The sequence below is a fragment of the Bufo bufo genome, chromosome 10, assembly GCF_905171765.1.
Source record: "Bufo bufo chromosome 10, aBufBuf1.1, whole genome shotgun sequence".
Classification (NCBI taxonomy): Eukaryota; Metazoa; Chordata; class Amphibia; order Anura; family Bufonidae; genus Bufo; species Bufo bufo.
In genome coordinates this window covers 22,165,107-22,282,982 of record NC_053398.1, presented here as the reverse complement: position 1 = coordinate 22,282,982, position 117,876 = coordinate 22,165,107, and the positions used below count along the sequence as shown (strand labels likewise).

The 117,876-nt window shown below is 44.9% G+C and overlaps 4 protein-coding genes across 5 annotated transcripts in view; 2 read left to right on the top strand and 2 right to left on the bottom strand.

The window, feature by feature from the left end:
* The first annotated feature begins 10,864 nt into the window (after window positions 1-10,864).
* On the top strand, window positions 10,865-39,094 carry RAPSN (receptor associated protein of the synapse). Its single transcript, XM_040409217.1, has 8 exons — window positions 10,865-11,429; window positions 28,199-28,537; window positions 30,463-30,621; window positions 31,802-31,900; window positions 33,503-33,625; window positions 34,825-34,878; window positions 36,316-36,515; window positions 38,316-39,094. The coding sequence occupies exons 1-8, from the start codon at window positions 11,238-11,240 to the stop codon at window positions 38,386-38,388; spliced, it is 1,239 nt and encodes a 412-aa protein (XP_040265151.1). The 5' UTR covers window positions 10,865-11,237; the 3' UTR covers window positions 38,389-39,094.
* Window positions 39,095-47,609: 8,515 nt separating this feature from the next.
* LOC120980242 (embryonic protein UVS.2-like) lies at window positions 47,610-79,455 on the bottom strand. Of its 2 annotated transcripts, XM_040409215.1 has the most exons (11): window positions 79,370-79,455; window positions 79,110-79,250; window positions 78,726-78,843; window positions 71,610-71,788; window positions 61,445-61,526; window positions 59,881-60,008; window positions 56,511-56,620; window positions 56,196-56,415; window positions 54,278-54,396; window positions 53,312-53,519; window positions 47,610-47,727 (listed from the first exon to the last, which is right to left on the bottom strand). In XM_040409215.1, exons 2-11 carry the CDS (start codon window positions 79,234-79,236, stop codon window positions 47,687-47,689), a joined length of 1,332 nt encoding a protein of 443 aa, XP_040265149.1. In that variant the 5' UTR covers window positions 79,237-79,250; window positions 79,370-79,455; the 3' UTR covers window positions 47,610-47,686. The 2 variants fall into 2 exon arrangements, with proteins under 2 accessions (XP_040265149.1, XP_040265150.1); XM_040409216.1 differs by lacking the exons at window positions 79,110-79,250; window positions 79,370-79,455 and having other exon boundaries at window positions 78,686-78,779.
* A 5,112-nt stretch (window positions 79,456-84,567) lies between these two features.
* PSMC3 (proteasome 26S subunit, ATPase 3) lies at window positions 84,568-98,669 on the top strand. The gene is made up of 12 exons (XM_040409214.1): window positions 84,568-84,711; window positions 85,402-85,485; window positions 86,675-86,800; window positions 86,888-86,992; window positions 88,798-88,860; window positions 92,320-92,457; window positions 92,538-92,681; window positions 92,761-92,909; window positions 95,883-95,979; window positions 96,091-96,236; window positions 96,441-96,522; window positions 98,458-98,669. Exons 1-12 carry the CDS (start codon window positions 84,685-84,687, stop codon window positions 98,566-98,568), a joined length of 1,272 nt encoding a protein of 423 aa, XP_040265148.1. The 5' UTR covers window positions 84,568-84,684; the 3' UTR covers window positions 98,569-98,669.
* An 11,367-nt stretch (window positions 98,670-110,036) lies between these two features.
* Window positions 110,037-117,876, bottom strand: part of LOC120980239 (transmembrane protein 178B-like) — a 27,271-nt gene continuing 19,431 nt past the window's right edge. Inside the window, exons 2-4 of the mRNA XM_040409213.1 lie at window positions 115,621-115,734; window positions 113,315-113,452; window positions 110,037-111,229 (exon numbers count right to left, since the gene is read on the bottom strand). Of these exons, the coding sequence (XP_040265147.1) occupies window positions 110,985-111,229; window positions 113,315-113,452; window positions 115,621-115,734 (497 nt within the window). The 3' untranslated portion in view covers window positions 110,037-110,984. The remainder of the gene's footprint in view (window positions 111,230-113,314; window positions 113,453-115,620; window positions 115,735-117,876) is intronic.

Sequence of the window (117,876 nt, the reverse complement as noted above, 5' to 3'; positions counted from 1 at the left end):
CGGGAGAAGCTCCCACTACGGACACAATAACCGAAAGAGCAAACAAATGCCAAATCGGCTTTCGTCTGACTACTTTTTTTTTTTAAATGACAAAGAGAGTGGAAAAAAAACCTACTAGATTTTGTGGTGATTTTATGCATTGCCATAATGTTACCTCTGCCTTCCTAATTTTTGCCTGCTTTTTGTGAATAATTCTATATAAAGTAAAAAAAAAAATATATAAAAAAAAAAAAATAGAAGAAAAAAATCTTTTGGAGATAAACCTGTGGGCTTTTATATTGGTACAAACTGATTGTAGTTAACACTAGGATTTTGTACAGTTTTTTTGCCTTTTTCTACTAAGGAAAAAAAAATACAATGTAAAGTGATTTAATTCACAATGTGAAGTCAAAAAAAGAAAAAAAATTGCCACTATTTGACCAAGTTGTCCTTCTGTGCTGCCGTGACAGGACTCCTGAAATCTCCACCCTCCCTTCCTCACAGATGCTTTTTTTTTTTTTTCTTTTCTTAATTGTCTTGAATTTATTTTTTGTAGTTTTTTTTTTTTTCCTGATTTGCGAAGCAAAAAAAAGTTTTGTTTTATTTGTTTTTGTGTTACTTTTTTTCTTGTGTGTGAAATTGTGTTTATTGTAAAATGTAGAAAAATATAAATTCTTTAATGGTTTAAGAGGAGAAAGGATAAAAAAAATAATAAAAAAAATTAAAAAAAAGGTAACCACTACGGCATAGTTTGTGGATTTAAGAGTTCTCCGAGTTTGAAGCCTGTGTGTCTGTATTAAATGATTAACCCTTTGTAACCCTTTTCTTTCTACCCCCTCCCCCTCCCTATTCCTTTTCTGGGTATTTACAAAAATGTTTTAATTGTGCACACACATACACAAACACACGAGCGACTAGAAGTCATTTTGTAAACAGTGTGGTACCTACCTTTTGTTTGTTTGCTATTAAATTTGTTTGAGAAGACCGAGTGTGGTCCCATTATTTCATAGATTGTTTACCTGCAGGCTGGGCCTTGACACTGTATCTAACGATTGTATGACCTATCGTCGGGATAGGTCATCGATATCAGATCGGAGGGGGTCCGACACCCAGCACCCTCGCCAGTCAGTTGTAGGAGAAGACGGCGCGCAGTGTGATGAGACGGTACGCGTACACTGCGGACATCCAGTCTCCTCATACAGCTGATCAGCGGGGGTGTCTGGTGTCTGACCCCCACCGTTCTGATATTAATGACCTATCCTGAGGCTAGGTCATCAATATTAGAATCCCGGCCAGCCCCTTTAACTCCATTGACTTTAATGCAAGGTGTGTGCGTCCTGTCTTCGACTCGCCTCCATTTTTTCTGTGACTTGGCTGTTTTTTGGGGGGGTTTTATAGCAAAATTCTAGCTTTAAAGTAGTTGTGTGACAGAAAGTTGCAGACAAGTCACAGAAGTGGGGGGTTTTGCCGCTGTAGCACTTGCTGTCTGTGCTGTGTCTGCATTTTTTGTGGACCATTTGATTTTAGTGGGTCAGTGGTCTGCATTTTGCAGTCAAGAATAGAACATGTTCTATCTATTTGTGGAATAGACTTGCGGAAAGCACACGGATTATCCGTATGTTTGTTCCACAGGAAGATAAGAGTAGGTTTGCAAATTACGGACCCGTTGAAGTCAAAAGAATGTGGATGGAACACGGACCACAAAACGGACACACTCGTGTGCATAAGGCATTGATGGGTTGTCTAGTTTAGAGTACGTTCACACTAGCATTGTTAGAATCCGACAGGCAGTTCCAGCAAGCCATATACAAACGGATAGCTCTTTTTTTCTTACCCGGATCCGTTAATATACTGGATCCGTATCATCCGCAATAACTGATCCAGTATTCAAAGATCAAAAGAGAAACTAGCTACTCCTATATCCGGGCGAATGCGGAGACCGGAAAACCGGATCCGGCGATGCGGCAGTTTCTAAAACACTTGGTACCGGATCCGGCATTAATACATCTTTGTGGAAATTAATGCCGGAATCGGCAAGTGCGGAGTTCTGGGATTTTGGCCTGAAAAAAATACAGCAGCAAGGTGCAGTATTTTGTCCGGTCAAATACTGTACAAGGGATGGAATAGGAGACCTCCTGAACGGATTGCTTTCCTTTCAGAATGCATTAGGACAGAACTGATGCGTTTTTTTTTTTTCCAGTATTGAGGCCCTTTACCGGATTTCAATACCGGAAAAGAATAACGCTAGTGTGAAAGTACCCTTAGAAAACTCATTTTTAGATAGTGAAGGTAAGTTCACACGTGGCAGGACGATTCTACCAAAGATCTTGCTGCCGCTCTGCATGTGTATCATGTGGAATCCTCCGCAGGCTGCATTGCAAGTGATAATCTGCACCGTTTCTGCAACAGAGCGCATTTCTCGGAGTTGGGAATGTCCGCTGTATGTGGATGAGATCTGTCAACTCTTATTAAAAAAAATAAAATCTGCAGGTAAAATAGGTGCATGCTAGTGTCCGTATTACAGCTGAAACTCTTGGCCCAACCATTGTGGGGGGCTCCACCTATACCAGAAAACAAAAAAGTTGAAAAGGAGCGTGGCCCACGTCCTTGGCAGAGTTATTGTTTAGTGTCTTTCATTCCAACGGAGCAGGAGCTATCAAGACTGGCATAGAAAACACTGTTTTTGATAAATGACCCCCTAATGATCCAAATTTGGCATCATTATCCTTCCCCTCCCGCAAGAATGGAGTGGCTTAGGGCTCATATAATGTTTAATTGTTTGCGGTCCACAAAACACAGATACCGGCCGTGTGCATTTTTTTTTGGAAAGGAAGGGCCGGCCCCTAATAGAACTGTCCTATCTGTGTCTGTAATGTAGACAGTAATCAGACGTCCTCTCTCTATTTATATATATATATAATTTTATTATTTTTTGCGGAACGGCCATATAGACACAGAAAGCACTTGGAGTCATTTTCGGGGGGTTCTCTTTCTCACTGTGGCCCTATGGTTCCGCATACGGGCTGCAGAAAAAAAGATAGGATGAACATGGAGGAAAAAATAAATAAAAACAACCTTTTTGGAATAAGCGTTTAGTCTTCCGCGCTTTTTTGTCCTGCAAAAAAATAAATACACAGATAGAAATGGAGTCAAACAAATCTGAATGCTTTTTTTTTTTCCCTGAATGCTCCACCCCAGAATTTCCTAGGATAGTGTATGAACCGAAATGAAAGCTTACATCTGATAATTGCAGCTCCAGTTATGGGTAGGCTTCTTGTCCATGGTGTTGATGACCGGTTAGCAGTTCTCGTATTAGACACCTCATCTCTGCGGTCTTCTGGAACAGCTGGTAAGATGTCCTGGAGATTTTACACCTGCCGGAAGTTTCTTTTGGGTTTTGGCTCCATTCATATGATCTACTGTTCAGTCTGCTATCTAAGGACACTGGCGCTATGGGTTCTGTTCACCACTTGTACCGTCAGATCAGACAGCAAGTGCAGGGAGGAGTAGCCTACATAGTACATAAGGCCGAAAAAAAGACATCTGTCCATCCAGTTCGGCCGGATTCGGAAACCGGCAACGTAGTGAAAATTTATGTAAAAATGTGCTCCATCGCTCCTTAATATCGTGCATTTTATTTCCTCTATAAAAAAAACATCTCAAACGTGGTTAAAAAAAATGCTTTTCCATTTCAAACTATGCATGACAAGTTCTTACTCATAGTCATGCTGGCCAGATTCAGGCTATGAGTAAGAACTTGTGATACATAGTTCAAAACGCGTAAGCGTCTGTAACCATATTTGAGATGTATTTTAGAAGATGACACAAAATGCAAGATTTGATGGAGTGCTGGAGAACATCTTGGCTATAAGGTAAGGCCTTGCTTACAAGTTTATTTTCATTTCCCCTTGAAAAATGTCATTTTTCTTCCCATGTCTTGGATCTAAATCTATAATTGGGAAAAAAATAATATATGGACCCCACTACAAACCACCCTTCTCTGGACCCAATCACAAATCAGCGCAAAAGTTTTGATTGTTTTGTGGCTGCTCCTTCCCTTTTATGAGTGGTTGTGGTACAATCGCCATCCCTATAGGGATCCATTTACAAGGACAGATTTTCTGCTTTGGGCTAGTGCTGACTAATTCTGGGTGTTGATCGGTGCTCTTGTCAGCAGGGTCAACCCTATTAAAGCAAGGTATACTGTCTTGTAGGGTTGAGCCTGTGGATTAAAATATGTCTTGTGAAAATCCGTTGTGGCATTCCAGAAAAGAAAGTTTTATACTTTATGGAAATGTCCACTTCAGTGCCAAGAGGGGTGGGGCCTAGCCCCACGTTGCACCTCCGCTTTCTAGGGCTGGCCCCATCCCTCGGTGCACTGAAGTCCTCATTTGCATAGAGAATAAAGCTATTTTCCTCTTGGGAGTGCCACAACAAATTTTTTATAAGACAATTTGTCATTTTAATCACCTCGGTCAACCCTTCTGGTTTAATCTCTGCCGACAGATGCGCTTTAGGCTCCATTCAAATACATGCAAAACGTATGGGGGGTGAATGTTACTACGAACAATCGTCCCGGTTCAGTTTGCATTTGTTGGCAGCACATCACCGGTTTACATAGGGCGATACGCTGCTGATAAAAGCGCTGTTTTTCCGCTGATTATCCAGGTGTTGGCACAGGGCAGTGATCAACACATCCAGGAACTTTTCAGTTACATTTTTTGTATGTGTAAAGGCTAAAACCATGAATGAATAAAAAAATGAATACACTTTCTGGAGTTATTTTTAAAGTAAACCTTTCTACAACTCTAAATGCCACCGTATTATGTTTTTGTCTATTTTTCTTTTATTTTTTTTTCAGGGGCCAAAAAGGCACCCAATGTCCTGAGGATCTGGACACGCCAGCAATGTACAGATTCCACTGTGCTACAGGCACAAGGCCCACAAGTGAGTGCTGTACAGGCACAAGTGCCCCTTCCTGGTCCTGTCTGTGCCCGCTCAGATGAAGCCTGGCATAGGGCCTCAGTGCTGGGTCTTCAGCACTGCGATGCTATGCAGATAACACACTGTTGCTCCTGCCTGTGCCTGCTCGCTCTGCAAAGCACATTGATCCAAGAAACCCTGCACCGATGTCCTAGGCCGGGCTTCAGCTGAGCAGATCGGGCATAGGCAGCAGCAGCGATACGTGCTCCTGCCTGTACAGCGCTCACTGCGCGCGCTATGCCTGCAGCACACTGGAATCTGTACACCACTGACACATCAACAATGTACGGAAATTAAAGTTCTACAGACACACAGGACTTCAGGTGCCTATTTGAGTGCTGAAAATATAGTGTATTATAAAAATGGATAATGGAGCATTTAAAATGGTTTTAAAGGCTTTTTCCAAGATTTTGACGCTGATGACTAGAGATGAGCGAATTTCATATTTTGAAATTCGTTCGCACTTCGTTTGGTGGTAAAAGCAGAATTGAGTTACGGATTCCGTTACCACGGACCATAACGCAATTCTATGACAAGAATGCAGGAGTCCTCTCCTGCATAACGGAAACAGGACGGATCAGTTTTGCAGCCCATAGACTTCTATTATGACGGAATGAATAACGGAATGCCTCCCGTCATAGAATCGCGTTATGGTCCCTTGTAACGGAATCAATAACGCAATTCTGCTTTTACCACCAAACAAAGCGTGAATGAATTTCATAACCTGAAATTCGCTCATCTCTACTGATGACCTTTCCTCAGGATAGGTCATCGGTATCTGATCGGTGGGGGTCCGACACCTGGAACCCCTGCTGAACGGCTGTTTACCAAGTACAGCACCGTACATTGGATAGCGGCTGAGCTTGGTATCGGGATCAGCCCCATTCGCTTCAATAGGACTGAGCACAACACCAAACACAGCTGCTATACAATGTACGGTGCTGTGCTGGGTAAGCATAGAGCAGGTCGTGGCACTCACAAAAGCTCTAGTGCCTTCTCAACGCATCGGACCCCCACCGAACAGATACTGATGACCTAGGTCAGGGGTCTGCAACCTTTAAGACATAAAGAGCCACTTGGACCCGTTTCCGAAGGAAAAAAAAAACTGGGAGCCGCAAAACCATTGCGACATTTAAAACAAATATAACACTGCATATATTGTTTCTTACCTTAATGCTATATACAGGATCGTGCAGTCAGCTGTCAATCTGAAGAAAAAAAGGACTTTTTCACTTAATGTAAAATATATTTTTGCAAATTAATAGCTAATTAAAATATTTAATTTACCTTTACCAGACCACCCCCAATCATTTGCCAGTAATACCAGACCCCCCTCCAATCATGTGCCAGTAATACCAAACCCCCTCCAATCATGTGCCAGTAATACCGAACCCCCCTCCAATCATGTGCCAGTAATACCAGACCCCCCTCCAATCATGTGCCAGTAATACCAGACCCCCCTCCAATCATGTGCCAGTAATACCAGACCCCCCTCCAATCATGTGCCAGTAATACCAGACCCCCCTCCAATCATGTGCCAGTAATACCAGACCCCCCTCCAATCATGTGCCAGTAATACCAGACCTCCCCAATCATGTGCCAGTAGTAATACCAGACCCCCCCCAATCATGTGCCAGTAGTAATACCAGACCCCCCCAATCATGTGCCAGTAGTAATACCAGACCCCCCCCCCCCCCCATCATGTGCCAGTAATTCCAGGGGCCCCCCCAAATGCCCCAATCATGTGCCAGTATAATACCATTATGTGCCAGACTGCCAGTTAAAAAAAATAATAATTAACACTTATACTTACCTCTTTGGAGCGATGCGATGCAGGCCTCTTCCGGCCTGTGTCCCGACTCCAGCGCTGTACGGCTCAGGTGGCGCGATGAAGTCATCGCGCCGCCTACGCCGGCCTCTGATAGGCTGCCGGCCTAGTAGTGCCGGCAGCCTATCAGAGGAACAGGAAAGGGACACACCTCCCTGCCCTGCTCATCCGCACAGCCTTCTGTTTGTATCGCTGTCCTGAGGACGGCGATGCAAACAGATCACTATGGAGATGAGCGCTTCGCTTCCACAATGGAAGCGCTCATCTCAGTGCCTGTCCCGCCGTCGCCGCCGCACACACACTGCTCATGCCCATGCCAGAGCCGCGGCAAAGGTTCAAAAGAGCCGCGGGTTGCTGACCACTGACCTAGGTCATGCAGTATCAAAATTTTGGAAAACTCCTTTAAACAAAGTTGTAGAAAAGTGTAATTACTTTTTATATCAAAGCAAAATATGCTGCCCCTAGTGCCACGTTTACTACACTGCTCAAAATAATAAAGGGAACACAAAAATAACACATCCTAGATCTGAATTAATTAAATATTTTTCTGAAATACTTTGTTCTTTACATAGTTGAATGTGCTGACAACAAAATCGCACAAAAATAAAAAAATGGAAATCAAATTTTTCAACCCATGGAGGTCTGGATTTGGAGTCACACTCAAAATTAAAGTGGAAAAACACACTACAGGCTGATCCAACTTTGATGTAATGTCCTTAAAACAAGTCAAAATGAGGCTCAGTAGTGTGTGTGGCCTCCACGTGCCTGTATGACCTCCCTACAACGCCTGTGCATGCTCCTGATGAGGTGGCGGACGGTCTCCTGAGGGATCTCCTCCCAGACCTGGACTAAAGCATCTGCCATCTCCTGGACAGTCTGTTGGTGGATAGAGCGAGACATGATGTTCCAGATGTGCTCAATTGGATTCAGGTCTGGGGAACGGGCGGGCCAGTCCATAGCATCAATGCCTTTGTCTTGCAGGAACTCCTTACACACTCCAGCCACATGAGGTCTAGCATTGTCTTGCATTAGGAGGAACCCAGGGCCAACCGCACCAGCATATGGTCTCACAAGGGGTCTGAGGATCTCATCTCGGTACCTAATAGCAGTCAGGCTACCTCTGGCGAGCACATGGAGGGCTGTGCGGCCCTCCAAAGAAATGCCACCCCACACCATTACTGGCCCAATGCCAAACCGGTCATGCTGGAGGATGTTGCAGGCAGCAGAACGTTCTCCACGGCGTCTCCAGACTGTCACCTCTGTCACATGTGCTTAGTGTGAACCTGCTTTCATCTGCTTTCATCTGTGAAGAGCACAGGGCGCCAGTGGCGAATTTGCCAATCTTGGTGTTCTCTGGCAAATGCCAAACGTCCTGCACGGTGTTGGGCTGTAAGCACAACCCCCACCTGTGGATGTCGGGCCCTCATATCACCCTCATGGAGTCTGTTTCTGACCGTTTGATCAGACACATGCACATTTGTGGCCTGCTGGAGGTCATTTTGCAGGGCTCTGGCAGTGCTCCTCCTGTTCCTCCTTGCACAAAGGCGGAGGTAGCGGTCCAGCTGCTGGGTTGTTGCCCTCCTACGACCTCCTCCACGTCTCCTGATGTACTGGCCTGTCTCCTGGTAGCGCCTCCATGCTCTGGACACTACGCTGACAGACACAGCAAACCTTCTTGCCACAGCTCACATTGATGTGCCATCCTGGATAAGCTGCACTACCTGAGCCACTTGTGTGGGTTGTAGACTCCGTCTCATGCTACCACTAGAGTGAAAGCACCGCCAGCATTCAAAAGTGACCAAAACATCAGCCAGGAAGCATAGGAACTGAGAAGTGGTCAGGTCACCACCTGCAGAACCACTCCTTTATTGGGGGTGTCTTGCTAATTGCCTATAATTTCCACCTGTTGTCTATCCCATTTGCACAACAGCATGTGAAATTGATTGTCACTCAGTGTTGCTTCCTAAGTGGACAGTTTGATTTCACAGAAGTGTGATCGACTTGGAGTTACATTGTGTTGTTTAAGTGTTCCCTTTATTTTTTTGAGCAGTGTATAAAAGCATAGACTGCTACCAAATCTAGAAAAGGGCTGTACAAGTAGGGTGTATGATTAGATGGTTAGCACAGATGGTAAGTCCACACAGCAACTGTCACTGTCCACATGCACGGCAAAAATAAAGTACAACACCAAAAGAGAATAATAGTATTGGACACAATTAAATAGAAATCCAGATATATGTAAAAGCCAGACAAAGGGGAAAAAGTAGCAAAAAAAAAAACAACAGGGACTGCATAACATGAAGGCCATAGTTTACCTACCACATAACACGTTTTGCTGACTGTGCTTCATAGTACCTGAGTTTTCAAAAAAGCTTGCATAATGTCTGTGCTTTTTTGTACAATCATAACTGAAGGAGCAGGTATTTTTGGGCGTCTGTAATATCTTTTTCAGCCGCACAGCTAGATGGATTTCACTCAGAAGCAGGGGGGGGGCTTATCCTTTCTGTGGAATCTGCCAGCACTGTACTGCTGTGACGTCCTCTCCCTTACTTCCCACTATGTTTATTTTCATGGGACAGATGAGGAGGAAATCACACAGGCGGTTTCTACAATCTTCAATAATTGTGCAGAAGCAGTTCTTTTAGCTCAACTGGCTCTGGCACGCCCGCACTTCCTCTCTGTCATCTTCTCGGTCTCTGCAGTGGACTGCAAATTAGGTGGAAGTGAGACTCCTAGTGGCCATGAGTTTACAGCTTTATTTCAGGGAGATGCAGGCCAATTTTTTAAACTAAGTGATTTAGAAATTTGCTAATTACACCGTTATCTATTAAATTATGTGAAGTGGCAGGAGCAAGAGGTAAAATATATGGAACCTATTTCTGGAGAAGGCTCGGAGTGGATTCACAAGTGGTGTCATTTTATGCTACAATCAAATCTGCAGTGGGTTTGGTGTAAAATGACACCATGTATGAATGTGCCCTTAGGACGCCAAATTTATTAGCGTAGGTGAAAAGCTTGGTCCAGCTCAAATCTGAAGATTTGAATAACCTTTTCCAATTGCATTTTGGAGGTACATGCATATGGCTGCATTCAGATGTCGCAATGTGTTTGCAAGCCCTGTGGCCCGACCAGAGGTCTAATGAACCCAAACTATCGGCATTTTAAATTTCTATCATGCCATTGTGGTCATTAGATCCATGATCAGACCTGGAACTAATGGCTGCATTACAGGAAGATGGATTTTAGAACCAATTCTTAAAGTAGCACTCCTACAAAAAAAAATATTATTCTCTGATCTATTAGAAAGGTACATGATGTCAACTGTAGTGAAGTTAATCTTCTTACCAGTGATTGTATTTGTGAGTTATAACCTCCCTTCTGATCCTCAGCTGTGTCACGTGACCAGCATTCTGATCTCAAAAGTCAGTTACTTCTCTAATTCCTTCCTATGAGACTGACACTGAGGATCCAATAGGAATACATAGAGAAACTGACTTCCTGTCCACACATAAGATAATCATGGCAACCAAGCGAACTTTGCCAAGTCGCAGTCTCTTATCAGCACATTATTACTTAGAGGTTTTTTTTTATTAATGCTGTGCTCACTTCTAAATGTATGCAGTGCTCTCCTCATATGGGTGGAAATCCTCTTTACTGGTGGAATTTTTGCTACTTTCCCAAGTATTTCAAGCTTCTCAGAAATAATCCATCACAAGGGCAACATTACTTCCTCTAATGGTCTCCCCAGTAGCCCTGTAGGCTGAAGTATGTAGCAGGCTGTTACAGAGGATAGTTAATAGCCTGGGAAGAAGAGAGTATGGTCGCTGTCATCTTAGCCCATGAAATTCTTGTTGCCTCTCCAGTTGATCATTTGTCTGTCTTGAGGATATTTTTATACGGCTTCTTCGCTCCTTGGGGAGGGGTAGAATGAGGCAGAATTAAACACGGCATGGTGGTGGTAGTGGGATACAGGGCCTTTTAAATTTGGATCTTGCTGCATGTTTCTGTTAATGGGTAGAGGGGTGGGCTTCTGGTGCAAGCTCCCTCTCTGACCTTGAGTCACTAGTGCTGGCATTCCTTTGAAGAGACGAGTCTGAGACTGGCAGGGACAGCTGTGCCCAACCGTGGGGGCTGGGGCTAAATCTGGGAGTCTCGCACAAACCGAGACGTATGCATTTTCACTGACAAGCTGGGTACCTCTATGTTATCTTCTCACAGTTCTTATGCTTGTTCAGCTGCAAGTCAGGATCACAAGTCCCCTTCGGGAAATCTATATCTCCTGGTTGAGTTTAACACCTGTTCATTCACCCTTCCGGAAGCTCAAATTCCTGGGAAACTATGGACCTCATGTCGCTGTAGCCTCAGCCTTGATCTTTTATGTGGATTCTACTTGGCCGCTTATCGAATTTGGGTACCTAAGATTTTATGAACCTTCTGGGGTGTGGGAATGGGTCAGGACCAAACCAAGCAGCAGATCCAAAAAGGACTTCAGCTCTACCAGTCTAACCAGACGGAAAAGGCTTTACAGGTTTGGACTAAAGTTTTGGAGAAGACCACTGATGCCGCTGGAAGATTTCGGGTCCTTGGATGCCTCATAACAGCACATTCTGAGATGGGAAGGTATAAGGACATGTTGAAGGTAACCATAGATTGACTTATATTTGCTTTTCATGCAAGCGTAGCTGTAGAATCCAAGATCTGGCCACAACGTTTCTACAGAGAATCCTTACTCTTAGATTGACTTTTATTTGCCAATCAGGCAAGTGTAGCCATAGAATCCAAGATCTGGCCACGACGTTTTGACAAAGAATCCTTCCTATTGCATGCTAATATATTCTGATTATAGAAATGAGCTCTCAGATTTAACATGGTTCTCTGAAAATACTAGAGATTTTTTAATGAAGGCGTAGTTTAATGATAGGATGTTTGGAATTTCTCAGCTCAAGTACCCAGACTCGCTCATTTAGGGCAAGGATGGTGGGCTGGAATTGGTGGACTGGTTGGAATGACGCTTTAGATGATTTTAATAAAGTTTGGACTAATTTCCTGAACCTAGGTTACATGCACATTATCTCTGCGGTGGGTCAAATCACCAAATTTTGGTGGCCAAAATTATAGAGCTTACGCAAATTAAGTTTTCCGAGCCAGTTTAAAGATATCGAGGAGAGTAGGCCCCAAAATGGTATTGGTCCATGTCGCCATGCCATCTTCCTAATATGACAGTCTAGGTCTTTTTGTTCCTTGTACCATCTCTTACAGAACCAAAGGGACTTGCGTTCCTTGGGCTGTTTTACCCTTTCCAATATGGAAATTCTGTAGTGATGGAGCTTGGTGTGAAGGTACAGGTTCATAGAAACCATAGGGAAGAAGTATGGGGCAACCTGATTTGGGATCTCCTTTTTTCATGTTCCCCATAGCAGGTGCCCTGTCGGACTCTGTGGTATTTACACCCTTGGAAGTTGGTCACTAGAGGCGGAATAAAGAACATTTTGAAAAGATCATTTGCTTACGTGTAACTGTAGACCAGCCATGGTTGGCTTTCACATGACATCCTCGTTCCACTTTATTGAAACGTACAATAAAAATTCAACCAGTGATACAAATCTTGGGATCTCTGCAGTTTTTTCGTTCCTCTCACTTCCTGAAGATTGTTTAGTACATTCGTTTTTAAAATGCAGAGTGCAACCAAAATAACTTCCCCTGTGAGGAGGAGAAGAAAGAAGACATTTCGTCTCCGGTATGCCACGAATCTACATTATGCAAGACACTTCTTAAAGCGATAGCATCACAATAACATTATTTAAATCAGGTTGGTGTTTTTGTCAAAAAACAAAAAAAGACTGAAACCCACTGTACAACGGTGGAAAAACTACAACACTTAGCATGTCCTGACTACAACATACTGGGAGTTGTAGTTTGTATAGCCAAGGAAGATGAATACGTGCCACATGCTCTGTGTATATGTGTAGCAGGAGAAGCATTATTTGGAGTATTCACATACGTACCTGGAGGAACGATGCAGGCAGCCTTCAGCCTGGGAAAGATTGTCCTTCTGGATCCTGGTGGTTCTACTGGATCCTTTAAGATCCAGATGTTAAAATTGTAATGCAGCCAGATTTTAGGAGCTGCATAAGGCCTCAAGCCACGGATCTACAAAACATATATACCGGCCGTGTGCAAGCAGCCATAGAACATGTTCTATCTTTTTATTACAGGGCCACAGAACATATCTTTTATGGCCCCATTTTAACAAAAGTGCCCACATCTGATACGCAAAACATGCGGCTCGGGTGCGGACAAAAAATGCGTTGAGGCCTTGGGGACATCTAAAACGGGCCTCAACATCAACCTTTAATGATATATTCTCAGCATTAAAACCAACCTGTTGGACCCAAATATAAGAGGACTTCACTTCCTTCATCTGCATCTCTTCCCAAGGATATGTTGACACGTGTAATAACGATTTTGACGCAGATTCCACAATGAAATCCTCTTTGAACCTACTAACGTTCCCCATCCAGTGCAAGTGAATGGTGTATTGAACGCCCTATCCACGTGCAGTGGGGGGAAAAAACTGTCAATTGTTTGGCCGTGCCACGGAAAGACATGATCTGCACCAAGACTGAGCATTGTCATACCTCTTGTGGGTGCCACGGGTGAATGCGCCAACACATCTACTGCTGGTTCTCGCACGTGCCATAGTCCAATCTGTGTCATTTGAATGTAGCCTAAGGCCACGTGTATACACAATCCAGCTCCCAGTTACAGAACCCAGTGCATTTCGGGTGGTGCCACTAGAAGGAAATTTAATACAGATGTGTATAAGATGTGTCCAAAATGGTCAACGTCACAGGTCCCAGCATTACAAGAGAATCTGCTTCTTATGAAGTGATACATCTCCCGCTCCCGTCTCTTTATAGTCTATTACCAGTTATATTAAAGGGGTGTTATTCCACTAGGACAACCCATAGGCTGTAAATCATAGGGGGGGCGTCCTCTAAGCCAGATCGGAGCCACTACGAAGAGTAGTCGCCCCTTATCTGAACCAGCGGTACGTGATACTGCAAAATTAGAACCTTTGACATGATAGGTGTCAGAATTATGGATGGGAGGATTGGGGGAGCTGGACCCCCCGTAAATCTAGAGATTGATGCTCATGCATGCATGACTCTCACTCATTTTAATTCCCCTGGTTATATATTGACTGCCGGGCCCCCACCGATTTGACACGGGTGACACATCTGACAATGACATTTTAGGAATACTCACATAATAAGAGGGATTCGAGTAAAACAGTTATAATAAAAAGAATTTGCCCGTATTTTTGTAGTCCTGCGGTGGCTACTTTCACACTGGCGTTTTGGCTTTCCGTTTGTGAGATCCGTTCAGGGCGCGGTCCAAAACGGATCAGTTTTGCCCTAATGCGTTCTGAATGGAAAAGGATCCGCTCAGAATGCATCAGTTTGCCTCCGACCAGTCACCATTCCGCTCTGGAGGCCGCCTGCAGCGTTTTTCCGTCCGCCATGTGGTGCGGAGCGAGACGGATCCGTCCTGACACACAATGTAAGTCAATGGGGACGGATCCGTTTTCTCTGACACAAATAGAAAACGGATCCGTCCCCCATTGACTTTCAATGGTGTTCATGACGGATCAGTCATGGCTATAGAAGACATAATACAACCGGATCCGTTCATGACGGATGCATGCGGTTGTATTATTGTAACGGAAGCGTTTTTGCAGATCCATGACGGAGCCGCAAAAAAAACGCTAATGTGAAAGTAGCCTAAAAGGATTGCGTCTGATACATTTATTTTAGGGGATTGCTATTTATGCAATTCTCTAACGTACTCGATAAGGAGAGGCTACATCAGGCAATGTACACCTAGGTTTAGGGTGTATTATACCTGCCGATTTTCCGGCAAATGATTGTCAATGAGTGTTCGCAGTAATGCTTGTTAGCGATCATCTGGCAGTGTAATACTGCCGCCGATTACCCGATGTACGAGCAAGCGCTAGTTCATCGGACAATCCAAATCTTTTGACAGGTTGAAAAATCCATTGTTTGCAGGCGGCAGATTGTGGTGACTAATCGCCATTTACTGCCGGCAAACAATGATTCTGTACAGGGAAGAGCGCTGGTATAGCGATTGCTCCTCCTTAGGGCTCATGCACACGACCGTATGTATTTTGCGGTCCATGAAACACGGATCTGCAAAAAATACATATGACATCCGTGTGCATTCCATATTTTACAGAACGGAACAGCTGGCCCTTAATAGAACAGACAAGAATAGGACATGTTCAATTTTTTGGCGGAACGGATTAGCGGACATACGGAAACGGAATGCACACAGAGTAACTTTCATTTTTTTTTTGCTGACCCATTGAAATGAATGGTTCCGCATACGGTCCGCAAAAAAAAAACGGAACGGACACTGAAAGAAAGTATGTTCGTGTGCATGAGCCTTTTATACTGAGGAGGAGATTGCTGCGTGTGATAGCAGCGGTCTCCTCCACTAGCGAGCAGACAATTGCTGGGAAGGAACGCTTGTTAAATTGGGCTGTGTAATACACCCTTTACTTCTGCAAAAACCAAAGTGCATCCGATTATATGAGGACTGTGAGACAGGTGAGCGGGAAGGAGGGGGGGGAGTAATAATTTTGCGAATGTCCACAGGTCAGAGGATCGTGCAGGTGGAAGGCACAGCTGCCGGTCACAGCTGAATGACTTATCCCGTAGTCCATAAAATAACAGGCCCTGTACAACCTCACGGCTGGAGCCTTTTATTACTATTCACTGTGGACTCTCTTAGCTTGAATTCACACAATCGTATGTATTTTGCGGTCCGCAAATGCATCCGCAAAAAAATACGGATGACATCTGTGTTGCATCCATTTTTTAACAGATCCATAGTAACAATGCCTGTCCTGGTCTGCAAAACGGACAACAATAGGACACGTTCCATCTTATTTGCGGGGCTACAGAATGGACACACGGATGCAGAGGCTGTCCGCATAATTTGCGGACCCATTGAAATGAACAGGCCTGCATCCTATCCGCAAGATCGGATGCGGACCAAAAAATACGTTTGTGTGAATGGAGCCTTATGGAAATGTTACTTCGTCCTGCCCACTATTCTTCCCTTGTAGGGTGGACCCATATCAACCCCTTTCCATTATCAGTCATGGCACCTCGGATACTATATAGGATGAGCCCCACTCTATAGGATTTAGTAAAGAGCAGCTCTCACTACTGAGGACTTGGTGCGACCTGGAGTTATATGGCTGCCTATTGAAGTCAATAGGCGCTCAGTGATACTATAGTTATCATTTACTGCAAGGTAAATGTGGATGTAAAGAGCTCACGCACAAGAACGTCAGGGCTCCGTGCTGTGGACCATAAATAGCGGTCTGCAATGCACGGGCACTGACCGTGCGCACTCTGTGCTGAGGATGCGGATCCACTTGAATGGGTCCGCGATCTGCAAGATATGGCAAAAGATGGGACATGTCTTATCTTTTGCGGTGCACTCCGGTGAACACAGCGGGCTCTTCCTAGGCAAATGACGTCACGTTAATCGGTCATGTGGCCTAGGCACATTCAAGAGAATGGGGATGAGCTGCTATACCAAGCACAGCCACTATCAAATGGATGGCGCTGTGCTTGGTAAGCTGCGAGGAGGCTGCGGCCTCTTCAAACAGCTGATCGGCGGGGGTGCTGGGAGTCCTCCGCCGATCTGATATTGATGACCTATCAATATCAGAATGTCGGAAAACCTCTTTAATTTTGCCCAACAATTTAAACCCTTGATCTCGAACATGTGGCTCTCCAGCTATTGCACAACTACAACTCCCAGCATGTCTTGGGAATCTGTGGTTTGAGGTATTATCATAATTGCTCCTTTACGCTGTAGGTCAGGGGCCGGGAATTACAAATGTCCTACAGTCGTGTATGATTGGAATACTCCTGCAGCTAATGGGAGCGCCCCAAAAATGTTGGGGGGTCGTTACTTAAACAGTTTCATTTTTGTAGAAGGAGGTGCAGATCCTATGAGTGCGGGACAATAGTCCTGCGGGCGGCCCGACCTGCACAGCATCATTGTAATCTATGATGCTGCGCGCTCCCGTGCGCGCGATCAACGCCGCTCCGTGACATATGGCCCGCTCACGGACCGTGTGTCTCGGAGGGAATACGGTTGTGTGCAAGAGGCCTTACTTACGGTACTTTCACACTAGCGTTTTTCACACTAGAGTTTTTCTACCGTTTTTATACCGGAAAAGAACTGATCAGTTTTATCCCCATGCATTCTGAATGGAGAGAAATCCGTTCAGGATGCATCAGGATGTCTTCAGTTCCGTCACTGAACGGCGTTTTGGATGGAGGTAATACCTCCGTCCAAAATTCCGGATCAGTTGCATTAATTTACATTGAAATGTATTAGTGCCGATTCCGGCATTAAAAATACCGCAATGCAGGATCTGTCCTTCCGGTCTGCGCATGTGCAGACCGGTAAAAATTTGAAAAAAAATATATAACGGATCCGTTTCTCCGGATGACATACGGAGAGACAGATCCGTTCTTGCAATGCATTTGTAAGACGGATCCGGATCCGTCTACAAATGCTGTCCGTTTGCATGCAGATTGCCGGATCACTCTGCCGCAAGTGTGAACATAGCCTTAGCTGTTTTTGTAACTCCATAGAAGTGAAAAGAGGTCGCTGATCCCCGGCCTAAACCCCCCTCTGGGCAGCAGGCATAGAACCTGCTGTGGGGCTTGGGCCTTGAGAGGGTCAAAGAGCCAAAAGGTGAGAGAAAGTGAAGTGGATGATAGCATTCGCTTGGAGAAGGCTGAAGAGAGAGTACTCAAGGAATGGAGCAGGAGGGTGGGTGCATAGAGCTGGCACTGAAATATCATCATTAAGCCGTGCAGATGTAGCAGAGCTGAATTCATCACAATAGTTTTTTGTGCATCATGATTAGGCCTCATGCACACGTTCGTTTTTTTTGCGGATAGGATGGGGACCCATTCATAACAATGGGTCAGCAAAAAAATGCTGATAGTTCATCCGTTTGTGTTCCGCATCCGTTGTCCGTGTTTCCCTTCAGCCAAAAAAATAGTGCATGTCCCGCTTCTTTCACATTTGCGGACAAGGATAGGCATTTATTACAAGGGATCTGTGGAAAAAAATTGGATCCTCCAAAAGAAACAGATGCCGCATCCGTTTTTTTGGGGGCGGGCGGACAATTTGCGGACGCAAAAAAACAACTGTCGTGTGCATGTAGCCTTACTCTATGTTTTAGATTTAACTGCAGTCCTGGGTATAGCACATGGTGATCTCATCACGAGTTATGACAAGTGGCAAACTCAGCTCTGCTACATCAATATGCATGTTTAAAGGCTATGTACAGGGGTGCACCACCAATGAGGACAGGTGAGCACAGGGGCGTAGCTATAGGGGGTGCAGAGGTAGCAGTCGCTACCGGGCCCAGGAGCCTGAGGGGCCCAAAGACCCTTGTGCTGCATAAGAAGACACTGGTATTATAGAAAGTGTATGCAAGTTACACCTCTGGCTGGACAGAAGAGGTTAGGTTAAGAATTTGGTATGGAGGAGGGGGGGGGGTCCAGTTTCAATGTATGCCTCATGCAGCACGAAGGTTTGAGGGAAGGGGGGCCCAAGCTGAACTCTTGCACCAGGGCCCATGAGCCTTTAGCTACGCCCCTGGGTGAGCAGCACCAGGTAGGGGCAGAAGGGCCATGTGCAATAAGCGCTTTCATTGTGCCAAAGGGGTTAGGGTAAGAAATTGGCATTGGGGCGGGGGGGCGCCGTTTCAGTTTTCGCCTCAGGCAGCAGAAAGGCTAGGTGCACCCCTGTGTATAATTTTTTTTAATTAGTGCATTATACTCATTATGAGCTTAAAATAATTTTTTGAATTGGCCTTTATAAAAAATATGGAATCCATTTTTTCTGTACAGGACTGAGATGCTCTAATAGAGGGATCTGGATGTTCTCTCTTTTCCGTCAGTTGGGGAGCTGAGGGGCTCCTTATCTCTGTGCTCTGACATTATAAACACTCATCAAAGCTCAGTACCTATCTACCATCTACAATCCACAGTAATAAGGAAGTATCTGTGGTTTGTGATACACATTGGCTACTTTTTATCAAGATGGCTAATTAAGAAGGAAACAATTTACAGGCTGCATAATTAAGAGAAAACCACACGCATCATATCTATTACGCAGTCCATTAACTACTGTATATGATATATGGATTAGAATTGGACTGCAGTAATATACAGAAAAGGAGATAATCTGATGTTACTTGTTTATATCCATTTTATATATTTTATATTTCTATTGATATTTTTTATTTTATTTTTTTATGTTATTTTGTCCAGCAAGGGCCCTGCTGACAGTGCGGAATAAATAATGTGTTATTTCTAATTGTTACAGTTTTCTAGGTGGAGTTGTGCCTATCAATATTTCTTATATATTAAACTGTGTGGCAGTGGGATAGCCCCTCTGAGATTCTATAGTATTAGAGGGGTGAGCCTCTAGATTTATATTCTATAAAAGAAAATTGTCCCCAAAGGTGTACATAGCCTTTGATCATCAACTCATATCACTCATGCTTTCATAGACTGATGGAATCACCTATCAAAACCTTTAAAGGGGTCGTCCAGGCTACAGATATCGATAACCTATTCTCAAGATCAATACGGTGGGGGTCTGCCAAACCGACACCCCCAACAATCAGCTGTTTTCTTCCTATGTTGAGGTGTAAAATACCCCATGATGTCACCTGGTGCCACTCAATTGAGTTCTATGTGGGGGGGGGGGGGGAATTAAAAATTCTCTGAGGGTGTGCACTTACCTATTCATTAATTAATCATCCTGTGTAATTATTATAATATATTCTACTTAATATCAGTACAGATAACGGTATTTTGCCTACTGATAATACCGTGGCTTCTGTGTAGGTAGGGAAATGCTCTGGAGTTGGACTTTGAAATATAAAATGCAGCCATTTGGTATCAAATCATCACACAAGTTTTTATTAGGCCTCATGCACACGATCGTTGTTCTGGTCCGCATCCGAGCCGCAGTTATTTGCGGCTCGGGTGCAGACCCATTCACTTCAATGGGGCCGCAAAAGATGCGGACAGCACTCCGTTCCGTAGCCCTGCAAAAAAAAAATAGAACATGTCCTATTCTTGTTCGTTTGGCGGACAAAAATAGGCATTTCTACAATGGACCTCCTGTTCCGTTCCGCTAATTGCGGAAGGCACACGGGTGGCTTCCGTGTTTTGCGGATCCGGTCGTGTGCATGAGGACTCACATGAAAGTTTTTTGCGTTCCGTATACGGGCCATTTTTTGGGTTCCGTATACGGAACCATTAATTTTAATGGTTCCGCAAAAAAAACGGAATGTACTCCATATGCATTCCATTTCCGTATTTCCGTTTTTCCGTTCCGTTGAAAGATAGAACATGTCCTATTATTGCCCGCAAATCACGTTCCGTGGCTCTATTCAAGTCAATGGGTCCTCAAAAAAACTCTGTACTCTGTCCCACCACGCAGGCTACGGCCTGCTAGCCAGAAAGGCAGCTCCTCCTCTGCCTGTAGGATGTATGCACACCCTTATCTTCAGCAGCCAATGTCTGGCAACTCTAGGTACCTTCTCCTTTGGGAGGGTGCCTGAGCAATAGGTTCCTTAGCTTGTCAGTTCCTACAAAGGTGTGCTGTTATCTGCCTGTGTACCGACCTCTGCCTGTTCACTGGACTCTGACCCCTCTGTTGCCTGACCTGACCTATCGGACCTCTTTATGACCTAGGACCATTTATCATTAAGCACGTATTCTGCCTGCCTTGACCTCGACCTGTCCCTGACTATGGTTTTGCCTGACCCTTCTGTGTCTTTGACCCTCATGGGTCAGCTGTCAACCACACATAGACTGCCCCAGGAGGTAGCGGCCCAGTGGTTCCCCTGCAGCGAAGTCCAAATTCCTGTACAGTGGTTAAAATGTGAATACCAGGGGACTGCCAGAATAATGCTCTTAGGAGTAGCCCAAAGCCAAATCTGTTGGTTGGCACAGTGGTTCCACACCCACTGCCGTAACATACAGTCATTATTAGGTTATGCAGACTTGCAGGAACAGACTACAGAGGGTGTGTTTGTTGTCTGTTACCATAGAGACACATAGGTCTGCACAAAACAGTAGGAAATTTTGAAGCAACATTATTTGGGAAATTGCTACATTTTTTTTATTTTAGATGCATTGGAACAATAAAATTAAATTGTCTGCTAAATTGAAGATAACCTTCCCGGCTAGGGTTCCATGGAGGTTTTTTTTGGTCTCTGAAATGGTTTATGGCGTGGTTGTAGTTCGTGCAGTTGTCACACGTGACCCATGACTTCTTCTTTAGGGAAATAGTTTAGCTGTGTGAACTCGTCTCTATGTGATTAATGCATGACCAAACGTCGCTGCGCAGCCCCACTCGGCACCATCATATATGAAGGGGCATTTTTATTAATACTGCCCCACCACTAAGTAGACCGGTATGTCACCTGCGCCCAGCACCCTTCATGTTGGATTCAGCTCTGCTCCTTTCTTCAGACACATAATAGGTGCAGCTTGGACGCCATCATTTTTCAGTACAGTTGCGACATTCTTGAGGAGACTCATTACCTTGGTTACCACACACTCCAGACGGACAGGAGATATAATTATCAGTAAATAGCTAAAGCCGCCATCTATTGACTGAGATAAGTTAATTGAGTGAATAAGTGAAGTGACAGTTTTATTGTTTTACAGCCATTACCACACAAGAAACCCGCCGCCGTCTTATCGCTATCATGCGCTGGTGTTAGCGGACTGTGACCAAGGCCGCTCAGTGCTTATTATCACATAACTACTCTTATAACGGGACTTTATTTTATAATCTGATCTTATAAATATAATTCAGCAGGAAAAACTAGTTACTTTAGTAATTTACTTTCTGTTATAAAAACGCTCCCATTGTGAAATATTCCCTTTACTTCATAATAATGGCACCCCCTGGTGATCTGTACAGTAATGTGCACGTCCACCTATGGAGGTGGTCGCACATGCTCAGTTCCATTCTTTAACTGCCACCAGTCGTATCTGTTAGAAGCTGTGACAGTTACAGGGAGAGAGCTGCAGCAGAAAGGACACATTCCCTGATATTTGACAGGGAGAGGGGTGCAGCAGAAAGGACAAACACCCTGAGTTGTGATAGGGAGAGGGGTGCAGCAGAAAGGACATACTCCCCTGAGATGTGAGAGGGAGAGAGGTGCAGCAGAAAGGACACATTCCCTGATATTTGACAGGGAGAGAGGTACAACAGAAAGGACAAACACCCTGAGTTGTGATAGGGAGAGGGGTGCAGCAGAAAGGACATACTCCCCTGAGATGTGATAGGGAGAGGGGTGCAGCAGAAAGGACATACTCTCCTGAGATGTGATAGGGAGAGGGGTGCAGCAGAAAGGACATACTCTCCTGAGATGTGATGGGGAGAGAGGTGCAGCAGAAAGAGGACACGCATCCTGAGCTGTCATAGAGAGAGGGGTGCATCAAAAAGGACATGCTCCCCTGAGATGTGAGAGGGAGAGAGGTGCAGCAGAAAGAGGACATGCACCATGAGCTGTGACAGGGACCTTGGAACCGAACCCGCGTTCGGGAAATGTTTTTTTACTGCATAAGTCTCGCGAGTAATAACTTCGGCTCATAGGAGCCAATACATTCTAATACTGTACAGAGCGTTTCATCCAAAGTCGATTCGCTGATCCCTAGTCATAATCATAAATGTAAGTGGTGTAACTTGAAGCCACAATGCAAAATCTGTAATAAGGCCCCTACCTTCCATATGCCTTTTATAATAACGCTGTCTTCTTATGTGGCCCCTTCCTCGGGCACATCTGTTTTCGATCACCGTGTATTCCTGATGATCCGTTCCACAGGACTGGCCTTCATTACCTCTCAACATTACAGTCTTCTTATTACTTGTGATTTATTAGCCTGGTCTGATATTTCACCCTTTGACAGTAGGTGGGCACCTTGCCCATATCCTCATTCATTGGTATATACTGTACAGTACATCCCCTTCTTATACTCCAAACTTCCCACAGATTTTCTTGGCAGTAGGTCATACAGGACAGGAAGGCCGTTGTCGGCTTAAAGGGTCTGTCTGGTTTAGAAAACCCATTCCCTTAAAGGGCATCTGTCAGCAGTTTTGTACCTATGACACTGACTGACCTGTTACATGTGCGCTTGGCAGCTGAAGGCATCTGTGTTGGTCCCATGTTCATATGTGCCCGCATTGCTGAGAAACATGATGTTTTATTATATGCAAATGAGCCTCTAGGAGCAACGGGGGCGTTACCATTACACCTGGAGGCTCTGCTCTCTCTGCAACTGCCGCACCCTCTGCACTTTGATTGACAGGACCAGGTGTGATGTTTTCACTGCTTGGCCCTGTCAATTAAAGTGCAGAGGTTGTGGCAGTTGGAAAGAGAGCAGAGTCTCTAGGTGTAATGGTAACGCCCCCGTTGCTCCTAGAGGCTCATTTGCATATAATAAAACATAATTTTTCTCAGCAATGCGGGCACATACGTACATGGGACCAACACAGATGCCTTCAGCTGCCAAGTGCACATGTAACAGGTCAGCCAGTGTCATAGGCAGTGGCGGATTATAATTGAGGCATTTGGGTCTGTAGCCCAAGACCCAGCATCGCTGGGGGGTCCAAACGCCCACAAACTACAGCGGTGCACGGGAACGTATAGTTCCCTGCCCCCGATCACCGCTGTAGGCTTCAAGCCTATGCGGTAGTAAAATCCCGGCGCAGGCGGGCTTGATGACGTCATCGCGCGTCTGTGCCCGGACGCAGCACACTGACGTGTGTGCGCAGTGCGGCTGCCTATCATCTACAAGTGAGCGCCGACTGGGACACAGGTATTAGCTTTTATTATTATTATTTTTTGGTGTGCCAACTTTGGGGGACATTACTGGGGGGCACAGGAAAATATTACTGAAGGGACAGTGGGGGGAAAACTACTACATGGGGACCATACGAGTGTATTACTGTAGTGCAGCGGCGGCATGAAGCGCACGGCGTCATAGCAACCAATGACACTATGCGCTCCTGCTGTCAGCAGGAATCCAGGCCGGCATACCACAGACCGCTCACGGCCGCGGAACACGGCCGTGTGCATTCGGCCTTATACAGCACACATACTTCTTACATCCAGTGACGTCTCCTTTGATGTAGATGTTCTCTTTCTTTATCTTCTCCATTCAGACCAGACCACCATGATGATTTCTTTCAGCCATCTCTTTTCTCGGCAGAGTTTGACAGACATCTTAGTTTCCTACTTTTCCATCATCCTCCCACCTTCTCAACATCCCATCATGCACCCCCAAAACTATACTGCAGAAACAGTTAAACCCCCTGAAAATACTAGTTACACACAGATAGTTCCCCTTCAATAATTATTGGAACACAATGCTCTAAAAAATAACTGCACCCAGCAAATAGTGTCCCTGACACTAATAGTGTAACCATAATGTCCCCCAAAAATAACTGTGCTAAGCTGATACTGTGCCAGGGCGCCCCCACAGTAATAGTGCTCCCCAAAATCCCAACAATAGTAATAATTCTGTTCCAGAGTGCACTTAGTAGTAATAGTGCTCCTACAGTGCCCCCAACAGTAATTGTGTCCCCAACAGTAATGTTCCCATAATCCCCCAGTTGTAATAAAGCCCACCATAGTGCCCGTGGTAGTAATAATTCTCTTTCTAATGTGTGACAGTAGAAAAATACTCCCTATAATGTGCGCCAGTACAAAAAATGTCCCATTGTGTGTCAGTAAAAAAAAAAAAAAAACATCTCTTAGTGCCCCCAGTAGACCCAATGTCCCCAGAATGCCCTCATGTGTTCCAATGACCCATACTGTGTGCCACTAGAAAAAACACTTAGTGCCCCAGTTGAGCTTAGGTGCCCATAGTGCCCCTCTAATTTGTGCCAGTATAAAATACTCCTATAAAGTGCCCCCAGAAGATGCCGCCATAGTGCTCCTCCCCCGTCCCCATTGTGTCCTCCATAATGTGCCAGTATAAAATGCCCCTATAGACTGCCCCACATAGATTCCCCCATAATGCTCCTCTCCTCCCTTCCCCATAGCGGCACCAAAATGGGTGCCAATATTAAATGCCCCTATATAATGCCCCCATAGTGCTCTTCTCCCCCACTTCTCCATAGTGCCCCCATAATGCATGCCAGTAAATAGGGCCCCCCAGTAAATGGCCCCATAGTGCTCCTTTACCCCTCACTTCTCAATAGAGCCCCCCATAATGAGTGCCAGTATATAGGGCCCCCAGTAAATGCCCCCATAGTGCTCCTCCCCCCCCCCAGTTCTCCATAGAGCCCCCCAATAATGCGTTCCAGTACATAGGGCCCCCAGTAGATGCCCCCATAGTGCTCATTCCCCTCTTCTCCATAGTGCCCCCCATATTGTGCCAGTATATAGGGCCCCCATAGTGCTTCCACTCTTCTCCATAGTGCCCCCCATATTGTGCCAGTATATAGGGCCCCCATAGTGCTTCCCCTCTTCTCCATAGTGGCCCCCATAGTGCTCCCTCCTCTTCTCCATAGTGCCCCCCCATATTTTGGCAGTATATAGGGCCCCCGTAGTGCTTCCCCTCTTCTCCATAGTGCCCCCCCATATTTTGGCAGTATATAGGGCCCCATAGTGCTTCCCCCTCTTCTCCATAGTGCCCCCCCATATTTTGGCAGTATATAGGGCCCCCGTAGTGCTTCCCCTCTTCTCCATAGTGGCCCCCATAGTGCTTCCCCCTCTTCTCCATAGTGCCCCCCCATATTTTGGCAGTATATAGGGCCCCCGTAGTGCTTCCCCTCTTCTCCATAGTGGCCCCCATAGTGCTTCTCCATAGTGGCCCCCATATTGTGCCAGTATATAGGGCCCCCACCCCCCTTCTTGCCACAGTATACTATAAATAATAAAAACAATAACCACATGTACTTACCTTATGCTGCTGTCAGCGATGCAATGCAGGCCTCTTCCGGCCTGTGTCCCGCGCTGTACGGCTCAGGCGGCGCGATGACGTCATCGCGCCGCCTGCACCGGCCTCTGATAGGCTATAGTCACATTTAATATAAACACTGTCCAGGAGCTGTACTATTATTGGCCTAAGTGTTTGCATTAAATGTGACTATAACCCCCTCATTCATAGGAATACACCCATGTGCAGCAGTGCATGGTTACATTTCTATGGATGAGGGGAGTTATAGTCACATTTAATATTAACACAGTCCACGGATGGTACCATAATTGACCTGTGTATATTAAATGTGACCATAAGCCCCCTCATCTATAGGAGCACACCCATGTACTGCATTCCTATGGATGAGGGGGGTTATAACATTATAACACTGGTGAATTACGGTACACTGGACAGTGTTTATATTATATGACTATAACCCTCTTCATCCATAGGTACACACCCATGTACTGCACATGTTTTAGCCCACCTTTTGGTTGAAAATATATTTTTTATTATTTTCCTCCTCTAAAGTCTTACATTCAGGTGCGTCTTATAAAGCGAAAAATACTGTATGTATTTTAAATTTGGCAACTAAAAATTTTATTTGGCTCCTGGGTAATTTTTCAGTTTAGGAGCCAATGGCTCCTGGGTATTTTTGCAGTCCTATGTAACACTACAGATAGCATAAGGTAAAAGGGTTCTCTGGGATTTATATATTGATGGCCTATCCTCAGGATTTGTCATCAATATGAGATAGGAGTTGGACCCCCACCAGGCACCCTAGACAATCAGCTGTTTGAGGAGACCGCGATGTTCCAGTAAGCGCCGCAGCCTCTTTGCTGAGCGCTGTCATTTGATAGCACTGCGCTTGGTATTGCAGCTCAGCCCCAATCACTCGGATGGAACTGAGATGCCCCGTATTAATGGTGCGGCAGACTGAAGATAGCCAGCAGTCCCATAGACCATGAATGGAGAGGCACAAGTTCGAACAGCTGCTCCATTTAAACATGGACACGGAGCCCTGCTCTCATGATCGCTGTTTGCACTGCCATTCATCAGATGCTTATCCCCTATACTGTAGTCAGTGTGTATTGTGGGAAACCCCTTTAATGGGAGGGTCCTCGGCCATTAACCAGAGTGGGGAGTGTCTAAAAATCACGCCCCTCTCCAAGGAAGACCCTGTATGTCTGTGCATGACAATGGCACTCCATTGTTTGAACTGCAATTGTGTAATGCTTGATCTCCCCTGGTGTGGCGCTATTTGGAAAGTAAACATTTGCTGTCACCTTCCCATACAGAATATAGCTGCTCTTTGGACAGTGCCTACAACGGGACACACTAGACCAAAATTTTCAGTTACATTTCCCCATGCCATTCTACATTTTATCAGGGATAAGGTTATGATTCTATGACCAAACTACAATCTTTTTACAGACAGGGACAGTGAGCTTAGCTTCTTAAAGGAACTCTAGGACCATGCAGTCCACAATCTGCTGGACTCAGACCATGCAGTCCAATCAGCTGGACTCTAGGACCATGCAGTCTAATCTGATGGACTCTAGGACCATGCAGTCCAATCAGCTGGACTCTAGGACCATGCAGTCCACAATCTGCTGGACTCAGACCATGCAGTCCAATCAGCTGGACTCTAGGACCATGCAGTCCAATCTGATGGACTCTCGGACCATGCAGTCCAATCTGCTGGACTCTCGGACCATGCAGTCCAATGAGCTGGACTCTCGGACCATGCAGTCCAATGAGCTGGACTCTCGGACCATGGAGTCCAATGAGCTGGACTCTCGGACCATGCAGTCCAATGAGCTGGATTATTGGACCATGCAATCCAATCAGCTGGACTCTAGGACCATGCAGTCCAATCCACAGGACTCTAGAACGATACAGTCTTATCCACTGCTCTCTAGGACCATGCAGTCTTATCCACTGGTCTCTAGGACCATGTAGTCCAATCCACTTTGGGTTGAGAAGACAGACTGTAGTGTTTTACAGTGGCAGTTCATGCCTGCACCATGGTTGCCCTGTTATCTCCTATATCTCCAGGGTGGCATTTGGTTGAATGGTGTATAGTATTTTTTGCTGATGTCCACCCTGCAGCCTTTTGGCTTATCATAAAGTGCAGGCAGCTTTGGAATTGGGGGTGCAAGCTGTGTGTGTCCCAGGCACCGGGGCTGGTAGTGCCTCCTTCAGTGGCTGCACACCTCTAAGGCAACACTGCCTCCAGGAGCTCATTTCATAAATTCTGAATTTATAAAAGTAGCTGAATAGATGAATGAATGTACACAATACTATACTTGCTTTTCTTTAGTTTGCAGTGATCCAGATTGACACAGCCCGAGAATTGGAGGACCCAGACTTCTTGACTGAGAGCTACCTTAATCTCGCCCGCAGCAATGAGAAATTGTGTGAGTTCCAGAAGACCATTTCCTACTGCAAGACCTGTCTGAACATGCAGGGAACATCTGTCAGTTTGCAGCTGAATGGACAGGTGTCCCTAAGCCTGGGGAATGCCTACCTCGGCCTCAGCGTGTTCCAGAAGGCCCTGGAATGCTTTGAGAAAGCATTAAGATATGCCCATAACAATGATGACAAGATGTTGGAGTGCAGAGTCTGTTGCAGCCTTGGAGGTCTTTATACACAACTCAAGGTTAGAAACTTAAGACGCATGGATGGGACCTCCTTATTGTATGCTATCATGCCCAACTTTAACCTAAGTAAAGGGACCTGTGTCAAGATCATGCTGTGTTAACCGAGGGCACCAGAACCTAAAGTGCCGAAACACCTTCATTAGATGTCAACTAAATGCTTCTTTGCCTGGCAGAAAAGTATCTCGAGTCCCCCATACACACACATACTCCACTAGCCCGAACGTGTATGTGTTTTCAATGAGGGGAGAAAGCCGCTGCCAGACACCTTATCTACCTGGAGAACAAAAGGATTGAGTGTTAAAAATCAAAGCACCCAAGCAGGAGCTCCTCACACACGGATCCACCGAAAATGATGGGTTCAACTGACAATAGTATAAAGTGTAAGGGGGCCTTTAGAAATGGTCACAATCACTTCTGTCTAACTCTAAGGTGCTGACGCATTTTAGAGAAAACATAGCTTTATCACTGCCTCATGGAAAAGTGTCTACCTGGCAATGTCTTCTAGGTTTCTCCTGCGCAGCTCAGTATAATTGAGAAGTCTGTATCTTTTCGTATATAGGGAGCGACATATAAATTATAGAGGAACCGTCCAGTAGACACTTCTCCATGAGCCTGCTTCCCAGTGTCTCTAAGTCATGGTGCCAAAGGATAGAGCAGGATAATCTTGGTCACAGGTTCTGTTTAAGGCTGGAGCTGCTTGATTGTGAAAGACCAAGTACGTAACATATTGTCCAAGGGTGAGACTTGCTAATAAAGATTGATCTCTGCCTCAGTCCATGACCTGGACAGAAGCAGTGAAGGCTGATAAAGGCACAACAGTTGGCGCATGCCAACTGGATCTGGTCCACGAGCATGAAGAACTTTCCAACTGTACCGAACAATGGTCAAAAGAATCCAACACATGAAATTGCCTTTTCCACCGAAATCCACCTGGGTCTAGGTCTATCTTGCTCTTTCATGTCCCAAAGAGGTGCCAGCCAGTGGTCTATATTGGCCATCTAAGATCACTAGAGTATGGCAAGCTTCAAGGGGTTGTCCTTTGGGGAGGAATGCTTTAGAAAAGGTTCAAAGGTTCAAAGCAGGATAAAAAAAAATAAAAGATACCCTCACTAATTCCCGGCCTCACCCTTTCCAATGCCAACTAGGTCCCAGTTGGTTTGTGCTTCCTGGCCACTCTCCAGAAAAGGCCTAAGGATGCCTACTCAGGTGGGTCACAGCTGCAGCCAGCCATTGGGTGACCGAGTAGGAATCTCCAGTCATTTTCTGTGTGTTGAGACATGACCAGTAATAAAGGCCACAGTAGACCCTTTCTAAACAGTTCCCCCCACTTCCCTGGACAACCTCTTTAACTGCCATCAGAGGCTTGGCAGCAATTCCTTCACATTTGACAGAAAGAATAACGAAGCATGCAGTCCTGTTTTTGCTCTCAAGATGATATTAACCCCAAGAACCTGTTGATATCTGTCAAGGATGTGGCAGAGGGTCCCATCCACATCCATGCAAATGTGAACAGATCTCAGGTAAGCAGTGATAGCCCATCAAAGATTTGGTATTGAGATTTCCACACAAGCAATCCTTTGTGTCACCAGCAGATAACCAGAGGTGTCTCCTGAAGGGGCGAGATCATCAGACCCTAGGGTCCCAAGTTAATGGGTTTTGGTGGACTCCACCATCACCATGCAGAAAAGGGGGGCTTTTAAATTTTGCTTTGAGAACCCCTCTACTTTGTTAACCCCTGTTCGGTCATGTCACATACAGTAAGAGTTGGTGGCTTTACCTGGTTAGTTCCTATAATCTGTAGATTTTTAGTAGTTCATTATCAGGATACGACTGTCCCCAGGATACGAAGCTGTAAGGTTATCTGTCTGGTTGCTGTTGTGGTGGTACGAGATCTTTCACTCACTGACTGGTGTCCTTCCTGCAGGACTTTGAGAAGGCCCTTTTCTTTCCGTGTAAAGCAGCTGAACTGGTCAACGACTATGGGAAAGGCTGGAGTCTCAAATACCGAGCCATGAGCCAATACCACATGGCTGTCGCGTATCGTAAACTTGCCCGCTTGACAGATGCAATGGAGTGTTGTGAGGTATGAGACTGAGGAACATGTGCACGGTACTGACATAAGGTCGTGCATGCAATTAGGCCATCATTTTCTGTAATAGCAGTAACTTACATGCAACTAAAAAGGGTCCTGTATAAGTTCTGTACACCTGTAGGGTGGGCAGCGAGTCTCCTTACATACATACATGCATTTTAAAGGGTATCGGCCTGTCAAACAAAACTATGGGGTACAATGGCGCCTATTGTATGGCATTTGCCATCTGATCTGTTCATTTATACTGCACTAAATATCATCGTTTGTTGGCAGCACATCACCTTGCATAAGCATGTATCCGCTGCCAACAAGTAATGAAACTCTTTGAGAACAGATTTATCCCCCGCATGGCGGCGATCATTCCTGCATATAATTGCCGCTAATGAGCAGGCCATGTCAAGAATGAACATGGACGTTCCTTCCTGGTCATCGTCTGCTCTATCGGGCCGCCCTTAGAAGCAATACTCTTCCAGCTTCTTAGAAGTGACAGCTGCTGGAAGTCATGTGACCCATCTCAACCTTAAAGGGGTTGTCCATTTTAGAAAACTAATTCACGTAGGCCTCGTTAGGGAATTCTTATTTAATAGATGGGTTGGGTGGGGAGTCCTCTTGTCAGGATCCTCATTCCTTGGGTAAAGTAGAGAGCGACTACAAGGAGCGTCTCTCTCTGGTGGAGCTGTCCCGTTCTGCATTACACAGACAACCCATTCATTTGAATGGGCGCTGTGTGATCCTTCATTTTCCCTGATGAGACATAGACCTTATTTAGGAACTGATATCCCAAGATCTGACTTCCTCTTTGTCTAGTCCTATGTTCTCTTAGGATCCCTTTACATGGGACAATTACAGTCCTGAAGGAGACGATATAGAATTCAATAGGTGTTCATTTAAAGGGCCTTTTCACGCGGCCCATTGCAAAATGAATGGGGGACAAACGATTGTCGATCGTTATTACGGTCGTTCATCCCCCATTCAGTTTTTGGTGCCTCATCAGCCGATGAACGAGCCTTTGCTCATTTGTAGGGTGACCGGCAGATCATTTACATAGGGCAATTATCGAACGTTCATTCCTGATAATTGGCCCCATGATCTGCATGTGTAAAAGGGCTCCTGGGGTTTGAAGGTGACAGTTGTTTTTATTGTGTTTTTAATAAGATTTCTTGGGTTCTAGGAGTCTATGAAGATTGCTATGCAGCACGGGGACCGACCGCTTCAAGCACTTTGTCTTCTGTGCTTTGCTGACATCCACAGAAGTCATGGAGACATTGAGGTGAGTCATTACGACAACCCCGGTCCATGTACCCCTATTATACATGGGTGTCGGAGTGGTGGGTACTGTGCTTGGGATCCCTCTCTGAGCCAAAGCTCACTCCACGTGTGGCTGGCCAGTATGGTAGGACTACCCATATGATACTATAATATACTATACTATAATACTGTGATGGTAACCTTCAGAACTCAAGCTGTAGTAAAACTACAACTCCCAAGATGCACACTTGCTTGGCTGTTCTCAGAACTCCACAGAAGTGAATGGAGCATGCTGGGAGTCGTAGTTTCACCACAGCTGGAGTGCCGGAGGTTAGCCATCACTGCTGTAATAAGTCCCTTAAAGAGAACCTGGCCCCTCTCCTGACATGTTTGTTTTAGTAACTACTTCCATTCCCCGTGTAATAACCATTCTGGAGCATCCATTCTTATGACTCTATGCTGTGCCATTGTTTTATTATTATTCCTGCTAGAAGTTTATGACTAAATTGCAGGAAAATTGCAATGAAGGTCCAGATGGGTGTTACCAGGGGTGTGTCTAACACTGGCAGCACCGTTTGGATAGTGTAACACCCATCTGGACCTTCAATGCAAGCTGCTAGTAATTCATTCATAAATTCTAGCAGGAATAATAAAGGAATGGTACAACATAGAGTCATAAGAATAGATGCTCCAGAATGGTCATTGCATGGAGAATGCAAGTAGTTACTAAACCAGACATGTCAGGAGAGGGGACGGGTCCTTGTTAATAGATACTAGTAAAATTACACCCGCTAATCAAATCTTCAAAATGTCTAACAAGAGGACTAAAAAGAAAGAACTTCCTGGTTCCTTAGAGTCACATGATGTATGATGCAATTCCTTTCAGCCAGTCAGCGGTTCGGAAAAGGATCATGTGACTTATGTTTCTGAAAAAGTCATGATGTGTATGTCACATGACTCTTATGAGAGCCGCAGACTGGCTGGAATGGATCATATGATACACCATGTGATTCTACAGGACCAGAAAGCGCTATCTTTTCAGCCCCTCCCCCATTTGGCTCCTTGGGGGACCGTTTAGTGGATGCAATAACACTTACTAGTCTAGTATAACTATATTAGGGTATGACACTCCTATTCTGTCCACACCTCCCAACATTGTGGAACCTTTAAACACGGCCCAGTTGTGTTTCGGGGATGCGTCTTATGACGCAGCATCCTGGCACCTTATGGAGGGCTGCCCTCCATGTGAAACCTGGGAGATTTGCCAACACTTCCGATAGTCCGGGTGTTCTCGTCTTTTTTCTGGGAACCTCCTGGGAGAGTATTTTTCACGGTCTAGATTATGGGGAAGTCTTGTGAAAAAGGTGTTGTTTGACAGTAAACCTAAAACACGAAGCTTAGGGCCGCACATTGAAATCCAACTATCCCAATCTTTCTTCGTTGGGGGCCCCCCATAGACATTAGATGGTTGGCCGATGTGTGGGGGCTTTTATTATAGGCTCCCTATATAAACAGCACTGGTGAATGATAAGGCAGGAGTTACATGAGAGGTTCCTTTAAAACGATTGCCTCCATAAGGAACTCGATCTGACTTATTGCTTTTATTTTTGCTTCTTGTCCTTAGAAAGCGATTCCTCGATATGACTCGTCCATGAGCATCATGACGGAGATTGGAAACCGTCTGGGTCAAACTCAAGTGCTGCTGGGAGTCGCCAAGTGTTGGCTGCATCAGAAAGAAATGGACAAGGTGCTGTAATAGAAGGAACTAGATTATATCTCTTTTTCTACCTGGAAACTATAAGCAAGCTGCTGTTGATGGATCTTTTATTATGTTTCACTATTTAGAATGAACGCTTTATTTCTAAAGATCCATGGAGCTCACTAGGCCAGTATGAATTTCAGATAGATATTTATCAGACAGGCTGCTTTTAGTCTAATGAGATGAACTCCAGGCAGTACTGGGGAAGACAAGCCAAAATTAGCATTTTTTTTTTTTTTTTTTTTTAAGGTTCATGTAAATAAAAAATAAAACAAAAAAAGTTATCCAACTACTTGTGTCATATACTTAAATTTTTAGCCATTTTTGTTTGCTGCCAGTGAATGGAATCATTCGTTTTTTGGCACCCAGAGGTTAAATGACTGTCTCTATCCAGGCTCATTCCAAGATAGCGCTCTGATCAATACAATATATGGGGTTGTCTGAGATTCAGGGGTGTAGCTATAGTGAAAGCAAGAGAAGCGGCTGTCATGGGGCCTGAACTCAGAAGGGACCAGCCCAGGAGGAGGACTGAAAGATTTTATTGTGAGGGCCCCCTCAAAACAGTATTATACAATTACATTATATACAGTGACATGACATACAATATATGTAATGACATGGTGTCATGAGCTCCCCCCCCCCCATATTGTATTGTGCAGGCCATGTGATATTATTTACATTATATTTTTTATCACTTAGCCTGTTAAGCCTATTTATTCTCAAATCGTTGAATTCATGTTAAAACAGCGATCATGACTAGCTGCAGAACTGAGGGTTGCACAGGAGGAGGGGGTTGCTGGGTGGGTGGGGGTGTCATTTAAAAACTTTCTGTGGGGCCCAGTCAGTTTTAGTTACTCCACTGCGGAGATTACAATATTGATGACCTAGAGGTAGAGGAGATGGTCCAAATGCTTCCTAAAGGCTTTTATTTTATTGTAGCTAGTCAGTCATGGATCAGCATACAACATGTACGAGCGGACGGGTCCCGGCGGGGCTATTTGTGCTGACGGAATCTGTAAAAGTATTTTGCATTGCTATGCTGCGTATGGGGGGCTGGGGTGGGATTCATGCTCTCTGCTATGTGCTGCATCTGTCCTGTCTATAATCAGGTCATCTGTGGGTTCGGCTCTTACACAATAACAAATGTTTGCTTTTGGTTCTCTGCCTAAAGTGTGTTTAATCTGCAGGCGCTGGACGGGCTCCAGAAAGCCCAGGAGTTGGCAGAAGAAATAGGCAATAAGGTGAGTGAGTCTATGAGGATTAACGGAGAGCTTTTTCCAAGCCTGCGTCCATAAACCATCTAACGTTATGTCCTCTCATGCTACTCCGATTATAGCAGGCCAGAGGCTTAACAGCTCATTAAGGATAGCTAAGCATACTGAGAGTTGTAGTTTGCATCACCCACGTTCTATGCATCCCATTGTGTCTCCGATGCTGTAAGCTTGGCCAGGCGGTAGACATCTCTACTGGACACTACTCCATAAGATGGTTCTTTTATTGGGAAATGTGCATGTGGTCATCTGCAGTTATGCTAAGAGTCATTAAAGCTGTTTTCCATTTTCGTGAAGGTTGGTAGTAGTAGTAGTATATTGTGTGGAAAAGAAAAGCACTTGCCAGAAGGGGGTGCAAAGTGTGCACCAGTGCATATGGTTGCTGCACTACATAGGATTTGGTCTGTAGATCTACTTGCGAGTGGTCAATTGCAAACAGCACCAATGGGCTCCAATGTGATGGGCTCATTGAATGTTGCCTATAAGGCCCCATTCACACGTCCGCAATTCTGTTCCGCATTTTGCGGAACGGAATTACAGACCCATTAATTTCTATGGGGCCGCACGATGTGCAGCCCGGAAACGGAATTGCGGACCCGCACTTCCGGGTCCGCAATTCCATTTCTGAAAAAAATAAAACATGCCCTATTCTTGTCCGCAATTGCGGACAAGAATAGGCATATTCTATTAGTGCCGGCGATGTGCGGTCCGCAAAATGCGGAATGCACATTGCCGGTGTCCCTGTTTTGCGGATCCGCAAAACACACTTTGGACGTGTGAATGGACCCTAACAGTCCAATGGGTCCATCCAGAGGCAAAGCTTAAAGACTATGTTCACCTTCCGGGTCGAATTTTTTTATGATGGGGTTTTACTCATTTTGGGGTAAAAATAATTTTTTCAATTGTTCTTAATTAAAAATATTCAGCTGTTCTGTCACAAAGGGTTAACTGTTTGTCTAGTTGAGTGAATCCTACTTTCACTTTATGCCAGTCTTCTAAAAACCCTTATCTCTAAATTACTAAAAGGTCATAAACACCTATTTAAGCGCAAACGTATCTATTAAGATAAGAAGAGCTATAATAAGTGTTTAGGAGGTCAGAGATCAGGAGCCGTCAGCTGAGCTGCCTGATGGAACACAGTACAAATACAGAGCATCTACTAGAGAATCTCAATGCTGTACAGAGAAAAGGGCTCAACATTTTTAATAAAGACCAACTGAAAAAAATGTTTTATCTTGAAATGAGTGCAATGCAATAATTAAAAAGAAATTGCCCTTAAAAGTGTACATACCCTTTTATTCTTCCCAGTGCATAATCTGTAATAAAGCCCTCCGCCTACTGCTGCCTCCACACTCCCTATCACCATACCCCTGATGTCCCTGGCTCATAACTTTCTTCTTTCCATAGCTCTCCCTGTTGAAGGTTCACTGTCTGAGTGAAATCATCTACCGTACAAGACAGCAGCAACGGGAGCTCCGAGAGCACGTCGTCAGATTCCATGAATGCGTGGAGGAAATGGAGCTATATTGTGGAATGTGTGGAGAGTCTATTGGAGAAAAGAACTGCCAGCTTCAGGCCTTGCCCTGTTCACACGTCTTCCACCTAAGGTATGAATGAAAGATCCATCCTTGGGGAGCAATTACTGTAGATATAGAGAGTGCATTCATGTTATTAGGTAATGGGATTGAGTGCCATTTCTGATGCCCAAAACAGTTATCATGTTCCCTCCCTCCATACACCAGTGAAGGAAAGAGTTCTCCTAACTTGGATGGACTGACACTTGAAGAGAACCACTTGCTTGTCTTGAAAGCCATTGGCATACACACAAGAGCATGGACCATAACAAACGTCAGCTTGGACCTCCCAATATGCTCTTTGGCTTCCAGGATAAAAGGTCCTGGTGTTTGTTTCCCCTCCACATCCTATGGCCCTTGTTACCCCTTTAGTAACAATGCAGTTCCTCCAGAGAAAGGAGTCCAGTGCAGGTTCTCAAACACCAGTAGCAAAGGTGATGGGACCAACCAGTTCTGGGCTTGGTTTCTCCAAGAAACCCAGAAACTGCATGGTCTGCCTATTGCTAAAAGTCGCCACAAAAAAATAAAGGTCACTCACTCTAATATTTAGTTGGACCGCTTTTACCTTTGATTACGGCACGCATTCGCTGTGGCATTGTTTCGATAAGCTTCTGCAATGTCACAAGATTTATTTCCATCCAGTGTTGCATTAATTTTTCACCAAGATCTTGCATTGATGATGGTAGAGTCTGACTGCTGCGCAAAGCCTTCTCCAGCACATCCCAAAGATTCTCAATGGGTTTAAGGTCTGGACTCTGTGGTGGCCAATCCATGTGTGACAATGATGTCTCCCTGAACCACTCCTTCACAATTTGAGTCCGATGAATCCTGGCATTGTCATCTTGGAATAAGCCCGTGCCATCAGGGAAGAAAAGAATCCATTGCTGGAATAACCTGGTCATTCAGTATGTTCAGGTAGTCAGCTGACCTCATTCTTGGAACACAAACTGTTGCTGAACCTAGACCTGACCAACTGCAGCAACCCCAGATCATAGCACTGCCCCCACAGGCTTGTACAGTAGACACTAGGCATGATGAGGGCATCACTTCATCTGCCTCTCTTCTTACCCAGATGCGCCCATCACTCTGGAACAGGGTAAATTTGGACTCATCAGACAACATGACCTTCTTCCATTGCTCCAGAGTCCAATCTTTATGCTCCCTAGCAAATTGAAGCCTTTTTTTCTGGTTTGCCTCACTGATTAGTGGTTTTCTTATGGCTACACAGCTGTTCAGTCCCAATCCCTTGAGTTCCCTTCGCATTGTGCGTGTGGAAATGCTGTTACTTTCACTATTAAACATAGCCCTGAGTTCTACTGTTGTTTTTCTTCAATTTGATTTCACCAAACGTTTAAGTGATCGCCGATCACGATCATTTAGGATTGTTTTCCCGACACATTTCTTCCTCGAATACGATGGGTCCCCACTATCCTTCCAGTTTTTAATAATGCGTTGGACAGTTCTTAACCCAATTTTAGTAGCTTCTGCAATCTCCGTAGATGTTTTCTCTGCTTGATGCATGCCAATGATTTGACCCTTCTCAAACAGACTAACATCTTTTCCACGACAACGAGATGTGTCTTTCGACAGGGTTGTTTAAGAAATGAGAAGCAACTCATTGCACCAGTTGGGGTTAAATAACTTGTTGCCAGCTGAAAGATAATCGCCCATGCAGTAATTATCCAATAGGAGGCTCATAACTATCTGCTTAGTTAAATCCAGGTGGCGACTTTTTTTTTGGACAGGCAGTCAACCACGTTTGGCCCTAAATCTAGTGAGTTTCTGAATGACTTTGTTTCTTTGTTTTTCATATTCAATGCTTTCTAATTTTAGGTGTCTCCAAACCAATGGATCTCGTGGTTGTCCCAACTGTCGCCGATCTTCTGTGAAACCTGGCTTTGTGTGAGAAGATGAAAAGGGGGAACCGGGTGAAATCTATTGACCTATATTCCAGGACCAGCTGGCAAAAGGATCTGTTCAGCATAAGTTTCAGTGGGCAGCATTGGTGACTAGACATGTGGTCTAGAAGACCAGGAATCTAATACTGGCACCTAGCCTCCGTCACACACAATGTGTTACATGAAAAGAGGTCAGAAAGCCCTCGCAGGATGCGTATGCGGAGCTAGTTATTCTTGAATTTTTTAAGTCTGTTTTTTACTTTAAGGAAGACTAATATCCTGTGTACTGAACAGGAAGAGTTTGATTAGTGTTTTTGTAACTATTGCTACCAATGTCTATGAAATTCATGTTATCCATGTGTGGTGGAGGTTTTCCTGTAGCTGAACTAAAGTCCTAGTATGATCAGTATGGAGTATGGTGAGAACCAGTATGACCTATTCATCACCACATGGCGGGAACCAGGATGACCTATATGGTACACCGTCCTGAGAGCCAACATGACCTGTATGGCACCCCATCATGATAGCCAACATGGCCTGTATGGCACACCATCGCGAGAGCCAACATGACCCTTAGGGCACGTCATCATGACAGCCAGCATGGCCTGTATGGCACACCATCATGATAGCCAATATGGCCTGTATGGCACACCATCGCGAGAGCCAACATGACCCTTAGGGCACGTCATCATGACAGCCAGTATGGCCTGTATGGCACACCATCATGATAGCCAACATGACCTGTTTGGCACACCATCATGATAGCCAACATGGCCTGTATGGCACACCATCGCGAGAGACAATATGACCCTTATGGCACGTCATCATGATAGCCAGCATGGCCTGTATGGTACATCATCCTGATAACCAACATGTCCTGTATGGCACACAATAATGGGGCCTATGAGTCAACAAGCAATTGGTAAACCAGTTTGATATTTTATAACTTGTTTAATCCTTTCTGTATTTAAAAGACTATATCGCTTCTTAGTGTTATCTCCTAGAGATGAAATAATTTGCTATGATCTTATTTATGGACATTTACGGTTAAGATATGGAGCAACAAAAAAAAAATATTTACAAAATGGAATTGTTGGTGCTTTGTATTCTAGTGAATACATGTCAGGCCACATTCATGGGAAACCAAAAAAGAGAGAACTCATTTGCTCATTTCTATATTATTCCAAGCCTCCATGGGGTTTGAAGACATCGTCTACCTGCCTTCACAAGCATAATTACTGTGAGGATGTTCCATGTATCTACATGTCTTCCACCGGAGAAGGGGATCTCATTTTCCATAAACCTACCTCCCTCTGTATATACTGTATGACATGTCTTGTTCTGGTGTTTCTGTACGGTCTTCTCTCCCTTCTTGTAACATATGACCATTCATTCATTATTTGATTTTTTTTTTATTTGCTCACTTGAAGAGTGTTCCACCACAAGACAATAAAAGTTTTGACCCAATGGATCAAGTCATGGCGTGGGCAGAGTTTGTATAAAAAGTTGAGAAACTTTGTAGATACTTTGCATTGCTTCTCTGATCCTGGGTTACAGTCTGTATTATAATCCAGAGCTGTAATCGCGATTCTGCTGGTTGTTAATGGAAGCTGAGCTGCAGTAACCTAGCGGGGCCACTACACTGTGAATGGAGCCAGGGGCGGACTGGGAACTTAAAGTGGCCCTGGAAAAAAAACATAAAAGTGTCCCCATGTTGTAGGTGGGTCCAAATTGACAGAAGGTGGGGCAACACAAGTAGAGACTACAGAAGTAGGTGGGGCCACCAGTACCATAGTGCAGCACAAAATACCGCCCAAGCAGAACCAAATACCATAGTGGAGCATACAATACTGCCCTATCAACATACTGAGGACAGTGATACATATGGGTTCAAGGGGGCTCCTGGCCATTGGCTATGAAGAGGGCTCAGGTGGTCCCTCTGAATGTCACGGTAAGTACATGCCCTCATAATCTCAAGTGACAAACAATAGGGCCTCTGTTGCAACTCTAGCAGATAGTGTTACTGTAAGTGAGTTATCCATCTTACACGGGGGGGCATCATCTTAAAGGGGTTATCCAGCTTTGAAGCCAACAACCCCTGGGGTTCTAACCTGTGCCCCTTTAGTTAAAAAAAAACACCACTCATCTGTCCGTAGTCACAGCTGCGATGTATTATTCATGCTGATGTGACTGCTGAGGCCTGTGGTTGGCCACAGTGGTCATATGCCAGAACCGCTTTCTGGTCCTGCGGGAACCGGAAGCAGCCAGAAACAGGACCATGGACAGGCTATTTTTTTTTTTTTTATGTTATGAGGTTAAGGCTCCATTCACACATCTGCAATTCCGTTCCGCATTTTGCGGAACGGAATTGCGGACCCATTCATTTCTATGGGGTCGCACGATGAGCGGGCCCGATCCGGAAATGCGGACCCGCACTTCCGGGTCCGCATTTCCGTTCCCGAAAAAAATAGAACATGCCGTATTCTTGTCCGCAATTGCGGACAAGAATAGGCATATTCTATTAGTGCCGGCGATGTGCGGTCCGCAAAATGCAGAGTGCACATTGCCAGTGTCCGTGTTTTGCAGTTACGTGGATCCGCAAAACACACACGGATGTGTGAATGGACCCTAAGACCCCAGGGGTTGTCTACCCTTTTAAGTATTGGGAGGTGAAAGATTTGGATAATCTACATAGAGCCAGGTACAGGCTGGCCATATTGAAAGACGTTTCATAGATACTGGCAGGGATGGAGGAAAGCGATTGTCTTCAAAGTTGTCACCAGTGAGACTGCCAGCTATCTGAGACCAGGGATTGACAAAACCAGATGAAATTAGATCTTTCGACCACTGAAAAAAGGTTTCTTCAGCGACTGATTGGATTATATCAGGTCCTATGAATGCACGGTCATCCTGAGTGCTGTATCTCTAAGGAAGCCCTAGCTCTTCTGCGCTGTACACCTAGTGTCAAAGTTTAATGATAACTTTTCTTGAACTTTACTTGTTAGGCTACTTTCACACCTGCGTTTAGGTCGGATCCGTCTGGTATGTGCCCAGACGGATCCGCACCTATAATGCAAACGCTTAGATCCGTTCAGAACGGATCCGTTTGCATTAGCATGAACAAAAAAAAAAAAATGCAATGATAATGCAAACGGATCCGTTTTGACTTTACATTGAAAGTCAATGGGAGACGGATCCGTTTGAAAATTGAGCCATACTGTGTCAACTTCAAACGGATCCGTCCCCATTGACTTACATTGTAAGTCTGGACGGATCCGTTTGCCTCCGCACGGCCAGGCGGACACCTGAACGCTGCAAGCTGCGTTCAGGGGTCCGCCTGCTGAGCGGAGCAGAGGACAAACGGAGCCAGACTGATGCATTCTGAGCGGATCCGCATCCATTCAGAATGCATTAGGGCTGGACGGATCCGTTCGGGGCCGCTTGTGAGAGCCTTCAAACGGAACTCACAAGCGGAGCCCCGAACGCTAGTGTGAAAGTAGCCTTAACGGTCCTGCACATTCATATACCATTGTCACCTATGAATCACTTCTCTGGAGGACTCAGCATGTAAGTGCGTTACACAGATATGCCATTCACATTCATGTAAAAGTGTAATGCTTTATCTCCCCTGTGGTGGCGCTGCAGGGGTATTGAACACTAGCTTTAACCCTTTCAGGACCTTGCAATTTTTGCATTTTTATTTTTTACTTCTTACCTTCCCAGAGCCATAACATTTTTATTTTTCCATTCTGATAGCAATAGGAGTATTTTATTTTTTTATTTTTTTCGCGGGACAACTTTTACGTTTTAATGGCACCATTTACTATTGCATACAATGTAGTGGGAAGCTGGAAATTTTTTTTATGTTGTTGGTTTTTTAACGGTGTTCCCTATTCAGTAAAACTGACCTTTACCTTCATTCTCTGGGTCAGTACGATTACAGCGATACCACATTTATATACCGGGACAGTTTCAATACTGAAAGAAAAACTTTGGAAAAAATTTGTTTTTTCTTTTGATCGCCACATACTGAACCTCATAAATTTTATTTTTTTTATATACTTTTGTCTTTGGAGCTGTGTGGGGGCTCATTTTTTGCAGAACAATCTGTAGTTTTTATCGATAAAATTTTGGAGTGTATATGATTTTTTATTCATTTTCTTTGAAGTGCTGTGGGATAAATATTTTCATATTTTAACCACCTCCGGACCGCCTAACGCAGATTCGCGTTCCGGAGGTGGCAGCGCTGCGCACAATCACGCATCTACGCGTCATCTCGCGAGACGCGAGATTTCCTGTGAACGCGCGCACACAGGCGCGCGCGCTCACAGGAACAGAAGGTAAGAGAGTTGATCTCCAGCCTGCCAGCGGCGATCGTTCGCTGGCAGGCTGGAGATGTGTTTTTTTTAACCCCTAACAAGTATATTAGACGCTGTTTTGATAACAGCGTCTAATATACCTGCTACCTGGTCCTCTGGTGGTCCCCTTTGTTTGGATCGACCACCAGAGGACACAGGTAGCTCAGTAATACGTTGCACCAAGCACCACTACACTACACCCCCCCCCTGTCACTTATTAACCCCTTATTCACCCTTGATCACCCCTGATCACCCCATATAGACTCCCTGATCACCCCCCTGTCATTGATCACCCCCCTGTCATTGATAACCCCCTGTAAGGCTGCATTCAGAGGTCCGTATGAATTTTACGGATCCACTGATAGATGGATCGGATCCGCAAAACACATACGGACGTCTGAATGAAGCCTTACAGGGGAGTGATCAATGACGGAGGTGATCACCCCATATAGACTCCCTGATCACCCCCCTGTCATTGATAACCTCCTGTAAGGCTCCATTCAGAGGTCCGTATGAATTTTACGGATCCACTGATAGATGGATCGGATCCGCAAAACAGATACGGACGTCTGAATGCAGCCTTACAGGGGAGTGATCAATGACGGAGGTGATCACCCCATATAGACTCCCTGATCACCCCCCTGTCATTGATAACCCCCTGTAAAGCTCCATTCAGATGTCTGCATGATTTTTACGGATCCACTGATAGATGGATCGGATCCGCAAAACGCATACGGAAGTCTGAATGGAGCCTTACAGGGGCGTGATCAATGACTGTGGTGATCACCCCATATAGACTCCCTGATCACCCCCCTGTCATTGATTACCCCCCGTCATTGATCACACCCCTGTAAAGCTCCATTCAGATGTCCGCATGATTTTTACGGATCCACTGATAGATGGATCGGATCCGCAAAACGCATACGGACGTCTGAATGGAGCCTTACAGGGGCGTGATCAATGACTGTGGTGATCACCCCATATAGACTCCCTGATCACCCCCCTGTCATTGATTACCCCCCGTCATTGATCACACCCCTGTAAAGCTCCATTCAGATGTCCGCATGATTTTTACGGATCCACTGATAGATGGATCGGATCCGCAAAACGCATACGGACGTCTGAATGGAGCCTTACAGGGGCGTGATCAATGACTGTGGTGATCACCCCATATAGACTCCCTGATCACCCCCCTGTCATTGATCACCCCCCTGTCAGGCTGCATTCAGATGTCCGTATGATTTTAACGGATCCACGGATACATGGATCGGATCCGCAAAACACATACGGACATCTGAATGGAGCCTGACAGGGGGGTGATCACCCCATATAGACTCTCTGATCACCCCCCCTGTCATTGATCACCCCCCCTGTCATTGATCACCCCCCTGTCATTGATCACCCCCCTGTCATTGATCACCCCGCTGTAAGGCTCCATTCAGACATTTTTTTGGCCCAAGTTAGCGGAATTATTTATTTTTTTTCTTACAAAGTCTCATATTCCACTAACTTGTGTCAAAAAATAAAATCTCACATGAACTCACCATACCCCTCACGGAATCCAAATGCGTAAAATTTTTTAGACATTTATATTCCAGACTTCTTCTCACGCTTTAGGGCCCCTAGAATGCCAGGGCAGTATAAATACCCCACATGTGACCCCATTTCGGAAAGAAGACACCCCCAGGTATTCCGTGAGGGGCATATTGAGTCCATGAAAGATTGAAATTTTTGTCCCAAGTTAGCGGAAAGGGAGACTTTGTGAGAAAAAAATAAAAAATATCAATTTCCGCTAACTTGTGCCAAAAAAAAAAAATTTCTATGAACTCGCCATGCCCCTCATTGAATACCTTGGGGTGTCTTCTTTCCAAAATGGGGTCACATGTGGGGTATTTATACTGCCCTGGCATTCTAGGGGCCCCAAAGCGTGAGAAGAAGTCTGGTATCCAAATGTCTAAAAATGCCCTCCTAAAAGGAATTTGGGCACCTTTGCGCATCTAGGCTGCAAAAAAGTGTCACACATCTGGTATCGCCGTACTCAGGAGAAGTTGGGGAATGTGTTTTGGGGTGTCATTTTACATATACCCATGTTGGGTGAGAGAAATATCTTGGTCAAATGACAACTTTGTATAAAAAAATGGGAAAAGTTGTCTTTTGCCAAGATATTTCTCTCACCCAGCATGGGTATATGTAAAAAGACACCCCAAAACACATTGCCCAACTTCTCCTGAATACGGCGATACCACATGTGTGACACTTTTTTGCAGCCTAGGTGGGCAAAGGGGCCCACATTCCAAAGAGCACCTTTAGGATTTCACAGGTCATTTACCTACTTACCACACATTAGGGCCCCTGGAAAATGCCAGGGCAGTATAACTACCCCACAAGTGACCCTATTTTGGAAAGAAGACACCCCAAGGTATTCCGTGAGGGGCATGGCGAGTTCCTAGAATTTTTTATTTTTTGTCACAAGTTAGTGGAAAATGATGATTTTTTTTTCTTACAAAGTCTCATATTCCACTAACTTGTGACAAAAAATAAAAAATTCTAGGAACTCGCCATGCCCCTCACGGAATACCTTGGGGTGTCTTCTTTCCAAAATGGGGTCACTTGTGGGGTAGTTATACTGCCCTGGCATTCTAGGGGCCCAAATGTGTAGTAAGGAGTTTGAAATCAAATTCTGTAAAAAATGACCAGTGAAATCCGAAATGTGCTCTTTGGAATGTGGGCCCCTTTGCCCACCTAGGCTGCAAAAAAGTGTCACACATTTGGTATCTTGGCAAAAGTGTCACACATCTGGTATCTAGGCTGCAAAAGTGTCACACAATATCTTGGCAAAAGACAACTTTTACCATTTTTTTTATACAAAGTTGGCATTTGACCAAGATATTTCTCTCACCCAGCATGGGTATATGTAAAATGACACCCCAAAACACATTCCCCAACTTCTCCTGAATACGGAGATACCAGATGTGTGACACTTTTTTGCAGCCTAGGTGGGCAAAGGGGCCCATATTCCAAAGAGCACCTTTCGGATTTCACTGGCCATTTTTTACAGAATTTGATTTCAAACTCCTTACCACACATTTGGGCCCCTAGAATGCCAGGGCAGTATAACTACCCCACAAGTGACCCCATTTTGGAAAGAAGAGACCCCAAGGTATTCTGTGAGGGGCATGGCGAGTTACTAGAATTTTTTTTTTTTTGTCACAAGTTAGTGGAATATGAGACTTTGTAAGAAAAAAAAATAAATAAAAAAATCATCATTTTCCGCTAACTTGTGACAAAAAATAAAAAGTTCTATGAACTCACTATGCCCATCAGCGAATACCTTAGGGTGTGTACTTTCCGAAATGGGGTCATTTGTGGGGTGTTTGTACTGTCTGGCCATTGTAGAACCTCAGGAAACATGACAGGTGCTCAGAAAGTCAGAGCTGTTTCAAAAAGCGGAAATTCACATTTTTGTACCATAGTTTGTAAACGCTATAACTTTTACCCAAACCATTTTTTTTTTACCCAAACATTTTTTTTTTATCAAAGACATGTAGAACAATAAATTTAGAGCAAAATTTATATATGGATCTGTTTTTTTTTTGCAAAATTTTACAACTGAAAGTGAAAAATGTCATTTTTTTGCAAAAAAATCGTTAAATTTCGATTAATAACAAAAAAAGTAAAAATGTCAGCAGCAATGAAATACCACCAAATGAAAGCTCTATTAGTGAGAAGAAAAGGAGGTAAAATTTATTTGGGTGGTAAGTTGCATGACCGAGCAATAAACGGTGAAAGTAGTGTAGGTCAGAAGTGTAAAAAGTGGCCTGGTCTTTCAGGGTGTTTAAGCAATGAGGGCTGAGGTGGTTAATAGTATGGGCATTTTTTGACACAGCAATGCCCATGATGCTTAATTTTTTTTATTGTTTATTTATTACGTTTTTTATTCTAGGGAAAAGAGGGTGATTTTAATTTTAATTATTTTTTTAAGTCATTACAGAATACAGGATTCAGTACATTACAATGCAGTGCTGACAACTGCAGGGCTGCCTTGGAATATACTAGTAATTGCTCTAGAGACCTTGTATGGGCTCAGGCGTATTACTACCACAGAAACGCCTTTCCCCCGATCTCAGCCAAGGGGAGGTGTCCAGGGTTGGGAAGAGCGCTGCCTCTGGTTTTAGTGCTCTCTCAGATGCCGTGGTCACACTTGACCAAGGCATTTAAGGTGCTAAATGTCTGCAATCGGCATTATCACCAATCGCAGACAACAGGTCCAGGCCTCTGTTGTTTAAAACAGCAGAAACTCCGTGGATACGGCGCCTGCTGCACTTGCAAGTGTGTGCCATCTTTAAAGACCAGAGGTCTGGAAAGGGTTAAGCCTTTCCTCATTGTTGGGGATCTCGGCAGCAGGATTTCTCGTAAAGAGCTTATTGTTGGGGTGGGACAGGGGGAAGGGGGGACACGTCTAATTTTCTGCAGTGCTGATGTCAGTCATTTTACAGCATCTTACCTGTTATCTATCTATCTCAATCTATTTATCTATCTAATATCTATCTGTCTTATATCTATCTAATATCTATCTATCATTTCTTTTGTTTAAAAAAAAATAAACATGGGGAGAACATACAAACATACAGCCCACTTATCTATACATTATCTGTCACCTATTATCTATCTATCTATCTATCTATCTATCTATCTATCTATCTATCTATCTATCTATCATAAAACTGGTTACAGGCCATCACTTCTACACGCGTGTTTTCTTGACTAAGCAGTAGATTTTATTTTAGCCATAGGTGGACTTGCAGAGAAGATTATTTATAACATCTGTTTTCTCACACTGGCGTGCCGAGCCAAGTGCTATGATATCCATGGGGACATAGCTGTGCGAGTTTCCATGGCGCCACCTGCTGTGCAGAGGAGGAATCACTGAAGATTTTCTGAAGCTTGATTAGGACTGAACATCATTCCAGCGTCTTGGGGATAAGGGAGCTGCAAAGCACAAGTGGGCGAGTAAGTAAGCAATACATGTGCAAAGTACAAGTGCTCCAGAGAGATACAGATCACACCGAATGCATTTCCTGGGCTACTTTCACATTAGCGTTTTTCTTTTCCGACACTGAGTTCCGTCACAGGGGCTCTATACCGGAAAATAACTGATCAGGCATATCCCCATGCAATCTCAATGGAGGGGAAAGTTGAAAAGAACTTTGAAGAGAGAGTTCAAGGAGTAATCTGTTCAGGATGCATCAGGATGTCTTCAGTTCAGTCATTTTGACTGATCAGGCAAAAGATAAAACCGCAGCATGCTACGGTTTTATCTCCGGCGGAAAAAAAAGACTTGCCTGAATGCCAGATCCGGCATTTTTCCCATAGGAATGTATTAGTGCCGGATCTGGCATTCAAAATACCGGAATGCCGGATCTGTCCTTCCGGTCTGCGCATGCGCAGACCGGTAAAAATGTGAAAAAAGATACAAGACAGATCCGTCTGTCCACATGACAAGCGGAGAGACGGATCCGTTCTTGCAATGCATTTGTGAGACGGATCCGCATCCGGATGCGTCTCACAAATGCTTTCAGTCATAGGCAGTTCCGACAACGGAACTGCTTGCCGGATCACACTGCCGCAAGTGTGAAAATAGCCTTATAGATGGGTATAATGTTAAAGGGAACCTGTCACCTGGATTTTAGGTATGGAGCCGAGGCCATGGGCTGCTAGATGGCCGCTAGCACATCCGCAATACCCATTCCATATAGCTCTGTGTGCTTTTATTGTGTCAAAAAACGATTTGATATATATATGTAAATGAGGCTACTAACGTTTCTGGAGCCCAGCCACGCCCACCGTGAAGGAGCCCAGCACCGCCCCGCATCCTCAGAATCTCCTCCTTGCTCCCCGACGTCACAAAGCTAGTGCGCCGTAATCTCGCAATGCGCGAGCTAGCGCATGTGCAGTGTCGGCATAGTGTTCCATTACTGTGCTGGCATCAGCCTCAGGGAACGAACTGCGCATGCGCTAGCTCGCACATCGCGAGATTATGGCGCTGTGGCTTTGTGACGTCGGGGAGCAAGAAGGAGATTCGGGAGGATGCGGGGCGGTGCTGGACTCCTTCACAGTGGGCGTGGCTGGACTCAGAGTCAGAGAACGCTGGACTCATCTCTCAAGGATGGAGGAGACAGGACTCATCTAAGGTTAATATACATATCTATAAAATCTTTTTTTGACACAATAAAAGCACACAGAGCTATGGGGACTGGGTATTGCGGATGTGCTAGCGGCCATCTAGCAGCCCATGTCCTCAGCTCTATACAAAAAATCCCGGTGACAGGTTCCCTTTAAAACAAACCCGGATAAGATTACACTTTTCTCTCCCAGAAGATGATTGTGGGATGAATCTATAGGGGCAGACTGGGGGTGATCTGGGCCCCCAAAAATAATGTCATGGGCACTAAACCAAGTCTGTTCATGTTGGGAACAAGGATCTTTGGAGTCCACTCCGGTTCTCGGGCCCCAGTGGGACTGAAAGCACTGCACCCACCCAATGTATGCCCTGTTTCACATGGCGTTTTAACCCTGTCTCAGCGATGCAACACAACTGTGCAAAGTGGTTTCTATTACAGTCACATACTAGAAATGCGGGTTTTCTATGCTGTAATCCTTGTGGTCATGACTAGACTGAGGTGTGGAATCTATAGGACCCCTGGTCTTCACCCTTAAAGGAGTTGTCCCATCCAGCACCTGGATCTGATATACTTTTGTAATTGCATGTAATTAAAAATGTTGTACAGCCACTGAGATATTCAATAAAATGTATCTGTATAGCGCCACCTGCTGTTTGTTCTTTTACTTATTTTTCTGTCCACCTTGCTGAAGTGGATGCACATGCTCAGTTCCATCCTTCAACTGCCTCCTGAGATGCGATAGGGACAGAGCTGCAGCAGACAGCACACGCCCCCTGAGCTGGGCACGCCCCCTGAGCTGTCAGCTTGATATAAATCTAAACTGGAACAATAAATGAGGGAATCTCCAGATCCATGTGAGGTACAGGGCTGGTTATAAAAGAGAATGTCATGTGCTATATGATGTCTGATTTCAATTTTTTACATTAATTATAACATAACAATCCCCAAAATGGACTTTGATGCAGGAAGATCCCCAGGTTCTGCTCCTTCAGATTAGCAGCAATAGTGCTGATACAGCTGCAGCCAGGAACGGTAACATGGGTTGTCACTGGGATAGTGGTCAGGAATAGGCACAAGGACAAGACAGGAGAGTAATCAGGAACACAGTCAAGAGTCAGGTCAAGGAGCAGCACAACAGATACCAGGTAAACAATCTAAAGGAGAAGACAGGAGCATAGTAAGGAACAAGGCTGAGGTCTGAATCAGGGTCAATGTCAGGAGTAGAACAACAGGTACCAGGTAAACAATCCGAAGGACAAGACAGGAGCATAGTAAGGAACAAGGCTGAGGTCTGAATCAGGGTCAAATTCAGGAGTAGAACAACAGGTACCAGGTAAACAACCCGAAGGACAAGACAGGAGCATAGTAAGGAACAAGGCCGAGGTCTGATTCAGGGTCAATTTCAGGAGTAGAACAACAGGTACCAGGTAAACAATCTGAAGGACAAGGCAGGGGCATAGTAAGGAACAAGGCCGAGGTCTAAATCAGGGTCAAATTCAAGAGTCAAGAAGCAATAGCAGAAACACACGAACAAAAGCCAGAACAAATGAACCTTAATCAACAGGCAAGTTATGGGAGAACGCTTCCCCACTAAAGAGCGGAGGAAGCGTCCAGTTGGCTAGGAGCTGTCAGCCAGGACCGGCATCGTCAGTAGCTGCTGACATTTGCTAGAACATAGAACTGGAACTGGCAAGAAGGCTAACAGCTCAGAGTAATCTCATGAGTATTAGCTCTGTGACCCATCTACCCCAGCTACCAGATGGGCCATGAAAAATACCTGATGTATTGATAACCCACTGAGTGTCCCAATAAAGCCCCCGTCCACACAATGCCCTGGTCATAATGATCAGTGGATCACGATGTTTAGGCTTGTATAGCCACACACCTAGGAGCGTGAGATCTTCCAGTGGTTGGAGCAGCTGGCCAAATTCTGTCCTTGTTCTACATGATTTATAAAATGCCAGCGCTGTAGTGGTGAAATAGATATGAACAGACCTAGCGATGTAGAAGACGGCAGCCAAGACAGGGGTGATGAGATCCAGAATATATTCCATACAAAGCATAATTTCTTCAAAATGCAGGGGATATCTATCTATCTATCTATCTATCTTATTATTAATGCACCATTCATTCCAGGGCGTTGTACATATGAAAAGGGGTGCACATACATAATATAAAACAAGTACAATAAGCGCGTACAAGACAAGTTACAAGCTGGAACAGAAGGACAGAGGGCCCTGGCCGCGAGGGCTTATAATCTACAAGGGATGGGAGGACACAGTAGGTGCGGGTAAAGCTGGTCATATGGCGGTATAGCAGCAGAAGGGTCACTGGTTGTAGGCTTGCCTTAAGAGGTGGGTTTTCAGGTTTCTTTTGAAGGTTTCGACTCTACGTGAGAGTCTGATATGTTGGGGTAGCGAGTTCCAGAGTATGGGGAATGCACGGGAGAAATCTTGGAGGCGATTGTGGGAAAAGGTGATATAAGGAGAGGAGAGAAGGAGGTCTTGTGAGGATCGGAGAGTGCGTGTGGGGGTGTATCGGGAAAGTAGCTCAGAGATGTAGGGAGGGGACAGGTTGTGGACGGCCTTGTATGTATTTGTTAGTATTTTTAACTGAATTCGCTGGGCAATAGGGAGCCAGTGAAGGGGCCGGCAGAGGGGAGAGGCAGAGGAGTAACGGGGGGAGAGGTGGATCAGTCGGGCAGAAGAGTTGAGGATAGATTGGAGGGGTGCGAGAGTGCTAGATGGAAGGCCACAGAGGAGAGTGTTACAGTAGTCTAGGCGGGAGATGATGAGGGCATGTACAAGCATTTCTGCAGACTCCTGGATAGATCTATCTGTCTAAAATCTATCTCATTATCTATGTATGTATCTAATATCTATCTATAATCTATCTAGTTACACTGGAACCAGATCCTCACTCTCTTCAAATATCTTTATGAAAAATAAGAATGTGCGCCCCTCCTTCAGCAGCACCCTAGGCAGCCGCCTGCTCTGCTTCCTTCTCAGTGATAACTTCCATCATATATGATAATATTGTGTGGTTCTATGAATATTCAGTCTTCGTGTATCATGTGCGCTGGCTCTATACAGGGCAGTCATATTATTAGTGCCATTAGGGAGCTCAGTTTTGACTGCTGCCTCTGCGCCCCCTATAGCTATGCCACTGATGCATGCGCGCCCCCCCCCCCCCCCCCCCCCCCCGATGTGCCCGGGCACTGTACAATATCTCCGCTGTGTGAGCGAGGAGCTCGTGATCTGCAATTAGAAACCTTACCTGCCCTGTATTATTACTGCCTGATCTTTTTGTAAGTGACAGGTCCATTTTAAGGCAATGCTGGCAATACTCCACAAAACAATCATCTGTCATTAGAGGTTATTTAACGGCAGGAGATTAATGTACTTCTATGATCAAAGGAGGAAATTAAATCATGCAGAGTTATTACAACTATGGAATTAACAATATGAAATGAATGAAAATATCAAAAGAGAACATTCTCAATAGAAATGTGACCCCCCCTTCCCCATACACAACACAAATATCACGTGTCATGTTGTGGGTCTTGTGGTTTGGATTTTAACAACCCAATTTTACCCAAAATGAAGCAACTTTGCAAATAGTCTTGATTATATCTATCCTACTGGGTTTATGCATACAGCTCCTATACTAATCTTTGCGTTTCCATGGTAACAAACTACAGACAAACCTTGTATAATATGCCCCTGTAGGCTTGCTAATCTAGAGACAGCAGAACAAAGGCAGAGGAAACCATACAACACCTTCAATACAGAATTGGCTTGAGAAAAGGCAGTACCCGACATCTGTAGAAGGATTTTTTTCCCTTTTGCCTTTTTTTAATCAAACAATTTCAAAATTCTGTGCCGATTCATTTCATATATCCTTATAGCCATCAGATCTTGCTTTATCTGACAAGAAGCTTCTAAATCACCTACATCAAACTAAATTCTGGCTTCCAGATGCCACCACTAGAGGGAGCTTACTGCATACTACATTGAATCCAGACAGTATGCAGTAAGCTCCTGAGCTCCCTCTAGTGGTGGCAACATGTTATCCTTTAAATCTTTGGAGCTCAGTAACAACAAGTGAAGAGGCTGGGTCTTTAAAGAGCTTCTTGCTCCTGTACTATTTCACTTCTGCACAGCCAAAGACAGAAACCAATCAATTTTATTGGAGTGAAGGAGGCTTATGCAAAACCAGTGCTCTGTGAGTTATGGTAATGGTCGACCCAGAAGGGTCTTCTTGCTATGCGACGAGGTAGCCTGTCATAAAATAGGCAATCCACACTTTGCTATGAAACTGATGTAGCCCTTGTCTGATCTATACCCTGTCTGGTCTTATTCTCTTATATTTGAGTCTCAGTATCTACTTACAGAATGAGTATGTAGCGAAGAAGCCATTCGCCTGCACAGAAGAGTCACTGTGAAAATGTACTATTAGAGAATGGGTAGAAGACGTGAAAGCCAACTTGGGAAGGTGCCCACATTTCTTGGCTTCTCTCCGACCATCACGAAGGAGAAAATAGTCATAAGAGCAGCCTGGTGACGGTTCCAAACTAAATGGAGCAACGTGGAGTGTAATCTGCAAATACAACACGGGTTTAATCAATGGGACATTTCCATCGTAACGTGTTATCGCTAGAGTATGTCATAAAAGCCTGATAGGTGCCCGTGTCAACTCTGGGACCCTCACCTATCAAGAGACTGGGTGTCCTGTGACTGCATACAGGCCACATTCCCCTTCGCATCATAACGTCCCATCACTATTGTATGTCATAAAAGCCTGAGTCATCTCTGGGACCCTCACCTATCAAGAGAATGGGTGTCCTGTGACCGCATACAGGCCACATCCCTATTCCCATCATATCATATCATCCTCACTAGGGTATGTCATAAATACCTGATAGGTGAGGGTCCCAGAGATGATACGTGCACCTATCAAGAGAACAAGGGTCTTGTGACCGCAAACTGGCCACATCCCCATTCCCATCGTAATGTCCTATCACTAGGGTATGCCATAAATGCCTGATAGGTGCACATCTCATCTCCTGGACCCTCAGCTATCAAGAGAGAAGGAAGGTCCTGTGGCTACATCCCCATTCCCATCGTAATGTCCTATCACTAGGGTATGCCATAAATGCCTTAAAGGTGCACATCTCATCTCTGGGACCCTCACCTATCAAGAGAACAAGGGTCCTGTGACCACATACTGGCCACATTCTCCAAAGAAGTCAATGGAAATGTTGTATAACTCTTTTATGTATCAATACCCCTTTCATATGACCCTGGAGAACCTCACATCTACAGAAAATCACTGACCGTCCTCATCCTATCACTTACCTTGTACCCTGCAGGTGCAGATAAGACCCACACGCAGTTCATTGAGTTAGGGTATTTGGAGGGAAAATATGGAGTCGAAAAGTTTCCTGTTGTACTGAATAAGGATCCACCACATTTCACTGTAATGTAATAGAGACTGAATGTTACCATATGCCATGACTTACAATGGTATCACATGAAAATGGCTGAATTCAGTATCAACATGTCCCAGTATAGCATGGTGACATTTTCTCCATAATCTGCCCAGTGTCTAAGAAAATCATGGACGCATCATTTTTTTAATGGATACCAAATAAACTGTTAAGTCGGCACTGGTGCAGCAACCCACAGAGGAAGTGTGGGGGCACACAGGACGGGAGTAGTAGCACTCATGGTGGCTGTCCTCACTCCGACGCTCCCTGCACCATGCAGTGATGGGAGAGGTGAATCCTTTCTTCCCCTCGGCACACACGACGGCGGTAAAGCGGTTCAATGAAGAGGCCGGTTTTAGGGAACAAATAACAGCTCTTTACTGGCAATAACGATGGCCAAGCTCAGATACACATTCGTACGGTAGTAGTCACAAGTTTTTCCATGCATGGACTGGCAGATCTGACACGTCTTGCAATTTCCACACTTCTTACAGTTCCAGAAGCTGCAAACAAGGAATTAACAGGCCAGTTTTTCTCTCTCTGAGTCAGTCTTCCAGTATCCAGCCAAAAGGGTGCAATATCTCTTTTGCTCTCTTTCTCTTCTCATCAAAATATGGCACTACAATGCCTAGCTGAGGGGTGTAGTCCAATAGCAGATGGCCAATCTGCCTCTAAAGCATACCTGGGTGTATCAGCTCCCTATTGTCTCAAATATGCTATGGGGTCAAAGAGTTTTATGCAGGTTATCTCCACAGTCTCTTCTCATGCACCTCCTCCTGACGGCTGCTATACAATTCAAAATAATCCTCAGAGGCTGGTACAGGACTCTTGCTGGCTGAGGATTCCACAGGGCTGCTTCTCAGTCTTCCTTTTTCTCTGCCTCACCTGCAACTATTACTGTGACTCCTAACTGCTCCCTATGGGGAGGGTAGCCTTCTAGCATCAGTCTCCGTGGGCATGTTAACTATATTCTCATCATTCAAGAAGGAAAATACGTATCAGAGTGCAGTCACGATTAAACCTCTTATGCAGTGTGCTACCAGCCCACTCTTGCTATGCCATGAAATGCCATCGCTCTGAATTTCCCCATTATAGCCCCACTCTTACAAAAGCTAATGGGACCTTTAGATGCCCTACAAGCACCAGGACTAGGGTCTGCCTGCAACAACTGTATAGCTACATATGTACACCCTCATAGATAGCACGTCTCTGACATGATATTCAGTACTGAAAGTAGCCAAAGACAGCCATTTTAAAACAGAGCTGTATAAACTCGCTACTGGGACCTCTTGCAATCTGTAATCTACAGGGCACCTGGATGCAATAGAAGCGGGACCTAAATGCAGAACACCACTCTGTTAAAGGGAGTCTGTCATCAGCATTTCACGTTTGTAACCCTTCCCATAGCTTTCAAGCATGCTTACAGTTAATAAAAACGTTACCTTTAGCATCAATCCTGGACTTATAAAACCGTCAAAAAACATCTTTGTAGCATATGCAAATGAGGGCTCGCAAGTGCCCAGGGGCGGCGTTACGCTCGTAGGTGCCCTGCTAGCTCAGCCTTTTCTTCGATTCCCCCCGCCCCTTCCTTCCCTCCGCCCGCCCATCCTTTCCCTCTGACCGCCTATCTACTAACTTGTTGTTTCGCCGAGATCCCGCGCCTGCGCAGTCAGTCAGTCGGCCGGCGCATGCGCACTGCGATGCCCATGTGACCAGCCTCACAGAATTTCAACGCATTGCAGCTTCAAACATTTGCATGCACAGGACAGAACTGTGGATGTACTCACGTGAACTGTATGTCGCCTTAAAGCTGCTTCCAATCCGTGAGCTGGTGAATGCTACTCTGACAAATTTTCCAGAGGAAATCTGTGCAAGTGGAGCAATGTTTCCGCAGATTTTGTCGATAAGAATGGGCGACTCTCTGCTGATTCCATCGTACACAGTAACAGAGGCCTGAGAACAATCTGGAAAGGAACTAACGCTGAACGACTCAAACTGCAGGAAAACCTGGAGCAAATCAAAATCTAGGGTCAACACAAAAGTCAATATAAAGATCTGTCATTCCTCTAGTTATGCTACGTGCGCTTATCTGTTATATATACTTTGTCCTCTGGGACCCGGATCAGCCACACACATGACGTAATGTTAGGGTTCTTCTTGGACTCCCATGAAAATGCCCCATGTGCATCAGGCAGCAGGTAACTACAGATATCTAAAAAAAACAAAAAAAATACATCTAGGTAGTGCCCTGCCAAGGATTTTCTCCTAAAAGACAGGACCATAGAACTACAATTCTCTGCACTCCATGGTGACCATTCATGACCAATATAGGCTGTCATACCCGCAAAAAACATATACCGCACCGTACAGTTTTTTCTTTTCGTGGCCAGCCAATGACCAAAGTATGTCACTATATGACTATACAGTGGCATATACCGGAGGTATACTGTAATCTGGGAATACCGCTGATGTGTACCGTTTGCATATACCTGCAGAATAGAACATAGCCTGAATGATAAAATTGTGCCTGCCTACAGCCACCACTAGAGGGAGCTTAGGCTACTTTCACACTAGCGGTAGCCTGTTTCGGCAGAGGAATAGCCTGCTGGATCCGTGCTACTGCAAGTCCACCATGCTGGCAGAAGTCCGCTCCGGCACGATTCACTATAATAGGGGTGGGTCGGAGGTCTGGCCGCAGCACAGCAAACATGCCGATAGGCGGTAGGAATTAAACTACAGCATGCTGCGTTTTTTGTCCGGCCACCTCTTGGCATGTTTGCCATGCTGCGGCAGGAACTCTGGCCAACCCCCTTTACAGTGAATGGGGCCTGAGCAGACTTATGCCAGCATGGTGGACTTGCGGTAGCACGGATCCGGCAGGTTGTTCCCCCGCCGGAACAGCCTGCCAGAAAAGACTACCGCAAGTGTGAAAGCAGCCTTAGGAGAAGAGCTAAGGTATGTTGATTGTAGTCACACCGGCTTGTAGGCTGAGAAGAAGACCAGGAGAATAGAGTGCAGCCCTAAGAGATATTTAGTTTGACGCACACTTCTCGGTGTTGAATGGACAGCTACCGACAGGTCTGCTACAAATCAAAGAGCCTTATTTTAGTAATGTCGCTTGTTCCAGTGAATACCACCAACACAATGATAAATCACATCCAGAAAGCTTCCTGTAAAAATCAATACCCCACGAGATTACATGCCAATTTATTGTGGTCGTTATGTCAATGCAAGTCACTCAGCTGGAAGTTCAGCATTATAGAAGAGGATATTTATAATAAACAAAAATTGAAAAACAAAAATTATGAATTAAAATCTCAAACCGTCGAGTTGTCTTATATAATATATAGGAGACTAAGAGATCGACTCAAGTGGAAACCCAGACTTTAATCCAGTGATAATAGCATTAGAAATACAGTTGCAAGAAAAAGTATGTGAACCCTTTGGAATGATATGGATTTCTGTACAAATTGGTCATAAAATGTGATCTGATCTTCATCTAAGTCACAACAATAGACAATAACAGTCTGCTTAAACTAATAACACACAAAGAATTAAATGTTACCATGTTTTTATTGAACACACCATGTAAACATTCATAGTGCAGGTGGAAAAAGTATGTGAACCCTTGGATTTAATAACTGGTTGAACCTCCTTGGCAGCAATAACTTCAACCAAACGTTTCCTGTAGTTGCAGATCAGACGTGCACAACGGTCAGGAGTAATTCTTGACCATTCCTCTTTACAGAACTGTTTCAGTTCAGCAATATTCTTGGGATGTCTGGTGTGAATCGCTTTCTTGAGGTCATGCCACAGCATCTCAATCGGGTTGAGGTCAGGACTCTGACTGGGCCACTCCAGAAGGAATATTTTCTTCTGTTTAAGCCATTCGGTTGTTGATTTACTTCTATGCTTTGGGTCGTTGTCCTGTTGCAACACCCATCTTCTGTTGAGCTTCAGCTGGTGGACAGATGGCCTTAAGTTCTCCTGCAAAATGTCTTGATAAACTTGAGAATACATTTTTCCTTTGATGATAGCAATCCGTCCAGGCCCTGACGCAGCAAAGCAGCCCCAAACCATGATGCCCCCACCACCATACTTCACAGTTGGGATGAGGTTTTGATGTTGGTGTGCTGTGCCTCTTTTTCGTCACACATAGTGTTGTGTGTTTCTTCCAAACAACTCACCTTTGGTTTCATCTGTCCACAGAATATTTTGCCAGTACTGCTGTGGAACATCCAGGTGCTCTTAGACAAACTGTAAGCGTGCAGCAATGGTTTTTTTGGACAGCAGTGGCTTCCTCTGTGGTATCCTCCCATGAAATCCATTCTTGTTTAGTGTTTTACATATCGTAGATTCGCTAACAGGAATGTTAGCATATGCCAGAGACTTTTGTAAGTCTTTAGCTGACACTCTAGGATTCTTCTTCACCTCATTGAGCAGTCTGCGCTGTGCTCTTGCAGTCATCTTTACAGGACGGCCACTCCTAGGGAGAGTAGCAGCAGTGCTGAACTTTCTCCATTTATAGACAATTTGTCTTACCGTGGACTGATGAACAGCAAGGCTTTTGGAGATACCTTTATAACCCTTTCCAGCTTTATGCAAGTCAACAATTCTTAATCGTAGGTCTTCTGAGAGCTCTTTTGTGCGAGGCATCATTCACATCAGGCAATGCTTCTTGTGAAAAGAAAACCCAGAACTGGTGTGTGTTTTTTATAGGGCAGCTGTAACCAACACCTCCAATCTCATCTCCTTGATTGGACTCCAGTTGGCTGACACCTCACTCCAATTAGCTCTTGGAGATGTCATTAGTCTAGGGGTTCACATACTTTTTCCACCTGCACTGTGAATGTTTACATGGTGTGTTCAATAAAAACATGGTAACATTTAATTATTTGTGTGTTATTAGTTTAAGCAGACTGTCTATTGTTGTGACTAAGATGAAGATCAGATCACATTTTATTACCAATTTGCGCAGAAATCCATATCATTCCAAAGGGTTCACATACTTTTTTCTTGCAACTGTATACTGTCTGCGCGCCATTGAATACTGACATCTCCATTGATGGTTCTGGAGCTGCACGTTTTTTTACATAATATAGAAGAGGATATGTTCTCTAAGCCCTCATGCACACAGCCCTATGAGTTTTTGCAGTAAGCAAAATATGGATACCGACCGTGTGTATCCCACATTTTCCCCTCTGCTGGTCCCGTAGTATGTTTCAAATGCCTATTCTTGTCTGCAAAACAGAAGAGAATAGGACATGTTCTATTTTCTTGCGGGGCTCCGGAACGGACATACAGATGTGGAAAGCATTTAGTGTGCTGTCCACATCTTTTGCGGCCCCGTTGAAATGAATGAGTCCACCTCCGACCCACAAAAAGTGTGGACCGAATGCGGACTGAAACTACAGTTTTGTGCACGAGGCCTAACACTACACATCCTATTCAGCTCCTTCTCCACAACTTAACTGCATTCGTAGAGCTTGTTAATCTTGGCGACATCCAAAGAACTTAATCCAACGCGCTGCCCGATCAAAGCACGGGGGTTGCCGGTGGGTTCAAGAGTCGGTTTTCCAGCATCACTTGCAAAAGCAAACCTTTAACGAGTGCAAAAAGGACGCATTAAAGACTATGAATATGACAGTAAATATACAGGGTGGGCCATTTATATGGATACACCTTAATAAAATGTGAATGGTTGGTGATATTAACTTCCTGTTTGTGGCACATTAGTATATGTGAGGGGGGAAACTTTTCAAGATGGGTGGTGACCATGGTGGCCATTTTGAATTCAACTTTTGTTTTTTCAATAGGAAGAGGGTCATGTGACACACCAAACTTATTGGGAATTTCACAAGAAAAACAATGGTGTGCTTGGTTTTAACGTAACTTTATTCTTTCATGAATTATTTACAAGTTTCTGACCACTTATAAAATGTGTTCAATGTGCTGCCCATTGTGTTGGATTGTCAATGCAACCCTCTTCTCCCACTCTTCACAAACTGATAGCAACACTGCAGGAGAAATGCTAGCACAGGCTTCCAGTATCCTTAGTTTCAGGTGCTGCACATCTCGTATCTTCACAGCATAGACAATTGCCTTCAGGTGACCCCAAAGATAAAAGTCTAAGGCGGTCACTGGATATGCGAAATTGCTACATGATGATGTGTTTCCCTCTTTATGCACTGAAGCTGGCACGTTCCCTGAGTTTTTCCAGCAAGATGGTGCACCACCATCAGTGTGTGAAGAGTGGGAGAAGAGGGTTGCATTGACAATCCAACACAATGGGCAGCACATTGAACACATTTTATAAGTGGTCAGAAACTTGTAAATAACTCATGAAAGAATAAAGTTGCGTTAAAACCAAGCACACCATTGTTTTTCTTGTGAAATTCCCAATAAGTTTTATGTGTCACATGACCCTCTTCCTATTGAAAAAACAAAAGTTGGATTCAAAATGGCCACCATGGTCACCACCCATCTTGAAAAGTTTCCCCCCTCACATATACTAATGTGCCACAAACAGGAAGTTAATATCACCAACCATTCCCATTTTATTAAGGTGTATCCATATAAATGGCCCACCCTGTACATTTATCACATCTACATAGCAGCCTAAGGACGTGCTGTGTGCATTTCCCTCTATGTAGGCGATATTCAGTGCTGCTCTATAGGTGAACATATGCTGAAGTCACACAAAAAAAAAAAGCTGTGTATCCATTTAAGAAGAGGATTTCTACAACAAATCATTTATAGAAGAGTACTTACTGCATCAGTGAACATACAAGCACTAGAAGTGAATTAATTAACATTTTTTTATTTAACTAAGATTCGTTTTTCTGATACAGAGCCATAAATCACCTTCCAAGACAAAGGGGGAAATTTATTAAGACTGGCGCTTTCTGCCCCTGTCTTTATATCGCCTGCGCTGTTGGAGGATGCACCTCATTTATGACAAGGCGCACGCACGACATACCAACGTCATTAGACCTACATCACATTCCGTAGGTCATATTAAAAGAAAAAAACTTACTTGCCATAGTGTAAAACAGACAGGTAATCATAAGGCACGCCTAGGTTTTGGGTACTCATCTTGTAGAAATTGCGTTCTTTATCTAGAAGGAAAGAGGAGTGAATTGAAAATTAAAAAATATGGAAGAGCAGGGGCTGAAGGAGGTAATTCTGTAATCGTGGCTGCTAACCCTTCTGATCCCATGAAAACTATGTACGGTTTATCTTTGATTAAATGTTGTGTTGACTCAACAGGAGGGTGTCCCCACTGCAGAAACGGGGACTGGAACTGGTTGTATGGGACAGTGTGTCATTGCTGGTTGGTTTTGCAAAGACATTCCCTATATAGTGGTCACCTTAAAGAGGCTTTCCGGGGGTGTTCTGCCTCTCCAATCTAAGCATTGAAAGTGTGATCTCTGAAACTTACAGTTGTGCTGAGATAGCGGTAACCATCAATCTTAGTTGAATTGGCTAACAGTGACTCGATACAAACGACACCTTGTAGATTGTGAAGAAGTTTATTCCAAACTGTGCAGATCATATACCGATGAACAAATGGATAGGTCAAAAAATCATGGCGTGAGCAGCTAACAGGATACATGTGGCTGAGATGAAGAGTGAAGCCAGAATGCAAGGGAGAGAGGAGAGGAGACTGTATAGAGAGCATAGCAGGAGGGGAAGAGAGAAGGGACACATGGGATAAAAAGGCAAACCATGCATGTGTAACATGACACTCCCCGTCAAAATCTATGATTTCTAATAACAATATTAAACTTTAGTTCAAGTCCATGTATAATAGATGTTTCTCTTCTGGAACATCTGCAAAATGAAAAGGAACAACAAAAATTCAACAAGGAAAACATTACTACAATACTTGTAGACGTGCTCTTTAAAGTGTTGACAGCGTTAGGAGGAAGATAGATCCGCGAGTCCATATTCAGAAGGGAAGGCAGCAACATGCACCAGTCCTTCTTACCTCTCTTTGCATCAGGTCTGTGGGAGAAGTTCATCTTCCTGTTTAGGCAGAAGCAGTACCAGCTCGTTTATGGGTCTGAAGTAGTGTCTTGCAGAACCTTCTTTAATTACCTTAACTTCTACTTTCGGCACCTTGCCATCATTACTTGGAATAGTCTTAGTAATAAGACCCATAGGCCAATTGTTACGATGAGCATACCTTTCTTTCAGGAGAACTATGTCCCCGGCTTGCAGGTCGGGTTTGCTGACTTGCCATTTTGTATGACTTTGAAGGTTTCAAAGGTACTCCATCTTCCAACGGCTCCAAAACTCATTAGCAAGAAGTTGGACCCATTTCCATTGGTGTTTGTAAACAATTGACCAAACAAAGTCCTGAGGAGGAATAGTGGCTATTCCAATCTTTTGAGTTAGAAGGGTGGCTCGAGTTAGCAATACTGGAGACTCTGGGTCTGAGGAAACAGGAACAAGTGGTCTCGCATTGATTATGGCGGACACCTCAGCAAGGAAGGTGACCAAGACTTCATGTGTGAGCTGGGAATATTTGTGGTCCAGCAGCATAGAGTCCAGGATTGTTCTCGAAATCCCAATCATGCGTTCCCAAGAGCCTCCCATATGTGAGGAATGTGGCGGGTTAAATTCCCATTTACACTTCTCTATCTTCTCTGCTCCTGTAAAATTTGTCCCGCAGTCGGATCTAAGTAACTTTACAGGTCCGCGTATGGAAACAAATCTTCTGAAGGCGTTAATAAAGCAAGAAGAGTCCATTGATTCTATAACTTTGATATGCACTGCACGAATGCTCAAACATTGAATAGCGAGGTCCAATGCTTGTTGTTAACGACTCCGCCACGAGTCTTACGTGTAACAACGGTCCAGGGGCCGAAAATGTCTATGCCGACATTGGTAAAGGGTGGTTCAGTGCTTAATCTGTCTGTTGGAAGCTCTGCCATCTGTTGATTTAGATGTTTTCCTCTTAATTTTTGGCACTTGACACATTTATGGAGTATGGAGGATATACATCTTTTCATCCTGACTATCCAGAAACCTGCAGGCCTTACTACTCCCTCTGTGAAGTGACGGTCTTGGTGTTGCACTTGCTCATGGTAATGTCTGACTAGCAGAGCAGTAATGTGGTGATGTCCTGGAATGATGAGGGGATTTTGCTCTTAACTCATAACATTAGACCTTGCTATGCGACCACCAACTCAAAGTAGTTTGTTCTGATCAATTATTGGATTCAACTGGTATAGAGGGCTATCTGTAGATAGGTTGAGTCCCTTTGACATATTGTGAATCTCTTGCGAATATACTTCATGTTGGACACATTGGATGAGGAGTCTTTCCGCTTGAGCAACCTCTGCAATTGTGGGGGGTCCTTTACAGATGTGCCACTTACGACACTCTTGATTAGCGTCACCGCTGTTTGCAATGTGATGAGCAATGTGAATAAGATGTTCAGTCGCTCTTACAGCAGCAGACCACTTGGAAAAACGTTAAAAACTGTGAGATTTCAGCTTCACCTTTGCCTCCACGGAGGTATTAAGTGTAACTACAATGGCCTCGATTTCCTTATCGGACTCCGGATGGATAAGTTCAAAAGATAGACTCTACAGGGTGTGAGAAGAATTCGTCATTCAAGAGTACTGGTAGAGATATCCATGATGTATCCAGAAAAGCAGCAGCAGGTACTGCAGGACTGCCTAGGGTACATAATGCCAATGCTCGGGAATGGAGAATTTCCTAATGAATTCCGCTTGATTGCTGACATACACATGGAACCGTCTTGTTTGATTGTGTATGTATCCTAGCACGATTTTGCTGTCTGTGTAAGGGCTCATTAAGATGGCCGTATGCTGTCTGCAAAAATGCGATCCGTTTTTTTGCAGATTAGATGTTGTCCCATTCATTTCCATGGGGCCCTTTTCTTCCATTGCACAGCTCAACAAAAAAAATGAAACATGTCCTATACTTGTCAGTGAAAATCAGGACATGGCCCTATTGAAGTCTATGGATCAGCAAAAAAACGGAATGCAATCCGTTTTTTTGCGGACATGCTGAACTGTCCGCAAAAAAACTGATCCGCATTTTTGCGGACAGCATAAAGCCGTCTGAATGAGCCCTAAATGTCAAAGGAGTCAATGTTGAAGTCTGTTTCATGCTTTATAAGCTCAGCAATTTCAACAGCTAACATGGCTGCACAGAGTTCGAGCCTTGGAATAGTATGTGCAGGCTTTGGAGTTAGCTTGGCCTTGCCCATGACGAATCCTACACCTATTTCACCGTTGGGGTGTACAACTCGGAGATAGGCTACCGCAGCTATGGCTTCCATGGATGCATCAGAGAAGACATGGATCTCTAGTGTGGTGGCATTCTTAAACTGTTCCAAAGCCTGGAGGGACTGCTTTCAGGATTCCCACCTTTGTTGTTTCTCTTTGGGTAAAGGCGTATCAGTGTTCTCTGAAGTAAGTTGTCTGAGTAATATCTTGCCCTGAATAGTAAAGGGTGCTATAAATCCCAAGGGATCATAGATACTGTTTACTGCAGACAGTACTCCTCGGTTTGTGAAGGGCTTGTCACAGACTGATGTTTGAAATGTGAACATGTCTTGTTTAACATCCCACAGCAATCCAAGGCTGCGTTGCGTGAGGGAAAGGTCAGACCCTACTTGGAATTCCTTACCACTGACAGCATGATTATCAGAAGGAAATGCTCTCATTACCTCATTGCTGTTGGAGATGATTTTGTGTAGTCTGAGGTTGGCAGTAGAAAGCATGTTCTGAGTTCTGGTGAGAAGGTCGATGGCTTCTTCTTCCGTAAATAGAGACTTGAGACCGTCGTCTATGTAGAAGTTCTTTTCAACAAACTAACGTGCGTCAGACCCGAACTCTTGTTCGCCTTCTTGGGCTGTTTTTCTTAGTCCATAAATGGCAACTGCGGGGGAAGGACTATTACCGAAAACGTGAACTTTCATCCGATAGTCTATAACCTCATCCTTGACATCATTATTGCAGTACCATCGAAACCTGAGGAAGTTTCTGTTGTCTTCATGGACGATGAAACAATGAAACATTTGTTGGATGTCGCCCATAATGGCAATTGGCTCTTGTCTAAAGCGGACTAAGATTCCTAGGAGGTTGTTGTTCAGGTTAGGCCCAGTGAGTGTCATTGAGAGAAACGCCTTTGTGACGAGCATTTGAGTCGAAGACCACCCCAATCTAGTCAGGCTTGCGAGGATGGTAGACACCAAAACACAGGAGGTACCAGCATTCTTCTCCTTGTGTAAGAGGGGGTGCAGGCTCGGCATGATCTCTCTCAAATACCTTCTGCATAAAGTCAACAAAATGTTTCTTCATCTCCGATTTCTGCATGTTGTCTATTGTTTGGAATTCTCTTCCTAGGGGTGCGAAATGGTAGCGGTGCCACCCAGCTGTTGGAATCATCTTGGTAGAACACTTTACTCATGGTTCTCAAAAATTATTTGTCTTCCATCGTGGCTGCTAACTCATTGTCTCTTGTGGTTACCTCAAACACTGTGTTACCAATGTTGTCATCCCAGAAGATAAATGCTTTCCCATCATCTAGTATTATGCGCTCTTGCGTACCTTTGTCACACTGCTTTTTTTTCACACTGTAGTGATGTTGTCGTCATGAAAAAAAAGTAGTGCGTCCATTTGGCAGAACGTGTGTTTTAAAGGAAGAAACTGAAAAAGGTTTCCTGGCGTTGCTAAGGCAGACATTGTCTATGATGACCCAGCCTAGATCCAGACGCTGGGAGTAAGGTGCATGATGTGGGCCGTTGATTCTATGGCAAACCTTGTGCACCCTTAAAATGTCTCTTCCGAGTAACAGCAGGATATCAGCATTTTCATCAAAGGCTAGTATTTGGTTAGCTATGTCCTTCAAGTGAGAATGGTGCAAGGCAGCTCCAGGAGTGGGGATCTCATCTTTGTTAGTTGGGATCTGATTACACTCGATGATAGTAGGCAAGGGTATTTCCATGTTGCTATTGAGAGGAGCAACTATGAGGCCACTGGCTCTTCTACCCAAGAGTTCTGTAAAGCCTGCACAAGTACCTAGGGTATAAGGTAGAGCATCTCCTATGCCAAACAGATCAAAGAACCTTGTACTTGCAAGAGATCGGTTACTCTGATCATCAAAAATGGTATACAGTCTTATTGCCCTTTCTGGCTGGCCCTTTGTGTATACACGAACCAAGCATATCTTTGCACAGACTTCAGTGCATGTAAAGAATACTGGGGTGGAGGCAGCAGTTTGTTCAGTGTGCTCCCCGCCATGCTTTACCCTGAGAGGGATGTCTGTGGATGGAGTAGAGCTGTGTTGGTACAGATGAAGAGCTTGTACGTGTATTCCATGCATTTAATGACAACCTTATAGTCTTTTGCAAGGTGTTCTGTGGAGGAACAGCATCTGAAACAAACTTCAAATCCCTTTAAAAGTTCCTTACGTTCTTGTAGAGGTTTCTTTCTGAAGCCGATGCATTTCTTAAGTGGATGTGGTTTGTTATGTATGGGACATGGGCGATTTGGATCCTCAAGTTTCTTGTTTTGCCCATTCCTTTGAAGAACCGTAATGGGTGCAGGTTGAACATCAGTTCTCTTCACTGATACTGGGCCCATGCGGTCTCTGTGCGTTATACGTGTGTTTGCAAGTCCTGAAGGAGGTGGACTGAGAGGGTTACAGTCACCATAAAAGAAACTTGGGTCATTCTTTGAGTCCGCGATTTCCCTTATGATGAACAAATGGATAGGTCAAAAAAAATCGTGGTGCGAGCAGCTAACAGGATACATGTGGCTGAGATGAAGAGTGAAGCCAGAATGCAAGGGAGAGAGGGGAGGAGACTTTACAGAGCACAGCAGGAGGGGAAGAGAGAAGGGACACACAGGATAAAAAGGCAAACCATGCATGTGTAACATGACAGGGGGCCTGTAGAGTAGTGGACCTAATGGAAGAGTGATACTCAGCCATATTCTGGTCCCTGGCTTGTTTACTTCTGGCTGGGGTATGGACATAGTCACGTTTCCTGGCTTCAAAGGTGATGTGTCTTTAAGCGGCACGTGATCCATCAGTGACCGTGCAGCCTCGGGACACGTCAACACTGAAGCCATTCATTGGCTGTAGCAGCCCATGTGACCATGTCCATACCCCAGCAGGAATTAAAGAAGCTGGAAAGGAGGGTGATGTTCTATGGATATATCGATGGTTGGAATTTGTTGCTGGGAAATGGTTTACTATTGAGTATAGTGGGGCCGACACCCCAGGAGTAATAATAAAAGAAGGATGTTATAAATGTGTCCTACTCTTGTAGGGTTTGGGAGGGGGGTGTTGGTTTGGGTTTATTTGTTTATAAAAGGCAATTATTTTCACATTGGAAATGTCTTTGATACTTGAATTTGTATGTAGATTCATGTCATGTCCTTTGTAGATATGTGCCTCATAATATGTACACTCACCTAAAGAATTATTAGGACCACCATACTAATACGGTGTTGGACCCCCTTTTGCCTTCAGAACTGCCTTAATTCTACGTGGCATTGATTCCACAAGGTGCTGATAGCATTCTTTAGAAATGTTGGCCCATATTGATAGGATAGCATCTTGCAGTTGATGGAGATTTGAGGGATGGACATCCAGGGCACGAAGCTCCCGTTCCACCACATCCCAAAGATGCTCTATTGGGTTGAGATCTGGTGACTGTGGGGGCCATTTTAGTACAGTGAACTCATTGTCATGTTCAAGAAACCAATTTGAAATGATTCAAGCTTTGTGACATGGTGCATTATCCTGCTGGAAGTAGCCATCAGAGGATGGATACATGTTCTCATTCTGTTTACGCCAAATTCGGACTCTACCATTTGAATGTCTCAACAGAAATCGAGACTCATCAGACCAGGCAACATTTTTCCAGTCTTCAACAGTCCAATTTTGGTGAGCTCGTGAAAATTGTAGCCTCTTTTTCCTATTTGTAGTGGAGATGAGTGGTACCCGGTGGGGTCTTCTGCTGTTGTAGCCCATCCGCCTCAAGGTTGTGCGTGTTGTGGCTTCACAAATGCTTTGCTGCATACCTCGGTTGTAACGAGTGGTTATTTCAGTCAACGTTGCTCTTCGATCAGCTTGAATCAGTCGGCCCATTCTCCTCTGACCTCTAGCATCCACAAGGCATTTTTGCCCACAGGACTGCCGCATACTGGATGTTTTTCCCTTTTCACACCATTCTTTGTAAACCCTAGAAATGGTTGTGCGTGAAAATCCCAGTAACTGAGCAGATTGTGAAATACTCAGACCGGCCCGTCTGGCACCAACAACCATGCCACGCTCAAAATTGCTTAAATCACCTTTCTTTCCCATTCTGACATTCAGTTTGGAGTTCAGGAGATTGTCTTGACCAGGAGCACCCCCCTAAATGCATTGAAGCAACTACCATGTGATTGGTTGACTAGATAATTGCATTAATGAGAAATAGAACAGGTGTTCCTAATAATTCTTTAGGTGAGTGTATATTATATTTTATATATGACTGATAATGTACATGTCTACTGTCTACAAAAAAAAGAAAAAGATTGTAATGTTAATGTTATAAACAATGACTGAAAATTGTTAATAAAGAAACATCTGATTTAAAAAAAGAAGCTGGAAAGACGCAATCATGTTTTTTTCCAATTCTACACAACCCTTATGAAGCCCAAATATCCCATAAAAACTCCCCATTAAAAAACCTAACTAAATTCCCCAGCTCAAAGCACATTACAACTATTTTGTTCTACATTGCTTCCCCCAGTTCATGTACCCATTCCCCCCTACAGGACCAAGAGCCAACTTCTACAGCTGCTTTTGCCTTCATTGTTGGAGCCTCACCAGCCCTGTTGGCCCCTTCTGGAATTATTGCCGGTGACCACCACAGTCAGGTCTGTTAGAAGAGACTCGTGGCCACTGAGGCAAGAAGTTCATAGTTGTCAATGGTCCTGAATTTGCTTGGTTTGTCCCGTATTTTCAATCACAAAAAATAGTTTTCACAATTATACTATTTGAAGGGCTTTTTTATGATTGCATTTTACTCATCTTGGGCTAAAAATAATTTTTTTAATTATTCTTCATTAAAAATGTTCAACCGTTTCCGAGATACAGGGTTAAAAATCAGCCTGTTTAGAAGCTGTCAGTTTCTGTTTTTTCTCTGCTGATGGCTCATGTGTAGCTCTTCTCTTTAATCTCCTGACCTCATAAACACTTATTTCAGCCATATTCTTATCAGTTTGATTGATTATGAGGTCAGGAGATCAGAGATAAGAGCTAGACATGAGCCATCAGATGACGAGATTCAAAGAAAATTGAAACTGTCAGTCTGCAAACAGACTGATTTGTAACCCTGTATCTCGGAAACGACTGAACATTTTTAATAAAGACCTACTGAAAACATTGGGGGTTATTTATTATGACATATACGCCACTTTTTGGCATACTTTTGTCGCAGATTCGGTCGTAAAGGGGATTTGTGGCTTAATCTGAGACTTTTCCTTGCTCATGCCAGGTCTAAAAAGGGGACGGGCCCGCAGAAACGTCTCATTTATCATTTTCTGCGCCTGTTTTAGGCATAGAAAATTATCGGAATCTACGCAAGTAAGGGGGCTGGCGTACATTTAGGCCGGCGGTGGATGCGCCTAAGTTATGTGGAGGCCGGCGCCAGTTATTTGATCAGTTATTCCATTTCCTATCAGTTATTTTGAGCGAAAACCAGTGGTGAAGCTGACTGAGAGGTAAGGTATAATGGAAAGATCTGCACTTGTTCTGTGTTTTTGACCCACACCTGCTTTTAGCTCACAATAACGGATGGAAATAACTGACCAAATAATTGAAGTGTGAACTCAGCCTTAGGAGCATCATGCGCCAGCGCAAGGGGTATCAAGACCGGCGCGCCTAAAACGCCGGTCTTAATAAATGAACCCAATTATTTTCAGCCCAAAATGAGTAAACTGCAATCATGCAAAAATAATTGGTGTTCATAGCCTTTAAAGGGGTTGTTTCATCCCAGACAATGGGGGCATATCACTAGGATATGCCCCCTTTGTCTGATAGATGCATGTCCCAGCAGTGGGACCATATTGAGAATGGAGCCTCGAAAGTGGTGGAGTGCACACTGCACCTGCGCAGCCGCCTTCTATGGGGCCACTGAAAATAGCCGAGCGCCTGTTCAGCTATTTCCGTTGAGCCCATAGAAATGAATGGGAGTGGTGGCCGGTCATGTGCGGTGCGCTCCGATTCACTTCTATGGGGAGAGCGCTTGGTGGTGGCCGAACCAGAGTCCCCCAACCACCAGTGGGACCCCCACCTATAAGACAATGGGGACATATCCTAGCGATATGCCCCCATTCTCTGAGATGAGACAACCCCTTTAACCCTTTGCCTTCCATTTAACAAATGTTATTTTAACTTGGGCAACTCCTTTAATACAATAGTTTCATCTTCCTTAGGCCTCTTGCACGCGAACGTGTGCGCCCCGTGGCCGTATTGCGGACCGCATTTGCGGATCCGCAATACACGGGCACCATTCCGTGTGCATTCCGCATCACGGATGAGGACCCATTCACTTCAATGGGTCCGCAAATCCGGAGATGCGGAATGGTGCGGAACGGGAGCACGGAACGGAACCCTACGGAAGCACTACGGAGTGCTTCCGTGGGGTTTAGTCCCGTAATTCCGTTCCGCAAAAAGATAGAACATGTCCTATCTTTTTGCGGAACGGCCGGATCGCTGACCCATTAAAGTGAATGGGTCGGCAATCCGCTGCGGCTGCCCCACGGTGGGTGTTCGTGCATTGCGGCCCAGGTTTGTGTGCAAGAGGCCTTACATATTGCATATTGGTAAAGAACAACAGGTTAATTAGTGGCTTTTCATGTGCATAAACAGCATCTCGATCCGTGATGGCTAACCTCCAGCAATCCAGCTGTGGTGAAACTACGACTCCCAGCATGCTCCATTCAATTCTTTGTAGTTCTGAGTACAGCCAAGCAAGTGTGCATCTTGGGAGTTGTAGTTGTACCACAGCTGGAGTGCCGGAGGTTAGCCATCACAGCTCTAGATGGACCAGTCTGATCCAAAATATCCATTGAAAGTTGCTTGTGAATCTGATCTAACCCCATCACCAGTGGGACTAGGACATGAGGACAAGCGTGGGTGAAAGTTCTTCCGCCTGGTCCTACCTTGGCTGATGTTTCCCCAGTTAATGCGGATGTACTTGTCTCGGTCGCTGCGGCACTGCTCATGTTGGAAGCCCAGAGAATGAAGCAGTTCATGCTGTATTATACCCCAGTGCAGACACCCTGACTTCATGAGGGACAGGTCCTGTGCACCCCCGACGCGCCCAACATAGGACCAGCACCTTCAGGAAAACAGAGGAGATGATGGAAAAATATTAATGCCAACAAATGAAAACCTTGCTTTAACAGGGGTTCTGCATCAGATGTGACTTTGAAGGGGTTGTCCAGAATCGTAATATACATGGCCTATCCTCAGGACAGGCCATCAATATCTGATCGGCAGGGATCCGACACCTCGACCAGCTGTTTCAGAGTAGTATTGAAGTGAATTGGAGCAGGGGTGCAGTTACCACAGCTAATTGGTGAGGGTGTGAGGAGTCAGACCTCCGATGATCAGATATCGATGGAGTACCCCGAGGATAGGCCATCAATATTAAAATCTCTGACAACCCCTTTAAGAAGGGAACAGCACTGTGGGCAATTCCCTAACAAACGCCTTGAATCCAAATTACAGATTCCTAATGCTAGGACTGGTGCACTGGGACTCCAATATTGTAAATCATCAACATAGTAAAATCCAGGGGGACAGAAGGGTGAAAAATAATTCTGCATGACGTGCACCACAATTAGACCGGCCATCGCATCTCTAACATTTCATCTCTTTGATAAGAAGATTAAAACGAGATAGCCACCTTTAATTGCCTCCAATTTATGTTATGAAGGTGGAATGGTGCTTAATAAAGCGTGTACCATGAGACATGGAGGGCTGACCCCAATCGGCGAGAGAAGGAGTCTTTGTTATCCTGAGCAACTCATCAGTGTCCGGCTTGGTAACGCTCTGTCCGCTGTCTTCTTTTTACCCTGCTTAGGGTATATTCACACATGGTGGTTTTTATTCTGATGAGCACACGATTGTGGCAAAAAAAACAACTTTGCAAAACCGCAACTTTTTTATTTTTTTACCACTTCAATATTTGCATAATATACTGGATTACAGAGCAGTTGAATGCTCTGTCCATGATATCGGTGGAAGGGTGCGACCCCCTCACCCCGTATGACTGGTCAATGGCCACACAATTTTACTGCAAAATTGTGAGGCCGCTGATTGCCAGGAGTGGGCCAGCCTCTTTCCACACTGGAATCCCATTCTACTGGCGAGAGAGCAGAACTGGTGCAAAGAGCGGTCCGCCGGTGACCGCACATTACATGGAAGCATATTGAATTGAAAGGACATGCGTTACTTTCTAATGGGCACCTTCCTATAAAAAATAATCAAACAAAAAACAAAAAAACACATCAAATTGTGGGGGGAAATGGAAATGCCAAATCGAATAAAAATTTAACCCCTTAGAGCCTGTTTTAGGCCTTAGTAATCAAGCGATTTTCTTTTCATATTTTTATTGTCACATTCCCAATATCTATAACTTTCTTATTTTTCCATCGACAAGTTGCAGTTTTTAATGGCACCATTTTGGGGTACACATAACTTACTAATGAACTTTTATTAACTCCTTCTGGGGGTGGGGGGTCGTAAAAAAAAAAAAAAACAATACCGCCATTGAGCTTTTCCGTTATAAATTTTGCAGTGTTCTCTGGGTGGGTACAATCACAGCGATACCAGATACATGAAGTTTTTTATCCTTTACTACTTTCGCACAAATAAAACTGCTTTTAAAAGAAAAATGCATTGCCTCCTTCCAAGACCCATAACTTTTTTTATTTTTCATTCTACAGAGCTGTGACACGGTTTGATTTTTGTGGGACATAACACTATTTGATCACTTTTTAGTTCTTTATTTGTGTCAAATAAGCAATTCTGGCTTCTTTTTTTTTTTTTGAATGGGATAAATTACATGATAATTGTGGGGTCATTACGGACGCGGCAATCCCAAATATTTTATTTTTGGGTTTTTTCCACTGAAAGTTTTGTTTTCCTTTTTTCATTGAAAAAGGGAGTTAGTTTTTTCTTACTTGGAATTTTTTTAATTTATGTTTCAAAACTTATTTATTAACAAAATAGCAAGAACAAAAATTCACACAGTATGTATGTGAACACATAAGAAAGAAGCATAAGCATCCAATATCAGCAGTATGAATAAGAACAATACGGTTGTAGAACATAGCCTACAATATGAGTTACATGAGTAATGCAGTACGAAAAAAGGCTCAACTCCCGTGACTCTCCTGCCCCAAGAGGTAAAGGGGCGGGAAAGGGAGGGAAAAGGACAGCAGTCAAGTCTCCTATGGGCGGCTGTAAGTAGAGACAGGAAGTACTGCAAATTAGGAGAGTTGGCCCAGTTTAACCATGGGTTCCATATGAATCAATCATTCTCTGGAATCATTTAGAACTTTTTTAATTTAATAAACCTTATTTTTTTTAAAAATTTTTAAAATAATTTAATAGATGATCTTTTGATAGCTTCTACAATACATTGCAATTGCTTATGCAGTGGAAGGTATTATTCTGTCAGTGTTATATTGCCTGATAGGATACATGGCAGGCAAGTCCGGGGCCTTCATACCGTGCACAGACATCAGCACCATTTGTGGGGTGGTGATGGAAGACCAGAGGTAGTCCATATAAATGTAATTGGTAATGACAGCTGCATCTAATGGTGCCTTTACACGGGGCGAAGATCTAGTAGATTATCGGGAAAGGAAGCGTTCCTTCCTGACGATCTGCTGATTGCTATAGGAGGAGATCTGCGGAGGAGCGATCACTAATGCCATCGCTCTTCCCCATACTGTCTCATTGTTTCCCGGCAGCTGATCATGTTTACACAGCACAATCTGCCTCTGAGAAATGATGATCTTTTGTGCTGCACAAAAGATCCAATTACCCGATGAACGAGCGTTTTGCTCGTTCATCGGCGGTGCATTTACACCGCCAGATCATTACTAATGAGCATTACTTGTAAGGGGTTAAATGGCCCAGATTGGCACTTCTGCCGGTCCGGGCTGTTATAGCAGGAGCCTGCTCTCTGTTGCAGCGGAGACCCATGTAGCTCTTAGACTGGGCTGCAGTAAAGGGGCGACAGAGGCCCAGCCTAAGGCCCCTTAGTGACCGCCATAAAAAGGTGTATTGGTGGTCACTAAGGGGTTAAAATAGTTAACATATATGCAAGAGCATGTAGTCAGCAGATGGGGTTTGTTGCTTGTAACCCCTTTTTAGCTGGTTGTGAATAAATTGGCGGTAAGTGGTGGGTTCCAAAGTCATCTCCATATGGGGTTGTCTTCTGCTGGACCTTTGCGGCCCATTATAGTACCAGAGCCCGGGCACCCCAGTCTGACCCTGCATGTGGCTACTGGTGGTATTATTCCTTTTGCACAATGAGGAGGATCTTCTAACAAACAGGTGGCGGGGAACTGGACAAAGGGTCATGGATATGGTGCTTAGGAAAGGCCCTTGTGGCCTGAGAGGAGAAACGAGGCACCATCATGGAGCCCCCCCCTCTATATGAGCCAGTGCCAGCAAATATATATTTTCAGGCCAGGCAAAAAAGTGGCAGTCCAGATGGTGAAGGTGTTTACTAGAGGGTGTTAAGAGGCGCCATTTTGATGGCTGATTTACTTACATGTCCGCTTTGTAGAACACATTGCAATTCACCAGGCCGTTACATCCAAAGCTGGCGAGATTCTCTACATCTACAGATGAAAGGCTCATTCAAGTTTAGAAAATAAATTGCTTTTGTGTTGATCGTAATGTGCTAATTGCTTAATTAACTTCCTTTGGTCTGTCACTCATGCTATGACTGCACAAAGAACGATTCCCTTCAATACGTTGACGTGGAGCTGTCACAGCCTCCCACCGCCACCTCTTACATGAAATCTGTTCACCTAGCGGAAGGTGCGGAGATAAACCTCGGATCTGACAATATGTTTCATATGTTTTCCTGCGTTCCTCTTTTTCCTACAAATAGTGTGATTGTTCTGGAATACACCTTTAACCTCCCGTCATTGCAAATGAGGATCTGTGGGTGGAAGACATGCCACACAATATAGCGGCAGCGAAGCAGCAGAGATTTTCACATATTTCTATCCCCACATTGTGTACATTTTCCATGCAAGAATTCGACCTGTGCTGCAGACTTCCTTTGATCCCTGCGGTGGATTGGTCATGTATTTCTGATGGATTTTTCGCTATCCATTCAACAGGGAACTAAAAATCCACAACAGACCCCAACTGTTGCGTAGTTTGCTGTAGATAATCATGTCTCCTGTCGCTTCCGCATCTCCCTTGCCTGGTCCTATGCACGCTGCAGTGATCATGGGGGACAAGACGCCATCACAGGAAGACAGGCTGTACACACATTGGCATGAGTCCAAGCGGGAGCAACAGTCCTGAATTTGCAGGGACTCTCCTTAAAGAGCCTCATTGCAAAACCTAGTATGGATACCCACCTACGCCACCCGGTTTCCCAGTACGCGTGTGACAATCACTCCCAGGCTACGCAAAGTGCAACGCCACACATTTATGATGAATTTACGGGTTTTTTGTTAAAGGGGTTATCCGAGCCTGGAAATGCCCTCGCATATGCTTGGGCCCCTCACACTGATTCTACTTACCTGGGTCTCCGCTCCCTGAGCTGCTCCCGGTCAACCGCACAGTCACCGCTGCTTCTCCCCATGCGCGGATGAAAGCATCCGGTGTCGGAGGGGGAAGGCGGGAGGCAGGTGGTGACGGGGACGAGCCTCCCTAGCGTCGCCCGCAGTCCTAGGTAGGCTCGCCCTCATCATCAACTGCCATTGGCTGTCTCCCCCCCCCCCCCCGAAACCGGGGAGAAGCAGCAGCGGTGGTGCGGGGACCAGGAGCAGCCCAGGGAGCGGGGAGCCAGGTAAGTAGAATCAGTGTGAGGGGCTTGGGCATATGGGGGGAAGTTCCAGGCTCGGATAACCCCTTTAAGTGAAAGAAATTTTAATTTAAAAAAATTGTAATAAAAAAAAAGTTGCCCTCTACCTTACCCACGTTATCTGACTTCTATGTCGGTAAAAGTGGAACAGTTGCTTTATAAATATGGCGCACATTCTGATCACCATATTTCTTAATGTATTTACACCAAACAAATGGCAATAACACATTATTAATTTACTTCCCTTCTATTACAAAGCTGTCTGCCTGCAGCCACCACTAGGGGGAGCTCCGTGCATAGGAATGTATACAATTACCATAATGGAAGCTGAAATAATCTCTTTGCTTTGAGCCCCCCCAGGTAGTGGCTGCATGAAATAGCTGTGTTTTCTTGTCGATAAAAGGAGTTCAGCACAGCGTCTGTAGTAGTTGTGTGGTCTGCGTCCATTGAAGTACGCCACTTAGAGTAGTGTATACTGTTGTATTGCGCAGGGAAATCATCAGAAAGATCTACACCAAAATCCACCATTTTGGTGCGGATTTACCACTGTGCATTTCTTTGTGAATTTGCTGTAGAAAACACAGTGTATACATTTGATGGTGAATTTAAAAAAAAATCTTGATTAAACTCAGACTAAAGCCTCAGGCACATGGCAGTGTCCATTTTGCAAACCGCGGATCCGCAAAATACGGACATGGTTCGTGAGTTGTCCCCTTTTTTAGTTTTTGAGGACCCATTGACTACAATGGGTCCGTGGTCTGCATTTTGCGGACATATTCTATCTGTTTGCGGAACGGAAATACGGATGCGGAAAACACATGGATCATCCGTGTACTTTTCCGCATCCGTATGTCGATAGAACATGCCTTATACTTAGCCACAAAATGCAGGCCACGGACCCATTGGAGTCAATGGGTTCCCCAAAAATGTGAATGTAATATGGACGGTGTCTGTATTTTGCACATCCACAATTTGCGGACCGCAAAACATAAATGCTCATGTGCATGTGGCCTAAAAGGGGAAATGAAAAATGATGGAATGTTTTATGGCGATACATGCACACAGACGTGTGAGCGGGCAAATGTGGAGGTAAATGAGCCCCTACTATACGGCCATCTGCCTCAGATTTCACACATAGTACTACAGAACCTAAACCCCAGACATATGGAAAGGCACTTTAAGGTAAATATTTACAATTAGTCATATCGACTAGTAATTGCCCTATTTTACCATAAGTCTCTTAGGCTACTTTCACACTAGTATTTTTGTTGGATCCGGCAGGGTTCAGCAAAAACGCTTCCGTTACTGATAATACAACCATCTGCATCCGTTATAAACGGATCCGGTTGTATTATCTTTAATATATCCAAGACAGATCAGTCATGAGCTCCATTGAAAATTAATGGGTGACGGATCCGTTTTCTATTGTGGCAGAGAAAACGGATCCGTCCCTATTGACTTGCATTGGGGGTAATGCCGGATCCGTCTTGCTTCGCATCCCAGGACGGAAAGCAAAATACAACATGTTGCGGTTTGCGCTCTGGTCTGGGAACGCAACTAAACGGAACCGAATGCATTTTGGAGCGCTCCGTTCTGTTCATTTCAGTTCTGTCCCCATAGACAATGAATGGGGACAAAACGTAAGCGTTTTTTTTTTCCGGTATTGAGCCCCTATGACGGAACTCATTACCGGAAAACTTAAACGCTAGTGTGAAAGTTCCTTTAACAATCCTAAAACGTAGCTTTTAATATCAAATGCTTAAAAGTGTTATCTGACCGTAGAATAAAGAATTTATTTTATGGTCAAAGCTGCAATAACAAGCACAGTTACTAAAAGTACGGCGTTATGCAATATGTAGCGATGCAACCAAGGAAGAGGCTGCAGCACATGCGCATTGAGTACTCTAATGCGCATGCGCCCAAAGCTGCTGGACTCATTTTAAAGAATTAGATAAAGCCAAAAAAGCCAATGGTGACAGGCGCATCATTAGAAAGCAAAACCGCTCTTTCATAAGGACATGCCGGTGATTTAAGGCTGAGGACAGCAAATGGGCATGAAAGCTGGACAGTATAGACCCTTTCATTTGCCATTTCTAGCTGCATTTCTTCATCAGATTTTTGTAAAAAAAATAAAAAAAACTTTAGATTAAAAATCTTTTAAGTTCGCACCTTTTAGACGCCAATGTCCATAGCCAAGCAAGGCACTCACCCATCATAGGGTCGGATCCTCAAATAACTGGGCTCTCCATGACGTGGAATGAAGCGTACACACGTTAGAACCACCACCTCCTCCATGGCAGCTTGGATAAGCGTCTTCTCCTCCGAGGCTGCAAAAACCCACAACATGGCTATAACTTATGCAGAACATTCACATATAGCCTTGTACGTCATAGGTAGTGCTGAGCGAACGCGTGCTTTAAGTTCGGCGTCTAAAGTTCGGGTTATCGAAGAATCGCGTTATGGATTCTAAATTCCGTTATGGTCCGTGGTAGCGGAATCCATAACGCGATTCTTCGATAACCCGAACTTTAGACGCCGAACTTAAAACACAAGTTCGCTCAACACTGGTCATAGGTATAAGAGAGGTACGTACTGTAGTTGTTAGACAGGGTGTACGGCACGCGGACCCAACCTTCGGCTGATTTTGACCAGAGGCAAGACTTTCCTCTACAGATCACGGCATTCCTGTTCCTTCTCACAGCAACGTCTCCTTGTAACATAAAGCGCGAGCTGCCTGGATGGAGAAGAAGTTAGACATGGCACTGAAGACTGCCCCCGGGCTCCATAGGGTTCGCCTCCACGGTAAATACCCCTATGGATATTGGCATGGATAGTCTGCTGTACGTTACATACCTTGGTTTGAAGATAAAATATCGGTGAAAATGTCATTATCGGGATGTGTACGATCTGTTCAAAGGAAACATGGCTGACGGTTAGTAAATGTTAATGCTGAAAGCCCCAGGAACTCACAAGGTTTGACTGACCTGACCTGCCGGATCTCAACTGCAGATTCTGAAATAAAAACTGGAAAAAAATAAAGAAATTAAAATATAAAGGAAGATTTTCGTGTGAAATGATTCAGCCTCACATAATATAGTGGACACATAATACCGCCATCCTGTGCCACATAATGCTGCCATACACTACAGTAAATAATAATACTGTGCAATTTCAACATAATATTGCCACGTGTATTGCTCAAATAATGGTGCCATTCTGCGCCAAATATTATCACAATATGGACCCAATTATACTACTGAGGGTTGCAGTCCAACCATCATGAGATGGTTCCCTTCACAATAAGCTGAGCACAAAGTGAAAAGGGTAAATCAACAATAAATTACCATAGAAGAAAGCGCCTAAGAGCTTACACTCTAATAATTAGTATTTATACAGTATCCAGGGAAAAATATTTAAAAAAATTACAAAATAATTGGAAAAAACAAGAGAAGCTACAGACACGGCAGAAACAGCACGTAGGAAGACACAAGAGCTTGCAATCTAACAATACATCACAAAACAGACCCATTACCAAGGACTCAGTGGGGGTCATTTAAAAAACATTTTTACGCCAATTTTTGTCATAAAGACTCCTTTTTGCCACTTTTTAAACCCCTAGGCCACAATATATTGCACAGGCATTTTTACAGTGGGAGTAACATAAAGCTTGGGCGTAAATGTTGGCGAAAAACTACTCGACTCAGGGAGTGGAGCAGTTTTTACTTTAGGCACACAGACTGCCGTCGATGCCCCTAATCTTCTGGCAGCGCAGGGGGAGGGGGGGCAGCAGAAAGAGCCAGTCTTTGTAAATGACCCCCAATATATGAGGATGAACCTGGAAATTTAAAAAAAACAAAAAACGGAAAATATGACTGTATAATAGAGGGTAATGGGCATCGTACTGACCTGCTGGGGGTTCCCTGCACACAAGCCTATGATGGTGCTTATGAAAAGCAGGAGAGGGGGCGGCATTGTGGTCGAGGGGTGAAATGGGATGAGAACAGTTCCCTGTCTTTATACAGCAGGAGCAGGGAGGGAGAAGGTGCGGGATGATGACAGGGAGAGCACTGATATGGAACACGATGATAGGTGGAGGGTGTAATAACTCGGTTTTACATAGAGACGCTTTTATCTTCTGGTGTTTTCATAAGGAGTGCACCTGTTAGACCCAAGGGACTCCCCTCCTGAATAAAGACAGCACACATTGCATGGCATGACATTTTGAGGCTTGCGCCACCTTTTATGGATCGGACATTGACACGCAGCAAAAGGGAGAGCATAACCTCGTCGTGGCATTGCACTCCCAGAGCTGGGTCCTACCTGCTCACCGCCTGATAATGCGGGCAATGCTGCCCATCTTGACCACCTGTAATTGGATAGGTTAGAGATGTTTAGGTTCTGCTACAGGGTATGGAAGCTAAAAAGTGCACGGTCACTCTCCCTGCTTCGCCTACCCTTCTCTGCTGCTTCTCTTTAGGTTAGAAGACCCTGAGGTGGTGTGCCAATAGATAAGCAACACTCACCTCCACTGCTAGCTAACTACCATGAAGAGTTACGCCGGTTTGGTCTCTCAGACCAGCTTTACTGGTGCCATTTTCCAAGGCACCCATAGAGAATTTGGTTTGGAGCCCTTTGCCTCATCACTCATCAAAATGACCTAGTAACTCAGAGGAGTAATTTAAAGGGAACCTGTCATCTGGATTTTGTGTATAGAGCTGAGGCCATGGGTTGCTAGATGGCCGCTAGCACATCTGCAATACCCAGTCCCCATAGCTCTGTGTGCTTTTATTGGGTCAAAAAACCGATTTGATACATATGGAAATTAACCTGAGATGTGTCCTGTAGGTGAGAGGAGTCGGGGACAGGACTCATCTCGGGTGAATTTGCATATGTATCAAATAGTTTTTTTTACACAATAAAAGCACACAGAGCTATGGGGACTGGGTATTGGGGATGTGCTAGCGGCCATCTAGCAACCCATGTCCTCAGATCTATACACAAAATCCCAGTGACAGCTTCCCTTTAAGTGCACTGCAACAAATTTATGAAGTTGCTAGATGGCAGAAGCTACACTACTGACTTTATCCCTTAAAGGGGATGTCTGGCTGGACAAGTTCTCAAAGGCTCAGCGTTTATTAAAGGGATACTCACTGTCACCGATCCTCTGCCGCTCTCGTTACAACCCTTACACTGGTCTCTACATCTTGGTCCCATCTCAACACACAGAAACCTAGGTCGGCCAAGGACATGAGGGCCGATGGTTTTTGATATGCCTATTATCTTTTAACCTTTGTGAGTACAACAAATTATTTATCCTACCTTTATAGGTGGTTCTTCACTATCTGCGCTACCTTTTAGTCCCTACAGACGGACCAAATCGGAAGTAGAAGGGATTTCTGCTGGTTTATCCAATGTTCGTCTATATCGGAATTCTCTACCTGACTCCATTATAATCCGGATGCCTACTGGACAATTCGAGCAGCGCGGTCTTTTTACTGTGAATTGCCAACACACAGGAAATACTCGCTCACCCAATGACTGGCCATAGTGGCGATTCACATCACAAAGTGGTTGGCTGAAATGGCATTTCCTGTGCCGAGACGGGGCATCAGACTAGTAGGTACCCGGTAAGCATTGGAACAGGCAAATCATTGAGGCAAATATCACTTTATTTATTTTTAACTCATTCTGAGCACCTTGAGATATTTTGGCCTCAATGGACGACCCCTTCAAATTCTCCTGACCATAGCACCTGTGAAGGGGTGAGATAAATAAGGCAGCAAGTGAACAGTCAGTTCTTCAAGTTGGTCTGTTGGAAGCAGGAAACAAGGGCAAGCATAAGGATCTGCGTATAAGGCCACCTGCACACGGGTGCGGGTGAACGCACATAAGATCTGCACGAATTTCCGTGTGGATTTATGTGCATTTCTGCAGCATATGTCCGCACCAAAATCTACACTTTCTAATAGCGGATTTTGGTGCAGATCTTCCCTCTCCATTGAAAAGGGTGAAATCTGCAGCTAAAACCGCAAACATAATTGATATGCTGCGGATTTGGAAATCCACATGACAGGTCAATTTTGCGTGGAAACAATGCACAAAGCGAGATTTGTGTAATCTCATACACTTTGCTGATACTGTACTATCTCTGTACTTTTCTCCATGGGAACCCGCACGGAAAGAACACACGTATTCCGTAAGGTTACGAATCCATGGAGACCCCACCTCATAACTCTTTGGTGCTAGAGACCACAGAAGACTTTCAAAGGGTCTTTTGGAGTCCACGCATCATATTAGTTTCAGCAGCGTAAGGGGAACCTACAGAATATTACACAGTTGGATTTAAAGGGGTTGTTCACTCATGGGGACCTTTTCTGCAGACCTCCTCCCCAGTGTGGCCAGACGCATGTTGCTGCGTTTCAGCTCCATCACCATAACCCCCCCCCCCCCCCCTTCCTCCCCCGCTGGCTCTGCAGGTTATGGGTCTCCCCCAGATCAATATCTGATTTGATACGGGTCATGTGGCCACCACAACCAGTGACTGGCAGCAGCGGTGACGTCACCCATGCGTCATGTCACCGGGTCACACTTCTCATGGGTGACACGGGTTGCCACCCGGCCGGTATCTTACCGGCCAAGCTGGTAATTTAGTGCCGATGCCAGTGATTTTTTTTCTACTGACAATATTAACCGCTGGTATTTTTACTATAAGAATTTTTACTAATGAGTGCTTCCAATGTGGAGTGCTCATTAGTACAGCCTTTAATAACTCTCCCCCCTACCCCCTTATGTTGAGAAAAAAAAAAAAAAAACTGACCAAATCCATGTGATGGCGCTGCTGTGAACACTCGCTGCCCACAGGGAGCTTAGGACAGGACCTGCGCTCCAGCGTGATGACATCTCGCAGGTCCTGAGCTTCCAGTGAGCGTTCACAGCGGCGCCATCAAATGTATGAGGTGAGTTCTACTTTATTTTTTTGCACAGAGAAAAGAAGGGGGCACTAATGGGGGAATTAGTGATTCTGAGGGGCACTAATGAGGGCCTTACTATTATTGGGGCACTAATGGGAGCATTAATAGGGACATTATTAATTCCGGGGGGCACTAATTGGGACATTAATATTATAAGGGGGCACTAATGGGAGCATTATTAATTCTGGAAGCACTAATAGGGGCATTACTATTACTGGGGGAGCTAATGGGGGCATTATTCATTCTGGGGGCACTAATGGGGGTATTACTATTACTGGGGGGCACTACTCCTACTGGGTGCGCAAATGGTGGCATTATTAATTCTGGGAGCGTTAATCGGGGTATTACTATTACTGGAGGGCACTACTATTACTGGGGGGCACTAATGGGGGCATTAATATTACTGGGGGGAGCTAATGGTGGCATTATTAATTCTGGGGAGCGTTAATTGGGGTATTATTAATTCTGGGGGCACTACTATTACTGGGAGGCACTAATGGGGGCATTAATATTACTGGGGGGAGCTAATTATTAATTCTGGAGGCAGTAATGGGGGCATTACTATTACTGGGGGCGCTAATGGGGGCATTATTCATTACTGGGGGCACTATTAATTCTGGGAGCGTTAATCGGGGTATTATTAATTCTGGGGGCATTACTATTACTGGGGGACACTAATAGGGGCATTCCTATTACTGGGGGGCACTAATGGGGGCATTATTACTGGGGGGAACTAATGGGGGCATTATTAATCCTGGGGGCACTTATGGGGCTTATTAATTCTGGGGGGCACAGAAATTTTTACCGGCCCATTAGACTATCAATATTTCCCTGCACTACTAAGAGTCTCTGCTCTGCAATCACATATGGAGTCAATGCTTCTGGGAGTCCTCTGCTTTCACTCTGGCTGGCTCCAAGTTGTTGCCCTAGCTGACCAAGGGCCATTATTCACACCACTGAAGCTACGGTCATGTCCTCTCACCACCTGGCCCCTTTGCCATTATCCAAAATGGCGACACCATAGATAACAGTCAGCAAGTTTCTTCCTGGTCACGTGACTTCCGGCGACTCTCACTACTACAGTGCGGCGGGGAGGATGTTGCAGACTGCACCGGAAGTCGGGTGCTCGGCGCTGTCTGTCCCTCCACTTCCGGCGCTGATAGTGCGAACTCACCCGGCCTGTGAAAGGAAGTAAACATGGCGTCTGTATGGGATGAAACCGAGGTAAGAGGGGAGGATAGAGGACAGAGAAGAGCCGCCATGGCTGCCGTAACCTTCGGTCCAGGTCAGGAGTGCAGTAGCGGGTCCTCAGAGGGGGCAGCCATCAGACCAGTGTGTGCTACTCCTGGGCAGCCAGCAGTCATAATGCTCTAGACACAGCAGCATGGATTGACAGGTCATGCTGGGCCTTGTAGTTCCCCAGTTAGTGATTGGTCTCAGGCTGCCTATGGGGTTTCTAGGGATTTTCCAGTGTTTTGTTTGGAGAGGATGCAGTGGGTATAACAACAACCCCCAATCTCCTAATCAGTCAGATTTCCTCTCCTAAGACATTGTCTCGCTATAAAGGAATTGCAGATCTCTGCTTGATGTCAGTGAATGGAAACATTGCAAAAGGATGATGATGTCCTGCTCATCTAACAGTACTGCAGGTGAGGGTACTGGGTGTTCTGGTTCAGTGTAACGATCCCTGCACCTGTGTGAGCAGCCTGTAGGCGTAAGCCAGTATGTTTCCATTTACCCACAGCAAGCAGATATATTAGAAATGATGGGAGATTGAAACAAGGAATATGAGCATCAGCAAACTGATTTGCCTCATTATATTGTATGACATGCCGCCTCCGGCCTTTGTAGAAGCTAAATGCGTTTGGTAGGGGATACGGCTGTGCTGGTTTAACTCTGTCTGTCACATTGCAGCAGGATGGGGTGGGACAAGAAGTCCTCAAGATGTCAACAGAAGAGATTATCCAGAGGACCCGACTCCTGGACAGCGAGATCAAGGTGAGTCCTGCACCTGTGTACTGTGATATATATGTGTGGAATATACAGTGTAATATATAGGTATGGTGCATGTGGAATATACAGAGTGGAGGATATGGAGTGTAGACTCTACACGTACCATACCTATATACTACACTATGTATACTCCACACGTACCATACCTATATACTACACTATGTATACTCCACACGTACCATACCTATATACTACACTATGTATACTCCACACGTACCATACCTATATACTACACTATGTATACTCCACACGTACCATACCTATATACTACACTATGTATACTCCACACGTACCATACCTATATACTACACTATGTATACTCCACACGTACCATACCTATATACTACACTATGTATACTCCACACGTACCATACCTATATACTACACTATGTATACTCCACACGTACCATACCTATATACTACACTATGTATACTCCACACGTACCATACCTATATACTACACTATGTATACTCCACACGTACCATACCTATATACTACACTATGTATACTCCACACGTACCATACCTTTATACTACACTATGTATACTCCACACGTACCATACCTATATACTACACTATGTATACTCCACACGTACCATACCTATATACTACACTCTGTATACTCCACACGTACCATACCTATATACTACACTCTGTATACTCCACACGTACCATACCTATATACTACAGAGTGTACGTGCGGAGTATACAGTGTAATATATAGGTATGGTATGTGTGGCGTATACCGGCTAGAAGCGGCCAACAGGGTCCTATAACCCCTTTTCCACTATACAGTTTTCCCCAATAATCCTATTCTTTCATTATAATATTGTAATCACTTAGATATATGATTTATTACATACACAAAGAAAGCTTCATTCCATTCCAACAACTCCTATTTTCTTTGTCAGTGAGTGTATATATGTATGGTACATGTGGCATATACAAACTGCTGCCCTGATACTTTGTATTGTGTTGTACAGCATACAACAGTGATATCTAACCAGTGGTTTAGGAGCCACGTGGGCTCCCAGGCCCTCCACGTGTAGCTCCACACAATGACCAGGATGCGGTGGTCACATAGTGGTTAGAAGAAGGGATTAGTAATAAGAAGAAAAGTATAACGGAGTGTGGCGGGATAATAACATCCATGTGTTTGTCTGGTTGTTTCAGATCATGAAGAGCGAAGTCCTGCGTGTGACACACGAGTTACAAGCCATGAAAGACAAAATCAAAGAAAACAGTGAGAAAATCAAAGTGAACAAGACACTTCCTTATCTGGTGTCCAATGTCATTGAGGTGCGATGTCCTCCGACCCAGTAATCCCAGTTCAGTCTGCTATAGTGTACTGGTTATGTGTAAATCTGATCATTCTTGTCTTCTCAGCTGCTGGATGTTGATCCTAATGACCAGGAGGAAGATGGCGCCAACATTGATCTTGATTCGCAGAGAAAGGGAAAGTGTGCAGTAATAAAAACCTCTACCCGACAGGTAAGGACGTACCGTGCAGATCTGTGTATTTGTGGTGCGGTTAGTAATTGCATTGGGAAGAATTACTGCCATATTTATCAAGACCAACACCAATAATTAGTGATGGGCGAAGTTCTAAAACAGTCGATTCGGCTACTTCACTGAATTTCACACAGAAACACTGCACCCATAACCGCAATACATTATTGCAGATTTTCCGCAGGTCTCACCCTTCTATTGAAAAGGGTGAAATCTGCACAAGAAAAACGCGGCAATTGACATTCTTTAGACTTAAAAATCTGCACAGGAGAAAAAAAAGCAAAGTGTACCTGAGATTTGTCTAATCTCATACATTTTCCTGGTACTATATTATTGTACTTTTATTTTCTGCACGTAATCCTTAAAGGGATTATCCAAGACTGTAACAGACCTCCCAGAGTGGCCAACCTGTGATGCAAGGGGAGCAGGTCACCGCAGAGGCCAGCGATTGGCTGCAGCTGTCGCCTGCGGATGACTGGCAGGGCACTGTGCCCAGAAAATCTGTGAAGGAGCAGCAGTGTTCACCCAGCACTGCTACTTCTTCACTTTGATGAGTGGTGGGAGTCCCGGCAGGTGGGCCCCTGGTGATCAGTACGTTATGGCATATGTACCATTACATAGTATTGTGGGAGTTCCCCTTTAGGCTGGTTTCACACTACATATTTTTTTTTTTTTACCACCATGTTTTGTTGTGAATCCAACAAAAAAAAAAGGCAGGCAGTTCCGGCGACGGAACTGCTTGCCGGATCTCTCTGCCGCAAGTGTGAAAGTAGCCTTACATACTGTTCTCTGCCATGGGAACAAAAAGGTCTGAAAAAAAAAAAAATTAACAGAAAAAGCTTGTAAAAATGTTTTTTAAAAGCCTTAAAAAAAGAACCAATGTAATGTGGCTGCACCCTTAAAGGAGGTGTCCACTCCTTTTTAAGTGATAGGCCATCGTTATCTGTTTGGGCACAACACCCCTGCTGATCAGCTATTCTGCAGTAGCTCCGACGCAACACAGCTCCATCCATTGTGTAGTGCTGCTTACATTAAAGTAAATGGGAACAGTGCTGTAGTGACCACCCTCCTCCACTACATAACGCATGGCGCTGCTGCAGAAGAGCTGATTGGCAGGGGTGCAGGATATCGGATAATGATGGCTTATCCTGTGGAAAGGAGTGAGCCATTTACAGTGAAGAATACAACTTCAGAGAAGAACTAGAGCATCCCGAAGATCCTTCCAATCAGTCTGAGTACAATCCAGAGGACCGATCTTGGATTTTGCTATTAACATTCTTAGACGGGTCTCATTACATATTGCAGGGCACCGACCTATTCATTTCTATGGGTCTATAAAAAATGCGGACAGCAAACGGATGTCGTCTGTGTGCTGTGACTGTCCACATCCGAGTAGCCGTTCCGTAAATTATAGAACCATGTCCTATTCTTTTCCGTTTTGTGGACAAGTATAGGCAGGTCTATTCGGAACATTTGTGCACACGGCCGGTATCCGTATTTTGTGGACCCGCAGTTTGCATCCGGTCGTTAGCATGAGGCCTAACACAGTACAACCATGTGGGGATGAAGCAGGCAGTCATCTGTTTCTTAAGCGCCCCACTATAAATTGCTGAGTTGCAATATCTCCTAGTGTTACCTGACGTCTTATGGAAAACCATAGATACCGGATGGAACAGCGTATGGTGCCAGTAACAAGCTCATTACCTCTACATCTGTGTGGGGTGAGATGTAGTTTAGTTCAGCAGGTCTGAATGTGATCTTCACCCTGTCTTTCTCTCTTTCATCAGACATACTTCTTGCCAGTGATTGGTTTGGTTGATGCCGAAAAGCTAAAACCTGGAGATCTTGTGGTGAGTCCAGTATTTCTGTGGGGCGAAAAGTGTAAATGTGTAGTGAATCCTCACTGGGAATTCCACGTGACAAGAGTCTATGTAATTGAAGGCAGTATTCGAGGCTTATATGTTATAGTATGTAGTAAAGCTGAATGAACTTGAAGGTAAATATTGCACACCTTTAACCCCTTCGCTACCAGCACTGTACATGTACGGCGCTGGAGCGAAGTGCAAACATGGCGCCCGCTCATGCATGCAGCGGGCGCAATGGCCGGCGGGTCTCTGCTGTTTCAAACAGCAGAGACCTGCAGCTAATGACCGTGACCGTCAATAATGCCGTACGCGGTCATTAAAGCGTTTAGATGCCGTGATAAAGTAAGATCATAGCATCTAAAGGGTGAAAAAGAAAAAAACGGAAGCTTGCTCTTCCAGGCTTCTTACCAGCATACTCTGCGGCCAATGAGGATGCCGGTAATTGATTTCAATGCGCTGGGTCTTGCTAAAGAGACCCATTGAAGCTGCAATTTTTATTTTGGCCAGCAGGTGGCAGGCCAACATAAGAAATGAGCAATTCTGAACAATTAAAGGGGTTGTCAGAGTTCAGCTCTGAACCCGGACATACCCATATTTTCATCCAGGCAGCCCCCCTGATGTTAGCATCGGAGCATCTCATGTTCCGATGCGCTCCCTTGCCCTGCGCTAGATCGCGCAGGACATGGGCTCTTTTGTTTACAATAACACACTGCCGGGCGGAGGCTTCCACCCGGCAGTGTGTTCGGTGACATCACCGGCTCTGATGGGCGTGCTTTAGCGCTGCCCCAGCAGTTTTACTGGCTAGGGCAGCGCTAAAGCCGGCCCATCAGTGCCAGTGACATCATCGGGCTTCCTGGCAGCCCCACGGAGAGCCGGAACTCCTGAAAATGCCTTTGCCCTGCGCGATTTAGTGCAGGGCAAAGGAAAGCATCGGAGCATGAACTTCCTAGATGCTGAAGTCAGGGGGGCTGCCTGGGTGAAAATGGAGGTATGTCCGGGTTCAGCTGTGAACCCGGACAACCCCTTTAATGGATCTAAAAAATCCATGATTGTTCAGAATAAAAATAAAAAAAATGGATTTTTTAGGCTCAAATACGAGCTTCAAAATCATAAAGTAAAAAAAAAAAAAATTAAACATTTAAAAAAATATATAAAAGTTTATTTCCGTAGAATAAAAAAATACATATAATAAAAAATATAAACATCATAGAAACATAGAAACATAGAATGTGTCGGCAGATAAGAACCATTTGGCCCATCCAGTCTGCCCAATATACTAAATACTATGGATAGCCCCTGGCCCTATCTTATATGAAGGATGGCCTTATGCCTATCCCATGCATGCTTAAACTCCTCCACTGTATTTGCAGCTACCACTTCTGCAGGAAGGCTATTCCATGCATCCACTACTCTCTCAGTAAAGTAATACTTCCTGATATTACTTTTAAACCTTTGCCCCTCTAATTTAAAACTATGTCCTCTTGTAGCAGTTTTTCTTCTTTTAAATATTCTCTCCTCTTTTACTTTGTTGATTCCCTTTATGTATTTAAAAGTTTCTATCATATCCCCTCTGTCTCGTCTTTCTTCCAAGCTATACATGTTAAGGTCCTTTAATCTTTCCTGGTAAGTTTTATCCTGCAATGGGCAACACCGCATCCGAAATGCCCATTCTATTAAAATATAAATGGCGTAACGGAAAAAATGGTCAAAATCATTTTTTTTCATTGCTTCTCTTACACAAAAAATGTAATAAAATGTAATAAAAAAAAGTCAGACACTCCAAAATGGCATCAATAAAAACTACAGATTTTCCCACAAAAATGTAGCCCCCTACACAGCTCAGTAGATATAACTATTAAAAAGTTATGGGGATCAGAATATGGTGATGTAAAAAAAAAAAAAAAAAAATTCTCAAAGTTTAAACTTTATTTTTACACTATTTAGACATAAAAACCCTACACAAATGGGGTATCGTTGTAATCATACCCAGAGAATGAAGGGCACAGGTCAGTTTTGCCGCAAACGCAGCGCCATGGGAACAATGGTGGCTTTAGAAAGTGCAATTTGTCCCACAACAAATAAGCCCTCATACAGCTATGTGAACGGAAAAATAAAAATAGTTATGTCTCAAGGAAGATGGGGAAGAACAATGAAGAAGCAAAAACGAAAAAAACTCCGGCATCCTAAGGGTTAATATCACACTAAGGCCTTTTATTATCTTGAGGATTAGGCAAAGTGCTGAATCTCCTTAAAGAGAGAGAGAGAGTCCGGTGTGGAGACTTATTGGCTATGCTCCATGGGAAATGAATATGCAAAGAGGTATCTCCCCAAAACGCACCCCTAAACAGCCGTCTTCAGATAGATATCTGACTTGGGTAAATTCCCTTGTCAAACCCCCAAGGCTTGTTGAAAAGTCCAATCTTGACTCATATGGAGCCACTATCAATAGGTGGCGCTGGCGAGATCGTTCTCTTTCTTGGGCGATACCTCTTTGCATTATCTTGAGGAGAAAGTCTTCTGCGAAATACGTATTTGTTGAGTAACGCAGTTCACCAGATTGTAGTGAGAGAGTTTTAATATCCTCATTTATCATTGTGGATAGAAATTTTAATTGCTTCGGCCCCAATCCCTTTACCAAATTAGCCACATGCGTCTATAAAAGGAATTGTGGACCCATACTAGGCCTCGAAGGAACAGGAAACATAGAAAATAAGCAAAACTGCAACAATTTCTCCTTTGAAAAAATGTAATTCTCCCCTTTCTCACCATCCTATATCTGACTATGTGATAACTGGCTGCAGCAGGAGCCTCCCCCCACAGCTCTGTCTGCAACAGCACACAAGTAAGGGTACTTCTACACTAGCGTTGGAAGAATCCAGCAGGCAGTTCCATTGCCGGATCCGGAAATCCGTATGCAAACGGATACCATTTGTTTGCGGATCCGTCTGACAAATGCATTGAAATACCGGATCCGTCTTTCCGGTGTCACCCAGAAAAACGGATCCGGTATATATATTTTTTTCACATTTTTAAAGGTCTGCGCAGACCGGAAAACCGTATCCGGCATTAATATATTTCTATTCCAGCAAGTGTTCTGGAATTTTGGCCGTAGAAAATACCGCAGCATGCTGCAGTATTTTCTCCGGCCAAATACCGTAAAAGGGACGGAACGGAAGACAACCTGATGCATACTGAATGGAATGCTTTCCATTCAGAATGCATTGGGACAAAACTGAAGCGTTTTTTCCCGGTACTGAGCCCCTATGATGGAACTCGGTACCGGAAAACTTTAACGCTAGTGTGAAAGTACCCTAACATTTAGCCTAATTCCCCATTGTTCAGCCACTAAATTTTATTTTATTTTATTATATATATATATATATATATATATATATATATATATATATATATATATATTTATATTTTTTTTTTATATCCTTTCAGGGGGTGAATAAGGATTCCTATCTCATCCTGGAGACATTGCCAACAGAATATGACTCGCGAGTTAAGGCTATGGAGGTGGATGAAAGGCCGACTGAGCAATACAGTGATATTGGCGGTCTAGATAAGCAGATTCAAGAGGTGAGGGTCCAAGCGCTTCTCTGTACTGATGCTTCTGGTTAGGCGTACACCATACTGATCATTAAACATTTCTAACATAGCTGGTAGAGGCCATCGTTCTACCCATGAACCACAAGGAGAAGTTTGAGAACTTGGGAATCCAGCCCCCTAAAGGTGTGCTCATGTATGGGCCCCCTGGGACAGGAAAGACCCTCCTAGCGAGAGCATGTGCCGCACAGACTAAGGTAGGTAGTGAATGAACATGATCAGGAGAAACCCAATGATGGAAGCGGGTAGTCATTGACATTTGTTGTCTTCTTTCAGGCCACTTTCTTGAAACTCGCTGGTCCTCAGTTAGTTCAAATGTTTATCGGAGATGGAGCCAAGCTTGTCCGAGACGCCTTTGCCCTGGCCAAGGAGAAAGCGCCGTCTATCATTTTTATTGATGAGCTGGATGCCATTGGAACAAAAAGGTTAGTATTACCATTTAGCAGTGATTTGTACCTATGACACTGGCTGACCTGTTACATGTGCACTTGGCAGCTGAAGGCATCTGTGTTGGTCCCATGTTCCTATGAGCCCGCATTGCTGAGAAAAATGATTTGTTAATATATGCAAATGAGCCTCTTAGAGCAACGGGGGCGTTACCATTACACCTAGAGGCTCAGCTCTCTCTGCAGCTGCCGCGCCCTCTGCACTTTCATTGACAGGGCCAAGCTGTGAAAACCTCATAATACCTGGCTCTTTCAATCAAAGTGAAGAGAGCGCAGCAGTTTCAGAGAGGGCACTGCCCTTGCAGAAGGAGCAGAGCCTCTTAGAGTAATGGCAACACCCCTGTTGCTCCTAGAGGCTCATTTGCATATATTAAAGCATCATTTTTCTCAGCAATGTGGGCACATAGAAAACATAAACAAGAGGTAGTGCATCCAGGACACGTTGATTTGTGGAGCCATCTCCCCCAACCTTGGGGGGTGGTCCAGGAGGCTCTGATGCCCATATGACCTAGTCGGGGATATAGACTAGGACTGCTGTGAATGGACCTTGTTTATCTGTCACAAATGTGTCAACTCTATACTAGGGGTGCACCGAAATGAAAATTCTGGTCCGAAACCGAAAATTCAGGATGCCCTTGACCGAAAACCGAAACTGCCTTTTTGCCCAAATACTTTTAAAATACTTTTTTTTTAATGATTTTATTAATAATTCTTTTTCATGAATGAAATTCATCTGTGGGTGGCGCTGTTATGGAGAGGGGGATCTGTATGGAGAGGGGGATCTGTGGGTGGCGCTGTTATGGAGAGGGGGATCTGTGGGTGGCGCTGTTATGGAGAGGGGGATCTGTGGGTGGCGCTGTTATGGAGAGGGGGATCTGTGGGTAGCGCTGTTATGGAGAGTGGGATCTGTGGGTGGCGCTGTTATGGAGAGGGGGATCTGTGGGTGGCTCTGTTATGGAGAGGGGGATCTGTGGGTGGCTCTGTTATGGAGAGGGGGATCTGTGGGTGGCGCTGTTATGGAGAGGGGGATCTGTGGGTGGCGCTGTTATGGAGAGGGGGATCTGTGGGTGGCGCTGTTATGGAGAGGGGGATCTGTGGGTGGCGCTCTTATGGAGAGGGGGATCTGTGGGTGGCGCTGTTATGGAGAGGGGGATCTGTGGGTGGCGCTGTTATGGAGAGGGGGATCTGTGGGTGGCGCTGTTATGAAGAGGGGGATCTGTGGGTGGCGCTGTTATGGAGAGGGGGATCTGTGCACTGTTATGGAAAGGGGATATGTGCACTGTTATGGGCATAACAGTGCACAGATCCCTTTCCCCATAACAGTGCACAGATCCCCCCCCTCCCCATAGCAGTGCCATAGACCGATCCCCCTACCCATAACAGCCCCGGCCCTGCTGCTCACAGCATCACTCACTGCATCTTTATTTTACCTTACAATCGTGACGCTCCGGTAACAACTCTGCAGGCAGAGCGGAGGGCGGCGTAACGTCACTTACTCACGTGACGCACCTGCTCCGCCCACTTTATGAATGAAGGAGGCGGAGCAGGCGCGTCACGTGAGTAAGTGACGTTACGCCGGCCTCCGCTCTGCCTGCAGAGTTGTTAGTTACTGGAGCCTCACGATTGTAAGGTAAAATAAAGATGCAGTGACAAAGTAAACCGCCCGCCCGCAGATGGTGGGTGACAAATCCCACACCCCATATTTTCGGCCGATATGTAACAATATCGGACGAAGTGGATTAGGTGCATTTTCGGCCGATATTTTCGGCTGCCGGAATTTCGGTGCACCCCTACTCTATACCCTTTCATAGGGGGGAACAAAGTCCTCTAAGGTGCTCACTCTCCCCTCTACCTCAGTCATGCGCTCAGAGACTTTTTGTAAGTAATGTCTGATGATACTGACATCTTGTTTGAGACTCCCCATAAGCCTTTTCAAAGAGGAGGGAGCAGAATTGCACTGGTTTACCACTGCAAACACATCTTTCAGTGTAGGAATATATAGGATTGAGGCGTTAGAAGTAAGATCAGTCCCCACAGGGAGGGATAATAGCTCACCAGCTCCACCATCTTGCAGAGGGCTCTGTTCCATGCCTTCGGCGACTATCTTGGTTTTAGGAGCAGCGGGGTTCAGCATCCAGTCCTCCTCAGGATCTCCTGTAACACCTCAATCTTCATTCACCACCGATCCTCCCGTTTCTTGGCTAGCTTCTCTAGCAAATCGCCTCAGCTTGGCAGCGACCTCAGCAGCTTTGTCTGCACTTGTCCGTGCTGAGGACTGTGGAGGAGGCCTAGAAGGGCCCTCCGCTCTCAGTTCCTCCTCCCGAGCTCCTTCCTTGTTTTTGCGAGTCATACCCAAACGTGGAGGGAAAGGTGATTTAAATGGTTGGGTTCAGTCGCCAAAAGGTAGTGTGATGCCCTACATAAAATCAGGATTCTGTGCCACGCGTCTGCTCATATACTCTGCTTGGCCACTCTGTCAACACTGTACCTAACACATTACAAAACATAGGTGTTAGGCATCATGCACACAGCAGTGTCCATATTTCTGTTCACAAAAAGAACTGCTAAGTAAGGATACCTTACCTTAGGACTGTTCTTGTCTGAAATATGGATAAAAATATGACATAATCTATAATTTGCTTAACGGCTACACGAATCTGTAAACATTTCGGATGTGTGCATGGCCCCATAGAATGAATATGTCAATATGCTGTCCACAAGAAAAAATGCATGGATACAAAATACAATTGTGTGCATGAGGCCTTAAAGAGGTATTCTGCTTATGTAAAGTTATCCCCTATTCACAGGATAGATGATAACTGTATCTCCAGAACTCCCAAAGAGATGAATGGAGCAGCTGTGTGCATGCCCGACCGGCTGCTGTGGATAGGGATAATTTCACCTAATCGGAGTACCCCTTTATTGTAACTTTTCTGACCCTTTGTGTCGTAGGTTTGACAGTGAAAAGGCTGGAGACCGAGAAGTGCAGAGAACCATGTTGGAGCTTCTAAATCAGCTGGATGGTTTTCAACCCAACACCCAAGTTAAGGTACAGATCCACCTCTTGTATCTTTTTACCTTTTCTTTTTTTATCGTACAGGTCTCTACAGCCGGACTTATGTCTACAGGGTTTTTAACTGTTCCATATGTTCCTGTCCAGGTAATTGCTGCTACAAACCGCGTAGACATCTTGGATCCTGCGCTCCTCCGTTCGGGGCGTCTCGACAGGAAAATTGAATTCCCAATGCCTAATGAAGAGGCCCGCGCCAGAATCATGCAAATTCATTCCCGCAAGATGAACGTTAGGCGAGTATTAATACTTCAGAGGTCGTAAAGAACAGTAGTGGTTGAAGTATTAGTATTATTTGGGAAGGGGGTGGGGGGGGGGGGTTTACCCCGTGTAATTTTTTGGGATGGCTTAGTGGTGGCGCTCTGGTCCATACATTCAGGAAATAGGTTTAATGATTTTTAACATCATAATCTAATTAAAACTTTGTACTTCTCCTGCAGCCCTGATGTCAATTATGAGGAGCTTGCGCGCTGTACTGATGACTTCAACGGGGCACAATGTAAAGCTGTGTGTGTGGAGGCGGTGAGTAACATTTGCTGGGCAGATGAGGGACGTATATTGGTCTCGTTTAAAATAAAATAAAAAAGTCCTGTTTTCTCCTGGCATTTTTTGTTGGCCAAAAATACTATGGACAGGTGTTACATGAAAGTCTATAGTGAAATATAAAACACATTTTAAACAATATTTGTTTGTTTTTGTTTTTAAATGGAGCACGTGCCATAAAAAAAGCTTGAATTCTAGGGATTTTACAAGAACAAAAATAAAAAAAAAGCTTGTGAAAGAGACCTTAAAGGGGTTGTCCCATTACAATAACTTGTCCCCTATCCACTGGATCGGTAGGGGTCCGACCACTGGGCCCCTACTGGCCACAAGAACTGAAGCTGTGTTCTCCTGTTTGAAGGGAATCACATGTGTGTCCACCACTCCATCCCGCTCCATTGGGTCCCAGAGATAGTGGAGTACGAGCGTTTGGCTATCTCTGGCAGCTCCATAGAGTTGACTGGAACGGCAGCATGCATGCGTTTTCACTGTGCCATTCAAACGGGGGAGCCTGGGTGATTGACAAGGGGGCCCCACCAGTCGTACCCCCTACCGATTAAACTATTATCCCCTCTCCTGTGGATAGGGGATACGTTATTGTAATGGGACAACCCCTTAATTTTATAGGATCACTGACAGGAAGTCTGAGAAAATGCTGCCCCTTTTTATCATAAATTTATCTCTTTTTCTGAAAACCTCCAGAAATTTTTACGTACACATCTGTCAGTGATATTAGCAGCATTTTCCAGGACCATTTTTTTTTTTAAATCAGATCATTTTTGTTAAACATTTTACAGTGTAAATACACGTTTTTTCACAATACATACAAGGATGACATAGAGACATATTGTCCATAGGACTAATAACAAAAAGGACACCAAACTATGTGTATTAATCCAGTTTCAATCCAACCTCCCCACCCCACCCTAACCTACAAAATACAAAGGCACATTGTTAAACATTTCTATTCAGACGTCGAAACGACAGCCATGGATCCCACAATTTTTCAAATTTCGCTGGGCATCCACGCTTTTGGTACACCATCCGTTCATAACTCAGCATTGTGTCAACCGCACTTAGGAATTCGCCTAGGATTGGCGGCGCTGTCTGTATCCAATGTAGGGCTATTAACTTCCTAGCGACATATAACATTCTCCCTATAGCTATTTTATGCACCTGCCCAGTGGCCAATTCAGAGACATATCCTAACACACACACTTTCGGATCAGAGGGTATTCGTACTTTGTAAACTTCCTGTGTTGTCTGACGTACCAACTCCCAGTATCTCCCTAACCTCTCGCACGTCCACATCATATGCAACAAATCTGCAGACACCACAGAGCATCTTGGACACTCATCCGTAGGTCTGAACCCTAAACGGAACAAAAAAAAACGGTCTTTTGTAGACCCTATGGACAATAAACAGCTGCGAGAGTTTACGTCCTTCACTCAAGGAAGAGAGAGGTATCGCCTCCAGTATCTCAGACCATTGGTCAACAGTTAATTCGCCAACATCTTTCTCCCATTTACTTTTAGCTGTAAGCGGATGTGACATTAGAAACTTATCAAGCAACAGCTTGTATATACAGGAAATCATACCTCTCCTCGCCCCCCTGGACAGAATCTGGTGCAATGCAGCATCTCTCCCAGCCACCATAGTCGTACCTTTAAATGTGGAGTTGTATGCATGTCTCACCTGAAGGTACTTATAAAAGTGAGTTCTAGGCAGCTCATACTTCTCTTGAAATCTGGCAAATGACATGAACTTCTTTTCCTCCAAAAGATGTCCCAACCTCAGAATACCCTTTCCAGGACCATTTAAAATGATAATGGACTGCCTGGCTCAGGTCTAGTCTGCAGGATGAAACTGTAACTTCTGTACTTTTAGCTGACATGTTTGTTTCCTTCATATTGTAGGGTATGATTGCTCTGCGCAGAGGTGCCACTGAGCTGACGCATGAAGATTACATGGAAGGCATCTTGGAAGTCCAAGCTAAGAAAAAGGCCAATTTGCAGTACTACGCGTAGACCCCCCCCAACATGGGGAAATCGGTGGCGAGTCCCACTGTTGTGTCAGGACTGTTTACTTTGTGTTACAGGAAGGAATAAAGCAGACCCCTTTAAATCTACAACCCGTCCTCATGCACGTCTGTGCGTCATACCAAGTGGTTGCTCTTGTTCTGATTCATGTCTTCCTACCATTACTTCCTCACTTTTGATAGTACCATAGAAGCATCTTCTGATCCAGTTCTGAACACCCAAAATTGGGTTGGTTTTCTGGGGTGAGTTTTATCAATGTCACCAGACTGATTCCCTAGGTGATTGCTTTGCAGGGGTCTTCTTTTACACACACACGGTGACTTATAGGCCTGTCAGGACCCAGTCAACCCGGTTAACCACATTTCTTGAAAGGGTTTTCCTATCTTGTAAATTGATAGGATAGGCCATTACTTTATTATCAGTGGGGTCTGACTTCTGCGCCCCCCACCCTACTCATCCTGAGAATGAAGGGGCCACAGGCTGATCTAATGCTCTCCCCCTTCTCGGTCATCTGCTGAGCAGGGAACTGCAGCAATACCCCATTTGAGTGACTGGTGCCAGCTGCAGTTCCCTGCACAGATGAGTGGCCAAAAGCACCACAACAATAAACCCGCCCCGCGGCCCCTTTATTCTCAGGATCAGTGAGGGTCCCAGAGGCCACACTCCTAGCAGTATGCCATCACTTTATACGATGTGGATAACCCTTAAAAGGGTGCCCATCATTTATCATGCTTCTGTCCCTTGTTTTAGCGATTGGTGGGGAGATCTAATTTGAAGCTGTTGGAGAGCAAGGGGCCTATATATTGCCACATGACGGTGCACTGCCATCCATGTGTCACGTCCATAAGTGCAACAATTGAAACTGCCCATACAAATGAGGCAAAGATTGGCTGTAATGTGCCCAATTGATCATATGTTAAATGATTCGAGTGTCCCCCTTTCCATCAGCATGCCAAAGGTGCCGATTTAGAAGGTGCCTTTTTACTTAGATGTAGTGAAAAAACGTACAAAGCACAAATGCTGTAGGTGCTGACCGATTGCTGCATAGACTTATAACTGCAGACACAAAGGGTCAAAGGACGAAACCTAGTCGATTCACCAATTTTGAAGGAATTTGCATAAACTCTTAATGCAATGATTTTCTGACTTTTGTTGAAATTGTTCTATAGTCGGCACTTGTGAAGGTGTGCACATATGTGAAATCTAAAAATGTTGTACCCTTTACAGAGTCCTAAGGTGCCTCTGCTGTTGCGCCGCTACGTGGAGCAGCAGCGCAGGCGCGAGATGCCTGGCGCTGTTGGTGAAGGAGCACGGGGGAGCCTCTTGAGCGACGGGGACAGCCCTTCTATGCTCAAGAACTCTGTTAAGCCTCATGCAGACGTCTGAGGAACATGGTCCGTGAGATACCGGACTGGAATTGCAGGAGCGCACGGCTTCATTGGTTGCTATGACGCCATGCGCTCCTGCGATTCCAGTCCGGTATCTCACGGACCGCGTTCCTCGGACGTCTGCATGAGGCTTTAAAAGAACGGGATCGATTCATACAAATAAATTTGCTCATCTAGTTCTCTGCTCAGGACGATGTTATCTGGGAGAATTTCCCACTGCACACACGAAATGTTGACCCTGCCACCCCAAAAGCGGCGAGAACCCAGCAGTGCAGTTTTATTTGTAAATGAAAGTCTGTGGGAATTATTAAATGAAGTACAAGGATGCTTTTTTTTGTAGTGACATTTTTTGATACTTACTGGTATTTTTAGTTTTTATTTTTAACATGCTCCGAGTGACATTTTCCACAAATTATCTAATCTTCTTGTCCCATGACCTTACTTTTCCAAGCAAAAAAAAAAATAATGTGGCTGTGTTTTTTGCATTTTTCATTTTTACATTTTTTAAACCATTGTCTTTTTTTCATACTGCTCTGCATAGGGAGTGAGATTAGTTGGATACTTACTTTTCTATAGAAAATGGATGGCTTGCACATAAAAATAACATGCTAGTTGGGCAAAAAATGCAGCACAAGTCATGCTTTTTGTTATCCTCCCCCCCCCCCCCCTAATTTTTTTTTTTTTTTTTTTTTTTTATACACGCAAAATACATAGTTTGGCACCACTGTTATACTATACCGTTTTTTCTAGAACCTCCATGGAGCCTTTTTGCCATAAAATCTCATGTGATAGTCGTCTGACTTTCCTCCTATACTGGGAACCCATTTTACTGAAAAAGTGCAGTGTGCCCATAACCTTAGTTCCTTTTTGTTTTAATAAAATTGAAAAAACAAAAACAAAACTTCCCTGTGTGAATAAGGTCCTGTAGTTCTGCAGATAAGAATAGGCAGAGAGAAAACAAAGCTAAGAACATCTTAGAAATGTCAGCCTTCATACCGGGCGAGTACAGCTGGATGGACAGGAGATTTGGCAGGATGTAAAAGGTCATGTTGTCTATTTAGAGCTTGTTCCTATGAAAAGGACCTCGGAGTAATTTGTCTATTTCTCCAACTTTTTGTCTAAAGCAAATAGCATTGTGCTGATCTGAATACACTGAACTCGCATGCACCCGGCGGGCACACGTGTCTTATTACTTTCTACCTGGCTGTGTAATGCCAGTTGTCATTTTCTTGGATTTACCATGGATTACAAGACTCGTTTTCTTGTTCTGCAACCCCACAGCTGGACTGCGACTTATTAATAATCTCTGTGCGTTTCCAATGCCAACGTACTAGATAGCATGCCATATATAGGGGGAAAAGTAATCTGAAAGCATCAAAAATGAACCTCTTTACAATAGACAGCAGCAAAAGGGAAAGGGGTTTAAATAAAAATTAGGTTGCATAAATCAAACTTGTGGGGTGATGTCTGCCACCCTAGCAGGACATGAGGGAGGGTATTATACATAATATCAAATATTTAATTAATATATTTTTAATATAATTTGGAGCAGGATTCCCAAGTCAAAACCTGACAGGACTCCTAGGAGGGACAGTGAGAGTCATGACCCCTCCCACACAGGATGATTGACAGCTCTCCCTGTATCAGTACGTACACAGAAGACTCATCCTATGAGTGGTTATTTGGGACTCTGTTTTTCCTAGGAGTCCTTTCGGAATTTAAAGGGAACCTGTCACCGGGATTGTGTGTATAGAGCTGAGGACATGGGTTGCTAGATGTCCGCTAGCACATCTGCAATACCCAGTCCCCATAGCTCTGTGTGCTTTTATTGTGTTAAAAAAAACGATTTGATACATATGCAAATTACCCTGAGATGAGTCCTGTCCCTGACTCATCTCACATACAGGACTCATCTCAGGTTCATTTCCATATGTATCAAATCGTTTTTTTTACCCAATAAAAGCACACAGAGCTATGGGGACTGGGTATTGCGGATTTGCTAGCGGCCATCTAGCAACCCATGTCCTCAGCTCTATACCCAAAATCCCAGTGACAGGTTCCCTTTAATCTGCTTTTACTACGAAATCTTGCTCCAAATTATATACACCTCAGCTTCTCTTCCACTCTCAGATAGGGCCGCAGAAATCCCGGTTCTCTGTAAGGTTGCATAATATAAGGCAGCTTTCTGCCTCTAGCATCTCTGTTCGGCTGCATTAAAGGGAACCTGTAATCAGGATTTAGGTCCCCAAACTGCCACCAACCTGTTATCCAGGACGGTGGCACCTTCACAATGATGATCTATATTATGAGCGTTACGGCTGAAGTCTGATTGCGGTCTTTCTATACGTGTAAGGAGTTATGGGGGGGGGGGGCAGCTCCTTGGAAGAGTTACGCCAGCCAGTCCCACTCTTGACTCCTTAATTGTGACCAAGGCGTCTGAGTGGTCATTTACAGGGAGTGCTGTGCTCCCAGTGACCAAATGGCCCGCCCTTAAGGCCACCTGCACACGTTGTGGAATACGTATAGTTTTTCTGTGCTGTTTCCTACGCATAAAAATATCACCAGCAAAATATATGAGATTACACAAATCTCCTGTACACTTTGCTAAGAAGCAGTCTTCCATTTAGAAGTGGCGGTGGATCCTAAAGCCGGCCTAGAAAATGGTAATAGAGATGGCCGTCCCCTTCCCCACCCACGCCATGTCCACTTTTTTAGAACTGGCGTGAGCGGGGGAAAGTTTCACACTGCTGCGCAAAGAACCTTTTGCAGCGTTAAAGTCCCCTGGGGGGACTAAAAATGTAGAGCAAAAGTGTTTTGTTTTTAAAGTATAAAAAAACTATGAAAAAAGCGATAAATAACATCCAACAAAAACCAGGCATGCTCAACCTGCAGCTGTTGCAAAACTACAACTCCCATCATCCCTGGACAGCTATCAGCCTACAGAAGGGCATGGTGGGAGTTGTAGTTTTACAACAGCTGGAGGGCCGCAGGTTGAGCATCCCTGCCATAAACCAATGGTGTAATTGCATCTTTTCCAATTCCGCCCCATTTTTTATTTTGTTTTCCCGCTTCCTAATACATTGTATGCAATATTCAACGGTCCCACAAAAAACAAACAAAAAACCCTCATTTGGCTACACTGAAGAAAAAAAAAAAGTTGAGAACTGAAATGCAGAGGGAGAAAAATATACTGGTGTTTGAAGGGATATTCCTATCTCAGACACTGATGGCATAGCGCTAGGATATGCTATCACTGTCAGACAGATAGGGGACCCACCTCTGGAACCTGCTCCTATCCCTAGAATAGGCTCCCCGAATTGACAGAAAGAAGCTGCACAGCCACCCTCCATTAACTGCTTGTGGGGGTTCAGAAAATAGCCACGCGCTACCTCGGCTATTTCCCATAGCAGTAAATGGAGAGATGCCCATGCATGCGCAGTGTGCTCTCCATTCACAGCTATGGGACTTCCCAAAATAGCTGAGCCAGCGCTCGCTTAGTTATTTTCAGAACTCCCATAGCAGTGAATGGAGAGCACATTGCGCCTGTGCGGCGTGCTCTCCTTCACTATAGGGTCCCTGTTCTGAAGATAGGTGCAGGTCCCACCTCTCTGACATTGACGGCATATCCTAGCAATATGGCATCAATGTCTCAGATGAGAATACCTCTTTAAAGGGGTTATCTCATCTCAGACAATGGGCGAACGTTGCTAGGATATTCCCCCATTGTCTTATAGGTGCGGGTCCCACCTACCGGTATATCGAGAACAGAGCCCCGAAAGTGCCCCTCCGTTCCTTTCAATGGGGCCGCCAAAAATGGCCGAGCGCTGGTTCAGCTATTTCCAACGGGCTCATAGAAAGTGAATGGGAGCGGTGGCCGGACCGGAGTCTTCCAGCCACCACTTTGCCGGGCTCCGTTCTCAGTGCAGTTCACAGCGGTGGGACCCACACCTGTAAGACAACAATGGGGGCATATCCTAGCGCTATGCCCCCATTGTCTGAGATGAGAAAACTCCTTTATATGCCCCCATTGTCTGATAGGTGGGACCCGCACCTACACTGAGAACGGAGCGGGGAAAGGTGGTGGTGGGCGCAGTGCGTATGAGCAGCCGCCCTCCGTTCATTTCTATCGGGCCATCGAAAATAGCACTGGCTTGGCTATCCCCGCTCTGTTCTCTGCATAGGTGCGGATCCCAGAGGTCCCTAGCGATATGCCCCCATTGTCTGTGATGGGACAGCCCCTCTAAGGGTAAAATTACCTGGGTAACTAGGGGGTTAATAAGCCCTTATGAGTTATGCGCCAACTTTATTTGCTTGAGGCATAAATTCATAAATCTACAAACTAAAAAAAAAGTTAACATTTTTACCTACCGTAGGAAATGGAGCGGTCAAATACGACCTATTTTTATTTGATTTCTGTAAAATATACGGTTATAGATTCGCACCTGACACATTGCGCTGCTCCTGTTCCTTTCTGACTCGTGGCTTATTACAGTTGATCCCTGCCTTCCCAAGGTGCACATTTTTATTTCTTATGTAGTGACAAGTTGTCACCGTTAAAAAAATAAATAAATATGTCAGATGAAATGGTGACGCCCCCTGTAGCTAAAAGCAAATCTGTCAATGTTCCAATCTCCTCAATATACCCCATCGGGCCCCTCAGCCCCGGAGCGACACCTGGAGCTGCTGCAAAAAATTCCCATTGGCTGAGACATTGAATGCATCAGCAGGGGGTGATAATGATTAATGAGGACGTGTCTTATTCTATGTGCCTGCATTTCCCTAATAGCAGACAGCCCCGTGGTATACGTCTACACTGTAACGGAGCGTAGGTAAGGCATAATCATATTTTGGATTGCACCGTGACGTATGCAGAATATGATATCTATTCTTATGCAAGTAAGTGAGGTGGTAGCTAATAGCAAGACATATAGGGTGACATATAGAGCGTCTGTCAATGCTTGAAGGGGTTGTCCCACAAAAATATTCTACAATTTTCAAACCACCACCTGAATCTGAGCAGTTTTGTAATTGAATGTATTTAAAAATTTAGTATAGCCAATGAGTTATTGAGTAAAATGTATTTTTGTAGCGCCACCTGCCATTTGTTATTACTTACTGTGGTGGTCGCACATGCTCAGTTCTATTTTTCAGCTGCCAACAGCTGTATCTTCTGTTAGATTTTACGACAGTTGGGGCTCATGCACAGGACCGCAAAAAATACGGATGACATCCGTGTGCATTTTCCGTATTTTGCGGAACTGAACAGCTGGCCCTTCATAGAACAGTACTATCCTTATCTGTAATGCGGGCAATAATAGGACAAGTTCTATTTTTTTGCTAAACGGAAATATGGACATATACGGAAACGGAGTGCACACAGAGTAACTTCAGTTTTTTTTGCCAGACCTGTTAAGTAAAAAGGTTCCGCTTACGGTACGCCAAAAAAAAAAAACGGAACAGACATGGAAAGAAAATACGTTTGTGTGCATGAGCCCTTAAAGGGCGGGAGCTGCAGCTGAAAAGACACCTCTCCGAGCTGTGATAGGAAGAGAGCTGCAACAGAAAAGACCCCCCCCCCCCCCCCCAGAGCGGAGATATGGAGAGAGCTGCAGCAGAAAGGACACACCCCTGAGCTGCCAGCTTGAAATAAGTCTAGCAGAGCAATGAATGGGGAGATCTTTGGATTCATGTAAGGTACAGGGCTGGTTCTAGCTGTGGTAGAAAGAGGTTGTCATGTGTTATATGATGTCTGATTTTCTTTTTTTTTTATAAATCATGTAATAACCCCTTTTAATAGGTCCTCCACCTAAGGGAATCAGATAAATAATGCAACGAAGGATATAGCATCTCCATTGTCAGCACGATGCAATTCCTGCTATGAGGTGAGCGGATGAGTCCTGATAGTCTTGTTGTCGGGATAAACCACCTAACAACATAGTGGCCCCTATGTGTAAAAATGCCCCCCATAGTGGCCTCCATCTGTAATAATGCCCCCCCATAGTTGCCCTCATCTGTAATAATCCCCCCATTAGTGGCCCCATCTGTAATAATGCACCCCATAGTTGCCCCCATCTGTAATAATCCCCCCATTAGTGGCCCCATCTTTAATAATGCACCCCATAGTTGCCCCCATCTGTAATAATTCCCCCATTAGTGGCCCCCAGATTTAATGTTTCGTTTTAGCAAAAAATAAAAAGATCTCATCCACTTAAGCTGTCGCTCCTCTCTTTATCGAAAAGGACCTGGGCTCAGCTTGATGACGTCAACGCGCACTCCCAGCATGAGCACGTGGTGACGTCATCACGCTGAGCGCATCTCCTTTTCAATGGAGAGGAGTGACTGCCTCTGCACGTGCAAGTAGATTAGGTGAGTATTTTTATTTTTTTAACCCCTAAAAGGCCGCATTGTCCTAGTGTACCCATTTTTAACAGCCGTTAGACAGATGCACTTCTGTCTAAGCGGCCGTTTTAAACGGTCCCATTGATTTCATTGGGGTCCGTTAGGACAGGTCCTATTTTTTGACGGCCGCTATTCACTGGCTGTTAAAAAAAACGACCACCTTTCACTGGTGCTAAAAATGGCCGTGTGACGGCCGCTACTTAAACTCTTTAAAGGGGTATTCTGATTAGATTAAGTTAGATCAGTGGGGGTCCTACCGCTGGAACCCTGACAGATCATAAGAACGGGGGTCCCGTACCCCCTGCAGCCCGCCTGAAATAAACGGAGAAGCTGGTTGGGAATGCAAGCATTAATTCCTATGGGAGTTCCGAAGATAGGGGAGCACTGTACTTGGCTATCTCCGGAGCTCCCATAGAAATGAATGGAGCGGCCATGCGCATGTGCGACCGACCACTCCGCTCTTTTCAGGGGGGCTGCTTTACTCTAATACTTCCTGAAGACTGTAATAATATGTAACATTTCTCTGGCAACTGACTCCCATTTATTGCAGCTGCATAAAGCAGACACATCCTGCCGTACTGTCTATCTATACAAACAATAAAGGAAGGGTGTGACTCCAATATGGCCGTTCTCAAGGAAATTTTGGACAATAAAATAATAAATATTTACAATAAAACAAAAATATGAGAAACACATTATTTCCTTCTACATTCTTACATCTAATTATTGGCACCACAACGAAATACATGAGACATACCCCTTTAAGGGCGATGTGGCAAAGGCAGAAAACTCTGTACCCCCTAGCTGGAAGTCCCGTATCCCGCAGTACTCTGAATAGGTACTGGTTACCGTAATTATGTACACCGCATTCTCATGGATACAGACTGAAGCCTCCGCTTTGTGTAGGCAACAGGCACCCTTTAAAAAAAAACAAGTTGAGCTGCATACTGCAAACCTGTGTTGCATGCTGTGTACAGCCAGTAAAGGGTGCCGCAGCTTCTGTATCACAGGGGTCTATAAATGGAATTGTGTTCATTAATGGTCATTCATCAACACCAATTTAGAGTTGGAACAGACGCCCACATGCGGAGGAGCTGGCATTTCACCCACGGTACGGCACAATGCGCTCTGCTATAAACTGATGAGCTGTGTATCGGTGGGTGAGTCGCCCACCTGCTGTTTACACCCCAGCAGAAAGTCTGCACCATCTTTTCACGATTCAGTCTCTAAATTATCCCCCTGGGACCTCGCCAGCTGGGGCCCGAGAAAACTTTGTAAGTAATAAAATCTCCTCTCGCTGTCTAAGCTTTAATTAAGTTCAAGGGGAAAGCGTCACGTCTAATTCATTATATACTTAGAGGAAACGGTGAGTTAGTTAAAGGCTATGAGCACTTTTTTTTTACCATTGCATTTTTCTCATTTTGGGCTAAAAATCATGTATTCAATTGGTCTGCATTGAAAAAAAAAAATCCAAGTTTTTGTTCTACAGTCTTCACTTTCAGGGCATCTGCAGAAGAGTTCTTTCTGCTTTACAGTGAATCCGTCAGAGAGCTGCTCTGACGGCTATGTGAAGCCTCATCTCTGAACTCCTTACCCCTCATAAACGCTCATTATAGTGAAATTCCTTTCAAACTGATCAGAAGGTAGCTATAATGAGTGTTTCTGAGCTGTCAGGAAAGTATAGACAAGGGCTACAGATGGAGCCCTCAGAGCAGCTCTCTGACGGATTCAGTGTGAGGCAAAGAGCAATAGTTTGAAAGTGAAGACCAATTGAACAAATGAGTTTTAGCCCAAAAATAAATACAATGCAATAGTAAAAAAAAAAAAAAAAAAAATCATCCAAGCTGCTCATAGCCTTTAATGGGGTTGTATAAGGCCAAAAATATAACTGTCCAGCCCCCCCCCCCCCCCCAAAAAAAAAACAGCTCCACATCTGTCCACAGATTGTGCACTGAACTAAACTTCAGTACCAGACACAACCTCTGAACAGGTGTGGTGCTGTTTTGGGGAGAAAGCAGACATCTTTTTCTAATCCTTGACAACCCCTTTAAAAAAAAAACTGAGGGTGACTACCAAGAGACAGTTACTGGATATAATGACTGTATCCAGTTCTTTCTTTCACCAGTACTAGAGCGAATTTCATATTTTGAAATTCGTTCACGCTTCGTTTGGTGGTAAAAGCAGAATTGCGTTATGGATTCCGTTACCATGGACCATAACACAATTCTACGACGGAATGCCTTTAGAGGCATTCCGTCATAATAGAAGTCTATGGGCTGCGAAACGAATCCGTCCCGTTTCCGTTATGCAGGGGAGTCCTCTCCTGCATAACGGGACAGATCCGTTATGCAGGCCATAGATTTCTATTATGACGGAATGAATAACGGAATGCCTCTAAAGGCATTCCGTCATAGAATTGCGTTATGGTCCGTGGTAACTGAATCCATAACGCAATTCTGCTTTTACCACCAAACGAAGACTGAACGAATTTCATAACATGAAATTCGCTCATCTCTAATCAGTACACTACTATCATATTCAGGGGCTAGCTATAGCGGTCGCAAATGTAGTAGTTGCATCTGGTCCTTGGAACTAGAGTGGGCCCAAAGGCCCCTCAGCCATTTAAGTAGACACCAGTATCTTAAAGGGGTCGTCTCGTTGGGGGCATATTGCTAGGATATGCCACCATTGTCTTATAGGTGTGGGTTCTACCGCTGGGACCCGCACCTTTGTCAAGGACGGAGCCCCGAAAGTGGTGGAGGGCGCGCTGCGCATGCACAGCCGCCCTCCATTCATTTTTTATGGGGCCACCGAAAACATCCGAGCGCTGGCTCGGCTATTTCCGTCAGGCCCATAGACGTGAATGGGACTAGTGGCCGGTCATGAGTGGTGCACTCCCATTCACTTTTATGGGGAGAGCTCTTGGTGGTGGCCGGACCAGAGTCCTTGTGGGGCTCAGTTCCCAATATAGGTGCGAGTCCGCTGGGACCTGCACCTATAAGACCTATATCCTAGTGATATGTCCCCATTGTCTGAGATGAGACAACCCCCTTTAGATGGAACATGGTGGGTGGTGGGCCACTAAAGATTTAGCATTGGGGTCCAGCATCTTCAGGTTATCTCCTCTGGGAGTCCATGAATCCAAGGACGCATGTACCATAGAGGCAGCCCATGCAGCTACTATATGACCCCTGGAAAGAGGGAGGCCAATTCCAGGTTTGTCTTGTTCCCTACCAAATGGGTGATGAGAACCTACACCGCAATGTCTGAAAGTAATGATGTAGGACAGGGACACCACGGGTACGGCCACACAGTCAGGTTTCTGCATGCCGTTGTGGAAGCCAAAATCAAGAGAGGATCATAAAAGGAGAGAAAATATAAAGGAAAGATAAGACATCCAGTTTTTTAAAAAATTCACTCCTGGTTTCGGCTTCCAAAACTGCGTCAGGAAACCTGACCGTGTGGCCATACCCCAAGACCTTCTGTCCATGGTGTCAAGTGGCTCCAGAAAAAGCTCCTAATTTTTATCTTTGCTATGAGAAAGAAATACAAAATACAGTATCCACAAGGTTTTCGTGTGCGGATAAAAAACTCAAATACCATTTTAAATCTATTTATTCAATAAATTAGGTTAAAAAATAAAAGAGAAATACAATGAACCGTTTTATCATGTGCTTTTTTTTTTTTTTTCATAATTTGTGATGGGACCACATGTACATTATTACATCACCTTAAGAAGTGGTCTATGACCACATGTTCCCTCCTCCCACCTTAACCTGACTCCCAACCCACACCAGGCTAGCCGTCCTTCTCATCCGCTGGAGCCTCTGATCGGGTGACGTGATCGTCGGAGCGCTTTGTTCTTGTAATGGTTTCCTAATATTTTTTTCACCTTATTCCCAAAAGCTTCTCGGATGGAGCCTGAGTTTGCTGTAGGCTCAAGAGACCTACTCGAAAGGCACGGCAGGAGGTCTGTATGTTTTCTAATGTATCCCTGTCCCAGGGCGGGTGGTTATGTGCCAAGGCACTAAACTCAGGACGCAAGCGGAAAAATTGGAATATTTTGTTTGCAGAGCCAATTGCGGACGTGTAAGGCGGTTTTGTGGACTGTATTAAAACATGTAAAAATCAGCTACCTGTCGTTATATTTCTATATAGGTGTGTATACAAAATTCTCAAACACTGAACCCATAGGCAATGGTCATTTAGCTGCACCAAACTGATGAATGTCTCTGTACAAAGAGGAAAATGTCTTCTCCAGAAGGCTGGGATTGGATTCTTGGATTCCACGTCTCCTGCCAATAATGTCTATTCCAGATTAGACGTTTCCAATGGTTGAACTTCATCCGTGGTGTTTCCCAGTAGAGAGAGCCCATTATTCCCTTCTGGCCATGTAACCTGTCCCCATCCACTCCGTTTCCCATAATACCCTTTAGTTAACACGAAGTTCGAACTTCTGTAATTTTCACAAGCAATCAACACGGTCGGACACACAAGTTGAACAGAACAACTTCCTTAGCAGGATACGAGCGCCTCAGTCTGGTGGCATGTTCTTTTTTTATTTTTTTATTTTTTCTCTCTTCGAAGAGGTTGTTCCTATCTGCTCCAGTCCACAGGTCACACTGCCCCGTTCTCTTGCCGCGGCTTTTGGACGGCAGACTGGGAAGCACTAAGTGATGGAGCCAAAGTGCAGAGAAATCCGGAGAGAAGGGTGAGTCCCAGCCCGCCCCAGGCACAGAACATTGACCAGCCATACCCGTGGCTGATGTCTTCTGGTAAACCGTACACAGAGCGTGGATACCGAGACAGGTCAAAATTGATGCCGGCTACGCAGGTGCAGAGGGAGATGATACAGCACGTTCCTAAAAGAAACAAAAGAGATCAAGACGCAATTAGATTTATTACATAAAATCAGGAGCTGTATAGCAAGGTATTTTAGTGGTTTATTCCGCTTTAATTCCTTGCAATGTATTTGGTTAGTGGTTCCTCAGTATGAAGTTCATGTGTACAGTGATGGCCAGTTCGCCCGCGAACACATGCGGGCTGCCATCTTAACTCACAAGTCCGGCGAGGCACAGGTAAGCCCTTACCTGTGCCTGCGCCGCGAGCCGGTCTGAAACAAATGCAGTCACCGGGAGCAGGCAGTTCCAAGAACAGCCCGATAAAGGCCCCCGGCGGCTGTTCTCGGAACTGCCTGCTCCCGTTGACCGCATTTGTTTCAGACCGGCTCGCGGCGCAGGCACAGGTAAGGGCTTAAAATGGCAGCCCGCATGTGTTCGCGGGCGAACACGGCGAACTGGCCATCACTGGTCATCATAAATCGAGTGCACCTCCATCAGTCCGCGCACCTGGAGTGAAAATGTCGCCCGCCCCTAAATGAAGCAGTTTTCACTCCTCTTTTATGCCTGTTTTGCGTCATAAATATTAGTAAGGCCTCATGCACACGCTAATTGCAGCCCACAATAGACGGGCGTCAACTGCGTGCCCACCATCTGCTGACGCGGTGCCATTCACTTGAATGGGGTCTGCGATCCACATCCGACGGTCCGCACTGCAAAAAAGTAGTGCATGTACTACTTGTGGTGCAGAGGCACGGACAGAAAACCCACGGAAACGCTCCGTAGTGCTTCCAGGGGCTTTTGATCCGTGCCTCCGTTTTGCAGTGCACTATATCTCCCGGTTTGCGGACCCAATCAAGTGAATGGGTTCGCATCTGTGATACGGTGCGCATATGACCAGTGCCTGTATATTGTGGACCCGTTGTTTGCGGGTAGCAATATAAACACGGGCCGCCCATGGTCGTGTGCATGAGGCCTAAATTTGCCAGGCCGATGTCCTGGCCGCTGCCACTCTCTAACAACATTTTAGACCTTTAGCTAATATCTTGAACTGGCTTTTTTTCTAGCAAAAAAAAAAAAAGGAAATAAATACCTCTAAAAAAGCCAAAGGTGCATAGAAACACCAGAAAAAAACGACATGTGAACACACCCTACATAATGCACTATACACATATCTGTATTATGGATCTGTGCTGTACAGATCAGTAACATGGTGCCCATAGGATACTAGGGGCCTATCCAATACGATTTATGGAAAAAAATGACTAAAAGAGAGCCACCAATCACAGCGCAGCTTTCATTTTCAAAGAGCACTAGAAGAAATGAAAGCTGCACTGTGATTGGTTGCTATGGGCCACACATACAGTTTTCCTTTTAGAAACTGTTGTCCAATATGGCCGTCATTGCAGCTCTTACAAAGATTGTCACTAGAGATGAGCGAATTTCAGGTTATGAAATTCGTTCACGCTTCGTTTGCTGGTAAAAGGTGAATTGTGTTATGGATTCCGTTACCACGGACCATAACGCAATTCTGCTTAAATATGCTTAGGTATAGCTATATGAAAGCAGGGGGACAGCAGAATTTTCATCTGAGACAGCCGGGTGGCAGACATATTGGGGAAGATTTATCAAAACTGGTGTAAAGGAAAACTGGCAACCAATCAGATTCCACCTTTCATTTTTCAAAGCTCCTTTGGAAAATGAAAGGATGAATCTGATTGGTTGCTATAGACAACTAAGCCAGTTTTCCTTTGCACCAGTTTTGATAAATCTCCCCCATTGGATATCATCCGGCTTTTCCTGAACTTGATATAAATGACATCTTTTAGTTTTAGAGGAAGACTCCCTTTCACTTCTACCACACAATACATTTCATGTATGGGCAGACATAATCAATCAGACTGCGCCCCGTGTGACAACATAATTTGTGAGAGGTCCCATAAGACCTCTTAAAAATGAATACAGATCGCCCCTCCCCCCCCCCCCCATCCCTGTGTCCTCAGCTGGAGGGGCTGATCATCAATCTATGATCTCTTTGTGAGGAGACAAGTCAATAGCTGATAATTAGCTTTACTCCATGACCTGAAGTGGAGTGAACAGTCCTCTCACCTCCCATGAGAAACAGCAGCCCCGCCACATACTGCATCAGGTCATGCTCCTTGCAGCAACCCAACACGCCGACGAGCCATCCGAACAGAATGATGGAGACCGCCATCCCTATGAAGCCAGCTGTCATCCGCCGCAGATCTGGGGGAGGGAAACAGAAGATCATTTAGAAAACATGCACAGTGACAGGGCAGTAAAGTTTTTACGATTTTCACTGCGTTCACTGCCCCAAATACGCACGTGTTACTTGTGGATTTTGATGCATTAAAAAGTCTGCACTGAAACTTCTGACGACTGCAGGTCAATTTCCACACCGTGTATATGGGATTCTGAAAACCTAATGTACGTGTTGGGGTGCATTCACACGACTGTAGGACGGCCATGGCTGTGCTGTGGACCGCAAGCTATGGTTCAACTGAACACAGGGCGCTGCCCGTGTGCACCCCGTATCGAGGTGCGGACCCACCGACTTTAATGGCTTCGAAATATGCAAGATGTGGTGAAAGATAGGACATGTCCTATCTTTTCCAGGTGCTAAGGCACAGACCCGGAAGCACATGGAAGCCCTTCTGCGTCTGTGCCTCAGTGCCACAAAAGATAGAACATGTCCTATGTTTCGCCACATCTTGCGGGCCTACTGAAGTCAACGAGTCCACACCGCGATGTTGGGTGTACATGGCTGGTGCCCATGTCTAGCAGATCCCCAACACGGAAGAGGCTTTCACACAGCGGTGAGCATGCACCCTCACGCAGTGGATTTTCCGCATGAATATCCAGGTGGAAAATCTGTAATATGCATCTTCTGCATGAGGCCTTAGGCCTCTTGCACACGAAAGTTGTGTGGCCGTATTGCGTGCCCGCAATACACGGGCACCCGCCCGTGTGCACTCCGCATCACAGATGCGGACCTATTCACTTGAGATGCGGAAGCACGGATCGGAACCCCAAGGAAGCACTACGGAGTGCTTCCGTGGTGTTTTTGTCCGTGCCTCCGCACCCCAAAAAATAAAAACTTGTTTTATTTTTTTGCTGTGTGGATGGATCACGGACCCATTCAAGTTGAATGGGTCTTGATCCGCCCCGGCCGCCGCCCGTGCATTGGGGACCGCAAATTGCGGTTCCCAATGCACGGAATGGATGCACAACGTTCGTGTGCAAGAGGCCTCATTGTGTGGAAAACATGCATGACTTGGCACATGGCAGCCAACAGAAATCCGTTAAAACATCTGTCAGTCATTTTTCACAGTTTTAGTCCTCATGCAAAAGACCATTGTGTGTTTTGCGGTCCGCAAATTGCAGATCCGTAAAACACGGATGGTGTCCGTGTGCGTTCCGCAATTTGCGGAACGGCGCGGACTGCCATTAATATAACTGCCTATTCTTGTCCGCAAAACGGACAAGAATAGGACAGGTTATATATTTTTTGCGGCCCACGGAACGAAGCAACGTTTTGCAGCCTCATTGAAGTGAATGGGTCCGCATCCAAGCCGCAAAAACTGCGGCTCGGATGCGGACCAAAACAATGGTCGTGTGCATGAGGCCTTACAGTCACTGTTGTCCAGCTCTTGGGATTTTTTTTAACAGGCCCCAGCAACATATTCGCGGTCATTTACAAAGACAAGCTTTTTACGTTAGTCTTTGTCTCTCCCCTGAGCTGGAAGAGAAACCGCCTAATTTATGACAAGGCTCAGGCTTGCAACTATTTTAGGCGTAAAAATAATCGCAAGTCCTTTTTTTTTTTTTGGAACGGCTGTGCGACAATATTAAAGTGGCACAGCCTGTTTTATGCCGTGTTCGGCAGTTGGACAGAAAACTACTCCAGCCAGGGGCACGGCTGCTGTAGTTTCGCCTAATTTTGACAAGGCGCATGCCTCATAATGAATTAGGCGAATCTTACGGCAGAGCAGCGGGGAATCTAAGACAGGCGTAAAAAGCCAGTCTTAGCAAATGACCCCCTATGTGTCTAGCCTGCCTGTTTGCCCAAATTGTGACTGGAGTAACAGTTGGGGCTCTTTCACACGAGCGGATACCGTGCGTGGAAGAGTGCCAGGCCGCGCTCTGGACAGCAGAGACTCGGAGCAGTAACATGATTGATCTCTCTGTGATTTTGTAGTAAAACGATCACAGAAAGGCACGGAGCATTATCTATCATGTTAATGCTCCGTTGTCCAGAGCGGGGCTTGGCACTCTTTCACGCAGCGGACTCCACGCACGGAATCCGCTTGTGTGAAAGAGCCCTTAAAGGGGTTGTGCAATGCTAGTATAGGAAATGGATACGTGGCCTGGGCGTGAAGGCATGGGGTACTTACGCAGAGCATGCCACTCGTCTTGACGGATGGTCTTGGTGACATTGATTGGCAGGTTTGATGGCAGCGAGGAGGATGTGTAGTGATATCTGACTGGAGTGCAGCGCTGAACGACTTCTGCAAAAAAACATATGCGACCAGGGTGAGAAGATATAACGTCTCATGCAGCACATGTATGTACAGTATATATATATATATATGTGTGTGTGTGTAATGTGACGGTGTACATACATCTTATATCATGCTACATGGTACTGAACAGGAACCTTGAGGGTGTCTGTAATTGTAATTATTCATTATGGTGACGAAGGATGTGGGACAATCAGATCCTGACGTCCCTATGGAGATCCCTCATTGTCACCTAAATAGTATTGGGAGCTCATAATTACACCAGACCCAGGAGGCAATGAACAGGTAATGTATGGAGTGATGATAGAGCATGCTGAATGTACAATGATGTCATGATTTGCCTATACTCCACCAAGGGGGACCTCGTGATACATGGTGCCGGGGACCATCTTCGGTGGTTAGGTGCAGGCCAAGCATAGATTATAAGTTGGAGCCAGAGCTACACAGATGCAAACCCATACAGTCCATGTGGAGTCTAATGGGGTTAGAGGGTGTTCTACCTTCATAGCCACAAGCAAGTTCTAGATCAGAGATCAGCAACCTTCGGCACTCCAGCTGTTGTGAAACTACAACTCCCAGCATGCAAACATGCTTGGCTGTTCTTCTAACTCCCACAGAAGTGAATGAAGCATTCTGGGAACTGAAGGTTGCTGATCCCTGTTCCAGATCTTGGATCTCCCATGATTCCATTTTGGATTATTTTCTTGATCTTATGTGTCAGCATTCTGGAAACTTTTTCCCAGCTGCAAATGTTTGGGTGAAGGCTTGAGCGACACATGTGCACAAGAAAAGTGGTTGGCCCACAAGCAACATTAATGACCTATCTACATTTATGATCCTGACCGATGGGACCCTCACCGTTCGCAAAAACGGGGGTCTCCAAATCCCTCGTGTGAATCAAAGAACAGAACGCATGGGTCAGAACCAAATGAGTCCTGTGGACGGCAATGCCATGGAAAGTGAATGGAGCAATGGTCATGCATGTGCGCTACTGCTCCATTCACACAGTGGACACCAGTTCTGATGATCTATGGGGGTCTCAGAGGTCAGACTCCCCTGTAATTATACATTTATCAGATATCCTGTGCGCCGAATTCGCAAGAGAGTCACAGTCGCGCACTACTTCAGAGGCCTAAAGCAGGACCGGAGCCAGAACAATCTTAATGCATCCAGTCCATGGCAGGCAGGTCTGGACCACAGCCAGAAGGAGATCAGACTCCATCCTCCATTTGCATTCATCAACCAAATTACAGAAACGTTCACAGCAAAAGTATCTCTGGCGTCCTCGCTATGCCTGGTGGGTTCTCAATATGAATCAAACATTCCTGCATACCGTTCTTAAAAAAAACGTGCCTGCTTCCTTCTAAAAGCAGCGTCGCACCTGTCCACGGTCTGCGTGTGGTATTACAGCTCAGCCCCATTCACTACAATAGAACTGCAACACCAGACATAACCTGTGGACAGGCGTGGCAATGTTTTTTTAATCCTGGAAAACTCTTTAAGTATTGTTTTCTGTATCTTAGGCTACTTTCACACTAGCGGCACTGACCTCCGGCAGGCAGTTCCGTCAGGCAGATATGTTCTGCCGCTGGTGACCGTGTGCCCCCGGACTGCCGCTTCGTCCCCATTGACTATAATAGGGGCGGGGAAAGAGTTCCCGGCGAGGCACGGCGAGAGGCTGCCGGAATAAATGTCGGACATGTCGTAGTTTTAGCCTTAAAGGGATTATTTCATCATGACCATCCCCCCTAATAGGGCATACGAATCTCATAATTTGGTCCAGGCTGATGGCTCTCATTCTGGCAATCCTGGGCTCAGCCATTCACATCAATGGCCAACATGCAATACCACATCTGCCCTGCAGTGGCCGCTAGAGGGAAATGATTAACTGGACGCAGCCTACCCACAGTGATATCAACTCAGACAACCAGGGCAGATGCCAGGGTCTCCTTAGCCTGGGGGCCCATATCTAACCGGGTAAATATGTTCTACATTCATCAAGCCAGTTTAAAAAATATCCCTATTAGAGGCAACCTTGATCAGGACTATGGGGGCCATATTCCTATAAGAGGCAACCTTGACCAGGACTATGGGGACCATATTCCTATTAGAGGCAACCTTGATCAGGAC

What these genes read in the sequence shown, in the direction of transcription:
- RAPSN (XM_040409217.1), top strand. Translation starts at nt 11,238, where the DNA reads ATGGGTCAGGACCAAACCAAGCAGCAGATCCAAAAAGGACTTCAGCTC. An exon ending in GAAGTCATGGAGACATTGAG is followed by an intron (nt 31,901 to 33,502) that starts GTGAGTCATTAC and finishes TCTTGTCCTTAG; the next exon opens with AAAGCGATTCCTCGATATGA. An exon ending in TCACACGTCTTCCACCTAAG is followed by an intron (nt 36,516 to 38,315) that starts GTATGAATGAAA and finishes TTCTAATTTTAG; the next exon opens with GTGTCTCCAAACCAATGGAT.
- PSMC3 (XM_040409214.1), top strand. Translation starts at nt 84,685, where the DNA reads ATGGCGTCTGTATGGGATGAAACCGAG. An exon ending in TGGTGTCCAATGTCATTGAG is followed by an intron (nt 86,801 to 86,887) that starts GTGCGATGTCCT and finishes TTGTCTTCTCAG; the next exon opens with CTGCTGGATGTTGATCCTAA. An exon ending in AAGCTGTGTGTGTGGAGGCG is followed by an intron (nt 96,523 to 98,457) that starts GTGAGTAACATT and finishes TTCATATTGTAG; the next exon opens with GGTATGATTGCTCTGCGCAG.
- LOC120980242 (XM_040409215.1), bottom strand. Translation starts at nt 79,236, where the DNA reads ATGTTACAAGGAGACGTTGCTGTGAGAAGGAACAGGAATGCCGTGATC. An exon ending in CTGGGGAAACATCAGCCAAG is followed by an intron (nt 61,527 to 71,609) that starts GTAGGACCAGGC and finishes CTTTCCTTCTAG; the next exon opens with ATAAAGAACGCAATTTCTAC. An exon ending in TAACAAGCTCTACGAATGCA is followed by an intron (nt 56,621 to 59,880) that starts GTTAAGTTGTGG and finishes TGTTTTTTTTAG; the next exon opens with ATATCTGTAGTTACCTGCTG.